Source organism: Lutra lutra, chromosome X (genome assembly GCF_902655055.1).
Source record: "Lutra lutra chromosome X, mLutLut1.2, whole genome shotgun sequence".
NCBI classification, from domain to species: Eukaryota; Metazoa; Chordata; class Mammalia; order Carnivora; family Mustelidae; genus Lutra; species Lutra lutra.
In genome coordinates, this window is record NC_062296.1 from 63,713,755 (window position 1) to 63,816,158 (window position 102,404).

Genomic DNA, 102,404 nt, shown 5'->3' on the forward strand with positions numbered 1-102,404 from the left:
CTAAACACCCATTTTGACATATGGTTATATACACCTTCCCACAAGAGTCGTGAGAGGTGTTTTAATGAATAACTTGGGGTCTTGATAATTTTTCAAGTCATACCACTGAAAAGTCAGTACTTGCTAATACTCAATATATGGAAAAATAATGTGATTTCTCTTTTTCAGATAGGACAGTCTCCTTGTGAGTTTGTTTCCTTTTGTTCTAAAGCACCTCTCAGATGAACAATCTTCCTTATGTCAAAGTTACCTAAGGTGGGCACTACAATTCCAAATTATCCTCAGGGAAGTTATACCAGAAGTTAGGAAGTTTGTTAGCAAACAACTCCCTGAGAAATTACCTGACACTCAGTTAAACATAAAAATATCACTCACAAATGACTTGGGTCCTTAGCTCTTCAGTTAGTCACCTCAGCTGCACACTGGAAAAATCAACAGCCTCCTGGAGGGCAGAATATTTACAAAGATCTCTCCCAAGGCCAATTTCTCACAAGTTCTCAGACAACATACAAGATGACGGACACGTAGAACACAGAGGATGGTATCAAAGGACGTATTTCAGGGGCGTCTGGGTGGTTCAGTCAGTTAGGCATCTGCCTTCAGCTCGGTCATGATCCCGGAGTCCTGGGATGGAGTCCCACATGGGGCTCCCTGCTCATCCTGCTTCTCCTTCTCCCTCCACCCTTCCCCCAGTCCCCCCACTTGTGCTCTCTCTCAAATAAATAAATAATTATTTTAAAAAAAGACATATTTCATCAGAGGACACCAAAGTCTGATCGGAACTCTAGAATCCTAGGATGGGATAACAAATCCGACACCAAAGGGCCAAAGAGATCATCAGAGCCCAGATTCAGTGCAAAACCCATATTATCAGGGAAAGAAATGCCTCAAGTGGAGGAAATGCAAGGGGTTGCAGATGTGCGCATTATTATCACATGAAGGGTCCTGGTCCAGAGCAGTGATGGTCCTGACCATACCTCTGTAGAAACTCCAAGTTATACCTAGCCTAATCAGCCTAAGATCACCAGGGACAAACCTGTAGTCCAACCTGTAGTTTTGTTGAAAACTACATTTTCAACATGTGGTGAGGGACACCTGGGACCACTTTGGCTAACGAGCAGAGAGCTGTTAAGAGCTGGCTGGTATGTCAGTGTGCTGAGGGATCAAAGGTAAATGGCAGGGGCACCTGGGTGGCTCAGTGGGTTAAGCTTCTGCCTTCAGCTCAGGTCATGATCTCAGGGTCCTAGGATCGAGCCCCGCATCGGGCTCTCTGCTCTGCAGGGAGCCTGCTTCCTCCTCTCTCTCTCTCTCTCTCTCTCTGCTTGCCTCTCTGCCTACTTGTGATTTCTTTCTGTCCAAAAAAAAATAAAATAAAATCTTAAAAAAAAAAAGGTGAATGGCAGCAGCTAGGATGTCTTATGTGCTTCAAGCTACTAGGTAGTTGGGACAGAATTATGCAGTCAACAATGCTTGCTACTTTGAACTTCGGTTTCAATGATTACATTATGGTCAAACCAGATTTCCCTAAAGCTGATAAAAATTCCATGGAATACCAAAGAAGCAGCTTTTTAAAGCCTGAGTGCTGTATGTGTTCCAGAATAACTAAAAAATTGACATAATGAAAGCCCCCATGATGAGCCCCTCACTTCGGAGAATGGCTGAAAGAATGTTGTGGTCTGCCCCACTCCTGCCCCAGGTGGAAGACTCCACTATCTTTGCTTTTAGTACTTGGAGGACCTCTGTGGTAGGTGGTGGTGACACCGAGCCAACAAATGCCTGGGATAAAGATGGGCAACCCAAACAAGGCAAAGACTCTGCAATGTAAGACAAACCTAAGGAAAGGAATATCAAACTCCCTCCAAAGGGACCCATAAGGCAATGTGGATATGGCTGTTCAAGCAGGGGCTACCCACAGAGGAGAGCAATAGGGGGAGGACCAAAGAAATGTGGTTCCGATACTGAGCCATGTGGGGAGGAGCAGCAGACAGCTGTCCACTCTGCTGGAACTGAAAGTGCGTCTATGAAACCAGATCCCTTCACAGCAATCATTCTCTCTACTGGAGGAACTAAGAAGCCAAGTGGCTGCCTTACAACAGATTCCTCCTTTGGCACCTTTACTGCTTGACTGTGAACTATGTATTCTGATTTAACGGCCTTTAAGGAGAAAAGGGACTGAGGATGGGGGTTGGGGTTTCTCCACTCCCAGGGCAGACCAGAAGCCTTAATCTCTAATGAGGGCACAGTGAGGTGAAGGGAGGGCAAGGAAGCAGCATAACAATTTTTATGACTCACTCGAATACCAGTGCTCGCTCACAGCCATGCACTTGCCTGGCCAGAATCAGAAATGAAGTAATATGAGGAAGGGAATGAACTTTAACCACTTGGGTCTGGCTTTTTGGACCCTTGCTGTACACCTCTGGCGAAGGGAGACTGCTTCTGCTCGGAGGCACCCCAGGGGGTTCTGGACTTGCTGCCACCCTGACACCTACCCACGACATCCCATTTGCAACACAGCAACTGGTCTGCTATTGGGCGGGCACTTGGAGAGACTAAGCGTCTCACACAGTACCTCCAGGTTACACTGCACCTAGACAGCCTCCTCTCAGGTTGCCTCTACTCCATGCTGACAGTCAGAAAGCCACAACAGTCTTTTCTTATTTGATGAAAATGGCAGGCCTTTCATGTGTCCTCCTCACATGAAGATACTGTGGCCACAGTTTTAGAGGCCACGGTAGCTCCCCCTCCTAGATCACTCATACAGGCAGCCTCCAGCTATGTAGGGACCCCACTTCTGAGTGTCCCTGAGGATGCTCGGGCTTGGCTTACTAACTGCTCAGCCAAACTAAAAGCTGATGATGTGTCCTAGGTGGCAGCAGCTGTCCAGCCCCAACAGCTCTGTTAGAAACACTGCGGTATGGACTGGTTCAGTACAATGGGCCAAACTGAAAGCCCTTGCCCTAGGCAGTACTGCTGAGGACCACCCATGTTATATTTTTCCTGACTCTTGGGCTGTGGTTAATGCCTTAGCTCTCAGGTCCGGCACCCAGATGATGACTGACTGGTGTAGTAGACACCCTTCTGTGGGGCTGTGAACTCAGAAAAGCCATTGCTATAGCCCAACAGGGCATCTATGTAGCCCTTGTGGACACTTGTAGAAAGGGTCCACACCCAGGAGACTGAATGCAGCCATATGGCCTATCAGGTTTCCAAGGGAACATCTCCTTTGGAACACCTGAGTAGGGAAGGTCAGGACTGAAAGGATGGGAGCAACGGGAGACTTGGTACTCCATATTTATGATTCTCTAGTCCCTCCTCTCTTTTTCTCATCTGGTCGGAGTTCCTGGGAAGCCTGACTGGTTTCATCTTAAGGTGGCAGTTAGACCACAGGGGGGAGGTGACTATAATCTTTGCTTCTGCTACCACTTGGTTTCAGTTGTTGGGGGTGGAAAAGCACTGACCATGAGGAGAACAATCAGTTGGTGAAATTCATGAGCCCTAGAATATTCCTACAGTGGCCTGCTTGATGACAGAGGACATCAAAGTTCCACCAAGTTCTACCGTGGTGCCCATCTGAAATGGAAGAAGGTCTGGGTGGAGGTGGGAGTTAGCTGAGTGAAGAGAGAAGTCAGTGGCTACTGACTTAGACCAAATGAACTAGATGGCCATGGAAGGGGAACAATAACCCTGATACCTGATGGTGGGACACCTTCATCCCTACAAGGCGTGTGTGAGGGGTGGGGAGAAGGGGTGGGAACATGTAAAGCTTTCTTTTCCCCTTCACCCAGTACTGCAGTATCACAAAACAGTCACGTGGTTCGTATGAATCAAGCAGCAGCTTGATTGACACCATGAGCCTACAGCTGGTTTGTCATCCCATCCCTGTGCTATGAACTCATGTGGGCTTGGCCACATTGGAACTATTCTGCTGTGCTGGGCACCCTCAGGATGGCAGGGCTATTCAGCTCTGCCTGGTACCCTAACAAAGTGCTCGGCTGGGCCTGACATCTCAGCTCTCTCCTCATGCCTGCACGAATGTAATCTTGTTTCAATCTGACTGCTAAGAGTTAAGGCGTTGAACCGTGGGCCCCAGGTTTCTCAGTTATGATGCAGCTCACTGAGCACAGGGTCTCCATCTGGCCCCATCACATCATGCCAAGGGACTTGGAGGCATGAGAACCAGAGCTGTCATGATGGTACCCCTGCTGTCTGCAGCACTGAGGCTCACTCTGATCGTAAGTTCTACTTTTAGCACCTATGGATGGCAGGTTTACTCCTCGAAGTCAAGAGAGCAGGGTTCTTCCCTAACAAAGATAGAATATGGCAAGATAAGATTTTTATCTCTTAATGAAAAGTATAACTATATTCTAAATGGGTTCCTTCTTCTTTCTATTTATTTTTCCTTTGTTCACCCATTAGAAATTACTCATTTAAAAAATAATGAATTTTACAAAGAGGTATCCATATTCACTGTGACATCGTTCACAACAGTCAAGACATGGAAACAACCTGTCTGTTGATGAATGAACAGATTTTAAAAAACGTGGTATCTATTTTTCTGTACACACACACAAAGGAATATTATTTAGCCATTAAAAAAAGAAGGAAACCCTGTCATTTGGATAAAACTTTGATGGCAATATGCTAAGTAAAGTGAGTCAGACACAGAAAGACAAAGATCATACTGTATGATCACACTTACGTGTGGGAATCCAAAGAAGCCAAATTCACAGAAACAAAGAGTAGATTGGTGGTTGCCAGGGGCGGGGGTAAGGGAAATGCAGAGATATTAGTCAAATGTTATAAACCTCCAGTTATAAAATGAATAAGTTCAGGAGATCTAGTATACAGCATGGTGACTATAGTTAACATGTGTTGTATATTTGAAGTTGCTAAGAGAGTAGATCTTGAATGTTCTCACCATAAAATTTCTTTAAAAAGTAATCGTGAGGTGGAAAAAAGACATTGAATTTTAGCACAGCTAGAAATTTTTAAGATTATATATTTGGATAAGTTTCTTTTTCTTTTCTTTTCTTTCTTTTTTTTTTTTTTTTTTTTAGAGCTCTTTGCAAACATTCTTCTTTCAAGGCCTGAAACCAAAGTTGTTAAAATATTTGAAACTTTCATCTCTTTTACAAGCAGGTATAATTTTAAGTTTCCTGATAGTTTTTTAAATGTTAAACACTCTATAAATTACACAAATGTTTTAATAATCTGAAAGATGGGGTGCCTGGGTGGCTTAGTAAGTTAAGTATCTGACTTAGGATTAGGTCATGTTCCCAGGGTCCTGGGATCAAGCCCCACATCTGGCTCCCCACTCAGCACTGTTTGTGCTCTCTTTGTCTCTCTCTCAAATAAAGTTTTTTTTAAAAATCTGAAAAATTAAATATATATTTATTACATATATTATATAGTATTATATATAACTTATTACATATGATATATTAAATATATATATAGTTAAAGATTTTAGTTGTTTATTTGAGAGAGAGAGAAGGAGCACAAGCAGGTGGCAGGGGCAGAGGGAGAGGGAGAAGCAGATTATCTGCTGAGCAGGGAGCAAGATGTGGGACTTGATCCCAAGACCCTGGGATCATGACCTGAGCCAAAGGCAGATGCTTAACCAACTGATCCACCCATGTGCCCCTCAAATATATATTTAATATATATTTTAGTCTAGCTAGTCAATAGCTTCTAAAATAGCTAGTCAATAGCTTCTAAAATATATATGTATATGTATATATGTATATGTATGTATATATGTATATATATGTATATTTTAGAAGCTATTGACTAGGAAAGAAAATGATCTGGACCTTTAGTTGACTACCCGTTTTCAATTTTTCAAAACTTTTCATTATGCATATTCTCACACCTATAGAAGAGAAGGAACAGAGGATGAGAAATTTCCATGTATCCATCATCAACTTTAATAATTCTCAACACGGGCACCTGGGTGGCTCAGTCGGTTAAGTGACTACCTTTGGCTCAGGTCATGAGCCCAGAGTCCTGGGATCAAGTCCCCGCATCGGGATCCCAGCTCTGCGGGGAGTCTGCTTCTCTGTCGGATCTTCTCCCCTCTCATGCTCTCTCTCACTCTCTCTCTCTCAAATAAATAAATAAAATCTTTAAAAAAAATGACTCTCAACACGTTGCCAATTGTATTTCATCTATATCTGCCCACTTTTTTCCCCTAAAGTGTTTTCACAGAAATCCTAGATGCTTCATTTCACATGTAAATATATGTTAAGTCAATCTTAATCCCAGATAAAGGAATGCAATATAAATAGATCTACAATGTATAAATGAAAGACTATACCTGTCCCATTCATTCATTAGGCCAGATAGCTAGGCACACTATGCTTGGTGCTGGGGATATCAGAGAGAGAGAGCTAGATGAGTATAGAAAAAGACAGTAAGTTCAGAGGTTATTAGGTGAAAAAACAAATGCAAGAATTATTACTCCTACGTGATGATGATGGCAGTAGTTAATACTTATAGATCACTTACTGTTTGCAAATGTTAACTCATTAATTCTTCACAATCATCCTCTGAGGTAAATACTGTTATTACAGATGAGGAATTTGAGACCCAAGAATTGAAATAACTTGCTGGAGAGCATTCAGATGGTAAGTGGTCAAGCTAGGATTTTAACCTAAGTGGTCTGATTCCAGAGGCTGTGCCCTAAGGAAAAAAAGAAGAGAGAAAAGTCTACTTTAATCTTCTGGTAAAAACAATGATATTTGTTCACCAAACCATTTCCATTTTCTACCTAGGCACACAAGAAGACTGTATTTCTCAGCTCCCTAGCCTTTATTTAAAAAATAATTTATTGGGACGCCTGGGTGGCTCAGTTGGTTGGACGACTGCCTTCGGCTCAGGTCATGATCCCGGAGTCCCGGGATCGAGTCCCACATCAGGCTCCCAGCTCCATGGGGAGTCTGCTTCTCCCTCTGACCTTCTCCTCACTCACGCTCTCTCTCACTGTCTCTCTCTCAAATAAATAAATAAAATCTTTAAAAAAAAATAAAAAATAATTTATTATTGGGGCACCTGGGTGGCTCAGTTGGTTGAGTGTTTGACTCTTGGTTTCAGCTCAGGTCATGGTCTCAGGCTCATGAGACTGAGCCCCACTCAGGCTCTGCACTCCGTGCAGAGCCTGCTTGTACCTCTCCCTCTGCTCCTCTCCCCATTCTCTCTAAAATAAGTAATAAAATCTTAAAAAATGAATTTATTATTGAAGTATAGTTGATATACCATGTTATATTAATTTCAGGGGCACAACACAGCGATGTAACAATTTTATACATTAAGCTATGCTCACCACAGTAAGTGTAGTCACCATCTGTCTCCATATACATTGTTATATTATTATCGACTACATTCTCTATGCTGTACTTTTCATCTCTGCAATTTACAACTGGAAATTTGTACCTCTTAATCCCCTTCACCTATTTCACCCGTCCCTCACTCCCTGGCCCTCACGGCAGCATTATATATAATAACCAAGTTATGGAAGTAACCTAAGTGTTTATTGATAGATGAATGGATAAATTAGATGTAATATATATACCAGGGAATATCACCTAGGCATAAGAAAGAAAAAGGTCTTGCTACTTAAGACAACATGGATGGATCCAGCTCCTAGCCTTTAAAAGGGGCATGTGACTAATTCTGACTAATGGAATTTGGGTGGACATAAAAAAATCTCACTGTTAGAATGATGGCTTCCCAAGGTAAAAGGAGCCTGAACTCTGGGTTACTGCTTAGAATACTATGGGCCTCTCCATCAGGTACATCTTTCCTGAACTTTGTAAGCACAAGAAATAAACTCTTACTTTACTTTGTTAAGTCACTGAGATTTGGGGGGTTGTTATTTATGTTGGCTTATGTAAATTATACTAACAGAAACATTTTAATTTAAACTTTAGCAACTTATGAAATCTTTAAAAATACTGAAAAGTACAGAATATATTAACAATCATCTCTCCCTACCCAGATTTAATAGATATTGTCACATTTCCTTCAGGTATTTCTTCAGTAAACCCATTAAATATAACAAATAGCTAATAGCCATAAAGCACCACCTCACCTCTTACCCCCTCTCTGTAAGTAACTACCATCCTGAAAGTGCTGTCATCATTTACATTGTTTACTTTGACTATAATATATGAAATTTTACAGTGTTATTTTGTGTGCTTCAAAAATGGACAGAAATAAGAAACAAAACAAATGAGCAAAGGAAAAAAGAGAGAGAGAGACAAAGCAAGAAATAGACTCTTAAGTATAGAGAAAAAACTGATGGTTAACAGAGGGGAGGTGGTTGGGGGGGATGGATAAAATAAGTGATGGGGAGTAAGGAGTGCGCTTGTCACGACGAGCTCGGGGTGATGTATAAAATCGTTGAATCACTATACTGTATGCCTGAAAATAATATAACAGTGTATGCTAACTATACTGGAACTTAAATTAAATTTTAAAAAATAAAAAAATAAAAATGGACAGAAATGGTATCAAAAAGATTGCTGTTTTCATTCAGTATTGTTTTTGAAATGTATCCACATTGGTACATGCAGGTCTAATTCCTTCATTTTGACAGTTGCGTAGAAATACAGTATTTGGGGCACCTGGGTGGCTCAGTAGGTTAAGTGACCAACTCCTTATTTTAGATCTCAGGGTCCTGGCATTGAGTCCTGCGTCAGTTCCACATTCAGCTGGGAGTCTGCTTGAGGATACTCTCTCTCCCTCTTCCTCTGCCCCTTCCCCTGCTTAAGGGCGTGCTCACACGTGCACGTGCTCTCCCTTTCTAAAATCAACATATCTTTTTTAAAAAAAAGAAATACAGTAATTTATTTAGCCATTCTTCTACTGAGACAGGTAAGATCATTCATACAGTTTGGTTTCTACAATAGGGTAATGAAATTCCTTATATATTCCTAATATCATATAGTCAAGGGAGGCCTCCCTGAGGATTTTCTCATTTATGCTGATACTGGAAGGATGAGAAGCCCGCCATGTGAAGAGCTGTGAAACAAGTGCTTCCCATACCTGAAACAGTGGACAAGCCCTAACACTACAGAAAATAGCACATACTACTACCAGTGAGGTTACAGGTATAGTAAGTGAAGGAAAGAGTGGCAGGAGATAGTGGTGGAGAAGCAGGCAAGGGTCACTCCGTTAATGGCTTTGGAGACCACAGTAAGATGTTTGGGTTTTCTTTTACAGGCAAAACGATTAAAGTGTTCTCATTTTTTCTAGGTTGGTCAGACCATAGTCACAGTATTGTGAGTTCTTTTCCTCAACTTTACCATGAACGGAGCAACTCTTGAATGAATGCAGTTACTGCTTTTGCGCTCTGTTTTGGAGGAACTGGCTGCAGTATCTCATAAAAAGAAAGAAAAAATTACTTTTCAATTTCTTTCCCATTCGTTTGTGTCTGAGGGGCATCTGTATGCTTCAAAATGAAACTATATTTGTCACAATTTCATTTTTCCATCAAGAGAGCTTACAAGGAAATGTTCTTTTATTTCTCCATATTTTGCAATCAATTTCTTTTATTAAAATCAGACTGACTTCGGGCGCCTGGGTGGCTCAGTGGGTTAAGCCGCTGCCTTCGGCTCAGATCATGATCTCAGGGTCCTGGGATCGAGTCCCGCATCGGACTCTCTGCTAAGCGGGGAGCCTGCTTCCCTCTCTCTCTCTCTCTGCCTGCCTCTCCGTCTACTTGTGATCTCTCTCTGTCAAATAAATAAATAAAATCTTTAAAAAAAAAAATCAGACTGACTTCATGAAAGATGTCAAGTGTTTGGGCCAACTGAATAGCCAAGGAAATATCATGCTACTAGCTCTGAAACTATCTGAAGTGTGGCAGAATCTGGTGATGACCAAATAGAGAAACAATTGAAAAATATGAAAGAATTATGTATATATACTACAGTGCCAAACATTGTAGTGTAGGCTTTAAAATTATAAATTATACGATTTCCAAAAGTGATTTGGATGAGTCATTCCTTTAGTAACTCAGCCAAACATGCTAATATTTTTCTCCTTCCCCATTCATTTCTTCACCAGCACTTCCTATATATGTCCAGTGGTTATACTATCAGGTTGGGAGGTGGGCTATCACCTCTTTAAGGAGCTTTCATTTATACTACCTCCCTTATTGCCAACAATTCAAGCATTGCACCTCTCAAGATTCTATTCCTTGATCTTTGCCCTGTTTTCCTTTAGAATATCCTTTTTAACAAGTACTTTTCAATTTTTTAAAAAAGATTTTATTTATTTATTTGACAGAGATCACAAGTAGGCAGAGAAGCAGGCAGAGAGAGAGGAGGAAGCAGGCTCCCCGCTGAGCAGAGAGCCCCGTTGCAGGGCTCGATCCCAGGATCCTGAGATCATGACCCGAGCGGAAGGCAGTGGCTCTAACCCACTGCGCCACCCAGGCGCCCCTCAATTTTTAAAGAGAGCTATTGAAACTCACAGAAATTTCAATAGAATCTAATCTGATGGATGTGGGTGAAATTTTCTCTATTCTAAAAGCACTCCATCTAATTAATTTTTTTCTTTTATTTGCACGTTGGTTGTACTGCTCTAGGTAGAACCTTATTGCCAAATAGAACGTATACCAAAAGACATGGCGTATAACTGTGTTTAATATATGCAATAAGGCAGAGCTAAAATTCTATCAACATCACACAGAATCAGAATCTGAGGATTAGAAAAGATCTTAAAGACCATCTTGTAGGACAACCTATCTTTCCTGTATATGTGACCACCGGCTTTTTTTTTTTCTTTTTTTTTTTTTTTTAAGATTTTATTTCTTTATTTGACAGAGAGATCACAAGCAGGCAGAGAGGCAGGCAGAGAGAGAGGAGGAAGCAGGCTCCCTGCTGAGCAGAGAGCCCGATGTGGGGCTCGATCCCAGGACTCCGAGATCATGACCTGAGCCGAAGGCAGCGGCTTAACCCACTGAGCCACCCAGGCGCCCCTTTTTTTTTTTCTTTTAACTCAAGTCAATAGTTTTCAGAAAGGGGGGCAAACTTCAATAAAACATCAAAACAGCTGCAAAAGAAATGGTACCATTCTAGCTAACATAAAAATGTTTGTTCCCTGGAGTGACTTGCATGGGGAGGAATAATAGTCTCTGCCCTCCAGCAACTGCAACTGTAAGGGGTTCTAAGTACTCCTAGGGCATTTTGATGAGTACCATGATGATATTGCGTGTAAATGTGCTTTAATGCCACAAAAGAGGGAGCAAGTGACTATACTCTAAAGGTTACACCTTCGGAAGACAGGTGAATGGCCTTCAAGAATGACTGAGAATTACACAAGTGGACAATAAGAGTATTTTAACCTTAAAGAACAACAAGGGCATCTCCTACACCTAAGAGTTACAAAGAGGAAATCTGCGAAAGGATGTTTCAAAAAAAGGTCGCAGCAACTCACGCTTATTAACAGTAGATTTCTACCTTAGCTGCAGGAAGAAAGCTTCTAAAAACCTCGAACCCAGACCTCACGTCAGACCACTTAAAGCTGAATCCACGAGCGTGGCACAAGTATTTTTTAAAGCCCCGCCCCCCCCACGCCCCGCGATTCCAACGTGCAGAGTTGAATCACCATTTTTCAGCAGGAAGCAAAATACTAAACGTGGATTTTGAAGGGGAAAAGTGGAGGTAGGGCATAGAAAAAGAACGCTGGGAGGGCAGGGCGTCTACTGCAAGAGCAGGAACAAGAACCGAATGAGAGCCAGCGGTAGAGGATGTAAGGGCTGTTTCTGTGGTAGAACTCCCAGAATTTCGGGGTCGGTAACGAGAGCGGCGTATGTCCAACTCCATTAAAGTGAAGTTATTCTGCCAGCAGCCCTGCTCTTAACCCCCATCATATTTTCTCACATCTTTTCCCACAGTTAAGAAAAAAAAAAAAAAACAATGACGGAAACGTTTTCTATCCCACGAAAGGCGCATGAGCAGACTGTGGGAGGAGCAAAGATCTGAGAAGCTACAAGAGCGGCCACTGCCGCTACAATTTCTTCGCGATTCCAAAACCACAACTCACGAACATCTTGGGAAAGAGCCTCCCCAGCAGTATTTGTATCCCACTGGGGAGCGCTGATAAATACCTCAGAGTAAATTGGAGCCTTTTAAGCACCGAAGGGCGGCGAGGGCAAGGGCGGGGCAACTACTGACGTCCGCGGTGACGTCGCCGGCTCCGCCCTCACACCCGCTTCCGGTGACGCGCGGCCCCCGCTTCCGCTTTCCCGGCCGGCGCGTCGGCCCCGCCTCACTCCCACGCGCCCCCAAGCGTCACGGCGCCTGATAGCCGGAGAAAAAGCACAGGTTGCTGTCGGAAGTCCCCCTGCAGGTTCCCCTTCCGTTTTGCCTAACGACTTCCGCTTTGGGCCGTCAACATGGACGCTGCGGCTGCTTGCCGAAGCGGCCTCTGATCCGTTGCGGAGGCGCAGCTTCTCTGCAGAGGCTGCCCCGCTTCCCCGCCCTCCCCGCCTCCCCCTCCTCTCCCCACCTCCCCCTCCTCTCCCCACTTCCCCCCCCACCTCCCCCCGCATCCCCACGCCTCTCCCCGCCTCTCCCCGCCTCTCCCCGCCTCTCCCCGTCTCTCCCCGCCTTCCCCCGCCCCTCGCTCCAGTCTCTGGGGCCGGCGGGCTCGTCGCTACATGGGGGCGGGCCTCCGCGGCCGGCGCACGGCTTCCTGTTCGGAGGCGGCCTGGCGGTAGGCGGTGGCGACTCTGCCCGCGCCCACTTAGGCGCGGTGACCGAGTGCCTGGGAGGCTCGAGGGCTTCATCTTGTGCCGCTGCGCCAAGCCCGGCCCTGCGCCGCCATGGCCCCAGTGCAGCTGGAGAACCACCAGCTGGTCCCGCCTGGAGGCGGTGGCGGGGCCAGCGGTGGTCCCGCGTCAGCCCCGGCGCCTCCTCCTCCCGGAGCCGCCGTAGCGGCGGCCGCAGCAGCCGCGGCCAGTCCGGGCTACCGGCTGAGCACCCTCATCGAATTTCTTCTGCACCGGGCCTACTCTGAGCTCATGGTGTTGACGGACCTGTAAGTGCCGCGAAACCCATGCCTGCTCCCCAGAACCCCCCCTCCCCCCGCTTCCCGCCCAACCGGCTTAGAGAGGCTCTCACCTCCCCACGGGGCTGCTGCTTTCTCCTTTCCTCTGGGCTACTTAGTCTAGAATTTCTGAACTCTTGGGGCTCAGAGGAGGTGGAGGAAACGCTTTGCATTTGGGGTCTTTCTGGAGATGAAGCAACGGAGAGTTGTTAATTATGTATGTTGTTAGACTCACCGAAAATCTTATCTTTGGGGTTTTTGCTCGAGTTACAAGCAGAACCCTATTGATTTCTTGGTTGGAAGCTTTTTAGCCGAAAGCCCAAGATTAGGGTTTAGGAATACATAATGTTCGAATTCCTAAAGACAGGAAATCTGTTTTACAGCGTTTTGACGTACATTTTAAATTTAAGTTGTAATTGTTTCTGCCAGAGTTTGAACTCAGAAGATCTATTGTGTATAAATTAATCCAAAATTTTGGTTTGCTTTTTTTTTTCCTGAAATGTTTCAGAGTGTTTGAAGTCTTAATGCGTTTAGCGTAAGTAAAAGATTTATTGTAACTGGTCTTCTGTTACTGTTTTGAGTATGAAGGGAGTTTATAAATCACCAAGTTACCAGTGAAATGCCTTGGGACATGATTAGGTTGTTAATCCCTTCCAACTAGGATCAGAATACACTAATTTTAAGTGTGTGAAGAAAAGACACTGTAAAATTTGGGGGGATATATACCTTAAGTACTGTTTTTCATTTTAAAATCCAGGTTCAGAAAAAATAAGAATTTTAAATTTTTACTTAACTTAGTTTTTATCTTTTATCTTGTTACACTGCAGATCAGTGTTTTCAGTTGTATACATTAATACGTAGATATTGGGCTGTAAAGTGGCATAGTAATTTGTTACCAGAGACTTAAAATATTTGTTTGCAGATGACTGAAGGAGTTAGAATAGGTTCCACTTATTCCTGTAAAACATTCTCACATAGTTTTGACATGTGGTACTTTATCGAATGGGACAGAAAGAAGGCTTCCCCGTCTATTTAAGAGAAACAAATAGCTGTTGTGATTAGGTGTCATTGTAGCAATATACTTCTCTGAACCAATTACTATTGGATTTCATAAAAATTTAAGAGTGTTCATGAAAAATTTTCATATATGTGAAGATCACCTGCCCAATGTATAGCTATGGAAAAATGTTGAGAACTGCTTTCAATGATTATGTAATTTGTATAATTTGTTCTTTCATAGAGGATTTGTAGAAATTTTTGAATTGTATTGTGCTCTATTTTACAACTTAGTTATGAAGAATGTCTATTTTATTGCAGTAGAGTAAGTGTATAGTTTTAATTCTGCACCCTTTATGTGATGATGATTCCCATACTTCTGTCTGCAGCAGAGACCTCTCCACTGAACTCCAGACTCTATATCCAGATGCTTACTTTTATGTCCCAGTAATGTGCCCTAATGGGCATTTCAGTCAATTCTACTTGCTATATCTCCCCACCCCCAAACCTCTTCTATCTCACTAAAGAGTATCCCCATTCTTCCTGTTGTGGCTTAGGCCACAAATTTGGAGTAATTCCTCTTCCAATTCCATACCCAGTACATCAGCAAGTCTTGTCATCTCTGACTTCGGAATTTGACTACTTTTCAACATTTATATCAAGTGTGAATCCTTCACCCATGTTAACTGCAGTAGTCTGCCAGTTTGATATTTCTACTGCTACCCTTGCCCCTTTATAGTTTTTGTCATCCATAAAATAGCCAGGATGATCCTTTTGAAACTTTTCTGCTCTCAACTCTCCAGCGGGTCTCTATCTCACTTATGGTGAAAAGGTTTTATAGTCACCTCTATATGGAGTGACTGTAAAAGGTCCAAATCAGGACACTTTTGAGCACAAAAGGTGGTGCTCTTAATAATAATGTCGGGGGCACCTGGGTGGCATAGTCAGTTAAGCATCGGACTCTTGGTTTTAGCTCAGGTCATGAGATCGAGCTCCATCCTTAGTGGGGAGTCTACCTGAGATTCTTTCTCTCCCTTCGTCCCTCCCATCCATGCTCTCTCTCTTCTAAAATAAATATTAAAAAAAAAATAATGTCAGAGCAACAGGCATGAACCAGAACTATCTTGGGCAAACCAGGACATGTGGTCTATCTATGCCTTCTCCTCCTTTACTCTTTATCCTCATTTCCTAATACTCTCCTCTTTGCTTGTTCTGTTTCAGCCACACTACCCTTCTTGATGTTTTTTGATAGTGCCAGACACACTCCCACCTTAGAGCCTTTGCTTCCCCCCAGAAATCTGTGTGGTTTGCTTTTCTATTTCCTTTAGGTCTTTGTTCAGATAGAACTTATCAGAGAGACTTTCTCTGACCACCCATGAAAAGCATTCTGCCCCTGCCTTCTATTCTTTACTCACTGCTTTGTTTTTTCTTATCCTTACTGGGTATCCTTAATTTATTATCTGCTCCCTCCCCACTGGAAGCTCCATGAGGTTGGGAATTTTTATTTGTTTGGTATGTTCCCTGGGCCTAGAACATAGTTTGGCATATAGTTGAGGATTAACTAAGTATTTATTGATTTAATACATTAACAAATGAATTGTTAGAATTATCATTGTAGACCATGGAGGATTTAATGGGAAAATACCTTCCTGCTCTTGATACTTGGGTATATAAAATAACTCTTTTCTCTTTTGATTTGTGCTAACCAAAATTAGTTTAGGAACTTACCTTGGTGTTCTTAAATCATGTATTTTTCCTTGTTCCAGGTGGGAACTGTCAGAAACAATGTATTGATGTAAAACTAGTGTGCTAGGTCTACTTTTTAAGAGTCTTATTTTTGCTGTATTTGATGCTTGTCTGTGAACTATTGAAAGTAAAAAGGACTGCCTTGACAATTTCAGTGGTTGGTTTGTGGCCACAGATTTCTGGGTGTTTTTTTTTTTTTTTTCCTTCTGCTTATCTACACCCACCTCCTCCCCAACATACATGCTCTCATCTAAGAGTTTACACTCTGCCTTGACTTCTTATGGAATTAGGTTCTACTCCTTTTTTTTTCTTTAACTTGTTTTAATTAAAATTAGAAAAAGCTAGGATCTCAGTTATGTAATCTTGTTTTATTATACTTCAGTGTAAATAAATGTCTGCTACTTCCAAAAATTTGCATTTTGGGGCTATTGCCCCAAATCGTGGATTTGTTATCCATAAAGGAATTTTAAATAGATTAGGAGGAATTGGGAGGAAAGGGATGCAAACAACAAAGCCTAATCTTTGTCCCGGAAATCATACTGCTTCTACGTGAGATGATCCTTTTAGGGTCTCTGGGGCAGGTGGGAAGAGCTGGAACAATGTTTCCTGTTCTTCACCCTCCCTCCCCCAAAGGCTCTCCTCTTTTGTTTCTCTCTGTCTCTTATGCACACATCAGCACCCATAGTTATTATTCTCTCCCTCCCTTGAGGATGAGGGTTGTGGCTTCTCAAAAGGAGTGTTCTCAGGAGCTTTCACGTATAGAGGAACTTGCCAATAGCTGTTTTCCTTGCAGTCTTATAAGGCCTTAATTTCTGCTTCATCTGATCCTGCTGGCCCTTCCACCTTCTACCTAGTTTCCTTTACCATCCGGATCATAATTTCAACTTCTGTCTCACTGTCTACTCTCAGAATTATTAACTACAAGCCAGAGCTCATTTTGATAGTTTCCCCTCCTTGTACCTTGAACTCTGGTTTTATTTTTTCTGCACCTGTGGCCTGTGGGTGGGAGAAGAGAATCGAAGTGGCTCAGTGTGTTTTCTTCAAGAAGGGATTAGATGTAAAGGAGGCTTTACAATTGCTCAGGCCATTGCATCCTGAGCCATGGGATAGAGGTTTCCAAAATGCGGTGATTCAGGAGGCACATCAGGACCTTTGTAAGCATCAGTGGATGTGAGAGTGTTAAATGGTATAATTTAACAGGGAAAATGGTGACATTGGTTGATGGCTATTGTACTGGAGAACTAGCAAAAAATAAATCAGAACCTTACTGGAGCTTAAAAGTAATCATGTACCTCTAACCACCATGCAACATCATAATTACTGTAAAACCCTTGGCTGACACTGGTTCTTTTTTGTGCTTAGCTTCCAGTTTTGCCCATCCTGACAAAACATGGAGAGATTATTGCTTGGAAGCAAGGTTCCAAGCTAGCAGCTAGTATTCTGCATCTGTGTCTGTTTTGGTTTTAAAAGAATATTTTCGGGGCGCCTGGGTGGCTCAGTGGGTTAAGCCTCTGCCTTCAGCTCAGATCATGATCTCAGGGTCCTGGGATAGAGCCCCCTGTCAGGCTCTCTGCTCAGCAGGGAGCCTGCTTCCCCTACCCTCTCTGCCTGCCTCTCTGCCTACTTGTGTTCTCTCTCTGTGTCAAATAAATAAATAAAGTCTTTAAAAAAAAATAAAAGAATATATTCGGGGCACCTGGGTGGCTCAGTGGGTTGAGCCTCTGCCTTCAACTAAGGTCATGATCTCAGGGTCCTGGGATTGAGCCCCACATCAGGCTCTCTGCTCAGCAGGGAGCTTGCTTCCTCCACTCTCTCTGCCTGCCTGTCTGCCTACTTGTGATCTCTGTCAAGTAAATAAATAAAATCCTTTTTTAAAAAGAGTATTTTCTCTGACTCTATGATATAGTAGTGTTTAATGTAAGATGTGAGCTTTTCAAATGTTTGAGTTTCGTGTAGTACCTTTTGGACCATCTTGAATGGAGAGGAATGTTCCTTTGTTGGTTTTTTCCCTTATAGTCATATTGCTAGAAACCCATAAAAAAGATCAGGTAGCCACATAAGCCTGTAGTGGCTATTTATCTAGTTTTTCTGAAACACTAAGGTATGTAATAGAGTCAAAATAAAGACCATTATCATATTTTGATGAAGCTTTGTGTATATTTAGTCAATTTCTTTTTTCTTTTCTTTTTTTTTTTTTAACCTTATAGACTACCAAGGAAATCTGATGTGGAAAGGTGAGTATGAAAGAAACCTTAAATCTGTGTCTGTGTTGGCATATCTATGAGAGTGTATGTGAGAAAGAGAGAAAAAGAGAGTGAGTGAGTGTTGTGGCGGGGGGGGGTGGTGTTAGGGCTGTGGATCCGAAACCTAGGTCCAGAGAACCTAGGGTGATGTTTCACACCATTTGTTTAGGGACCCTGGGAAATGTGATTTCCTCATCCTTGACATTCTTGGTGTAGACCAGCTCTGAACCTTGTGTTCTAGAAACCTTTGTTGTCAAGTCCCTGAAGGGGATAGGAAAATGTAGAAGGTATAGAACTTAATAGAAAAAGCTGAGGAACAGACTGAATTAAGAAAGTGGGCTGCGAAGAAGCTATTAGATGTCTTTAGAGAATTGACATTTGCATACTGCTATTGCTGTTTCATAGTTGAGAGAATTTTGATTGAGTTGGAGTTTGGGGCTTAAGACATAACTAAACACCAATGTTTCCATAGCCGAAAGGAACAAGATACATTAAGGTTTCAAAGTAATCCTGTGATGGAGAGTTAAGTTGTAGCCATAGAATAGGCTACTTGACTGTATCTCTGGCACTACTTATGCTCCTTGGTTATTTTTTTTTCTCCTGAATACCAAGTCACTAGGGAAGATTTATTAGTGACTCTGCTCCCCACCCCCCCCACCAGCTATCTTTCTGATGGAATTGGATCAAAAAGGTAGAGATGGGAGAGACCATCAAAGCATACCTTTGTTATAGTTTGGCTGGTCAGTTTTAAAGGAAGGAAATGTAAATCCGGGTTTCTTCTGTCCACTCGGGTCGGAAGGGAAGCTGGGCCTTGAAAAACTGACTCATGCTGCTGATCACTGAGATTGCATGGTGTCAAAAAAAGTCATGTTACAGTAGTTTACAAAGGTGGGTGTTTGCTTTCCAGTACAGGAGATCATTTGGGGAACCAAGTTAATAATATACAGATATGTTTGCTCTAGGAGAAGAGCAGAGAGCTCATGTGCTCTGTAAGTCATTGCTGAGTTGGAGTTTCAGTACTGGGGCTCCCAGCCCTGAGATGGTGCCAGATCTTAATGTACATTTCCTATTTCTGCTGTGCTCCAATCCTGCCTGTGGTTCTGTGCTTGTTTTGTCTGTTAAGGTGCTTCATAGACACTGGCAAAGAGTCTTAATTGTATCTGTGCCCTTGCTTCTTCTCTTCATACTACTAATAATCATATTGATGGTTGGATCTTAAGGAAGCCTTTTCAGGGTTTTTTGTGGGCTATGCACACATGCTCTCACTAGGACTTAGACTCTGTAGTCCTCAGTCAGGATTATACTTCAACAAAAGCTTTTATTTTGGTGCATTGCCTCATGGCGTTGCTATTGGTGAGATACAGAGATGTGGGTTGGATCTGTAGGCCATTGCAACTGTACTGAGATTAATATAGGTCAGAGTCCACTTGGAGGGAGGTTGATGTACTGCTGGGTCTTGTCATCAGGCCTGTGGAATGTTTTTTTCAGTATCTTAAGGTAAATTACAAAAGTGATTTTCAGTTTTATAGCTGACTGGAAATTGAGAGGTCTGGCTAACACACTGACAAAGCTTTTAAGGCTTTATGAGATGATAAAAATACTGATGAGTATTGCGAGAAAAAGCATCGTAGTGCATATAGCACAAAAATAGATATGGACAGACCATCTAAGCTTTTATTTTTAGTGCTCAGCTTACTTTAACTTTGTTTAGGTGATTTAATATCTAAATTTGTTGCTGCAATTAGTTTGGTAAAGAGTTGCATAGTTCTTTGATTATTCAGGTATTTAAATCATGCGCTTGTAAGATGGGAAATGGGCCCTTGCTTTTGTAGAAGTGAGACAGTTTCAAGCTTTGGTAAAGATCTGTTTCAGTTCCTTTCTCATACCAAAAAGGTTGCTAATACATAACTCATAGTCTCAATTATGAAATTCCTGACTCTTAATTTGTTTTCCTCTGAGACCTAGTTAACTTATATTGTACATTTGTATCTGTGAATTGGGCATAATTCAGTAAAGAACTTTTTTTGTCATGCAAAATTAATTTTAAAAATGTGATTGTGATTTATTGCTAAAACATTTTTTTGAACTTATTACTTGGAAGTTGAAAATAAAAAATGCAGGCAGTATACAAAATGTGACAATAATTCATATTTAGGTAAATACCTTACTTAGGTGTTTCATTTCATTGTAATGGTTATAAACAAAGATTGATTCATGTTTTAGCCCAGATGAAGTAAATTGTGAAATACTCTTTTCAAAAATGTTGGTTCATTAAGAAATGTTTTATTTTATAGGAAAATAGAAATAGTGCAGTTTGCTAGCCGGACACGTCAACTCTTTGTTCGACTATTAGCTTTAGTAAAGTGGGCTAATAATGCTGGCAAGGTGGAAAAATGTGCGGTGAGTTAAACTTTTTATTTTATATAAAGTAACTTTTTGGAATGTTAACTTATTATAGACATAGCTTCTAATTTTAGCTTTAATTTATATCTGTTGATTTCTTTCAAGAGAGAGTACTTAAGTGAGTAATCCTATTTCTGTACGAAAATGTGTAAGGAAGCCTGGGTGGCTCAGTTAGGTAAGCGTATGCCTTCAGCTCAGGTCATGATCCTGGGGTCCTGGGATCAAGCCCCACATAGAGCTCCCTGCTCATCGGGGAGCCTGCTTCTCCCTCTCCCCACCTCACCCCCTGCTGGTGCTTTCTTGCTCTCTTTCTCTCTCAAATAAATAAATGAAATCTTTTAAAAAATGTGTAATATATTTCTGTAGAAATTTAGTATTTGATCACCTAAGCAGGAAAAAAGAGTCAGTCGTATCTGGAGATATCCTTATTCTAGAAGACATTAAATATGAGACTCAAACTATAGGGGGGAATGAGCTTTACATTTGTATGCTTCCTTAGAGTAAGCAAAGTATTTCCTTGAATTTTACCTTTTGATTCTTCAAAATCCTCTGAGTATGGCAGAGTTGGTATTTTCTTCTTGTTTTACAGATGTGGGAGTAAGGTACTTAGGAGCTAAATGTCTTCTTCAAGGTCACGGATCTGGTAACAGCATTTATGTGTTTGTTATTCATCTATTGATTCTCCAAACCCTTTAGTGAGCACAGGGCATAGGGTATGGCAGATGAGATTTTTTTTTTTTTAAGATTTATTTATTTATTTATTTGATAGAGATCACAAGTAGTCAGAGAGGCAGGCAGAGAGAGAAGGGGGAAGCAGGCTCCCCGCTGAGCAGAGAGCCAGATGCAGGGCTCCATCCCAGGACCCCGGGATCATGACCTGAGCCGAAGGCAGAGGCTTTAACCCACTGAGCCACCCAGGGGCCCCAGCAGATGACATTTAACTAAGGCACAGCCCTGCCCTCAAGAAGGTCATAGTCTTTGTCTGTTAAGTCACCCTTGAATTCAAAGGAGTGACATGTGACGAAGTGTACCAAAGATGCTAAAATCTGCCAACCGCCCCCCACCAACAAAAAGAAAACAAACCCAAGTTAGGACCTGCTCATAACTTGGGGAGGATGGCACAGTGTTAACAGACAAGACACATGATTACTCCCTTCTTTTTTACTTCAGTCACTTCCCATGAGGAGAAGGAAAGAGAGTAGAGTGCCCTTTCATAGTGGAAAGAGTAGAGTAATTATCATAAAATGAATAAAGTCCTAAAATAATGAGAGCATTTATTCACTTTAATTGAGGTCAGCTCTACAAGGCCAAGTAACCTTCTAACCATTGTCAGTTATATTCGGAAAGTGGGTAGATTCTCTGAGCTTGACATTAATGCTCATATTTTTTTCCCCATTCAGTTATGTAATAACATTAAAATGTTTTATCAGTTTTTGTCAGTGAAGGCAAAAAAACAGCTTTATATTGGTTAAATTTTATTTGAGTCCTTTTCAAATTTCTCTTAAAGTTTACTGGACTTCCTCGATAAATTAAAATGAGCAGCCACCTGGTCAGTATGGAGGTACTGTAATAAATTTCTTTTTAGCACCCTGACAAGCTAAGTTGAAAATATTTTTATAGTACTTTTATATTTGCAGCTCTTTCAGGGTTTGCCTCTTCCATAAAATCCCACTTCAGAAAGGAATCTAGGACACAGTTTTGTTTCTGCACATGATTTCCTAACCTCTACCCTCCATTGTAACCGCTGCTTTCACTGTCCTCTGTTCTACTGGGTTCCTCATCGTTAGACACAGAGCCTATGTGAAAGTTGCTAAAGTGAAAGGAGAAAAGGGGCTGTGAAAAAGTTGAGAATTGTAAATTCTAGAATAACAATTTTTTTAAGTTAAAAATAAAACCCAGTTTTCATTGAAGTTGATACTCAATTGGAGCTCTACCAACCAAGCTAGTGACAAGACTGGAAGAATTCTACCAAGGTACATTTTAGCCACATACCTTTTGTCTATAGGAGTAGGCTGTCATCCTTCTGAAATAAAATCTCAATCACAGGTTGGAGGGAAAATATTTTGTACCCCATATATTGTTTTTCTCATGGGGGAAAATGTTCTTTGATTCATCTGTTGTCAGTATGATAAGGAAATTAAAGTTTGTATTTAGAAGGTCTTTTGTCTACTGTAAAGCATCATTCGAAGAACAGTTTGATTATAAATGTTAATAAACAGACTTATGCCAAACTTATTTATCAGAAAGTTTTAAAATTCATTGTTCTGGAAATTTGGACACCAAATGTAGTAAATCTATTTTGGCTGAAATGAAGAAGCATGGTATAATATTTATGAAAAGCCTAGGGTTTCTTTTCAATAATTACTTAACTTGGGGTAATCTTTGGTTAAAGATGTTCAAACTTGTAATGAAAAGTTAGGAATCACTGAAGTATATCAAATCCAAGTATTCAATTTTTCAAACTTGGTGTTAAATCCCTACTTATATTGTGAGTATTGCTGTTACTTGTTTAATACTGCTGAGTTGTGCTTCAGTAACATAATGTCAAGGAAAATCCAAGACTCTTGCTTTTGATACTGAGCTGTATTGTTTTTTGAATTGGCTGCTCACATAAGTCCCATTCTGAATAAAGTCTCATACTGAACTTATATAAACTTTTGGTATTTTTGTTTTGTGAATGTAGATGCTACAAATGTGTTTGTTAGGGATAAGGTCCATCAACTGGAGAATTAGAGAATTATTCATGTTTTGACTCTTCTGTTCTCAACCTAGTACCATTTGAGGTTCTTAATAGGTAATGATTTTTAGCCATGCTGGACATAGTAAGTGTGTAACAATATATAAATACACAGTTTATAACTCTAACAGTAGAACAATCCATGTTTTATTTAAGAAAAATAAAATATCTCCTATTCCTGGAGCTCTTTAAAAAACAGCTTTATTGAGCTGTAATTCATAGACCATACAATCCACCCATTTAAAGTGTACAGTGGTTTTTAGTATATTCAGATATGTGCAACCATCGTCAATTTTAGAACATTGTTATTATCATCTCAGAAAGAAAATATGTAGCCTTTGCTGTCACCTCCAAGTGCCCCCCCCAGCCCTAAGCAAGCACTAATCTGCTATCAATAGATTTGCCTATTTTGCACATGTCATATAAATGGAATTGTAGTATGGGGATGGGGGCTTTTGTAACTGACTTATTTCACTTAGCATCTAACATTTTCAAGGTTCATTCATGTTGTAGCATGTAGTAGAACTTTGTTTCTTTTTATAGTTGAATTGTATGGATCTACTGTCTTTTGTTTATCATAAGTTTATGAACGTTTAGGTTGCTTCTAGTTTTTGGCTGTTATGAATAATGTTATTGTAAACATTCATGTACAAGTTTCTGCATAGACATATGTTTTTATTTCTCTTGGGTATATGCCTAGGAATGGAATGATCGGGTCATATGGTGACTCTGTTTAAGTCACTTGAGGAACTGCCAGACTGTCTTCCAAAATGGCTGTCCCATTTTACATTCCCACCATCAATGTATGAGCGTTCCAGTTTTTCCATGCTGATACTTGTTATTGTCTGACATTTTGATGCTAGCCATCCTGTTAGGTGTGAAGGTGGTATCTCATTGTCGATTTGATTTGCATTTCTCTGTGGACAAGTGATGGTGAATATGTTTTCTGTGCCTTTGGGCATTTATGTAGTTTTCTTAAGAGAAATATCTATAAAGTGCTCAGTTAAATTTGAAAAGAGAATATTAACCATATAAACAGCTGGCATGTGAGTGGTTAAAGAAAAAACAATGTGATGATCACTAGGGACCTGTATAGTTTTGTTAAAAAGTTACTCAAAACTAAAATTTTATGTTTATTCATTAGATTTCTGAGTCAGAGATAGTATATTTTTCATTAATTGCCCATATTTAAGGTGAAGCAATGTGGTCTAGATGAACTATAGAACTCCACTAGGGTTGATGCTTGTCTTCCCAGAGGGAAGTCTTTGGTATTCTTTGGCCTTGGCTATGATCTGATAAGCATTTTTTTTTAATTTTTTAAAAATTTTTTATAAACATATAATGTATTTTTCTGATAAGCATTTTTAACAGTGTCCTGGTTTGGAGATTTGGGATGATCTAAATCAGTAAAAACCAGCTCAGAAGTTGAGAGAAGTAAGGGTTCAGTCTGTTCAACATCTGACTCCTGATTTCGGCTCAGGGTGGGTAGTGATTTCAGGGTCGGGGGATGGAGCCCACATCAGGCTCCACACTCCATGTGGGGTCTGGTAGAGATTCTCTCTCTTTTCCTCTGCCCCTCCTGCTTGTCCTCTCTCTCTCTCCAAAATAAATAAATAAATCTTTAAAAAAGGTTGCGAGAAGTAGGATCCAAATGGTTTTAATGTGTTAGAATCATTACAGTTCTCCTTCAGTTTCAGGGTGGAAAAAGGACCTTGCTTGGTAGATTCATGTACAAAATATCAAGGCCTTTTAGTGGAGTCCCAGCTTGCTGTGTGTTAGCACTGTCATTGCTGCTAATAAGTTAACGGTGGCATTGATAGAAATCCATTTTAGTAGTCATGCAAGGTAGCACTTCTGGGCAATCTAAAAGAAGAAACATTTTTTTGGTTCTGGTTTCTCTGATTGTTGGCTTTCTTGGGCAGGTGGCTAAGTCTCAATTTTCTCATCTCTGAGGTGATAGTAATTATCTAGTTTTAGTTTTATCTATTTCCTAGAGTTGTGAAGATCACATAATAAAAATGTGTATGGAAATACTGAGAAAATGTAGGGCATTTTGTGCTGGTATTGTGGGTGTGATGTGGTATTAATTCTGGATACCATGTTTTAAGTTGACCACTGATTAATTGGAGCATTTCCAAGGCAGCAGAACAAGGTTGGTGAGTCGGAAATTTGGAGATAACTGACTAAATGAAGTAACTTGGGATGTTTTAGCTTGGAGATGGGGTGGCAATGTTTGAAGGACATGAGAGACATTACTGCTCTAGAATAGAAGATAAACATTTCAAGGAAGTAGTTTTCAGCTCCGTGAGAGCTCGGCTAGTTCAGGTACCCTTATGAAATGCAGTAGAGAACTGATGGAAAGGATTTCTATTTGGGGCATGAGTTGGCCTAGATATCATACAACAGCCAACATTTATGGAGCATTTTACGTGTTCTGGTTAGTGTTCTGAAGGTTTTATAATGTATTAGCTCTTTTAAAAAAAAGATTTATTTATGTATTTGAGAGAGCAGGCATTCGAGAAGGGGGAGGAGCAGAGGGGGAGAATCTCAAGAAGATTCCCTGCTGAGGGCAGAGCCCAGTGTGGGGCTCCATCCTGTGACCCAGCAGATCATGATCTGAGCCGAAACCAAGAGCTGGACGCTTTAAGTGACTGAGCCACTCAGGCAACCCTATGCGCATTAGCTCTTAATCCTCAAAACAACCTTATGAGGTTGGAAATCATTATCTTCATTTGACAGTTGAAAAAACTGAGGCGCAGAAAGGTTAAGTGATTTGCCTAAGGTTATAGGGAAAGTAAGTTGCAAAGTTAAAAAGACTAAGGCAGTCTGGATCCCAGGAGTCCATCTTTTAACTACTTTGTTACCAGCCAACTCTAGAAGTCTATGAAAGTAAAGAGCCTTTTATTCTATTTATTTTTCCTAACTTCTGGTATGTATGTGTAATGTTAGGGATGGGGAAACAAATTGGAAAACCTTTTACTTAAAGTGATAGGAAGTTACTGTTTTTTGTGTCAAATACAAATGTATAAAATATTTCTTCACATCACTGGAAAATTTCTTGAAGAAATGTTTCAAAATGTGGAAAACTGTATTAATTTCCTCAAAGTTTACTTTGGAATGAATAAATGATATTTGAAGTGCAAAGCAGCTTGTTCTCAATGAAGCTTAATATATTTACCCTTCGCTTTAAAGATGATTTCAAGCTTTTTGGATCAGCAAGCCATTCTGTTTGTGGATACTGCTGATCGCCTGGCCTCATTAGCTAGAGATGCCCTAGTCCATGCACGCCTGCCTAGCTTTGCCATTCCGTATGCAATTGATGTACTGACTACTGGGTCTTACCCACGACTGCCCACCTGCATTAGGGTAAGTGCATTGCTCACCATTCCTATTCTTAAAAGTTGAAGGTTTTTGAATCAGGAAAAAGAAGTTGAAGGTTTTGGTGATAAAGTCTCCTCTGTTAGCCCAACAGAACAGCTATTATCTATTTTTAAAACAATTATTTCATGTAATTCACTTTTTTCTCTATAACTAAAATTGTGGTTTTTTGAAATAAATTGAGGCCAGAATATGAATACTATCAAAATGGATGACTATGTCTGTGTGTGTGTGAGGTTAAGCATGTGCACATTAACTTAGATCTATTTCAGATGTGAAAACACTACATGCTAGTTGCTTTTTGGAAGGTTTTTTTTTTAAGTACTATTGTGGTAGTTGTTTACTGACTTGGTGCTATTGTATTTTATACTTTTAAGAAGTGGTGGAAGTCATCTAGTGACATGAACTTGGTCTCGTAAATAGAGCATGAAGAAGATCGTGTTGTATTACCATCTTAGCTGGGTGACTGTTGGAATCATTGGCATTCTAAAGCGTGATAGTAATGGTCATGTTAGTATTACTGGATATAAACTGCAGAAATGAGTTTTGAGATTCTCTTGGACGAAGTACAGAAATACTATGTTAAGACAGGCACAGGTAAAAATTGTGTCTCTTTGTACATTATTTTCAAATCACTTAATGTTTTTCGTAGGATAAAATTATTCCTCCAGACCCAATTACCAAAATTGAGAAACAAGCTACACTTCACCAGCTCAACCAGATTCTTAGACATCGGCTTGTGACTACAGATCTTCCTCCTCAGTTAGCAAATCTTACAGTTGGTATGTACCTGAAGTTTTTGTTTGTTTGTTTTTTTAAGAATTAACTTATTAGAATTTTTTTAAACAGTTTTTGGGGTTTCATTCAAAGAAATACTATTTTGAATTTTTGGCCTGCAATTCAGGTAGTGCTCAGATATGTGACTTGTCAACCCGATCATTTCTCTTTAGTACCTGGGGATAAAATACTGGTATGTGAAGCAGGGGGACTGTGGGACCGGAGAAGAGAAGAAGCCCCAGAGTTACACCTCAAGAGAAAATTGTTAGTTGGTGTTAGAAGTGTTAACTGCCTTTGGCTATTGCTTATGTAGGAACTACCTAATTTTTTGGATACTTATAAAAGAACTTTCAAGCTAATTAAAATTTCTTTTAAGTTAGACTGAACGTTCTAAGTTAGTAGGAAGCTGCTTATTTTCTAGCAAGTAGCCATCTTTTTCTTCTTCTAAAAGCAAATGGCCGGGTGAAGTTTCGAGTTGAGGGAGAATTTGAAGCCACCTTGACCGTGATGGGAGATGATCCAGATGTTCCATGGCGTCTTCTCAAGCTAGAAATTCTAGTTGAGGATAAGGAAACAGGAGGTAAATTATAAACACTGACTTTAATCATAAATATTAATTCAGATGTTTGGTGTTTTTATATTACTGAAACATTCTTACAGAATGATAAGTTTAGCAGTTTATCCTGTCATTTGAAGCAGGTGTTAGGATAATCATACCTACCTACTGATCCATAGAGGCTTTAGTGTTTCTCAAGTATAATGTTCTCTGGTTTCGATAGATAACTTCAGTTCTTTTTTTCTTTCTTTCTTTTTTTAATTTAGTGTTAGTATACTCTTCCTTAGTTGGTACTATAATATGATCTGTACACTTTTCTGATTAACCACCTTCTTTTCTCCTGCCAATGGAAGATGGGCGAGCCTTGGTTCATAGTATGCAAATCAACTTTATCCATCAGCTGGTGCAGTCTAGACTCTTTGCTGATGAAAAACCTCTTCAGGACATGTATAACTGCCTACGTATCCTTTTGAAATTTGAGACATATATTTATAAGGAATTCGTGTGTCTCTCTCTTCCACATATTTCCATTTGTCCCCCCATCCTGAACTGTAGCAGATTAACCCCCCACCTCCTTTTTGGGGGTAGAAACAGGGCTGGGGAACAGGTCAGTGTGAAGAATAATTATACATCTGTAATAAACTAGATTTAAAATTTTACTGTTCACTTTGCAGGTAAAAACAAAAATGAATTAGAAATAGTACTACCTGGAGGAAAAAAATAGTGCAATTTGGTCTATTCATATTTTCTAAACTGATGAATTAGTGGGCAACCTGGACCTTACAGTTCGTTTATGTTGGTTCAAAATTAAATATAAAACTTCTTGCTAAAATTGTGCCACAAATTATATCACTTTTTAGTATATGTCATTGGAAAAATGTAATTCCAGAAATTTCTTTCATAGCCAGCTTTTGGGGAAATAGAGCTTTCATTAAGTAAAGTTTGCTTGTGCTTCATTGGCTGTTATAGTGATTTATTAAGTTTGCTTAACGAGACCCATCAGATTCTTTCTGCTTATCGCTTCAGTTAGAAGTGCTACATTCCCAAACTCTAATGTTAATCCGAGAGCGGTGGGGAGACCTTGTGCAGGTGGAAAGGTACCATGCTGGAAAGTGCCTCTCCCTCTCAGTTTGGAAGTAAGTGAAGTTGATTCTGGTGAGTTCATCCTATGACTGTTAAAACTCTTTTTCTTTCTTTTTTTCTCTCATGCAACTGATTTACTTTATACCAACAGCTGTGTACCTTTCAGCAACATGATTTTATATAGTAAGGTCCCTGGTATCATATAAACCACATAGGACATCTATAAATGATACCTTTCGTAGAACGTGGCATGTTTTATACACGTAGACCTCTATTTGTACTAAGAATTGTTCTTAAAAAGTTAGATTACTCTGGGCTCACACCAGATGGCTTGAAAGACCATTATAATTGGTGGATATGTTTTAAAAACATGTTTGCTTGTCATAGTTCCACATTTTGAATTGTGCCTTTTAAAATCTTTTTGGGGGAGGGTTTTGGGAAAAATCAGTATCAGGCTGTTTGCAGTCCTCAATTCCCTGGAACTTTGCTTGATTCCCATTTTCTGTAAAGGAATCAGATTAATAGACAACTCTTAGAACATACGTTGTTTTGTTTTGGGATTTGTGTGTGTGTGTGTGTGTGTGTGTGCGCGCGCATGTGTTTTGTTTTTAAATTGTTTTTTTTTTTTTTAAAGAACATAAGTATTGTGTTGGATTATAGAATAGCTGTCTTCTCAATATTAATTTATTCCCTCCACAAACATTAAGGGCCTCTCATGTTCTAGGCTCTGGCTAAGGTACACAATAGATAGTTTCTGTTTTATTCCAAAAGTTAACAGGCTATTAAACAGGCTGGAAAAAAATTTTATTCATATTTTTTTTCTTGGGGTGCCTGGGTGGCCCTGTCAGTTGAGTGTCCAACTCTTGGTTTTGGCCTAGGTCGTAATTTCAATGTCATGAGGTCAAGCCCCATGTTGAGCTCAGCACTCAGTGCAAGTCTGCTTGGGATTCATTCTCCCTCTCCTTCTGTTCTCCTGCCTGTGTGTGCTCTCTGTCTCTCTGTCTCTCTCTCAAATAAGTAAATCTTTAAAAACAAGAAACTATTTCTTTTTTTTTTTCTCTTTAGTCAACAGGTTCTTGGGAGAAAAACAGGGACGGCATCTGTTCACAAAGTTACAATTAAAATCGATGAAAATGATGTGTCTAAGCCTTTACAGATTTTTCATGATCCTCCTTTGCCAGCTTCTGATTCCAAATTAGTAGAAAGGGCCATGAAGGTAAAAGATCGCAATATATTTTAATATTATTTTGGTTAAATGAATATATGTAACTTAATATTTATACTTAAACTTCTAACACAAATTCTTTAAAATACCCAGTTGTTTCTAAAACCCTTTATGAAATTTGTTTTAAACAAATGTTCTGTTTTTGCATTTTTTTAAATAACTAATGTCATATGTGTAATTTTTAAAATGTTCTTTCAAATTTTTTAACTTAGGTCATATCACCATTTTATTCTGAAGTGCTGCCATTGATAACACTGAATGTTAACATTGAATGTTAACATTGGGAATGTTAATATTGAATGATAACATTGAAGGGCTGTCCACTGATAACCAACACATATACTGTCTTGATACATACTTTCTAAAATGTTAACTGTGATCTTTAAGCTACCAGTACCATATACTATTTATTTCTTTTTAACTTGGAGCTTGCTTTCTTTTACTGGTTAAAAAATCAGTGTGATTCGGGGCTCCTGGGTGGCTCAGTTGTTAGGCGTCTGCCTTCAGCTGGGGTCGTGATCCCAGGGTCCTGGGATCAAGCCCCACACTGGGCTCCCTGCTCAGTGGGAAGCCTGCTTCTCCCTCTCCCACCCCCCCTGCTTGTATTCCCTCTCCTGTCTCTCTCTCTCTCTCTCTCTGTGTCAAATAAATAAATAAAATCTTTAAAAACAAAATCAGTGTGATTCTAAAAGGAACTATCTTAAAACACAATTATCTGCTCTCAGACTTATAAAGTCAATATGTTTACATTGCACATATGATTCTGTTATTCTTGTTTATGCAGATTGATCACTTATCAATAGAAAAGCTCCTGATTGACAGTGTCCATGCACGAGCTCATCAGAAGCTCCAGGAACTGAAGGCCATTCTGCGAGGCTTCAATGCCAATGAAAACTGTAGGTTCTTTTAAACTGGCGTTTCTGCCTTTCTTTTGTTTATGTTAGTATCCACTTTTATGAAGCATCTTTCTTAATCTGACTTTTTCCCCTGATTTTGTGGATGTTGGGCATTTCTGCATTTTAACTTGTGATCTACCAAGCTTGTCCTAATTTTTCTCTTAATTTCTTCTTATTTAGCTTGGCCTTATTTCTGAAATGTATGCATAATTGAATCTCCTTAAAGCTTTTTTCCTATTGAAATGGAAGTTATTTTAACATCTTACTATGAATCTTATTTCTTGTAGGTCTTCTAAGAATAAGGCAGCTTTGCAGATACTTACAATGTTATTTATAAAATATGCCTCTTTGAGGGAAGCAGAATTTATCCCTGGTCTTTTTAAAGACTTTTTTTAAAAGTTATTAATACATTAGCAGGATTCGGATAAGAAATATATATATACACACGTAATGCAAAATCTTCTGGTTTACTTACTTAGTAAGTATGTTTAGAGCTTTGGGCGCCTGGGTAGCTCAGTCGGTTAAGCGGCTGCCTTCAGCTCAGGTCATGTTCCCAAGGTTCTGGGATCGAGTCCCACATCGGGTTCCCTGCTCAACGGAGAGCCTGTTTCTCCCTCTCCCTCTGCCTGCCTCTCTGCCTACTTGTGTTCTACCTATCTGTCAATTAAATAAATAAAATCTTTAAAAAAAAAAAAGTATGTTTAGAGCTTTGGGGGGCAGTCAGTTAGAAAGCCAGTGCTTTCATTCTAGAAATAGGTTCAGAGTATCATAATGAGCATATTCACTAGCCCTACCCCAGTTGTTTTTAGTTGTGATTACCTTGTGCCCACAGTGAACAGCCTTTAATTTAGTGAGCTGGTTTAGAGGAAATGCCATAAAAATATGTCTTTAATGGTTCTGGTAGCAAAGGTACTGCCTTTCATCATCATAGAGCCAGCTCAGTCCATTATGCTTAAAAAAGCAGCTTCTTTGGTACCACTTTGCTGAGTTAGGTAAAAATACTGCCTGAAGGAAAGATAGGAAAATAAACTTGTATTTAGAATACAATAGTCATTTCCAAAAAAGTGAAAGAAAAGAGGTGTAAAAGAGGGTCTGAAACAAACTAAAGACTAAGGGGAAGGGCAGCTTAACTTAACAAAACTGCAAGTGTTGGCCTTAGATCTTGTGTGAGGGGGCATGCTCACTAACCCCATTGGGGCTTAACAGAGTTTTGGGGTTTTGGTAGTTTTAATTGTAAGATGCAGTGGAAGTCCTCATGCCCCACCCACCCCCATTTTAATCCCTCAAGCAGGGATGTTCAATATAAACCTAAAGTTTTCGATTGGAAAGTATAATCAAAACTTTCTTTGGGGTTAGAAAGCGTACATCCCCCCCCCATTTTCTTCTTTTTTTATGAGTTTTGAGATCAAATTCATATATAGTTCACTCATTCAGTGGTTTTTAATATACTCAGGAGTTGTACAGCTAGCTCCACAATCCAATTTTAGAACATCTTAATCATTCTCCAAAGAAACTCTGTATCCATTAGCAGTCACTCTCCTGTTCACCCCTCCCTTCGCTGGCAGCCACTAATTCACTTTCTGTCTCTTTAGAATTGCCTGTTCTGGACGTTTCAGATAAATGAAGTCTTATAATGTGTGGTCTTCTGCATATTGTTAGCATAACGTTTTTAAGGTTTGTCCATGGTTAAGCATGCTTCAGTGCTTCATCTTTATGGTCCAATAATCCATTGTACAGATACACCACATTGTGCTTCTCCATTCGTCATTCACGGGGTTGCATCTCACGTAGGTTTTGGATATTGTTGTGTTTGGTGGGGTCCAGAGCCAACAGTCAAGAAAGAATTCTTGAGACATCTCTGGTGCATAATAACCTGGTAGGGCCCCTTCCATTTGGAGTTAAATCCCCTGCTGTATTAGCCTTCCAATTCTTTAAATAGACCCTGCATCCAGGATATGTGTGGGGTGGGTTGCTAGTGACTGTCAGATCAGGTTTAGGGAGGACATGGGTTGCATATTCATTTAGAGATTTATGAATTAACCCAGCCTCAAGTGAATAATTTAACAAAGCAGTTATATTCTCCATCTATTGATAGGTTTACAGTGAGGAAAGGTTTTTCATATAGTAACTCAAAAGGGCTTAATCCTATTGGTTGTTTTGGGACAGTCCTCATTTGGAGAAGCCCTGCTATTAAAAGAGTAATCCAGTTTTCTTGCGTCTCAATGCTTAAAATCTAGTATCTACAAAGATATGTTATTGAAATATTTTCATTTTTAATCAGAGATAGCCAAATCGGGACTAATATGTTTGTAAAACAAGTCCAGTTTTAACAAACTTATTTGTGACTTATTTATGACTTACATAAGCTCAGCAAGAATAGTGAGTGATCATAGAGATCTTTTACAATTGCTTTGCTGGAACTTTTTATAAGGAATCTCTAGGTTTAACTTTTAGTAGCCTCTCTAGGCCAGAAGCCAAGCCAAGTGCTTGCCAGACATGCCTGCCATACTTGTAGTTGGGCAAATTCATCTTCTTGAGATCCCCAAAATATCTGCATCTGCAGGAAGTGATAGTCTTTATGCACCTGGTATGGCTGCTGGGAACTCTGTAAGGCTGGTGTCAGGCTAACAGTTCCAAGGGGCTCTATGGGCTCCATGCTTCATAAAGTCAACCTTAGTTCTTAAAGCTGTCTATGCATGTCTCTCCCAAATACGGCAATCCAGTCAAAGCCTTGGTAAAATAACCAATGTTTCCACTGGTGTCCTGTTATAAGGAGAACAGATTCTTATTGAACTTACGCAAATAACTGTAATTGCCAAGGAAGAGAGAATACTTTCGGAGACCTTTTGAGTTCCAGAGGGTTCAGGTAGAGAGAAAAGTTAAAGGCTTCTGTTTATTCAGAGGAATATTTTATCTTATTTTTCATATCATAAACATCATAAGAGAAAGTTTACTTAGTCTAGAAGTACAACTACTAGAGAACAAGCAAAGTTTTAAAGAAGAGTCATAAACTATAATCATCCTCAGTTTAGTTAGTTCTGGAAATTCTTAACCATTTCAGTTTTTATGATCTTAAAGATTTAACAAACGTGTATTTGTCAAAAGCCCTTTTTATGAATCTCCTTGAAGATGAAACACGTTCTGCAAGAGAATAAAAACAATAACTATAAATTTAAAAAGACTCAAAATGGACATGGTTAAGGTTTGATGAGAGGTTACAACATAGCTGGCAAGGAAATCTGGTTATTTCTGTGACACATACTAATTCAGTAATCAGAATATTAAGTAATGACCTTATACCAGAACATACTAAAACTTTAGAACTGTATATCATCTCTAGAATGGTTATAGCATTTACCCAAATGTAACCTAAGGCCTATTATTATTTAACAGTACTTCCAGAATAACTTAACATGCCAAATAAAAAGGTCTAATGAGTCAAAGAGACTTTATTTCCTATTTAAATGTTGGGAAGGTTGTTTAAAAAAACCTCGAAAGTGGGGTGCCTTGGGTGGCTCATTCGGTTAAGCGTCTGCCTTTGGCTTAGGTCGTGATCTCAGGGTCCTGGGATGAGCCCAGCATCAGGGCTCCCTGCTCAGCAGGGAGTCTGCTTCTCTCTCTGCTCCTCTCCCCTGCTCGTGCTCCCTCTGTCTCTCAAATAAATAAAATATTTAAAGAAAAAGTCCCAGGCACCTGGTGGCTTAGTTGGGTAAGTATCTGCCTTTGGCTCAGCTCATGATTTTAGGGTCCTGAGATCAAATCCCACATCAGGCTCCCTGCTCCATAGGAAACCTGCTTCTCCCACTCCCCCTGCTTGTATTCCCTCTCTCACTGTCTTTCTCTCTGTCGAATAAATAAAATCTTTAATAAAAATACAAAAGGAAAAAAAATCCCTTCATTTTAATCTTAGTCTGCCCTGACCGTCTGTAAAATTCTTTTCCAAAGATATCCCTATAACAAACCTGCAACTTTTTCATTCAGAGTTACTTCCCTTAGTTGCATCAGTCTTAATTACATTTAGCAGAATTTTAACTCTGAGAAACCTTAGTCTCCAGTGAAAGCTAAGTAGTAACAAATTGTGAACTGTTAAAACAAAACTCTTTAGCTTGCAAATTCAGCAATCAATTAAGCACAAAGCATGTTTACTGACAGACCCAAATATCCCTAGTTTCTCTGTACTAAGAAGTCAAAACACAAACTGGCATCCAGTAATCAGTGCTTTAGCACTTTTTTCCTATTTGGAAAAGATCTAGATGTCCAGTGAATTCAGTCTCACTCACCCAAGCAAAACTTTAAAGTTTCAGGTTACCGAAGACTTTGAAGTGTGTGGTCACGTGTTGTGGGGGGGAATGTCTCAAGAGAGAGTAGGCAGAACTTTGGAGAGGTCAAAAAAGGCAGTGCAAGGTATGTAAAAGGATGTTCATATGCTAAAAGAAGACTGGGAAAACCTGAGGCCTTGCTATTGTCAAACTGAGGTTTTTCCCTGTAGCAAGGCTTTAACATTAAGATGATAGTGGGGGGCTTCCTGGAGGAAAGTTCTACTCTGCCTGCCTCAAGTATTTGTCAGTGGGCTGCAGGTTATAAGGACGTTTAATTTTATCTGCATTTCCTTCTGCCTTTATTTCCCACATCACTTCCACTTTTTTTTTTTTTTTCCTATGATGAATAACACTGCTTTGAACATTCTTGTACAGGTTTTTGTGTGGACCTGTTTTCATTTCTCTTGGCCATATATCTAGTAGTGGAAGGGCTGGGTCGTATGGTAACTCTCTGTTTTACCTTTTTACACATTTAATACCACCTTATAATCCCATCACCGGTAGTGTGTTGTGAGGCTTCCAGTTTCTTTGCATACTTACCAGCACAGGTTACTGTCTTTTGGTTTCTAGCCATCCTGGTGGGTGTGAACTGGTGTATCACTGTGGTTTTTGATTTGCTTTTGCCCAATGATTCTTGCACATCTTTTCATCTGTCTTCTATTTCATAGTTTTAGCTCTTACATTCAGATTACTTTTTGAGTTTACGTTTGCATGTGGTGTGAGGTAGGGGTCCACCTCTTCTCTTTTGTTTGGGGATATGTAGTTGTTCCAGTGACATTTGTTGAAAAAACCAGTTTTTGCATTTGTCTTGGCACCCTCGTAAACAAGACTTCTTGGGATTTTTGCAAACTTACTTTTTTTTAAGATTTTATTTATTTATTTGACAGAGATCACAAGTAGGCAGAGAGGCAGGCAGAGAGAGCGGGGGGGTGGGGGGCGGTGGGAAGCAGGCTCCCTGCTGAGCAGAGAGCCCGATGCAGGGCTCAATCCTAGGACCCTGAGATCACGACCTGAGCCAAAGGCAGAGGCTTAACCCACTGAGCCACCCAGGTGCCCCTGCAATCTTATTTTTTTCTTACTTCTAACTTTTCAAAATAGTAAAATTCTAAAATTCATTTGTTGGGATTGCAGAAAATCAAGGAATCAAGGTTTGTGACCTTTTTTTTTAATTTGTTAATATTTGCTACAACCTTTTTGTAATCTTTTGATGGGCTCTGGTTTACTTTAGTATCCGCCATAAACAAGGCTTAGTAGTAGTAGTAGTAGTAGTAGTAGTAGCAGTAGTAAGTAAGTAAAAAACTCAGTGTGATTGCCCAGGGGATATTGAAATTACTTTGAAAAATAGACTAACCAAGTATTTATGTAAAAATAGTTTTGTGTCTTGTTAATATAAGGTGCAAAGATTTTTCTTTAGTGCCTTTTTGTAGAGATTTCATTGGTTTGGTGGCCAGAGGTCTGAGTTGAGCTGCATGCTGTCGAACAAGTAGCACTCTTTGGGCCCCATTCTCTTCTGTAACTCAAGGATGTTAGTCCAGGCTCTTCCTAGAGCTCCAGCAGTGGTTTGCATGTTCTACACATCCATAGAGAGTCCCGGGTGTGAGAGAGCAGTGCTTTGGAGGCTGTACTGTGTTTCAGAGGAGAGGTAGGTGCTTGCGTGTGGGCTTGGGCTCCTCAGACCTGCTTGAATCAGAAATGAGGACTGCTACAGGAAAGGGCCTGCTGACCCACCATTTTACGACATATGCTTTAACTTGTTTTTAAATTTGTGTTCATGCATTTGTGTTCTTCATGCAGTCTTACTTGATCCCTTTCATGATGGGAAAACATGCTTTAGTCACATCCTTTACTGGGACCAAGGACTGTTCTTAGAATCTTTTAGTGCAATCACCCTTAATCACCTGGCTTTTCTTCCCACTCTTCACTGGAATAAGCCAGGGAATTGAGTAGTTTGGACAAGGGAGCATTTCAAGGGAGGGCTGGGGGAATGTATAGACAGCAGGTTTGGGACAGTCTAGATGGCAGTGTGTGGTCGCGTGTTGTTGGGGGGAATGTCTCAGGGGAGAGCAGGCAGAACTTTGGAGAGGTCAAAAAAGGCAGTGCAAGGTATGTAAGGTCACTTGCTAGGTGGCCCCATTTGCAGCATTCCTGTCTCTTGAAAGCCAGGGGAGTCTCCCTTGTGTTGCAGTGTGTCAGCACCAGAATCAGGATATCAAGGGCAGTTCGGAAGCTGTGAACCACGCACAGAAATAAAACAAAACTGGTTTTTTGCTTTAAAGAATACATTTCTAATCCATTAGGAATTATAACAGTACAGATATGTTAAAAATCAGCAACCCTGCTTCAGATCTATAAGCACTCTTTATTAACAGTAAATTCAGCAAAACGTAATTTGAACTAAGTTCTCACACTGCTCTGAATTACAAAATACTGTAAAAGAAATTTGTACCTTTTCTTTTGTGTTTGTTTTAGGTGACAGCTCTGCTGGCTCTGTGTGTTAAACATTTCTTTACAAATATATAGTAGATCTACTTAAAAGCAATTTATTTTCTGATTTAAATATGTCTCCTGCTAATTTTTGGCTTTATTAACTTGTTTGATAATTTCTTTGTATAGAAAGCACCAATGATAACTTCACCCATTTTAATTATTGTGCAAATTCCTAATACGAGCTTTTGGTTTGTTGCTTTGCTTCTTAAAGGACTACAGATAATGTACATTATTGAGCACTTTGTTTTTTAAAGCACCTTCACAAACTTGTCATTTCTCCCTCCTAAGGACCCATGCCATGGACAGGAAGATGTTATTGTTCTTGTTTAACAAAGTAGCACAGAGAAGTCACCTGGTGAAAGGCTGGGCCTACATTACCACTCACCTCACTGCCTGCCTTTTCTTCTGTGCTGTAGCATTAGAGGAATGTGGTAACTAGAAGAGCATATTCCTTTTATAACTCCTCAGTCTAAGTAGCTCTGTGCTTTCAAGGCTTTCTTTGTTCCTTTACTGGATTTTGTTTTGCCAGCTTGTGGGACTAAGGGAAGAGTTAATTGGACCTGGTGGAAATAACTACGAAGCTCTAGAACAAGTATATTGGCAGCTTTGGGAACTGGTGTTTAACAATTGCTTATGTTCTTATTTCATCTGTGACTTGAAAATGAGGTTACATAAATAACTGGAAAAATTTTTTTTCCTATATAAGCAGTAATGCTTAACAGTTTTCAAGCTCAGGTGTTTTTTTGTTTTTAAACACATGGGCCCTAATTGCCAGAAAACCTCTGTTAATGAAGAATGGCATTGAAAATATTGAGGCCATAGATGAAATTTATTCTATTTACCAATTTTCTTCTCACTGTATCAAAAAAAATCCTTAAAAACTAACTACTTAGTTAGTGCTAACTACTTAGTAATTACTGAATGAAAGTAAAACTAGAACTCAGCTCACTGATGAAGTTATGTTTTCACTAGCTCTTTTAACCTTTTTTAAGGAATCTTGGGATTTTTTTTTTTTTTTTTGCTGTAGTATCTGAGAGGGGTATGTTTATTTCAAGGCACCTCGAGGAATACATTCTTCCCTTTTGAGCTACTAATTGACGTAATAGTACTATTCCAGTTTTGCAAAATCATGTTTTTCCTCTAACATTCAGGATTGTTTGATAGTTCATTGTTTCTACTCACTGAGAAATAATTTTTTCTGGAAAATATTCAGATAGAAATATGATTTTTTCATTCTAACTGTTCAGCTTCCATAGAGACTGCACTTCCAGCTCTTGTTGTTCCCATCCTGGAGCCCTGCGGTAATTCAGAGTGTCTACACATTTTTGTAGACTTGCATTCTGGAATGTTTCAGTTGATGCTCTATGGACTTGGTAAGTTACTCAATGATACAGTCACTCAGTGTGAAGAAGAATGTTTTAATAAAAGCAAACTAAAATTTTTTTGCCATTAGGTATTGGAAGGGGTGGTATTAGCAGTGCAGAAAGTAGATATGGAAGGAATAACTCTGGCTGACGTCTATTCCTTGAGAGGCCAATTATAAGTCTACTTTGGATTTTCTTGTATCAAAAATTAAACCTCCCAATATGAAGTACATTCATGTTGTTTCTCTTTTGTAAAAGTAGTAATGTTGATGGCTGATGTTTTTTAGATTAACAATATTACCACTAATAGTTGGGTGACATGGAACCAACTACAGGGGATTCTGTTGTCACTCATGGCTGATGAACAAATTTATGATGGTGTGAAACATCTAAATGTTGACCTAGGGTCCAGAATCCTGGAGAAGAGCGTTTTTGTTTGTTTGTTTGTTTTTGTTTTTTTCCGGCCTAAACACAGCAGACACTAATGTTGGATTTCTAACATCATCTATTACCAAGTTGGTGTTCTGAAATGACAAACCACTTGGCACTTAGTGTTTTTGTATTGCTAATGGAACAATGTTCTTGCACATATTAGCACATTTACCGCTTGAAATAAATATTAAGCTAGATTGATAAAAGTAAAAGGTTTTCTCGTTATACTGTATAAAGATAAATTTGTCTATGAATTGTTCATGGAAAGCTGGTCTCATTACTTTGAATCACATTGCATTTAATGTTGGCCAAATGATAAGTGGCATACTTAGGAATTACTTTTTTAACTGTGGCCCAAAGCACAACGTGATTGTTCATTCTTTAAAAAAAATTTTATTTAACTGTTTTCTTGACTATTGACATAATACATATTCATAAATAAGGAAGATGAACATGTAAAAATGAAAGAAACAAAATAGTTACCTCTTAGCAGTCATTCTTGCTTTAGGGGATATATGCTTGGCTCAGTTCAGGCTACCATAACAAAGAACCACAGAGAGGGTTGCTGAAACAATAGAAATTTATTTTGTCAGTTTTGGGAGAGTGGGAGTCTAAGATCAGGTTGCCAACGTGGTTGGGTTCTGGTGAGGGCTCTGTTCCTGGCTTGGAGATGTAGGCCTTCTCTCTGTCATCACATAGCAGAAGGGAGAGCAAGCAAGCTCTCGGTGTCTCTTCTTATTAAGACACCAATCACATTATGACCTTGGTCCTACCCTTGTGACCTCATCTAAACCTAATTATCTCCCAAAGGCCCCACCTCTGAAAACCATCACGTTAGGAGTTTAGGGCTTCAACATAACAGATTTCCATTGTAATGCTTGCTCTTCTTATTTTCTCTATATATTTTTCTTTGGTTAAAATCATTTTATGTTTTGCTTTTTGTGCAACATGTTATTATAACATTTTTTGGTGTCCTTAAAAATTCTAAGTGACATTTAGCAAGCTGACCTTAAGCCAACAGCTCTTGCCTATGCCAGAAATCATTTGTGTTTAATAAGTAAACATGTTAATGTAGTTTTTTAGGTTTTGCATTTTTTAGTTTTTGCATAGTATTACTAAACTATGAAATACTAGGAATTTGAAATACATGTAAATGAAAAATAGTAATTAACTACACGAAGAGTTTTGGGTATTAAAATGTAGGCAAAGAATTAATTCATATGTTTGTTATTTGTTCTTCCTGCTAGTGTACATTTGCTATTAATTAGTTGTCTTTATCTATATCTCTGTTTAAATGTTAAAGAGGGTTAACAAATTAGGTTAAAATTTATGCCTAATGATGTGCTCAGTTTAGTTTTTCTCTGACTCAAAAATAACATTACTTTTGCCTAAAACAATAATTTTCATGTAAGTTTTGGGCTACCTAAATATTTTATGCCTCATGTAATCGGTGAATTAATGAAGTGCTTTTTTCTATAGACCAGGCCACGCTGGATGACATGGAAAAGTCTGTGAACGATGATATGAAACGAATTATCCCTTGGATTCAACAACTGAAGTAAGCTTATTTATTTAGCTCAAGACTAAAAATGGAAAGTTATTTTGACATGGTATATTTTCTTCTCCATCATTACTCTTGATCAGTCACTGTCCTTAATGTTTATGTCATGAAACTTGAGCACCTTTTGGTACTTGGAATTGAAATTCTCTTGGAATAGGGCCAAGGTGGCAGCGTTTTACATCTAGTTCCCCTCCAGAGCAAATACAGGTATGAAGGGCATGACACTCTACTTTTCATTCTTTGCCACATTTCTTTCTGTAAAAGCACTATACAAATCACTTACACAGTGAGTTTTATTGAATCTAGTGTTCTCTGCAATAGGGTCTTACTTATTCTTACCCAAGATAATCTTCATGGTATGAATCTAGAAGCTGACACTTCCAGAATATTTGTTTCTGCTTCTCTGATACTGTCATTCAATACTGTCTCAAAATCCTTTGAATGCTTCATACTGTTAAACTAAAGAACATTGGAAATGCAGCTAGAGATAATTCTATGAGGTTTCATTACCATCCTGGTACACAGAAGTGCCATTATGGCAACTCTAACAAACTCTCTTTTAAAATTAATAGAACAGAATTCCATGGGATAAAAATAAGTTTCAGAGATCAAAACTGAAACTGGCAAATGGAGAAGGGGGGCAGGGGGCTAGACTATTCAGAGAAATCTGTTGGTTTTGTGATCTAGCCTTACCCCTTCCCCTTTTGCCAATTTGAGTTGTATAAATATTTGAAGACTTCACTGTAGTCAAGTAATGATTTTATTAACAAGATAGGATCTTTAATGCCAGTAGATAATGTTTTATGAGCCTCCTTTTGAATAGCTGCTTAGTTTAACTGTATATGAAAAATGAATCATTACTCTGGGTAACGCATTCCAAAATTTTTAGTGATTTAGCATATTTTTGTGTATTTGGCTAAACAAATAAGGTTTAAATACTTAAGTGCTTAATAACTCACATCTTATGTAACTCAAGGTTATGTGGCAGCCTAGCTAGCAGAAATATAACATAAAACCAGAAAGCTAAGTCCCCAAAGCCTTAAACTTATCAAATGTGTCTCTGTACTTAAACACATAATTTCTAAGAAAGTTCTCCTAGTTATCACTTACAGTAGTGCTTCTCAAACGACCTTTAGTTAATGCCCAGTTGCTTGCTGATCTGTCATGGGACATTAATGTTTTTGAGATGACTTTATTGAAGTATAATTTCTGTACCATAGAATTCACCCATTTTAAGTGTATGATTCAATGACTTGTAAATTTACTGAGTTTTGCAGCCATAATCACAGTCCAGTTTTAGAACATTTGGAACATTTTCATCACCTCAAAAAGGTGTTCATTTATAGTTAACCCCCATTCCCGGCCTGACCCCCAGGCAACTATGAATCTACTTTCTTTTCTTACAGATCTTTTTTCTTCTGGACATTTTGTATAAGTGAAATCATATCATGTGACTTGCTTCTTTCACTTAATGTTTGAGGTTTGTCTATTTTGTGGCAGGTATCAAAGCTTCATTCCTTTATATGGCTGGATAATAATTCCATTATATGGCTTTGTACCACATTTTGTTTATCCATTCATAAATTGATGGACACTTGGGTTGTTTCACTTTTTTTTTTAAAGATTTATTTATTTATTTTAGAGCTTGCACACAAGCAGGGGGAGGGGCAGAGGGAGAGAGAATCTCAAGCATACTCCTCACTGAGCAGGAGCCTGACTTGGGGCTCAATCTCATGATCCTGAGATTGTGACCTGAGCAGAAATCAAGAGTCACCCACTTAACCAGTGGAGCCACCCAGGCGCCCCTGGGTTATTTCAGTTTTTGGCTATTATGAATAATGCTGTTCTGAATATTCATGTTTCAGTCTATGTGTGGACATAACATTTTCATTCCACTAGGAATGGAATTGCTGAGTCACACAGTAAATTTATGTTTAACTTTTTAAAGAAACTGCCAAACTAGTTTCCAGAGTAGCTGTGCCTTGTTAAAATCTCATCAGCAGTATTTGAGGGGTTCCGTTACCCTGCATCCTTGCCAACAGTTGTCACTGTTTTTGACCATAAGCATCCCAGTGAGTATAACAAGGTATTGCATTGTTTTCATTTCTATTTTTCTAATGACTGATGATGTTGAGCATCTGTTCATGTGATTACTTTTCTTATACTGTGCAATGAAAACAAATTCTACAAAAAGTAAACGAAAAAAACATGTAAAATATAAGCCCCAATTTTTTATTGTAAGAACCAACAGACAAAATTATATCTCAGTAAACATAATCAGAATGAACAGTATAAAAATAAAGAAATGTATACACATTTTTCTTTGGAAGTATATATAGGCAGTTAATACAGAAAATTCACTCTTAACGTTCAGATTTTGTGTTCCCTGAAATCAAAACAAAAACTTAATGGCTATTCCATATGCACTTTGAAAAGATTATCTTGTATTTATAATTTATATAAATGCACACTTATATGTATTTAGAATTTATATTTTATTAATATTATCTTGTATTTAGAATTTTTTAATGTGACAGATGAGCTTGTTTCTTGCTTGTTGTAACTAATCTAGATCAGGTTGATGATGATGCTACTCACAGGAGATAATGTATATCTTAACTGTTTCTGTTTTTCTTTAAAAACATACATAATGGAGATCCCAGTCTCACAAAGTCTCACATGTTAATGGGACTGGAGGTAGAGATTTGAAAGCAGTTTTGGCAAGTTCAGAACATTCATTTTGAACTTTTATCTAAAACATAGCAAGTATTGTTGCATTTTCAGAATTTATCTTCATTTCTTCATTTGTAGCCAGTTGTAGCAGTTGATCCTGTGAAGTCACAGATAAATTTAAGTTGTTTTTCCATGAAAAAAAAAAAATGCTTTCAGGACTTTATACATTTCTGGGTAATAGTTGACAAACTACCCTTAAAATTTTGTATGTTATGACATGGTTTTTTGTTGTTTTTTTTTTTAAAGATTTTATTTATTTATTTGTCAGAGAGAGAGAGAGAGAGAGAGATCACAAGTAGGTAGAGAGGCAGGCAGAGACAGAGGGAGAAGCAGGTTCCCTGCCGAGCAAGGAGCCCGATATGGGACTGGATCCCAGGACGCTGGGATCATGACCTGAGCTGAAGGCAGCCGCTTAACCAACTGAGCCACCCAGGCGTCCCAATGACATGGTTTTATTGCACGTGACTAGTATACAGTTTTACCACATGCAGATCACTGCACAGGCACAGCAGCACCCGAACTGGGCTGTGCCTTGTTCAGCAAGGCCAGCCTGCTGATCGTGAGCATGGATGTTGTAATTGTTATGTTGCTCTGGAAAGTTTCTAAATTCGTATTCTTACTTTCTGTAGTTATTTCATTGTGAACCAGTGAGGTTTGTGAACCCTTTTATGACATGGTTTTGAGGCATGGGACTAGCACAGTACTTTTTCCATATATTTTTTAATACATACACAGTGTCTAGCCTCAAGGATAGCTAATCAAATAAAAGTGAGAGGAGTACTATAAAAAGCATCAAACTGAAATCTGGTGGCTTAGCCAAGAGAGAGAGGAGGGAGAAAAGATTAATACTGGCGCCTGCTAGATACATAACCGTCACTTTACACATACACAGAAGAAGAATGGGGACCGAAGATCTCTAGTGATACTAGAAAAATTAGGTACATTGATTGATTTATTTATTTTTTAAAAAGATTTTATTTATTTATTTAACAGAGAGAGAGATCACAAGTAGGCAGAGAGGCAGGCAGAGAGAGAGGGGGAAACAGGTTCCCTGCTGAGCAGAGAGCCAGATGCGGGGCTCGATCTCAGGACCCTGAGATCACGACCTGAGCCGAAGGCAGAGGCTTAACCCACTGAGCCACCCAGGCGCCCCAATTAGGTACATGTATACCTATTTATTTTTTGTTCTCTTTTGTTCTATAAATACTTCTGGCATTTTATAAAAGATGTTGAGGTTGGTTATTGCTGTCTTAATAAACCATAGGAAATCCGCCATTTTCTTTAATATACTGCTACAGTGTCCCAGGCTTAATACTAGTTTAATTCTACCTTATGACTAATCAGTTATTCACATCAGAGTTTCAACTCCTTAAACTAGAACTAACATACCAATGCAAAACTTAGAGAAATGATTCATCATTATGGTTATGTGTCTTTTTACTAGTTCAGTTAAATTTCAGATTATTTTTTAGTGGTCTTCAGTAATCAATTTACAAATCAGTTGCACACAGTTAATCAGAAGAATCTATGATTTTGTGATGTGAATTATCTCCTTTCAATTAAGGTTTTGGCTTGGACAACAGCGTTGCAAACAATCTATAAAACATCTGCCTACGATAAGCAGTGAGACATTGCAGCTGTCCAATTACTCAACCCATCCTATTGGAAACCTTTCTAAGAATAAGCTGTTCATTAAACTTACCCGGCTTCCCCAGTACTACATTGTAAGTATACAAAGGGGAGATTTGGGTGATCAGGGTCAGTATCTCACATGATTTTTCACTTAATCTAATCTGCAAACATTTTTTATTGGATATTTAACTTTAGTGATTCTCAACCTAGGTGGTAGAGATGAAGGACAGAAGAAAATCATGTCTAAGAAATGCTAAAATGATCAGGCAGGGTTGGGGAATATAAAGTATATCTCTGTCCCTCACCCTTAGGTCTTTTATGTAGTGAGGCCTAGTTTCTGCTTGGGATGAAGCATCTCCCATGTGTGGGAGGAAAGCAACTACTCTGAAGGTGTGGAGAGGTTTTGGTGTCAGATAAACTTGCTTGGTTTTAATTGAATGTTAACTTGCATAATGCACCCTTTTACTTTTTTTTTTTTTTTTTTAAGATTTTTATTTATTTATTTGAGAGAGAGATATATACAGCAAGAGAGGGGACACGAGCAGAGGGAATGGGAGAGGGAGAAGCAGGCTTCCCACCGAGCAGGGAGCCCGATATGGGGCTTGATCCCAGGACCCTGGGATCCTGACCTGAGCCAAAGGCAGATAGATGCTTAACGACTGAGCCACCCAGGCGCCCCCATAATGCATCCTTTTACATACAGCTGGCTGAAGTAGCTTTATATTCTCATCCTTAATTGATTGAAGGCATACATATATTGATTTTTACTCATTGCATTTTTATTGATTGCCTGTACCTTTCAGGGCATAGTAAGATCCTTTCTTACTCTTTTTTCACTCTTTCTAGGTGTTTTCTAGTTAGTTTCCTTGAGATCTTTGAATTGGTTAAAAGTTGCAAGAATTTGAAATATGAACTCACCCTAAATATATCTCCCTGAGTATAGAAATAGTTGTGTATACCACATAGATATTTTTGGCTAACAATCTGAGATGTTTGAAGAACTTCATTCAGGATTGTTGGCTGAAGGTAGTGGGAGTGAAATTTTTTAAGGTTTTGAGCTGTAGTTTTAAAAGATATTATCTTTAAAAAAAAAAAAAGGTACCCTGTGTAGCCTGGCATGTTTTAGGTTAGCATTGTTTATAGAGAGCAGTAGGTTTGTCATTGATACAAACTTCACTTTTTTTCTGAATTTTAAAACCCCAGACGTTGAACCAGATTTGTCTGGTTCTTGGTGAGCCAGAACTTGGTTGAGTTCTTTGTCTTCATCCTTGGTGAGCTCCCTGGTCTACATATAAAATGATATTGGGAATACATGCATGATAATCAAACCTATGAACACCCAAAGATCCTTATACTCCGCCACAGACAAAATGATTTTTATTATTTCTGATGTTATTTAGTATCAACAGAAACCAGACATTAGTTTCAATGACTAATGATTAATTATAAAGTAGTAATTTGTTTCACGTGGCTTAGACCAAAACTGAATCTGTGTTAGTCTTCATCCTTTTTATTTCTCACGGTTGCTACATTCATAGAAATGGGAAAAACTGCTACTGTGGACATTAACATTAAGAAGAACAGAGGGAAGTCTTGCTGCCTTTGAATGTCTGCCATTTTACTTTTGTCAGCTTTATTAAGATACAGTTTACATAGGGGGGATGTTTAGACTGTGTCTTGAGTTGTAATAAATGCATATACTATTGTAATCCCCATCTCAGCAGAACACAGAACAGATCCATCACCCCCCAAATGCCCTCATGCCTGCTTCTCTATAATCAGACCCTCCCCCCACTCTCAGTTGGTGACCACTGACCTGTTTTCTGTCTAGATAGGTTTGCCCATCAGTCTAGTTTCTTTCACTTGCATAATGCCTTTGATTTTCCTCCATATTCTGATGTGTATTAAAGTTCATTCCAGTAATTGGAGTAGTAGTCATGGTAAGGATATACTAAGTTTGTTTAACCAGTCTCTGGTGATAGGGCATCTGGGTTATTTCCAATTTGGGGCAATTATGAATAAAGCTGCTGTAAGCGTTTGCATATAGGTGATGTTTATTTGTTTGTTTGTTTTCCTAAGTGAACCTAGGTTTTCACTTCTTTGGGGTAAGTAACCAGGAGAAGAATTGTTGGGTTAGTTTATAATATCAGTGTATGTTTAGCTTTATAAAAAATAGCCAAACTTTTTGCCAAAATGTCTGGGCCATTTTGCATTACTGATGGCAATGCAAGAGAGTTCGAGATGTTCTGCATTCTTGCCAGCACTTGGTATTAGAACTTTAAAATTTTAGCCATTCTGGGGGTACCTGGCTGGCTCAGTAGGTGGAGCATGCAACTTTTAATCTCGGGGGTATAGAGATTACTTAAAAAAGAAAATCTTTTAAAAATAAGTAAATTTTAGCCATTCTGATAGAGGTATAGTGGTATTTTATTGTAGTCTTAATCTATGCTGCCCTAATGACTGATACTGAATATCTTTTCATGTATTTTTTTTTACTATCTCTCTATCTTCTCTGGTGAAGCATCCGTTTTTCTTTTAATTCTTCCATTTCCTCAGGTGCGTCAGTGTTATATTAGGTGTTAGCTTAAGAATTTCCTGAAGAGATGGGGTGGGGTGAGGGAGAGAAGGGAGGCAGGAAGAGAGACAGGAAAGCGTATGTTTGTCAGAGCAATAGTCCAATGGCATATTTAGGGGACTTTTCTTAAATTTTAGGTAGAACTTGAAGAGTAAGCTGGTATAGTGGGTAAGAGCAAGGTCTCTGGAGCCAACTGGAATCAAAGCATGACTCCATCACTTCTGAGCTCTTGAGACCTTGGGCAAGTAACCCAAGTATTTCATGCCTCGGTTTCTTCACCAGAAAACTGAAGGCAATAATCCCTTCTTTACAGAGTTATTAGGAGGGCTGAACATGTTAATGTCTGTTCGGTGCTTGGCACAGTATGCTCTGTGTAGTACTCTCTATAACACCGTCGGCTGTTGGTGGTAGTGGTGTCATTATCCTCACAATGACCTATCTGTCAGGGTTTATTTTTATATGCTTCCAGTTGTGAGAGTTAGTTGTCATTCTTCTCTGCTCTTAACAGTGGAATTCTTAGGGGGTTTTATTTTTAAGATTTTATTTTTGAGTAATCTCTATACCCAATGTGGAGCTTGAACTCATAACCACTAGATTGAGTCACGTGCTCCACCGACTGAGCCAGCCAGGTGCCCCCTAGGATGTTTTAACGGTTAAGGGAAATAGCGCAATTTGAAATAGATACCATTCTAGAAAATCTAGTAGATCTGCTGGACTTAGGCATGCAGTGTTTTAAGCTAAGGTATGAATATCTAGAACACTTAATGCTGTCATAGTCTAAATGTCCAATTTGGTATAGCTTATGGCGGTTTTTGCTTTTATTCATTAGGCTGATCTGTTTTTTAGAGAACAAAGTATATATTTAACAGGAATGCTTTTTTTGTTGAGACTCATGATTAATTGGTCCTTGTTTAAAGAAGAAAGACCATCTACGTTAGATGTACAAACCTGAACCCTATGTGCTATAAGGAGGAAAATATGCAACACTCATTAATTATTTCTCTGAGTCTCATTTCTGACTGGGGCCTTCTTAGGTTGTGGAGATGTTGGAAGTTCCCAATAAACCCACACAGCTGTCGTACAAGTACTACTTCATGTCTGTGAATGCTGCAGAACGTGAGGACACCCCTGTCATGGCGCTCCTGCTGCAGCAGTTCAAGGAAAACATCCAGGAGTTGGTTTTTCGCACCAAACCTGGCAAACAGCCTAGGACCGGTCCCAAGCGCAAGGTAGGATCACATACAGAAGTGAGCACAGGATTTGTGTTTATTAACTCTGTCGTGTTCTTTAACCATTTTTAACCTGAGAAAGAATTAGATCTGGTTTATAAGAGACTGGAGGGCAATAAAGTTTAAGTAACAATTTTCTACATTTTCTTGAAAATGCCTCTCTTTTAATTAATAACTTATTATACACCATTTCCACAAGGTTGCTGAATACAAAATATTTACATAAGTTTCCAGTATTTAGGTTGAAATATTTGCTCAATAAATATTTGTTGAATGCATAACATTTGTTTTGGTTATCCTTGAGCTATAGTAGTTTAACTGCCTTAACTAATTGCATCACCTGTACTTTTGTACCCACTTGTGTTCTTTACTTAAATTATAGTTGTCTGATGATCCATGTCCAGTAGAACCCAAGAAAACCAAACGATCAGGAGAAATGTGTGCCTTCAATAAAGTTCTAGCTCACTTTGTTGCTATGTGTGATACAAATATGCCATTCGTAGGACTTCGGTTGGAGGTAATTTTTTGAAACAGTTTTGACTATTCTGTATAAAAGAGTAATTTATAAAATTCCTTGCTAAAGCTACATGGATTCCATTAGGAGACCCAGAATGGCTGTGATCTTGGTTATTTTGGAAGGGTTGGGATTGAAATCATAGCATCTCATGGTATACCTGTAGAACATGACTTAAATCTTTTTTTTTTAATTTTGTTTATTTATTTGAGAGACAGAGATCACAAGTAGGCAGAGAGGCAGGCAGAGAGAGAGAGAGAGGAAGAAGCAGGCTCCCTGCTAAGCAGAGAGCCCGATGTGGGGCTCAATCCCAGGACCCTGGGATCATGACCCAAGCTGAAGGCAGAGGCTTTAACCCACTGAGCCACCCAGGCGCCCCAGAACATGACTTATATTATTTCATCTTTCTGATTCCAAATTGTGAGCATTCTGCTCTTTATGGAAATGGAAAGTAAATTCTTCCCAATTCACAAAAAAGATAATTTTTGAATATTAACATCTTACTAGCATACCTCTTAGTAGGAACATTATCTCTTAGAGGTGGTTAGTTGATAAAGGTGTGTCTTATTTTTGAGTTGGTAAAGCCATACATATTGCTTACACACTAATAAAACCAGGTTCCTTTCTGAGAAACAGGTCAGAAAGAATATTAAACCTGATTTTCACTCTTGTCACATGGACTAAGGCATAGACTTAGAATTAGTGTCTTTCAAGAATACACAGCTGTGGTATCCAGCATGATCCCCAAACTTGAGAGTAAAGGGCATTAACAGAACCTGCATTTTTATATTTCCAAAAAGGACTTTGGCCAAGGATTGCCATCCCTTTAAAGGGATACACCAAAACCTTAATTATTTCCCTCTGTTTTAAAGTTTTACTTTTTGTAAGACTCTTCCCCTTTGTAAATTATTGGGAATGAAGTGGTGACTTTGCCACAATAAAATAAAAAAAATTTTTTAATGTTTATAAATAAAACTGAGGTTAAAAAAAAAAAAAAGTACAAGAAGAGACCTGGGACTGTGTGAATTATTTTAGTGAAATTGATGATGATAGTCTTGGGAAGACTTGTTGAATACTTTCATACATTAGAGCAGAAATCATCAAACTTTTTCTGCAAAGGGCCAGACAGTAAATATTTTAGGCATTGTAGGTCATATGGTCTCTTATAGCTACTCAGATCTGCTTTTGTAGTGTGAATCAGCCGCAGTTGATGTTTAAACAGATGAGTGCAGCTATGTTTCAGTAACACTTCATTTACAAAAACATCATTGGGCCGAATTTGGCCCATGAGCTATTACTGTATGCTGACCCCTGTTTTGTAGGGTTTCAGGGTCTGAAGCCAGAGTAAAACTATGAAGAACAGGAGCAGCCCACATAAATCGAGGCCCAGAAACAGGCATCTCAAATAGATACTCAGGTCCTTGATGTCCTAGCTTCTAGAACTGTGAGCTTGATGAATGTCAGATGCTTAACCCCTAGCCACCCAGACACCCCTGCATTCATCTTTTTAACTCACTTTCTGAGTTCCCAACCTCCAGTTGGGAAAGCTATCTCATTGGGTAAATGCATAAATTGGAAATCTTTTCTTCTTGGGTTTCACACAGGAAGTATTTTAATTGTTAAAAATAAAAATGTATTCCAGAGGAGCATCTAAGTGGCTCAGTCAAATTGTCTGCCTTCAGCTCAGGTTGTGGTCCCAGGGTTCTGGGATCGAGCCCCATGTTGGGCTCCCCACTCAGCCAGGAACCTCTTCTCCCTCCCCCCTGCTTGTGTGTTCTCTCTCTCACTCTCTGTCTCTTTTTCTCAAATAAATATATAAAATCTTTTTAAAAAATGTATCCCAGAAAAGTTATACACTAAAAACTATTGTTTGTGATTAAAAGTGGGATGTGACTGTGACTCAGACTTTGTTTTGAACAGATGTAATGAAGAAAGACATAAGAAAACCAGTCTTATTTTACAGTTGCATCATTCAGAATCACTAGGATTGATTCTCTTAGTCTCCAAAATTCTGAAGATTGGCCCTCCAGAGGTGTTTTGTTTTGTTTTGTTTTTAACTAGAGGCTCTGGGTCATCTTTGGGTTTCACAGCACTTAATATAGTTGCCCAGGAAATCAGAGGAAATCAGGTGATGGAGGACAGTGTGCCTGTCTGATAGGTTCTAACTTTGGAACAGAGTGGCCCTAGAATGGGTGCCACGAAACAGACACTAATACTTAGAAAAGGTAGTTTCCTTTGTAAAGTTGCTGGTCTGATCTACCTGCTTTTTCTCTTACCAGTTGTCCAATCTGGAGATTCCCCATCAAGGAGTGCAAACGGAAGGTGATGGCTTCAGCCACGCAATTCGCTTACTGAAGTAAGTCCCCGTCCTGTGTCTCCCTTGAGGTCACACATTACAGCCACAGTGCTAGAGCTGTTTCTCTCCCATGAAACAGCATAAAGCAGAGTTCGGCACCTGTGGATGTCACGGATTTCTGCACAGAATTACTATCATCTGGGGGAGGCTTCCTTTTCACCTGCCGAGTGGGGATCCAGCACCACTTGGTATCTTAGGATGTCTTTCCTCTGCATTCCTTTTCATTCATTTAATGGCTCTTTACTCAGTGTGACTGTGTATCAAGCTTGAATTCTGCTAGGGCCCTTCAGGATGGTCTGGATTCATGTAGTAGGAGGATCTGAGCTAGTTCGGAAGCCAGAAAGGGTATCCCTGAGGAAGTACCAGTTGTATTTGGACTGAGGGAGAGGTGAGAATTAGCCAGAGGAAAGGGAGATTTGGGGGAGGGGCAGGGGTGGAGTGGGCAGTACTGACCAGAAGGGATAACTGCTAAGGTGGTGGCAGTTTTTCTCTTCTTTCTCAGAGAGAGCTCTGTACCCTGGAACTGAAAGGAGGTCAGAGTGGTGCAAGTTGAGAGAGATGACTCTGGAGCTGAGCTGTAAGTGGGAAGGGGTCAGATCCTAGAAGGCTTTGTAAGTGTCCTTAAGGAATGTGGACTTGATCCTAATGGCGGTACGAAGCCATCAGACGATTCGAAGCAGAAACTGACATCATTGGCTAGGTGTTTTTGAGAGCTCGTCCTAGAAGCCATATTGAGAATCAGTTGGAAGGGACCAAGACTGAGTGGTGAAACCGGTTGCCAAAGTGGTTCACACCAGAGTTGTTGGTAGCTTAGACCTGGGAACGTTCCACAAGGACTTAGGGGATGGAATATTCAAGGGTTGGTGAGGAGATAGATGATGAAGGAAAGAGGAGAAGATGGCACAGGTGCCTATTGGTTTTATCTTGGGCATGTGATAGGTGATTGTAGTGTTTTCTGAGATAAGGGACACCAAAGATGTGAGTTTGAAGGGGCTTTGCTAGGTTTGAGGTGCTTATACATCCTTTTGGCCAGGCAGGGCTGGATCTCAAGCTCTGGTGACAGGGCTGGCCAGGAGGAGTAAATGAGTCATCGCCAAGGTGGTAGAAATTGAGCTGGGATGTTAAATAGATTGCCAGGAAAGAGTATACAGAGGGAGATGGGCAGAGGGCTTGGCTCTAAATGGATCGAGGACCAGGGGCCAAAGGATGCTTAGAAGGAAAGCCAACATGGTGCATGTGCTATGGAAGGTGACCAGGATGGACTTGGAAAATTAACCTCCCATTTACAAGATCAACCTTTCTGGTGCAGAAAACAGTTCTATGGGGGCGGGGTAGGGTGGGCATTTGTATTGTTTCTTAGATGTTGCTTAATAATATAAATCACAGAAGCAGTTTTTTATGGGATTCCTCTGACTACCAAGACATGGCAGCTCCGCCAGTGGAGCTTTCATTTTTGTTACTTGGGAATCAGTTGGTTTCAGATGCGGGGCAGATGGGAAGAGCTAGCGGACAGCACATACTCCACCCATGTGTCAAGGTGCTCACTTGAGACAGTTGAAGAACTAGGATAGCTTCCCTTCCTGGCTGTCTGAACACCATCTCTACAAAAAGTTCTCGGGAGAGAGAGCTGGCCTTGTAATGGAAATCACTAGGCCAATGTGATACTTTTAATGGCTTCTGGTTTTTAATTACTTCTGTGTGAAGAAGTACAGGGGTTTGGGGTTTTTTGTTTTTTTATCTTTTCACTCTTCTTGGCAACTGCAGATAAATAGTGTTAACATTTGTGTTCTGTTCTCTTAGTTATATTTTTCATGTTTTGCAGGAATCTTAAAATATCTTGTTCTCAGCATTTTTATGAAGAAATTTCAGTCCCCTTCCTTCCTGAATCCAAGAGAACCCATAATATAGTCCTACCTAGGAAGGAAGCATTCCCTATTTTTTAAGCTTCATTTAATAATAATTTTTGAAAAGACTTTATTATATCCTGGCTATTATTTTCTTTATTTAAAACTTAAATGGAAAAAATGTAGAGAAATGGATAAATTAAAGATAATTTGTCTAGTAACCTCCATTATGAGGATTATAGGGATAGGATGTAGAAATGAAGAAGGAAACCATAATAAATGTCTAAACACAATTTTACTAAATAAAAATCTGACATAGGTCTAATATATAATTGCTCTCATACATTTAATGTTTAGAAAGTCTTAAGTCTTGGGGCACCTGGGTGGCTCAGTCATTAAGCATCTGCCTTTGACTCAGGTCATGATCCCAGGTTCCCTGCTCCCCCATCAGGTTCCCTGCTCAGCGGGAAGCCTGCTTCTCCCTCTCCCACTCTCCCTGCTTGTGTTCCCTCTCTCACTGTCTGTCAAATAAATAAAATCTTTTTTAAAAAGTCCTAAGCCTTTATTCCTAGACATATTAATACTACATGGGAGTATGAGTTGATAACATCAAAGCTTTAAAATTGAGTACAGTTTTCTAGTCTTTGATAAAAATATGTTCTGTTCTTGTTCAACTTATCTTTTTGAGTCTCTGTTGAGCAGGCCTCCTTGAAGTATCCGTGAAAGTTTCATGGTAAACACCTTAGACTGGTATATTGTCCATGGGCCTGTTACCTTGTGTAGATTCCCAAGAGCCTTGATCCAGCAGCACAAAGGACTCAGGTCTCAAGAGCAGCATGGTCACAGTGCCTCCATTTGAGCTCTTGAGCAAACTTCCCACCTTCTCCTGAACTAACACTACTGGGCCAGTGGCGCTGGTCTGCTAGCCACACCCACAAGGCTTTTTCATCTTGTCCATTGTGTTTCTTTGCCTCTTGTAGTTTATGCAAATAATGCATAGGCACAGTTCATTTTTGCACGGTTTGTGACTCAGCTTCTATCAGTTATGTGACTCAGTCCTTCTGCATTTGCATGTGCAACCTTTATACAACACTTTTCATTTTCCTTGTGGGCACAATTGCATTTATTGAACTAGCGCATTTAGTGATCTCCCCACTCATGCACTGCGGGGCCCTAATGTGGTTACTGACGTTTGTAAAACCCCCCAGGATGAAACCGACATACAGCACAAGGTGGTGGTGCTGACACCCATCCGCCCTGGAAGACCAGAGCCCAGTTCCTACATTCTTCCCATACTCAGAATTACAGGAGAAACCTCAGTCAGAAGTAGCTGTTTAGATCAAAAACATTTTTTGGATTGGTAGAAATTTTCAGATAAAGTTAAGCCATTGTCCAGGAAATCTCTTCCTCAATACTTCATTTTTGGTGACTCTAGTAGTATTTTGCAGTATCTTGAGTTTATAATAATTTTGTTTCAAAGGGTTTCCTTTTAGGAACTATCCATTTTCATCCTTGGGTGGGGGAGGATCAAAGTTACAATTATAGTTTATTCTGTTACATTAGTAACCTTAAAAAGCAAGTAAATAGTTTCCAGGTTCCTTGAAGCTAAGCCAATTACTTGTGTATGACAGATGAAGAAGGCAGCATGGATTGCACTCTTGGGATCTTGCTGTCCCTAGAGCATAAACTGAAAGTCTTACTCTTTTATTTAAAGACATGCTGGCTTTTATGGGTTCATTTTCTAACCAGATGGATTTCACGAAACACCTATTTATATGAAAGGAAGATAATGTACTGCATTATTATATTTTTTAAATCAAGATTTAATAATCGATCTGAATTGGCTGCTTTGTAACTCCAGTGGGTTGGGGTTATGTTTTCAGGGATATGGATAAGGAGAAGTCCTCAGTATACCTACAAAATTGACAAGCATATATGCAGTGTATGCAATTTCTGTAATTACCCCAGATAACGTTGGACAAAATCTTTCTGGTAGTGAGTGATAAAAATTATGTAGTGTGAAAGATTAACTTTTTTTTTCAGGATTTTATTTATTTATTTGAGAGAGAGAGCACGGGGCGGGGGGGTTAGGGGGCAGAGGGAAGACTGGCTGAGCAGGGAGCCTTGACATGAGGCATTGCAGGGCTCGACGGACGCGAGGCTCATCCCAGGACCCCAGGATTGTGACTTGAGCCAAAGGCAGATGTTTAACTGACTGAGCCACCAGGTGGCCCGGAAAGATTAACTTTTGAAATGTTTAAAAAAAAAAAAAAAAATATATATATATATATATATATATATATGTGTGTGTGTGTGTGTGTGTGTGTGTGTGTATATATGTGTGTGTGTATATATATATATACACACATACATACATACATTTAAGAGGAACTGTGGTGGAATTTGTAATTGAGAAATTTTAGTACTATGTTAATTCTCTTTTTATGAAAAGTATAGCTGTTTTCTCCCCTACAAATTTTTTTTTTATCATCTGCAATCTCTGTCTCTCTCTTGCCCTCTTGAATTGTTTATTCTAGGCAAGTGGTTCTCAACCCCAGGGCGATTTTGCCCTCCAGGGGACCTTTAGCAATGTTGGGAGATATTTTTGGTGATCATTAACTGAGAAGGAGGGCTGGGAGGTACTACTGGCATCTGGGAGGGAGAGACTAAGGCTACACAATAAAGAATTATCCAGCCTAAAATGTCAATATTGTGGAGGTTGAGAAACCCTATTCTAGGTGTTTCTGAGTAAGAGGCCTAAATCAAGATTCCATGTTTCCAGTTTTTGTTAGACTTAGATAGAGATAATCATTATACCAAGTCTGAGAATTAACTCACCTTCCCTAGGAGTTAAAGGATAATGTGTAATTAAAAAATACATTATCTCATTATCTTATCTATTACTGGAAAAAAAAGTGAAAATATATTACTTCATAATGTTTTATGACAAGGTAGTTCATAAAGCTGCAAGAGGAAAATAGGTAGGTAGGTATTTTACACCAAAGCTAATACATTCCTCTTCTATATGTGATACATTTAAGGGAAAACATGTTAAAATGAGTTAGTACATGCAAAGCTTCATCACATTGAGTGTTACCTCTGCTGAAGAGGTGGGGGGAGATAAGGAACCTGGCATTTTATCTTGGCATCAGTGAGTCTTGGGTTTACCACAAAGGGAGCTAACCTACACGATTACCTACTGTATCAGCTGCCATGAGCACTTTCAATGTGCGCTGTGTCACGTTTAAAATGAGTGACGCGGAAGGGAATTACCTCCATCGTGTCGTTGGGAAACTGAAATTCAGAGAGGCTAAATGTGGCTGGGTCAGAATTAGAATGCAGGTCTCTGACTCCAAAGCCTGTGTTCTTTCCACTGTATCATTGTGTTCTCAAAGAGTGGTTTTACAAGTATGCTTTTCCCCTTAGCTTTTCCGTTAAGATGTTCTAGATAGGTTTCATAGCCAATATTCTTGATTTTCATGCTGAAGAATCGTAGTGTTTCTAATAATAGGAATAAGGATGAAGACAGACATACTTTGTTCAAACACTCAAACACTTCATTAAAGTAAGAGGTCCTAGACTGTGTTGATTTGAGTAGAAGTGGATCCAGTGCTGTGAATTGCTGCAAATCGCTTCCTTCTTGCGCAGAAGAAGACTAGTAGTAGAGCTTGAACTGAAGCTCTAATGTGATAGCCCGACTGTTGTTGTGTAGATTGTGCTCTTGCTTTTCTGTGATACAAAGTATACTTCATATGTTCTGTCTTTTGTTGCCAGAATTCCTCCCTGTAAGGGTGTGAATGAGGAAACCCAGAAGGCTCTGGACCGCTCTCTTCTCGACTGCACTTTCCGATTGCAAGGTAGAAATAACCGCACATGGGTGGCGGAGTTAGTGTTTGCGAATTGTCCACTTAATGGCACTTCTACTAGGGAGCAAGGTGAGATGCTTCACACACTTTCTTTGCATATTTCTGGGGTTTTCTTTTTAGTGTTGATACCTGTTAATCCTCTTTTTTAATCCTGTAGGGCCATCGCGGCATGTTTATCTGACATATGAAAACCTGTTGTCTGAACCCGTTGGTGGTAGAAAAGTGGTTGAAATGTTCCTTAATGACTGGAATAGCATTGCACGATTATATGAGTGTGTGTTGGAATTTGCACGTTCTCTACCAGGTACATGTGATAATCTTCCTCACCCCTCCCCCCCCCTTTTTTAACTAAAGAAGAAAACATCGTGAAAAAAAACATTTCAAAAGAATATCTAATGAAAAATAAGTTTTCCTTCTACCTCAGGCCTTCCCCCAGAGACAACCACTGTTAGTTTCTTATGTATCCAGAAATCTTTACTCCAAGCTCTAACCATATTGTAATAACAGGTAGCAATTATTGAGAGTCTACATACAATGTAACAGTTTGCTTGTGTTAACTCGTTTAAACCTCACAGTCACCCTGTGAGGTGGGTGTTATTCTTCAGTTCACAAATGAAGAAAACAAGTCACTGAGACTACAGAATTTACCAAAGGTTGCACGGCTAGGAAAGGGCAGAGCTGGAATTGGAGCCTCTTAACTGCTGTGCTGTACTACTTCAGTATCTGCCCCCTGCCCTAGACCCCTTCTGTAGAAATGGACATGGAAGCCTGCTATCTATGCCATCGCATTCCTTTTTTTTTAATTTTTAAATTTTTTTTGAATGAAATGCATCTAGAGATCTTTCCAGCTAGGCATAGGATACTGCCCAGATGCCCTCTTCTTCAAATATGTGTTTTAAAGTTTTGCATACATCATTTTAATTTCCTTTTTGCTTCCTTTCTCTTTAGACATACCTGCTCATCTAAATATTTTCTCAGAAGTCCGTGTTTATAATTACCGAAAACTTATCTTGTGTTATGGAACCACCAAGGGAAGCTCAGTAAGTTTGTGAACTAATTAGAACTGAAGTTCCTCTCATAGATCCTTTAAAAATCAACAATTCAAAAGTTATGAAAACTGCCTTGAACTAATTGAGGACTCAAGTAAAAATTAGGGTTAAAATGGTAAATTTTAAGTACTTTGATGATATATAGTAGACTAGTATACTGTAATGCTTAACTCTTTTTAAAATTGAAAGCAAAAATTAATGCTGTCTTTGATGGGTTATATAATCTTCATGAGTTTTAGACCAGGTAATATACTTTTGGTGTTTGTATTTTTTTCTTTACCGATTTCAAATCTGGTTAGCAACATGATTACTGTCCTGAAGATTGCGAATGGTTTTGAACAATACTGTATGTTTATGCTTTTGATCACATGATTATTAACATTGTTTAATCCCGTCACAATCTTAAATGCGTTCCCTGTAATCTCTGTTTCCTCATTTTCTTCCCACTCCATATGTGAAGTCCTAGAAATTTAGTATAAAAATTCAGCCAGCTGGCTTCTTTCTGGACTCTTCCACATCAAGTAATACCAGAAATTAATCAAGTGTTTTAAAATCTATAAACTAAAAGCATCTGTGTTAGAAGTGGCTTCCTTTCCCTTTATGACAGTGCTCACATAGACGGTGACTTTTCTTCAGTCCTAGATAAAAACAAAAAAATAAGAAACACCAATAATAATTTCCAAATAAAGTTTAATCCAAATTTTTTCTTTAGCACCTTCTCTGTTTTATTTGGTGGAGGTGGGCTAATAAATACCTATTCCGCAGTTGCACTGGTCCCTAGTAACAACACTTTTAGAGTTTATAGAGTCCAGTCTTCTGACTGGCTTTCCAGAAAGATCTCATGTAGATCTTTGGCATTTTGCCTTACTGTTTAAACATTGTTTTTTCTTCTGCTTGAATCTGTTACTCTCTCAGTTTCTGAAACATGTAATCTCTTTGATTTAGATCAGCATCCAGTGGAATTCCATACATCAGAAATTTCACATTTCTTTGGGTACTGTTGGTCCAAACTCAGGTTGCAGTAACTGTCACAATACCATTCTACATCAGCTTCAGGAAATGTTCAACAAAACACCAAATGTGGTTCAGTTATTACAGGTAATTAAGTTTATTTTCTTTGTAAAACTGTGACTCCAACAGTGTTAGTGTCTCATGTAAAACCAAAAATCATGTGGGCTTAACTTAAGTCTTCAGTGACAAGGGTGCGTGTTTTTGTCTTTTATATCTTGCACTCTTCTTGGAGAATTTTCTTTGATTCAAAGTGGATGCAGTGATGTAGTTTGCATTGTCTTCAAGGGAAAGGTGTACAGAATGTTTCAGGAAGACCCTTGGCTCATTTATGACTGTTAGACATGGAAGATTCTGAGGCTTTAGCATTTGTATGGAAACCGTCTGCCCTCACTGTATGTGTTCCTTTTAGGTACTCTTTGATACTCAGGCTCCATTAAATGCCATCAACAAACTCCCCACTGTGCCAATGTTGGGCTTGACCCAGAGAACCAACACTGCTTACCAGTGCTTCTCCATCCTGCCACAGTCATCCACCCACATCAGACTGGCCTTTAGGAACATGTACTGCATCGACATTTACTGCCGCAGCCGAGGCGTAGTGGCGATACGGGATGGTGCCTATAGTCTGTTTGATAATAGCAAGTTAGTGGAAGGTTTTTATCCTGCACCCGGACTAAAGGTAACTGACTTTAGTATTACAGCATAAGTAAATGTAAATATCTCTATAACAACTCCTTTAAAGGGGGGAAATAACAGGGGAGAGCAACAGATTCCTGTTTAATAAGCAGCTGTGTTAGTTCATCACCTCTGCAGCGTCCTTCCAAAGGAATGGGAAGTTCTTACAAAGCACTGTGCCTGTGTTGTATGAGATGATAAAATTTCCTTTTCTCGTAATGCATAAGGTGGATGATACCGAGGAGAGTCCTATTTGCTAGTTGGAATTTTAAGGAACTTCAACAATGTCTTTCTCATCGATTATTGAGAAAGTTTGATTCATCAGTTCAACCATGAAGTTTTTTTTAAAATGTAGGGTCCTGGGCCACAATCCCTGCAGATTCTTGTATAATAGCTCAATTGTATGTGCTTATAGTTTAGAGTCAAATAGTTCCAAAGGCTTGTTTTGAAAATTAGTGGCTTGCAATGCAGTCTTGCCATTTTCCTGCTCTGTTTTCAACTCTTAGATGGTGATTCTCTTGGTATTTACATCCTTATCTCTAAGTAGCATGCTTACAGTGCTGTTTGTGGACTTCTTAGTTGAGGGCATTATCTGATCCTCACAATGCAAGATGAGGGTTTAATTCTTTTTTAATTCTTATATGCCTCTTCCTCCTCCCAGGCTACTCGCAGTGTACCTTCTTTTTTCCCTCCTACCCTTGCAGTATGGTTAGGCAGCAATTTTGGTCTGATGATTTTTCAGTATTTTCGTTATTATAAATATGTAAACAGTATCCACCAAGCTTACTATAATTACTTTTCCTTCCTTCAACATTTTATTTTCCTGGGAGTTATTAATTTACTTTTTTTTGCTTAAGGTTCTGTATACTTATCACTAACTCAACCTTAAAGCCTCTCCCATATATGTAACTCTCTTCTCAGTGCGTTCACATATCAGAAACCTCGCTGGTTTCATCTTGAAGAAGACTCTTCTACAGCAACCCTCTGACCTCCAATCAGGAATGGTGTGCCCCAGACCCTTTGCACAGTGTTGATTTAGGAATCTACGGAAGGGTGGGGAAGAGGGAGAATCCTTGGCTTCTCTCTTGCGTGGCATGCCCTATGGCGTGGACTGCTGGTCTTTTTCTCGGTTTATTCAATTGTTTTGGTAGAATACAGTCTACATAGTTTCCTGGGAGAAGGCACATGGGAGGTTATTTTGAGACTTCTGTGTGCCTAAAAACATCTTTAGTTTACCCTCATCTAATTGAGAGAATGGCTATGTATAGAATTTGAGGTTACAGGCATTTTCTGTTAATAATTTTGAAGACATTGCTCCATTGTCTTCTAACTTCCATTGTGACTGTTGGGGTGTTTGATCTTGTTCCAGTTCTTGAACCTTATGTAACTAAGTAGGCTCTTTCACTCTGGAAACTTACATCCTTTTGCTGTGGGAATTTCCTTGTATTATTTCTCAATTCTTTTTTGTTTTCTCTGTTAGCTCTTTCTGGTACCACTACTATTCTGCTGTTTGGTATCCTGGACTTATCCTCTGATTTTCTTATTTATTTATTTATTTATTTTGTTTTTCTCTCTCTGTTTCTGGGAGATTTCTTCATTTTTTCCTTTGAGTCTTTCTGGTTTTGGTAATTTGTTTTGCCATCTTTTAAAAAAAATTGCAGGAGCTCTCTTTTGTTGCTAAGTGTTCCTTTTATGACATCTTTGTTGTATATAGCTATCTTATATTTTCTTACTCCTTTTATTCCTACATAATCTCCATTTCATGCACCTTGCTTTTGTTTTGTTTTGTTTTGATCTCTTTCATATTAGTGATTCTTAACTCATAGCTCTTACTAGAAGGTGAGTCTTGCTGACTGTGGTCTTCATTGTAAGCTTATCTACCTGGGCCATTTCTTTGAGTAACTCCCAGTGTCAGTAGGTTTAGGTCTTTTTGTTGGGCTGGTATGAGTACCAAAAGAGGAGTATTCAAGTCTCTGCATAGATGGTGTGCATCTGGCCCCCAATTTTTGGCAAATCAAATAAGAGAAGGAAACTACTATTTTCAACATTCAGTATGTAAACTTTAATCATCTTTTTTTTTTTTTTAAAGTAATCTCTACACCCAACGTGGGGCTCGAGCTCACAACCCCGAGATCAAGAGTCGCATGCTCTTCTGACTGAACCAGCCAGGTGCCCCATAATCTTCATTTTTAATACAGCATTCCTCTCGATTGATGCTAGAGTCCCCATAGCCAAAGAACCCTCCACCAGAGTGGTAGAAGTCAAACTCACTCAGTGAGAGTGACAGAAGCTCTGGGAGGCTTTTAGTGTCTCTTAAAGAGACTTTTGACCAGTCCTATTTTTAGTCAGTCCCACTTTCATCCCCGCTTCCAGGGGTGTCTAGTGCTGCCAGTTCCTACGTGTCTTGAGGATCTGGACAGAAATAGCTTTGCTTCTTGGCTTTCCCCAGTGTTAGCTTTAGGATACAACTTCCTCACATTGGATAGTTCACTTACCACTCAGCCATCTGCTCCGCAGCCTCCAGAATTCATTGCTATTTTTTTCTTCTCCCATTCTCTCTGTATTTGTAACTTACTGCTTTAAAAAAATTTTTTTAGGAGTTTCAGTGGGGTATTGGGAAAAGATAAAATATGTGTTGTAAATCCATCATCTTTTATTAGAAATGAAGCGATGTACTTTTAAAAGCTTCCTAGTGATCCTGGTAAGCTTTTGATCTATGTTTTTGAAGATGGGGAAGGTAAAGAGTATTAAAAGGAAGAGAATGCTTGAGACACAAATTCTGGTAGCCTTGCTTAATTTTTGATGACCTATCCCATAAAACGAGATTGTCCCACTCTTGGTGATTCAAAATTTCAGTCACGTTAAGATAAAAAGAGGAAAGATGGCTTAGTTTCTGCATTCAGTTTTCCTCTGTCATATTTTCTAGCTTACGAAGTGAGGACTCTCACCAAAAAGGAAATTTCCCAAGTCATTGAAATTACTTAAATGGCCAACATACAACTTTTCTTTTGTTTCCTGAATTTCTGGTTCAGAAGTTAATAATGAAATACTTATTATTTGTGAGGAGGTGCCAAGGTATACTTCTCTCTTCAACTTTGTGCTTACACAATACTTCTTAATTGACAGGATTTTTAACTTAGATGTTGTTTCTGTTGTTGCAGTTAACCAGTTTCCTCAGTTTCCCCCCATTCAAAATTATCAGTATATCTTCCAGGTTGTCCTCATAGTAGTGGCTGTGTACCAAACTTCTGTTTTAGAGATGGGCGTAGTGTATTTGTTTCTCTTAAAATAGTCTAAATGATTAAAAATATGTTACTAAAGCTAAGTAAGATAATCTGAATTCTACCTGTTTATATCCGTAGACATTCCTGAATATGTTTGTTGACAGCAATCAGGATGCTCGAAGAAGGTCTGTAAATGAGGACGATAATCCCCCTTCTCCCATAGGAGGAGATATGATGGATTCTTTAATCTCACAGCTCCAGCCACCACCTCAGCAACAGGTGATGTCTAGCTGAAATTCCAAATGGTATCATATTCGTGTAACTTAATGGGCTCCTCAGGTGTCTGAGCATCTTTGTTAAAAGGCAAGGAGATTGTTGGTGGGCCCAAGGTGTCCAGGAAGTCCATATGAAAAAATAGTGACAGAGGGAGAGAAGGAGGCTTCTAGTGATGGCAAGTGAACAGTACCAGAAATAGCATTAACCTCAGTCTTGTGCACTTAAAATGATGTGAGGTGATCAGCCATGTGATCACAAAAGAGGATGATATCCAAATGGCCAGTAAGCACAGAAAGGGTGTTCAACATCATTTGGCATCACAGAAATACAACTTAGAACCACAATGAGATAATACTCCATACCCACAAAAATTGCTCTAAGAAGAGAATTGATTATTCTTGGCAACATTTTGTATTAGTAGCAACTGAGACTCATTTACTACTGGAGGGTACATGAAATGGTCTAACAACCTTGTGGAGGCGTTTAGGAATATTCCAGAGCACTAAATCTGAACATTAGGCATACCTGTGATTTTATAATTTTACTCTTGGGTATATGTACGACAGAAATGCATCAAAAAACACAAGTGTTCATAGGAATGTTATTTATGTAAAAAGTGGAAACTAACCCGAATACCAAGCAACAGAATGAGTGGATAAACTGGGTCTATTCCTACAGTAGAATGCTTTACAGAAATCAAGAAAACTATTGCCACATGTGACTGCGTGGTGAATCTTACTGACATAATGTTGAACAAAAGAAGCCAGACACTAAGGAGTACATTCGGTATTTATAGGAAATGTGAAAACAGGCAAAATCAAGCTTGAGTGACAGACGTCAGAACAGTGCTTACCTTTGGGCCAGTGATAAAGCCTTTGAAGATGTATGAGGGAAGCCTCCAGGGCACTGGTAGTATTCTTCAGTGTCTCGATCTCTGTAGTGGTGACATTCATAAAAATTCATCAGACTGGACATTTTCTAAGATTTGTGTCCTTTGCTATATGTGATTTGTACCTCAAATAAAAAACTAGGAAGGATTACATGTCCTAGGTTTTTTACTGCTGGAGATGAAGGTAAAGGTGAGGAGAGGCCAGGTTAAACTACTGTATTTCATTGGCTTTCAAAACTCCACCAGATGTAAGATGCACTACTTTTTATGAACTGCCAGAAACAACACTGCCGGGTAAACTGTGCCATGCCATGAATCAGAAGATACACCCTGATTTCAGAAATACTAAAAGGGTGGGGGAAGAATCTTGGAATCTGTGAAATGGTAGATAAACAATACAGATAAATCAGTGATATGGTAGATAAAGTAAGCAAAAAACATCTTGAGGGATATAGACAATGGTATTACAAGGTCAGGAGTGAGTTCTTGCTGTTTTTCTAAACATTTTGAAAGTCAGGGAGTTTTTAAAAATCTGTGGTATTGATGTGTATTTTGCACATTTTCATATCTCGTGCTTCCTGTTTGGTAACCAGTGAACTGTGTGAAGGTTAACTCATTAGCCGTATGTACGATACACTATACACACGTGACTGACCAACATGTACTTTTTTTCTTTTCAGCCATTTCCCAAACAGCCAGGATCATCAGGTGCTTATCCCCTTACTTCGCCCCCTGCGTCTTACCACAGCACAGTTAGTCAGTCTCCCTCTATGATGCACACACAGTCTCCAGGTAAGATATTACTTATTCTCTTGTCATGTTCAGCTTTGACATCCAGAACATACATGCGCGCGCACACAAACACAAGCACCACACACGCAGCCTAGACCTTGAGAGACCACTCCTTATCTGTGGCTAGGTACCTCCCATTCGTTCCTTACGGCAGGGTTATGAACGCTGCGTTCGTGACTCAAGAACACTTTAAAATATCTGAATTAAGAGGAGGTATTGTCACCCAGAGCCAGGCTCACGGCACAGCTCCAAGAAGAGCTGATCACAACACGATCTGTGTCGGGCCGACAAATCGAGTCCTGCCCACCACCTACCTGTTTTTGTAGTTTTGGGGGAACCCAGCCACACCCATTCCTGCAGTGTCAGGGCTGCTCTCCTGCTAGGACGACCCCTTACATGACAAGTTTGCTGAGTCCTAGTATGCGTGAAAGGTGCCCTGCCCCACAGAGTGGGCTAGTGCACAGCCTGCTTGTCCCAACAAAATGGCTCTGTTGGCAGCCCCGTGAAGCACACTATAGAACTACTTGAGGATGCTTAATTCTTACTCTTAACTGGACAGTTTGTGGGTGTAGCTTAAGCTCTTGCCCTGGGCCAGATGCTCCACGGTGCTGGGGATTCAGCAGCGAGCCAAATACAGTTCCGCTCTCAAGCATGTCGTCTGGCAAAGAAGACAGGTATCAGATTTCTTGGGTAGATAACCCCCTTACCTGCCCAGCAGAGATGGCGGAACCACAGATGAAGATTTGGAAGTTATTGTCATGTCGCTGAAGGTCACTGAAGGCTGAGCTGGGTGGGTGAGCTCAGCCCCTGGGGAGTACCGGCAGCTGCTTCCCAGGTGTAGGAGCCTGAGAAGGAGCTGCTAGGGAGCAAGAAGCAGAATAGGAGATGCGGGCAGAGAACCCAAGGGGTGTGCATTTCTAGGGTATGAGTGAGGTTTTATGTAGAAGGAAGTAGAAATAATTATTTGGAAATAATTACAGTGCCAGACAGGTATATAGTGCTTGCTGTGTGCTAAGCCATGTTCTGAGCACTTTATCCATTTAATTCCCACAGCAAACCCACAGCTGAATCTCTGAACAACACTGAAAGGTTATCATGTTGGTGAACATACTGCATGTAAGGCACTGCGTTAGGTATTAGGTGGGGGATACGAAATTCTCTTAGACAGGAGTAGAGAGTCGGAAACATGTGAATACCGAGGATAGTGATGGTAATGTAGTGAGTGTCTCCATGTCACATTTATTCATAGTTTGGGGAGCATGGTTCCCCCTTTTCCTGATCCTCAGTAGAAACTAGTCCTGTGGCTAAATCCCATCTTTAAGCTCACTGCTCTCAGTTTTTTAATGTCTGCCATCTAGACCTCTCCCCTGAACTCGAGTCTTGTGTTTTCCAGCTGTCTAGTCAGCATGTCCTTGTAGATGTGTAGACAATGGCTGAGACTCAACTCCTAACACCTGCCTGCCCACTCCCGCACCCTGCCCCACCTCCCGGAAACGGCAGCCCCTTCCTGCCTGCCGCTTGGCCAGAGCTGTTTGAGTCATGCTGGACTCCTCTTTCTCTCACACCCACTTCAGTCAGTCCCAGATACTGTCCACTCTGAACTGAGAATTTATCCAGATGCTAACCCTCCTCAGCCTCCACCTTCGCCCAAGCCATTAACCATCTCTCACTTGGGTTATTACTCTTGCCTCTAACTGGTTTCCCTGCCCCTGCCCTGTGGTCTGTTTTTTACACTGTGGTTGGAGTGATCCTTCCGGAACAGAAGCTAGTTTATAACTCCTTTGTTCCAAACTTTGCAGTGGTTTCCTGTCTCGTTCAGGGTAAACCCTAAGTCCTTAGAATGGCCTACAAGTCCCTGTGTGATCTGGGACCTCCACCACCACCACCTCTCTGTCCTCAACTCCTCCCACTTCCCCGTGGCTCACACTGATCCAGCCACACTGACCTCCTCCCTGTATTTTTGCTACTGCCTTTGGGGCCTTTGGACTAGCTCTGCTTCTTGCCTGGAATATCTTACCCCCCTGGGTATCTTCACACCTTACCCTTCACTTACTCACGTGCCCCCTTTTTAGAGCAGTCTTCTGGGGTTGCTTTATAGATACTGCCCCGTTTCCTTGCCCAGGTTTTCTCCATAGCACTTATCACTGCCTGACATATATTTGATGCCTTCCTCATTCTACTAGAACAGAAACTCCATGAGGGCAGGAATTTTTGTCTTGTCAGCTGCTGCATCCCCAGTGCCTACAGCAATGCTTGGCATGAAATTAACATTCATGCCCACTTGCTGAAAGAGTGAATGAGCAAACACAAAAGTACACTGGATATTTTTTTTTAATTCAGTCACTATAAGAGCTAAAATTTGGGCCCAATTGAATTGATCTCTCTCTCTTTTTCCGTAACATAATCATTCCACATTTTCTTTGTGCTATTTAAGGGAGCTTTACTGCTTACTTCTTTAATCTGTAGAGAGAGTCTTAATTTGAGGTCCTTGGCCAGGACATAGTATGTGTCCTGCAAGATCATCTATAATTATTTTCCTTTATTAGGAAATCTGCATGCTGCCAGCTCCCCCAGTGGGGCTTTGAGAGCCCCTTCACCAGCGTCATTTGTTCCAACTCCTCCCCCATCCTCGCATGGAATCTCAATAGGACCAGGGGCCAGTTTTGCTAGTCCACATGGTGAGTCCATACATGGAAATCGCAATAGCTTAAGAATTTGACGTGAAAGTAGTTTTTTGTTAAATAAATTCTTTTCTTATTGCAAAATTAGCACTTTGTTCGTTGGGGAAATCATCAAAGAAAATGAATTTGTCCTGATCCCACCACGCAGAGATCTACCAGTTAGTCTGTCTGCTTTGGACTCTCTCTCCCCCTCGCTTCTGCCTTGCTCTTCCCGTCTAACCCTAACCCCCCGGCTTGCCTGCCTGCTCGCCTCTCTGTTGCTCTCCACCTATCTGCTTGTCTCTCCTCTCAGACACCTCCCCCCACAACTGGGACTATACCATATGTATTGTTTTGAGACTTGAATTCTTTAACTTTCCAACTAAAAAATTCTATTTTGAATTGGTTCAAATAAAGAATACAAGAGGTAGCCAGGGAAGTGTTTTTATGCCACCAACCACCTAGTTGCAGAGATGTGTGCATACACAGGCAAATGCCTATAACTGTTCTTACCGCTTTTACACATGGGACAGCATACTTCAGTGCCTTACTTTTTTCATCTATTTTTTTCCTGAATGCCATGCCAAATCACAGCATAAAGGAATTCCTCAGTTTTTACAGCTGTGTAGCATCTGTGGTTTTACTATCTACTATTAATATTTGTGAGATCTACATCGTCCTACTAAATGGCTTCATAGTATTCCCTTTTGTTGACATACCGTGATTTAACTGCCCTCCTGTTGTATGTTTAGAATGTTTCCTTTTTTTTTTTTTTTTTTTTACAATGGCAAATGGTATCATCTCTGTTCACATGATTATTCCCTTAGGTAAGTTCCTAGACATGGAATTGCTGTCTCAAAGGGTTTGAGAAATGCTGAAGCTTTTGAAACATACTGCAAATTGCTCACCCGAAATGCTGTACCAATTTCCTCTAGCATCAGACAAGAATGTCTATTTTCATGCATCATTGCCAACACAGGGTATTAGGACTTTCAGAATTCGTAGTCATTTTGATAGGTAAAGAATGGTATCTTCTTGTTTAATGTGCATTTCTTTGATCATTAATGAAGTTAAACCTTTTTTCTTTCACTAGTCTTAGGTATTTCTTATTTTATGCCTGCCTATGTATTCTTGTGTTTTTTCTTACCAATTTATAAGACTTTTAAGTTAGGATCATTTACTCTCTGATATATGGTAAAAGTATTTTCTCCATTTATATTTTGATTACAGAGGGGCATAAGTAATATGTTAAAGGTAACTGCGGGATGAAATTTAAATAATCAAATTATTCAGGAAGTTGCTGCTTTCAAGACTTGATTCTTGGTCCATTTCTCAGTCAGCATAGCCTTTACTAAAGAAAGAAAAGGGAAAATTTCCCTCTCCTCAGCCTTGGGTAGAATGAGAAACATAATTTGTCAGGGTTACTTGAAAAATAAAAGATTTCTGCCCTTAAGTGAGCTTTGAGATTTTTTTGCTCAACATTTTCAAAGACGTTTGCAAATAGGTTTTGAAAATAGTAGGTTGTTGCGTAGTGTGTAGATTGTTACACATTGAACATGCTGAAGCTTGTGTGAAGGTACCTTTTATCATTTCTCATTCTGTAGTTTTCTAACTTTGTGTCATGTTAAAAAGTATATAAACTACATAAAATAGAGATTCAGGTGTGCCACATGCAAAAGCCGCATACTTTAGTGAAATAGCGGAGGGAAAAAAAAATGATTGCCTTGTAAAGTGTCGAGTATGTCAGTGGTGTCAAGTACTTTTCAGTTATTAAAATACAGGTTTTGAAAACCATCTGTTCACTTGTTTACAGGAACCCTGGACCCTAGTTCTCCATACACTATGGTGTCACCAAGTGGACGAGCTGGGAACTGGCCAGGGTCTCCTCAAGTGTCCGGCCCCTCACCAGCAACACGCATGCCTGGAATGTCACCAGCCAACCCATCACTACATTCTCCAGTACCAGATGCTTCTCATTCCCCTCGAGCTGGAACAAGTGAGCAGCATCACCATTTTTGTATCTGTTTTAGTCTAACCTCCACGTGATGTCCTGTTGTTGTTTTTTTTCCATCCTCACATTTGAAAGCTGTGACCTGCTTGTTAAATGAAGATACTTAATAACTTAAACTTTAATCCACTTAGTAAATGGTTAATTTGCACAGTTAAAGCAAAATGTAAGAGAGGGAAATGTCTCCTCCAGAAGTCTTATGAGGTGAGCCCTAGTGCTTCTGTTATATCTACTAGCTTAGCTGCAAAACTAGACCTTGAGGGACACCTCAAGTTAACTGACAAGGTTGTACAAATTAACACAGAACAGAATTGTGCACATATGTTAGTTAGCTTTGCCAGGTAACGTTTAATGACTTAGAACAGCAATCTTACATTAGCTCACCATTCCATAGGTTGGTGATTTAGGTTAAGCCAAGTTGGGTGATTTTTCCAGGCTCTGCTTTGCTCACTAGTATATTTATCGTCAGCTCCTGCGTGGGCTGAGGCCTGGCTGGTGTAAAATGGCCCCAGATGGCGTGGCTTCCTCAGCTCCCTGTGGTCTCATACTTGATCGCAGGCTTGTTCACCTGATGGCTGGGCAGGGTTCCAAGAACGTGAGTGGAATCCTAGGTTTGCAGCTGGCTCCACGTCACTTCCCCTGCATTCTTTTAAGTCACAGCAAGTCACATGGCCAGCCCAGGTTCCGGGAAGAGAAATGGGCTCCGTCTCTCAAAGGGCTTGCTACAAAGTCACTTTGCAACTAACCCAGCTATAGGGAAAGGAATCCTGGCCATTTTGCTAATAGGAAGCTAACATAGGATTGTTAGCCACAAGGAATAAGGAAAACAGTATGGATTGCTTTAGAGTAGCAAAGATTTATGATAAAAGCAAAACAGAACAGTGGGATCGTGTGTATTTGTGAATAAAATGACATGTTTTCCTTCCCAAAAGGTTCCCAGACTTTGCCAACAAACATGCCTCCACCTCGTAAACTACCTCAGCGCTCCTGGGCAGCCTCCATACCTACCATCCTCACTCACAGTGCCTTGAACATTTTACTGCTGCCCTCTCCAACACCAGGCCTTGTGCCTGGCCTGGCAGGTAGTTATCTTTGTTCTCCGCTTGAGAGATTCCTTGGATCGGTCATCATGAGACGGCATCTTCAAAGAATTATTCAACAAGAAACGGTATGGGTATCTAGTGAACTCCTCAGTGATGGTTGTCGAAGGATGGTGCTTATAATTGCCCCACGGAACAGCATTTGAACTAAAATGATGTTCCCTCACTTCCTTTAGCTAGCTTGTTGGAACTGTGCTTTCCACACTGCTCTAGCATTAAAAATGGACCCCACTGTTTTCTTTTCCATTCTTACGTTTACATGTTCCTGCATTTTATAGTTTCCTGTGCTATGGCTGACAGGCCCAGAGATAGGTCCTACAGCGTCCCCACAGTGTCATGGGACAAATGCTCCCAGAATCTGCCTTTGCAGAGAGTAGCATACAAGCAGCTGTTGGCCTTCTGGAATCCTCTTACAGGCAGGCTGACTTTGAATCGGATTCTCCATTAAAATAAAATTATTTATGATCACAAGGTTCATGAACAGCTGAATTGATATAGAAAAAGTCAGAAAAAGACTTGTGTCCTGTGGTGATATCCTCAGGAAATAGTTCCGAGGTGATAGCCCTGGTTCTAGAGTCTGACTATCTGGGTTTTTACCCAGTCCATGCCACCAGCTAGCACAAGCTTTGGCAAATCCCTTTACCTTTTTGATAATGGTAAATAATAGTATTTACCTAACTCATAACAGTTGTGGGAGTTCGAGGTATTTCTTATAAAGCCCTTAGCGTAATGTCTTGGTATTATTCAGTACATACTATTTATAACTCTTGATACATGTATGTGTTAATGAGGTAGAATGGCGAATGTTTAAAATATCTGCTCCGTGGATGGCACCAAGCTATTCTGCAACCTTTATATTTAGATTTGAAAATAATAGAGGTCTTAACATAAATTGAATGAATTAGCATTTTAAAAAATTATTATGAGACCTGTGATCTACCCTTTTTCTGCCACTTAGAAGCCACATAAGCTTTCAGGTATTAGAACCTCATTTTGCTCATCTGCATAATTAGTATGTTATGATAGAGCAGGGGTCAATAAACTACTGGCCCCGGTTGGGAGAGGGGAGCAAGTCCTACCCACCACCTGTTTGTAAATGAAGTTTTACTGGAATGTAGTCACATATATTAATTTACGTATTGTTGATGGCAGCTTTCAACTCTGATGGCATCTGAGTAGTTGTGACAGAGACCATGTAGCCTAAAATATTTATTCTCCATTACTTTACAGAAAAATTTCCAGCTATAAGGTCCCAACCCAGATCCAACATTTTGTAATGGTGCTCTTTATTCTTTTCTTCTACTGTGCCATTTTTTAAAAACTTGTGGAAAATTTTAATCACATATGCAAGTTGAGAGTAGAATAGTATAAGAGAATATAATGAACTTCTATGTTCTCATCACCTGCCTTCAACAGTGAACTCCTGTCAGTCTTGTTTCTTCTATAGCTCCTTCTCCCATATGGTTTGACAGCAAGTCCCAGACCTCATTTCATCCATAAAGACAGTTTCTTTATCATCAGATAGCTAGTTGGTGTCCAGATTTCCCAAGTTACCACGGTGTTTACGGTCTAAAGAAGTAACCAAACAAGTTTCTGTCTCTCTGAAACTGGAGACTCCCCCTCCATCTCTTCTCACACAGTTTATTTGTTGAAGCAGCCTTATCTGTTGCTGTGTCAAGTTCCTCACAGTCTGGATTTTGCTGATTGCATCCCTTTGGAATTAACATGTCCTTTTGACCCTCACATTTCTGTAATATTGGTCTACCCTACAAATCTAACCCCTGAATTGTAGCTCAAGTTTGTTACTTTACGAGAATATTCCGTAGGTTGTGTTATGTTCTTCCTTCGAGAGACACCTATAGTTCCTTCTTTGGGATGTTAGCAATCGATGGTTCTCGGGGCCTAGATATTTTTGATTGGGAGCAGGTATCAACTTTTAGTTTTCCATCTGAAACAGTTCTGTTCTCATTCCCTCTTTGTCTTACGGACTAACTTGATGCACCGTTCGTGTTTTGCAGCTGCAGCTGATAAATTCCAACGAACCCGGAGTGATCATGTTTAAAACTGATGCCCTGAAATGCAGAGTAGCCCTTAGTCCGAAAACCAACCAAACACTTCAGCTAAAAGTAACACCTGAAAATGCAGGACAGTGGAAACCCGATGAACTTCAAGTTTTGGAGAAGTTCTTTGAAACAAGAGTATGTGTTCCTTAATGCATAGCTTTAATACAGGCACACCTCGTTTTATTGCACTTTATCTTATTTTGCTTCACAGATACTGGTTTGTTTTTGTTTTTGTTTTTGTTTTTAAAAAATTGAAGGTTTGTGGCAACCCTGCATGAAGCAAGTCCTTCAGGGCCATTTTCCTACCAGCATTTGCTCACTTCATGTCTCCTTGTCACATTTTGGTACTTTTCGTAAAATTTCCAACTTTTTCTTTATTATGGTGACCGATGATTGTGATTCACTGACAGCTCAGGTGGTAGTTAGTGTTTTTTAGCAATAAAGAATTTTTTAAGAGGGGTACATTGTTTTAGACCTAATACCATTGCACACTTAATAGACTACAGTATGATGTGAATAAACATGACTTTTATATGTACTGGGGAAGCTGAAAACTCACTCAACTCACTTTATTGCAATACTTGCTTTATTGGGGTGGGCTGGAACTGAACTCACATCTCCAAGGTATGCCTGCATCATCAACAAAAAGAAGAGTCAAAGTAGAATGTGGAGTAACTTGCTTTATTCATCCCTGTAGGTTGCAGGACCGCCGTTTAAAGCCAATACGTTAATAGCCTTCACCAAGCTGTTAGGAGCTCCTACACACATCCTCAGGGACTGTGTGCATATTATGAAGCTAGAGCTGGTAAGTTAGAGTGACGCGCATACTTCTGTATATAACAAGGACTGTCTGAAGAGGTTGAAGTTGGTGGGAGCAGCGTTTATTGGTTTTCACCTCTTTATGTACTTCTATTTTTCTCTTACACTCTTCTTATTTTTTGAGATTTTATTTATCTTTGAATAGGGAACACAGACAGCCCTTCTGTATCTTTTGAATTGAGATCAAGATGTGATACAGGGGAAATTTCCCATCTATCCCTGTCCAGCTGTCTAGTCTCCCTCCCCACAGGCAACGCAAGTTACCAGTGGCTTACCTCTTAAAACAAATACATTTAATTCACTCTTCCTGCTCCTAGATACTGAAATGATGCTCCTGTGGCTTCTTGTAGTACCATTATGGATTTGTTTTTTAAAATTCTTTAAATTTTTGATCCATTTAAAATATACCTTGGTGTCAAATATGAGGGGTGGATCTGGCTTTTTCAGATGCCCCCAATTCCCCTAATGTCATTTATCAAAAGATCTGTCCTCCCTGGGGAGATGAATTTCTCTTCTTTCCTGTGAAAGTATACAGTTACATAGATGGAATCCAGGTGGCAGCTGATTATATTTTTCCAAGCTTACAGGACTTGCATTCAAATGTTTACAGTATTGCTTTGAGTAATTCCAAATACCTCACTCCTTTTTCCACTTGGTGTTTTACTGTTAATATTGGGGACAGCAGTGTTCCTTTGCTGATAGTCTCAACATTTGGCTTCTGCTCTAGTAGCATGTAGGAACCATTATTTATATCAAAAAGATACCCATTTGAATTTTTGAAGGAATAAGTATTCATGTGGCGAAAACAACAACAACCAAAAAGGCACCAGTGGGGGCGCCTGGGTAGCGCAGTCAGTTAAATGGCTGGCTCTTGATTTTGCCTCAGGTCTCCATCTCAGGACCCTGGCATTGAGCCGTGCCTCAGGCTCTGCACTCAGCAGGGAGTCTGCTTCCAGATTCTCTCTCTCTCTCTCTCCCTCTGCCCTTCCCCCTGCTCATGAGCATTCTTTCTCCAAACTACATAAATACATCTTTAAAAAAAAAAAAAAGGCAGAAAACACCAGTGAACACAGCTTGAGATTATTAACACAGTTTGACAAGTACGTTTTAGAGAAGGAGCTGGGACTGAGGCTGGGACGTCTAGGTGGCATCAGTTAAGAAGGGCCTTGAATACCAGGTCTTGGTCCTGGTAGGGTAAGGGAAAGGAACAACATGTGTCACTGCATGTTGCTAAACATTTGTGACCCCGATTAGAACCATGCTCAAGGACATTCTTCTGGCAGTGGTAGATGGTGGAACTGGGGGAGGCAGCCACCAGAAGGGACCATTAGGGGCCATGAGAGGAAATCACCAGTCCTGGAGCTTGGTTGCATCTGTCAAAGTAGAGAAGTGGGAACGGATGACAGAGACACCAAGGAAGCAGAATCCATAGGCCTTGGGAATTAAAGGAGCGGGAGGAAAGGAAAGGGGAACACGTCACACAGGTCTGGAGTTGACTTTGCATGTAGGAACGTCACGTATGCATTTTCTTTGAAATAATGCAGGCTGTTATCTTTATGTTCTATTAATAATAGATTGTATAAAATAAGATCCTAACCTTTCAGACTCCTATACTAGAGTGTAATTTTAAATGTTCATATAACTTTATCATGATTTCAAAAACAGTTTCCTGACCAGGCAACACAGCTAAAATGGAACGTCCAGTTTTGCCTGACGATCCCTCCCAGCGCACCGCCCATTGCACCCCCTGGGACGCCTGCTGTGGTGCTGAAATCCAAAATGCTATTTTTTGTAAGTACTACCCGATGTGTGTGAGTGTGTGTGTGCACGCACGCACACGTGCAGAGCCCCTGAGGAAAAAGCCATGCGAGGATAATAGAACAACTCTGGGATTACTTCAGAGTTAACTGTCGCTCTGAACACAGGCTCAGACTCCTTAATTGTCAGCTTAGACCTGATGTACTCCCGATTCTTCCAGTAATAACAGAAACATATTGAACTAGATAATTGTGTGGCACGGTTGCATCTTAACCATAACATTCAATCGTTTGTCACTTTTCTTGTCATCTCTAGTTTTCTTATGTCCAAGGTATCTTAATCTGATAGAGTAAATAATACCTTTGATAAATGGAGGCAAATGTTTTATTTTCTTACTACGTTTTTATTCTTTTTGTATGTGTTGTGTGTCTTCAGCTTCAACTAACTCAGAAAACGTCGGTCCCTCCCCAAGAACCTGTTAGTATTATAGTTCCAATCATTTATGACATGGCTTCAGGTACAACCCAACAGGCAGACATTCCCAGACAGCAGAACTCTTCTGTTGCTGCTCCCATGATGGTCAGCAACATTCTGAAGAGGTTTGCAGAGATGAACCCACCACGACAAGGTACATGACCAGTAGATGATATTTTATTGCATATATGTTATAAAAGTTCTTTTGAGAGATTCCTCCTCCTTTCCTCTGCTCCCACCTTACCCACCTCCCCCCCCCTCCTGCAATCCTAGTAATAGAGCGCTGATTGCTGTGGCCCTCTTAATGTCTGCCTGTCGCTTTCTTCCTTTCTCACTGGTTCTTCATTTTTGTCCATGTCTCTGCTGCCTGGACCTCATTTTTGTTAGTGATTTACTATTGGGACTGACCCAGTTGCTAATGCCAGAAGTTTGTATTTCTAGCACACATTGCCACAGAGCCGTAGGTTAGGACGATAGACTTTTTCATGGCTGTGAATTCCTGCCCTACCATCGATCCCTGCCACTCTGTACATCACCAGTTGAAATGCATGTCGGTTTCTCATATTTCATGGTTCGATCATGAATAGAATATTATCATTCAAAGTTCTGTATCTTCTAAATGTTTTGTGAAGAATAAAAGCTGATACAAATGGCATCACTGCTTTTTGGGCTTCTTAATAAGTATCAGGCGGGTGCAAGTGAACCTTTTCACCAAGTGCACAATGAAGCTCTCAGACAACATTTTCGAGGAACCCTGGATGTTTCTGGCAGGTAAACCAGGTCCCTTCCACACTGTGGTAGCTTACACGGAACACACAACTCCTAGCAGTGGTGAATGTTTGGTCACAAAAAGAGCACTTTTCTTCCATTTTGCTTGTTGCTAATTTTAAGGAAATTAAGTTTCAATTAAAATTTGCTTATTTCTACTATTAAGGAAGTCCTCTAGCTTTCTGCTTAGGATGTATGATAACAGAATTACATTTTTAAATGAGGGAAAGTTGTTCTCTGAAACATTCTTTAGGTACCACAGTGTTAAAATTTTACTAGAAACAGGAATCACGGGAGAAACTGTTTTTCGTTATTTATTTCTCCATATTGTATATACATAGGCAAGTTTTCACTCATATAGAGTTTACAAGGAATGCACTGGGCAGTAGAGAAGGGTACGCTTCCTTTGCTGTAAGACTTCTTCCACTTCTTACAATTTTCTCCTTTCATCCTTTGACTTATCTCTTCTTTCAGCTACAAATAGGTCCTTCAGAAACAAAGTTTAAAGTTAAAAGAATTTTCAAAGTAGCAGTCCAGTAGAACTTTGATGATAAGACCATTTCTTCACAAGCAGATGATTATCATTACTGTGTCTTGTGGAATTTACAGTTAAAAAGAAAGAATGTTTTGATCCTCTTGGGATCAGACACATTTTTCTACCTATCAATAATGAAAATGTGTTTTTAAAAAAGGAAAAAGAAGGATATAACTTTTCCTTTTATTTGAGAAATTGTTGGGATGTTTTGGGAGTGTTTTTCTTTACTTTTTTTAGTCTTTTTTTTTTTTAATGTCTACCTTAGATTGGGCAAGCCTGGGGTTTCATTTTTTTCTCTGTACCAGTTGGAGGGAAGCTTGCAGTAACTTGCACAGGGTCACTGCATGTCCCGCCCTTTGCCAAAAGGCCATTCTTCCATTGAGGCCTCCCGTTCTCTCACTATAGTGTTAGGCCATGCACCAGGAAAGGGACCCAGCTTTTGGTTAATATTATTTACAGCTGGTTTGGGTTTATTATATTTAAGATTATGTAATGTTCATAAGAAGTACGAGGCAGGGTCTCTGGTTTCTTTGAGCAAAGGGGAAATTGAAAGGATGAGTCATTAGCCTCCCCCCACCTGCCCGCCCTGAACAAGTCTTGTTTTTGGATTGTCGGTGTGCCATATACTTCAGCGTCCCCTCCCCGCCCCACCCCCGTACCTGTTACTTCCTCCCGTTCCACTGAAGTGCTTTTAAGAATCACTCTCTTTTCATTAACTGATATAAATGTTGAACTCCAGAAGTTGATCATTTCCTTTACGTTTGAGAAAAATCCAAAATGTGTCATAGAACTGCACTGCCCAATATAACTGTCACTAGCCACATGTGGCTATTTAAATTCAAGCTAGTTAAAATTAACTAAAATTTAAAATTCAGTTCCTCAGGCACACTAGCTACATGACAGGTACTCAGGAGCCACGGTGCACATACGGAGTATTTCCATCAGCACACAAAGTTCTGTTGGACAGTGCGATCATAGGCATTTTTACCTGGCCTTTAAAGCAACTTTAGAAGGACATCTTGCTGTTGTAACTGATGCATAAATCTAAACTCGATCTTTTCATTAGATTCAGAATGCATAAACAAACTCTCAGTAGCATTGAAACCCAATTTTAAAGGCTTATCCAATGCTCCAGTGTTTCAGTGGAGAAACTCAAGGCATTTCTCCTTAAATTCAAACCTAACTTGGACTTGCCCAGAATTTCCTAAGAAAAACAAAACCAGAACCAAGTATCATAACACCGAAGCTCAATTCCCTGTAGCCTGTGCAGTTAGTCTTTTATTTTGACCCTTGAAGTACTTGCTGATTTTAGATTTAATTATCCCTACCCCCACCAGTGTGTTGACAGCATCTTTCCTGTATTGCGAATAGCTAATGACCATTTTTCTCTGTTGCAGGTGAATGCACAATATTTGCAGCTGTTCGTGATTTAATGGCTAATCTTACACTGCCCCCTGGTGGGCGTCCATAGACACTATTGTTTTTAAACCAGGAAGGCTGACAAATGAGACAAAACAGCAAAAAAAAAAAAAAAAAAAAAAAAAAAAGAATTTAGTCTTCAGTTTAAAAAAGGACTTTTTTGACTTTAAGAGCTAAATATTCTAAACTGGCAAAAATTTTCAGGGTGCACTTCTTTCATCAAAAAGACCATCAATCTTTTTTGTATAGTGAACTTGTATAGTGTGTTTAAATGGGACACATTTCAAGCTAGGTAAAACATCGGTGTCCACTTGCCAGTAATAGATTTAATATTCTGTTTTATACTATAAAGTTATGGAAATGCCAAACTTGTTTATTTAATTGTTTTCTTATGTTTTGGGTGTAATAGTCCTTTTTTTGGTTTTTGTTTTGTTTTTTAAGGCAGGTCTGTCATTTTTGAATACTGTAAAACTGTGATAAACTTTATATTGAAGCTGTATTTTAATATGCCCGCTTTGAGTCCTTACATGAAAATGTTCTGGGAGTTGTTATAAACACATCCCAAGGAAGCAATATTTAATAAAACTAGGTTTAAAAAAAGCAAAACAAAACAAACAGTGACACTCACTTGTGTGTATATCAGCTCTGTAGACTTCTCCTGGCCTCCCTTCATCTTTCACCTGGTGGAGCCAATAATTAATTTCTAATGATAATGTCTGAAATTTGACCAAAAACATCTTCTTTGTTTCAAGATTAATTTATTTTCTTCAGACATTCCTAACTTGATTGGTGGTGAACGTTTAGCACTGTAGTTGTCTTTTAGTGTAGGATTCGAGTAAAAAACAAGGTGAACCCGTCTTTGAGAAGAGACAGCGGGTAGTTCGTATTGATCAAGGATCTCAGATACTGCAATCATTCTCATCCGTTGAAGATAAGGAAACTTTTCTGTTAGGCAAATTTAGTTTACAGGATACTTCTGCATACAGCATGAATTAGGAAACCTAGAACTTGAGTGTTCCACCCTTGCATGAAATTTCTGTGACATTTCTTTATCTTGCTTAACTTCTCCGCCCTTGCCTTCCCCACCACGCTTGGGGTTGTTCTAAACAATCCTAACTTAATTCATTGTCAACAAAATGGTAAAGTGTTTCGCTTGGAAGAAACCTGGTTACAGTGCCCTCACTTTGAAGAATCCAAGATTCGGTGCCCGTCCAGGGTCAAGTGGAGTTTCTGGTACTGACACATCTCAGCAGAGTTTCTTTTTGGAGCACCGTGCTGTCTCTCCCGGGAGTCAGGGACTTTTTTAAGCTTCAAAGAATGTGATTAGAAGAGAAGCAAAGGTCTTCTGGTGATCTAATGTTATTTGGGAAAGTTTTTTATGTGATAATACTGTACTGAGTTATTTGGTCACAGGAATATTGGCTCTCCAGTAAATTGTAGATGCTCTAATTCCACTTTAAGATGATTTGAGCTTCTGTTAACTATCAACTACCAAATTCTAATTTCAGGCATCTCACTGCAGCTATGTTATATCTGTTCTCAACTTCGCTTGATTCTCCATTCACTTCTGGTCAGAGTACAGGCCTTCTTTGCCTTTCTTCGTTGTCTTATTTCTACCTTTATCCCCTGCTTCTCGCCCAGCTCTACCACTGTTTAGGAACAGGTTACTGGACTTTATCCTTCCTTTAACTTACCTTTTATCCTTCGGTTTTCAGTTCTCCTTAAAATGGGAATCACATCAGTTTGGCAATCTAACATGTCTTTATCAAGGGTCAGCCCTTTTCTGTTGGGAGCTGAGTCCTTTCTTTCATGTAGAAATCTACATGTATATACAAGAAATGTATTTTTATCAGCAGGATAATATTGTCTCAAATTTTATGAAAAGAGTAAACTTTTCAGGTATTCTTTTTAAGTGTGGTTTTGAAACGTTAATTGTATTTTTTAAACACGATGCATTCAGTGGACACTTTTTTCCTGATTATAACTCGTCTCTGAATGCCTCGTGCAAATCAAAATAGGATTCAGTGAGCAGAATTTGCTTTTGATGCGTAAGAATAAACCCATGAATATGAATTTTGATATGTTTGGTACTTGGAATTGAAATATACTTTATTAAAGCTTGAAAACACTAGCATTCAAATCTTAGGTTTCAGCATAAACCATGTCTTTTGCCTCTTTTGTTACCCAGGTTCAATCAAAGGGACTGGATGCCCATAGTAGTTTTTTTTCTGATAGGTAGTTGGGGTCTTAACTTTGAAAGTGCTTTCAATGTAATTTTAGTAATTTCGGTAATAAAATTTGTACAAGTTTCAGAGAACTACCAACTCTCTCTAGTTAATTTGCATGGAGACATTTTGGACTGTAGTCTGGCTTAGCATTATTTTGATCTCGAAAGAAGAAATTGGTCCTGATTTGCCAGCTTCTTTTTTTCATTTGCTGAAATGCTGTTTCAGAATGTATAGGAGTACTTTCAGAATTAGAGAGGAAGAAAGCAAAAAATTCAACAGAACATAATCAAGTTACTAATAACAGGGACCAAACCTTATGTATGAAAGTTAAATATGAGCTAGTGCAAGCTGAAACTAAAATACACGTGATTTGAATTTAAATACCATTAATAACTTGCAGTTAATACAGGAACTCATTCAGCCACAGGATACTAACCGTTTGTTAGTCATTCTGTGGACCATGATTAATTTGATAACTTCAAGAAGTATAATTTTGCTACTTTAAATTCAGAACCCAGTTTCTACATAAAAAAGTTTCTTTCATGATTTTTCCCTCAAAGAACTACCTATTATGTTTTACTTAAATATTTATTAATCCAAGTTCTTGATATAAAAATCCATATACAGAAAATTTTAAGAGAACTTAGCAGGAAACTTAAAGGACAGAAAGGAAAAACATTAATGCATATTTTATTATTTCTTGGGAAATTTCCTCTTTCATTTGGTTTGATGGGAGTGGACAGTCTTATGTCTAAGGAAATGAATTGTTATTTACCTAGGGTGGATTTAGTATTGAGGTTATTAAGAAAAAAAGCAGAGGCCAACGAGCATTGTGCTGCACAACCCAGAAGACCAGATCTCACAATTTTCTATATATTGTCTCCACTTCCAAGTGGCCAGTGATGTGTTCAAATACCTTGCCCAGAAATATGACTGATGATGACACGTTTAGATCCATGTAAAATAATAGCTAATAGTTACTGAGAGCTTTCTATTGCCAGGCACTGTCCTAAGTATTTCAATGTGTATTTAATCCTCAGAACAACTCAATGGGGTAGGTATTAATATCCTCCTTTTACAGATGAGTAAACTGAGCCCCAGAGAAATGAAGTAATTTGCTGAGTTCAAAATTAAGTTTACTTAAGATCAAACAGTTGAAAAGGGGCAGTTGAAATTCAGAGCTAGGGCTCCTACACACTGGTGCCACTTTGCTCTTAACCACGAAGTCAGGGGAAAGTTTTAACACTCTTCCAAGCTCAAGAAGCTCACTAAAAAGCAACTAAAACTGAGAGGACTTCTTGTCAAAAGGAGTTGACAGTCCATGCCTTCTGATCCTCATGGCACTTACTTGGAAGTTAACTAAGACTGCCTTATGTAAAAAGCACTAATTATAACCAAGAGTATTAAATAATCATCCAAGCTGGATGCTTCAGGACCATAGTGGAAGAAGCCCTTATCCGGCTCCGGGTGGCGCAGCCCTCCACAGAATCCAGGGGATGCGCATCTTGTTTGCTTCTGCTAGATGGTCCAGGGGCTAATGTTTTTGAGCTTTGTGTCACCTTGACACTGCAGACGCAGGGTAGATGCGTGATGCAGGTAGCCAGCAGTCACACTGAACTAATGCCCTTACTTGCTACAGCCAATCTATTGGGCTTAGGAACTAAACAAACTATAGACTTGTATAATGCAAGGAACATATGTAATTCAAAAAGTGTGCCTTGAGCATCTTCTGTATTTCTACAATAAAAGAGCACAGACGTTAGGAGAGGCAGTCGAATCCGGGACTGGCAGGGTCTCGGTTTGGGGGAACAGACAAAAGGGCGTAAGAGTTTCAGGTACAAGCTCTTTAGGCAAGCATCACACATCTGCTGTCACCTAACACCGGGATGGAGCAGGCCTACCCTTTAAGACAGAAGGCTCCGCCCCGGGATCCTGGGCGCCTGGCGAGGAGCTCTGGCCCCGCCCTTCGCCCTGCACGTGGGGGCGGGCTCTGGGCGGAGCCCCGCCGGCGGCACCGCCCAGGCTCTCGCGCCTGCGCACTACCGCCCGCCCCGCCCCTCGCCCCCGGGCCCCGACGGGACATGGTGCTGACCGAACTGGCCGCGCGTCTTAACTGCGCGGAGTACAAGAACTGGGTGAAGGCGGGCCACTGCCTGCTGCTGCTGCGCGGCTGCCTACAGGGCTTCGTCGCCCGCGAGGTGCTTGCCTTCCACCGCGGCCTGCTCGCCGAAGCCCCCAGCCTGGGCCCTCGCGCCGCCTGCCGCAGCGGCTCTCGGTGTAGCCCGCGCGCCCGCCAGGTGAGCCCCTGGCCCCCCTGGCCCCCGTCCCGGTCCCCGAGCGTAGGGTCCCGAGCCCCTCCTGGGGCGGGGCGGACCGCAACGCCCCGGCTCACTTGCCCAAGACGCCGCCCCTCCCTCATGGGCCCCTTCTCACCGCCGCCCCCTGTAGTTTCAGCCTCAGTGTCAGGTTTGCGCAGAGTGGAAACGGGAGATTTTGAAACACCACACCAACAGGAATGGAGACGTCCACTGGGGAAACTGCCGGCCGGGCCGCTGGCCCGTCGACGCCTGGGAGGTGGCCAAGGTAAGCACCTGCTTGAGAGGGTAGGAGGTGACCCACCAGGTAGCCGGTCACCTAGAGCCCAGAGCCCCATAAATAGATGCAAAGATAGAGGAATGGGTGTTTGATCTAGGATTTAGTGTCCAGGCAGTTCAGAGCTGCTGTACAGGATCCGATTTAGCTTAGCGAAGTAGAAGCTTCCTTCTACCTTTCTGGTAACAAGACATTTAAGTTTGCCACCCCTGCTTGGACAGCTATAGGAAAGATTTCAGCATGAGACGCTGAGGCAAGATGTACAGCGAGCATCCTGAACACAGGCCCAAAGGGAGAGACAGTAAGACGTTTTTGAGTGTAGGCTCCCTGAGTAGCTCATTTTGGCTGTAGGGTGCCATCAGGATGGCAGAGGAAGCCAAGGGAAGTTAGGGCTGAAACAGAATGGACTTTAAGTGGCCAGGTAAGGAATAAAACTTTGGGGAGGTCAGGTGGAGTGGGCAGCCAGAGAGAAGACTTAGATCTTGGCTCTGTGGCTTGCCAGTTGGGCCAATTGGGGATTTTTTTGTTTGTTTTCCAGAAGCCCAGTAAGGAGTGGGGTGGGGCAGGGCAAAGTCAGCCCCTAACACAAATGAACTTTTGTAGTCCCTCTACGTGCTGATTAGCCACAGGCACAGACTTAGTGCCTGGGAAGCAGGGATCAGAGTCCCCACTCTGCTGCTGTTGCATGTCCTTAGGCCAGGCTCTGTTCTCTAACCTCAAAAATGAGGAAGTTGGACTTGATCAGTGGCCACAGACTCATGGCTATTGTGAACCCGTAAACCCACCACATCTACACCCTCTTCCCAATTTTTTTTGTTGTTGACGCCACAGAATTGCCAACTTTTACTTAGAAAAGAGAAACTTAAAATTCTGCTCTTCACTGTGACTGTCCCTCACCTGTTTGGTCTTTGTTGCTGCTTTCATACCCTTGGAGTCCTCTTGAAGCCCATGTGACCTGCTCATGCTCCTTTTTGTTGCTGTCACTAACAGACCTTCTAGTCCAACCCCGGTGTTCATATTCTTCGATCACATCCTCCTTTTATTCTCCTTCCTCTGAACTTGCATGGCCCAACAGCAGTCCCGATGACACCATCATCTACTTGTGCTCAGGGGAAGAATCTCACAAGGGAGCAGAATGGTTTCACTTTTAGTTCTTGATCATGAGCCCCCGTGGTCTGGCCGTGGCTCTGTATAGGGCTCCTATTCCTGCCGACAGTTGTTGCTGCCTTTCCCTCACCAAGCTCCCATTCCCCCACCCCCACTGCCAGCTGCTGACTTTGTGCAATTTTTCTTAAGAGTTGATGGATGGCCCCAGATTCGTGCTTCCTCATCTTTTTACCAGACCTGTGAACCTACCTCCATGTGCACCATCATCTTCCTTCTGGCACAAAGGAGGAAGGGCATCTCTCTTCTTACCACTTTGGCTCTTCACTTGTATGTCGGGCCATATCCCCTCCCACCTGCCCGTGGACTTTCAGACCTCAGGTATCCATTCTGTCTACCTCCCAGCTTATTCCCATCACCCTACAGATAGCTTTAATGTTACCTTTATTTAATTTTTTTTTAAAAACACAGGATTAAACACAGGGTTACTATATGACCTAGCAGTTCCACTTCTAGGTTTGTACGCAATGAGATGAAACTACACATCCACACAAGATCCTGGGCATGAGTGTTCACAGCAGCACTATTCATAACATAACAGTCAAAGGTGGAAACCACACAAATGTCCATCAGTTGATGAATGGATGAGCAAACTGTGGCCTTGTCCATACAATGTCATTTAGCCATAAAAAGTGATGAACTGGGGTGCCTGGGTGGCTCAGTCGGTTGGGCATCTGACTCTTGATTTTGGCTCAGGTGGTGATCTCAGGGTGCTGGGATCGAGCCCTGCATCGGGCTCAAAGCTCACTGGAGAGTCTGCCTGGGATTCTTTCTCCCTCTCCCTGGAGGAGGGCACCTGGGTGGCTCAGTTGGTAAAGCATCTGCCTTCAGCTCAGGTCATGATCCCAGGGTCCTGGGATCGAGCCCCGCATCGGGCTGTCTCCTCGGCCGGGAGCCTGCTTCCTCCTCTCTCTCTGCCTGTTTCTCTGCCTGCTTGTGGTCTCTGTCTGTCAAATAAATAAATACAATCTTTAAAAAAACAAAAACAAACCTGTGTGCTTCAAGGGGGTGAATTATATGGTATGTGGATTATATCTCAATAAAGCTGTTTAGGGGCGCCTGGGTGGCTCAGTGGGTTAAAGCCTCTGCTTTCAGCTCAGGTCATGATCCCAGGGTCCTGGGATTGAGCCCCAAATCGGGGGGGGGGGGGTGTCTCTGCTCAGCAGGGAGCCTGCTTCCCCCTCTCTCTCTCCGCCTGCCACTCTGCGTACTTGTGATCTCTGTCAAATAAATAAATAAAATCTTAAAAAAAAAAAAAAAGAAAAGTGTCTCTCTCTCAAGGAGGGAGTACTTTGATATAAAAAAAAAAGCTGTTTAAAAAAACACTTGAATAAATATTTGGAAAACAAAATTTAAAAAGAAAAGCTTCCCTTGAGCCATTCCCTCCAGCTCTCTCCCCACATTTCTGTATTTGCCTCCCATACGCATACCCAGTGGAGCTTCTTAGAAAGGGCTTTGTGCCTGCGCTCTGTTCCTCAGCTGCCCGTGACTCTTTAAGCCATTCCTGCCTGGCCCCTGGCCCTACCAGCCCTCTGCATCTGCCTTGTCGGGCACGTTTGACCTTCAGTTCTCCAGCCTCCTCTTTCTCTCCTCTCAGGCATTTGGCACAACTGGCCCTGCTTCTTGAAGCACTCATCACTTGGTGACGTCACTGTCCCCCACGGGTTTCCTCCTAGCTCCCTGGCTCCTCCTCAGCCTCCTTCCCATCCCCGGCCCGCCTTTCTCAGGCCTCTTCTGTCCCCTTCTTCTGACGATACTGCCCCGGCCCGTGGAGTTCACCATTCAATACTGTACTCATGCCGATGGCCCCCCGATTTGTCTCCCCAGCCCTGCCCTCTCTTCTGAGCTCCAGGTATCCCTGTCCAGCTGCATGCTCCACCCCTCGCCATACTCCCTCCTGGGCACTTTGAATTTACTCCTCAAGCAGGATTCATCTCTAACCCCCAAACCCGTGGCCAGGCCCCAGCAGCCACAACCTGCTACCACCCTCCGTCTGTCTGTCCTGGTCACTGCCCCCTTGTTTACACCTGCAAGCTAGTTCCTTCTCTCTGACTCCTGCCTGGCTGCTGGCTGCATCCCCCCACCTGGCCGCCTCTGCTGCTGCTCTGGGCGCTTCTCCCCACAGCAGAATGTGTGGTCCTCAAGAGAGGGAATCAGATCGTTTTCTTCCCTTGCTTAAAACCGCTGGATGGCTTCCCGACGTCCTTAGAATAAACTGCAAACTCCTTTCCAGGGCCAGTGAGGCCCAGCATGATCCAGGCCCTGCTGGATTCTGCAACCTTGTCTCCTACTCACTGAAAAGGCAGGGGAGGGTAGGGGGAGGGAGTACCACGCATTTCCCACCACTGTGCATTTGACATACGGAACACAGTGGCACGTGATACCATTTTAAGAAACTCCTTTCGGTGGCACAGAGACAGCAGAGCCCCCCTGTCAGCTTCTAATTTGGAAGAAAGGGAATAATGGTGAGAATAAAAAACATGAATGTGGAAAAGACAGGTCTATGTTGGTGAGAAAATGTCAGGCAGGACATACCGTGTCATGGAGAAGAAAAATTATGCCTGGCTTTGAGGCACCTAAGACCCCCTCTAACTTGGGGACCATCCTCCCAGCAGGAGCTGAGGTAAAAAAAAAAAAAATTTTTCCTTCAATGTCGTTGCCCTAGTTTGGCTGTGATACTTGAGTTACCTTCTGTGTTAACATCATAGCATCCACGGGCGCCTGGGTGGCTCAGTAGGTTGGGCCTCTGACTCTTGATTTCAGCTCAGGTCATTATCTCCAGTCATGGGCCCAAACGCCGCGTCAGGCTCTGTGCTCAGCGCAGAGTCTACTTGGGATTCTCTCTCCCTCTGCCCCTCTCCCTGCTGGTGCTCTCTCTGAATAAATAAAGAGATAAATAAAATCTTATAAAAAATTAATCCTAGGGGCACCTGGGTGGCTCAGTGGGTTAAGCCGCTGCCTTCAGCTCAGGTCATGATCCCAGGTCCTGGGTTCGAGCCCCACATCCGGCTTTCTGCTCAGCAGGGAGCCTGCTTCCTCCTCTCTCTCTGCCTGCCTCTCTGCTTACTTGTGATTTCTCTCTGTCAAATAAATAAATAAAATCTTTAAAAAAAAAATTAATCCTAGCATGCATCATAGACTTTCAGAGGTTCAGCATGTCAGTGGCTGTTAAGATGTGGAAAGAGTGATGTTACTGGCTACTGTACCTTCAGATATGGGTAATAGAGGGCATACAAAGTTTGGTTTTTTTTTTAAGATTTTACTTACTTATTTGAGAGAGCATTCAAGAGAGCAAGAGGGGGCAGAGGGAGAGGGAGAATCAGGCTTCATGCTGAGCAGAGAGCCCAACGCGGGCCTTGATCCCAGGGCCCTGAGATCATGACCTGAGCCGAAGGCAGATGCTTAACTGACTGAGCCACCCAGGCGTCCCTACAGAGTTCTTAATTATGGGAGGTTCCAGTGGAGGATTCCAGCACCGTGAGTAACGTAGCCCTGACTCTCCTTGGCATGTGTGGGCCCCCGACCGCAAGCCCGTGTTGGAATCCCATTATAAGCAGTACTATAGGGAGCAATGTGGTTGCTTGCCTGCTGAGATGGATTTCTTTTCAAGGGAGCAGGTTTCTTTATTTAGAGTTCTTACTGAGAAACCTCAGTAAGAATTTCGGTTATCATTTGGGAAGCGGGCAAATAACACCTGTCCCCGCTAGCTCTTAGGGTTGGAGGAGACTCAGGTGTCCCTTGTGCCTCCCCTACTGTAGGCTTTCATGCCCCGAGGACTGGCAGACAAAACCGGCCCCGAGGAATGTGATGCCGTTGCTCTTTTAAGTCTCATCAACTCCTGCGATCACTTCACCGTTGATCGAAAGAAAGTCACCGAGGTAAGAGCCGGCAGATTTAAAACCGCACAGTGAGAGTCGGTCGGGTGGGTACTGTGAAGACCAGCTGAGAGATGCACCCTGTGGTGCCAAAGCAGCCATGCACACATAGCACACAGGCTCTCCCCGAAACAGCAGTGTGCAAGGAAAGTTAGGCTTTGGTTCAAGGTTGGCGTTGCTAAGTGGGCTAGCGGGGCTCACGGCGCATGCGCCTTCTCTATGTCCGAAAAGCCCCATGCAAATAGAGGTAGGAGACGGACCCCTTAGTTCTCCCTCACTGAGGTTTCCCAGGACCTTGATCTTATACTGTTTGCTGCTAAAATAGATAAACCACAGATTTCTCTTCCGTGGTCTGCCATAAACAGAAGCAAAGTAATCCATATTAAAAAAAAAAAAAAATAGAAGAGCAGTGCACCACTCTGTCCATCATATGCCAACATTTGAATCCTGCCCTTCTGAATTTCTTTGGCTATAGTTGCAAGACCAAGGCACACGGGACTGAAGGAAGCATAAACACTAATGGACAACGTCAGAAGAGATCACAACAATATTTACAAGATTTTCGCATTGTCTGCTTCAACCTTTGGGTGTACCCAGAGCCAGAAACCAATATTCTTGCTCTTTGGCAGGTGGTTTTAAGTTAAGAGATTTGGGGATTGTGTAAGAGATAACCAGCCAGTCACAAGATTTCAAGAGTTAATAGTAGGTGTAGGCTTCTTTGTATTTCTGATTCCAATGACTCCTAGGTAGCAGGTGGTTGAACATTCCCTCAAGCCCTGGTAGCACCTACAGGCCTCACTTGTGGGTTTTGTAATTAACAAAGCCTTCCTGTCATTTTTCTTTTCTTTTTTTTTTATTCCACTTAACATATGTTATGTGACATCGCTTTTTTTTTTTAAGATTTTATTTATTTATTTGACAGACAGAGATCACAAGTAGGCAGAGAGAGAGGGGGAAGCAGGCTCCCTGCTGAGCAGAGAGCCCGATTCGGGGCTCAATCCCAGGACCCTGAGATCATGAGGCAGGGTCTCAAGGCAGAGGCTTTAACTCACTGAGCCACCCAGGCACCCCCCCCCTTTTTTAAAGAATTTATTTATTGGGCACGTTGGTGGCTCAGTGGTTTGGGCCTCTGCCTTCGGCTCACGTCATGATCTCAGAGTCCTGGGATCGAGCCCCACATCGGGCTCTCTGCTCAGTGGGGAGCCTGCTTTCCCCTCTCCCTCTGCCTGCCTCTCTGCCTACTAGTGATTTCTCTCTCTGTCAAATAAATAAATAAAATCTTTTAAAAAATGATTTAAAAAAATAAAGATTTTATTTATTTATTTGAGAGAGAGAACAAGAGTTGAGCACAAGTGGGGGGGGGGGGCGGGGGCAGAGGGAGAAGGAGAAGCAGGCTCCCTGCTAAGCAGGGAGCCCAATGTGGCACTTCATCCCTGGACCCTGGGATCATGACCTGAGCTGAAGCCAAACATTTAACTGAGCTTACCCAGGCATCCCTGTAATTTTACTTCGGAACTACAAAATCTCCATTTACTCTGTCATTTGACTTTGAAACCGTCTATCTTTTTTTTTTTTTTTTTTTTTTTTTTTTTTTTTTTTTTTTTTTTGGCCTTTCGGTAGGTGATTAAGTGTCGTAACGAAATCATGCATTCTTCAGAGATGAAAGTGTCTTCTCTTTGGCTTCGAGATTTTCAGATGAAGATCCAAAATTTCCTGAATGAATTCAAGAATATTCCAGAGATTGTGGCAACATACACCAGAATAGAACAGGTAAAAATCAGATTTAATAGTTTTGCCCTAAAGAATTACGGGGGAAAAGCCAACTGCAGTCTCTCATTTAGAATTTGAAGTTTCTTAGATTTAAATGACATTATAGAATGTGAGCAGGGGGAGAGATGCTGATACGAAATCCAGAATTGTGCTGGGCTTGAGAAGCTTATCTCTGGTCACAGGATATTGCTGAAGTGGATCCAGTCAAAGATGTTTAGTTACAAGTTCTTTGAGCAACCCAGTGGAGTATCTTTTCCATTCCATCATTCACACATTCGGTAATCCAACAGCTGCTGACATCTGACTGGGCTGTTCACATTCCTGACGAAGATCAGCGAGATGGGTGTGAATACGAAACAGGAGTTTATCTGAGTGAGAGTCAAGTCAACGAAATAGAAATGGAATTACTAAAGGAAAAACTTCAAGAGATCTATCTTCAAGCACAAGAACAAGACGTGTTGCCTGAAGAGGTAAAAAAAAAAAAAAAAAAAAAAAGTATCATCCGCTCTGTGTGAGTAAACAAAACAAAGAAAGGCACCAGGGAGGAAAAGTCTCTCCTTTTAGCAGACTTCCAGCTATGTTTCTGATTTAGAAGTCAGATCGCTTCCAGAAATGAGTATGCTTTTGGCACAGACCAATATTACCTCGCCACAAATATTTTCACTCGGTCAGCCAACAGTCGAGTGCCCAGTGTGTGCACAGAGTGGACCAGTGCGGTAAGGGATACAGCAGGGTTCTGAACAAAAGGCTCCGGGCGTTCTCAGCAGGTCAGGGGGTGGTTACAAGAAAAAGACTTTGCCGAGAAGGTGCCATTGAGCTGGAACTAGCAGAACCACACGAGAATGTGGCAGACTGGCAAGAGCAAAAGGGTGCTGCTGGCCGAAGGAGCTGGCAGTACTGGCAGACGTCTACAAGAACAGTGGGGCGTGAGTGGTGACAAGGCAGGCATAGGAGGGACCGTCCAAAGTGAGGGCAGTCAGGTGAGCTTGGAGCCGTATTTTGAAAGGCTTGCTCTGCTGTTCAAGGGGCTTGGGCTTTGTTCCCAAAAAGCAGTGGGGAGCCAACAGGTGTCTTTAAGCAAGAACGAGTAAATCGGATAGATCTGCAGTGGCTTGTAGAAAGTTAACTCACGGTAGTTGGAGGCAGGAGGCTAGCAGGAGGCTGTCACAGCCGTGGGAGAATGGAAAAAAACTAGAGGGGCAGCAGAGGGGCCAGATTCTGGAGGCATTACTTGGGCAGAGCTGATGGCTCTTAGTGGCTGCTTAGATTACTTGGTGTGGCATGGGGCTGGAAGAAGATGGGGAAGGAGGGGTTAAAGGATCAGCAAGGTTTCCAGCTTAGGCCATGGCAGGCTGATGATGGTCGTAAGTCCTGCTAGGGAATACAGGACAAATGAATCCCCTTTGTTACAAGCAAGGTATAAAAATGAACAGTAGTAGAATTGTACTAGGAAAGTTCAGACATATTCCAGTACTTGCTAGATTAGAGTTCTAAATCACCAGGAGATCTTAGACAAACCATTTTATCTCTCCATTGTACCTTGTTCAAGGAAAGGAGTTTTACTGCTTACCTCTTTAAAGACAGACTGTATATTTAATACAAAGTGTGTGTTTCATTTATTAAGCCTTGCTCCTCACTGCTCCATAGGCCTCTATTAACCATTTTGACCTTGACCTAGATGCTTCATTCATTCAACTTGGTGAGTTCCTTTAGCAGAGGGATTGAAAACCACTGGTTTTTGGATGTTCCCACCCGAGCACACCATAGGCATATACAGCAATGAAAAAGATGGTTACGTTTTCTGTTCTCTAAATCCGTGTGTTTTATCTGACTTTATTTTAAAACATGGTTAGAACCAGCCCCAGTTTTGTTTTTGCGGCTTCTGTTAGAAGCCTCGGGGAACAGGAAACAACCTGGTGGGGGAGGGGGGACAATCAGGCTTAAGGCCCCAGAGGCGTCAGTAACTCCATCTTCTCTCTTGAGGGAGCCGTAGTTCTTTTTTTCTGTTTGTGTGACAAACAACAAAATGCATCCGTAGTGGTTCACTCAAGCCAGGAGTCTAAGTTCAGAGCTGGCAGGGAACCTGGCAGGGCCCAGATCCCCCTGCTTTCCACGGGAGGCAGCAACCACAAGGACAGGCGCTGACAGACACCAGGCCACATGACTGGCAAGTGAGGGCAGGCCCGGGTCTTGCTGCCTGGTTCTATGCCTTTCTGCATTGCAGCCCTGCAGCTCCCCTATCACCAAGGAGTTAGTTACTGTAAATTCTGACCCTCATTATCTTTGTTTCACGAACAGGAAATTGGGGTGAGTGGGTTTGTCCTCTGGATCCCCAGAGTCTCTGGATAGCACTGATAAATTCTCATTTCTCGTGCTTTCTGTTCAGTAGACTATGGCATCTCTCTTGTTATTTCAATTGATCAAAATGTAAGTTAGGATTGAGTGGCCTGTTATCTCGAAGAAGTTCAAAGTTGGCTTTCCACAGTGTGTGGAACTGCTCTCTTCTGGAAGGTTCGGTACCATATATAGGCATCCGTGTTCTTTAGGATTAGTCTCCAAAGTCAGAGGATTTGATAAACCAAATTCCATTGAATTGCAAGTGCCATCAGCTGTAAGACAGCATGAATCCAGTTACTTCTAAGAAAGAAACAAACAAACGAAAAAAAACCAATGACAGTTTATTGTAAGACACTATCAGCGGTAAGGTGCCTTCACATTTGAGATGCTAAAAATGAAAAACCAGGCATCCAGGAATTTAGAAATGCCATGGTTATAGTAGAGCCACGGGCTTTTTTGGTGACTGTTTCACAAGACCTGTTTCTGGTGTTCGTGAAATCAGCATGGCTAACTTTGGAAAGCCAAGTTGAGAAAAAATGGTTCGTGGTAGTAATTTACTGTGATGGTTTCCAGGCAGGGCATCACGGAGCCTGGGGGTGCCAGGGACTGCCGAGCAGACAGAGCTCATCACCTCCATCTCGTTTGTTGAGTTGATGAGCCTCTGTGATGTCTAGCATTCTAAAAAGGGGTTCCCATTAAAATCCACTCTCTGTGCCTGGGAGACTCATTCCACTCCAGAGCCAAGTGGGAGCAGCAGCTGCTTAGGCCCCTTGGGACACGTGTGCTGTGTGCCCACCATGGGCCCATCCGCAGCAGCCTCTGGCCACCACCCAAGACCCCTCCATCGTGCCCTGCCAGCCCTCAGGGCTCTGTTAGGGTCCAGCAAGTTTAACCATTCAGCAAAAGCATGGCAAGCGCAGTAGGTGGCTGAGAAACATGTAAGGAATTTGCACATTCTTTAAAATCATTAGTGATTTCTTAAAGCCGGGGGGGGGAACCATCTCCACAGAGATCTCTGGGGAGCCTTGAGCAGTGGGGGGGTGGGGGGGGAGGATGGAAATAACCCTTCATTTATGACATTTCAGAAATAGTTACAGACCATGTGCCTCCCATGTGCCAGGCTCTGTTCTGGAAGCTTAGTGTGCGTCAGTGAACAAAACAAAGACCCCCGTAAGGGGGAGGCAGTAAACAGTCAACGTCGTATGTATGCGCCGCTTCTAAGCATTAGAAGAAGTACTATGTGGAGCACAGCCTGGGTGATCAGGACTTAGCCCAATCGGCTGGGGCCCCTGGGGCCGAGGGGCAGGTTGTGTTCTGGTTGGGGCGGGGGGCTTGTGGAGGATTAGCCAGGTGCACACCTGGAGGAAGGGCCTTCAGGTAGGGGTAAAGAAGGGAAGGTGGAGGAAGCAAGTGTGGGTGGCCTGTTAGCCATTGAAAGGGCAGAGTCTTTCCCTCTTGAGCCCGCAGCGGGAGGCCAGGAGTGGGGAGAGCTGGGAGGAGGCTGTTGCCCATACTGGCTTCAGAGACCAGGCTGGCAGCAAAGACGTGGGGTGGTGAGAAGGGGCACAGAGACACGTGCAAGACAAGCCCAAGAGTTTGGAGGAATGGAGGTGCTAAGCATCTTTTGCCTGGAGCAGTGCATAGCACGTAGTAGACTGGATCTGGATAAATATTTGTGGAATGACCATAGAAAGGAAAGGATATACCTGACGCGACGCTAAGCGCTTGAAGTAGATTATTTCTAGTCCTTTTAAGAATCCTAGGTAGTGTTGGTATCATCGTCCTCCATTCGCATACGGGCAAGGAAGCTCGGAGAGATCAGGTGTCTGGCCCAGCGTCACTCAGCTGGTTAAGTGGTAAAGCTGGGCTTCACAATCCAAGTCTGTCTGACTATATTTCCGTAATTTTTCCAGTACTTTCTGTTTTTTCACCTCTATTTCCTCTTCTCCCTTTACCTATAAACATGCATAAGCCTTCCCCATTCTTAATTTAAAAGATTTGTTTTGACTGTGTCAAACTGACTTTTTACCTTGTTCTCATGTGTTCATTTTGAATTTTGTACCTGTATATTTATTACTATTAAAACATGTATATTTTAGGGATGCCTGGGTGGCTCAGTGGGTTAAGCCGCTGCCTTCGACTCAGGTCATGATCCCAGGTTCCTGGGATCGAGTCCCGCATCGGGCTCCTTGCTCAGCGGGGAGCCTGCCTCTCTCTCCACCTCTGCCTGCCTCTCTGCCTGCTTGTGTTGCTTTCTCTCACTCTCTTTCTGACAAATAAATAAATAAAACCTTTTAAAAAAAATGTATATTTTATAAATATTTAATAGTAATAAGTATACATATATGTAATAGTAATAAATGTGCAGGTACAAATTCCAAATGAAGGGGCTTCATTTTATTTTATTTTTTAAAAGATTTTATTTATTTGAGAATAAAAGAGCATGCATGAGTGGGAGGAGGGGCAGAGGGAGAGGAAGTGAGAGAACCTCAAGCGGACCCCACTCTGAGCACAGAGCCTGTCGCGGGGCTCTATCCCACAACCCTGAGATCATGACTGGAGCCAAAGTCAAGAGTTCACTGCCCAACCAAATAAGCCACCCACGCGCCCCTTATTTTATTTTTATATGTATATATATGTGTATATATACATATATATATATATATATATATGCAAACGTGTGTATATACACATATAGAGATCGGGTAGATATATAGGCCTTTCCTACAAATGTAGGAGGTTTTAAAGCAAAAAAGAATTTAAAAATTTTTTTCCATTTTTATTGAGATGTAATTGACATGCAGCATTGCATAAGTTTAGGGTATACGACTTGATGACCCGACCTACATGTTACCACAAATGGCGGAATTTCCTTCTTTTTATGGCTGAATAATATCCCACTGTATATATATACCACATCTTCGTTACCCATTCATCTCTCAGGAGGTACTTAGGTTGTTTCCATGTCTTAGCTGTTGTAAATAATGCTGCTTATGAATTCAGGGGTGCACATCATCTCTTTAACATGGTGTTTCCCTTTCCTTCAGATATGTTCCCAGAAGTGGAACTGCTGGATCATGGGGTAGCTCTATTTTTAATTTTTTGAGGCGCCTCCATACTGTTTGCCACACTGGCTGCACTAATTTACATTCTACCAGTAGTTCACAAGGGTTCCCTTTTCTCTACCTCCTCTCCAGTGTTGGTTATCTCTTGTCTTTTCGGTGATGGCCATTCTAACAGGCATGTGGTGAGATCACATTGTGGTTGTTTTTCTTTTTTAAGATTTCATTTATTTATTTGACACAGAGAGAGAGGGAACACAAGCAGGAGGAATGAGAGAGGGAGGAGTAGGCTCCCCACTGAGCAAGGAGCCCGATGTGGGGCTCAATCCCAGGACCCTGGGATCATGACCTGAGCCGAAGGCAGACACTTAACGACTGAGCCTCGCAGGTGTCCCCTCATCATGGTTTTGATTTATGTTTCCCTGATGAGCGATGTCAAGCATCTTTTCATGTACCTGTTGGCCAATAATACATCTTCTTTGGAAAAATGTCTATTTAGGTCCTTTGTCTATTTTTAATTGGATTATTTGGAGGTTTTGGCTATTGGGTTGTACGAGTTCCTCATCTATTTTGGATATTAGCCTTTAAAAAGCAAAAAAATTTGAGGAGACAAACAACCCCTTGTGTGGCCCCAGAACCAGCTATTGGCGGACACGTGAAAAGGAGCCAGTCTCAGACCTAGTAAGTTTTCCATCTGAATTACAAGCCTGCTATTAAATGATCTAAGCCGTACATCATATGATTTCTTCTTGCAGATCTTAAACCGATTGCAAGTGGTAAAAGAATTTCTGAGAAACAATAAGGATCTTAGAAGTGGTCTTAGAGGAGATCTGCAGAAACTAGACAGCCTCCATCTACAGCACCAAAATCCAGATTCCAAGGAACCTGGGGCCCAGACACCTGAAGGGAAGGCCTGAGGTGATTTCCTGCATGTGACGGTAAGTAAGGACAAAATAACCTCATCACCCTGATGCCTGTTCTCTTATGTAAGGCGGTGATGAATGCACAATTTGGTCTAACCTGAAGTTTCCCCGTGTCCTTATTATTTGAAAGAAAGGACACTGAGCTCTGTGCTCTAATTGGTGGTTCTCACATCTATGAAGTAATTCAACATAATATCCCTGTCAGCTTTGTTTAGTCCAATATACCTGGAGTCACTGGTTTAGTCTTAAGTAAATCAACTTTCTGACTTAATCAAAAAGCCTGTCAGCTCTAAAACAATGCCAGTGATACCTAGCTTTTAACAACTTGTTCATTTCCATAAGAAAAATTTGTTAAAATGACTGTCTCCAATGTTTCATGGTTTCCTTTCAAATAAAGGAAATTAAATATTTTCTGTTGTTTTAGATTGCCCTCTGACAGAAATCAGGCCTGTTATGTGAATGTCAGCATGGCTTCAATCTCAGCTTTTCTTTTCTGTGCAAAAGGAAACACTTATCAGAGTACCCTGCCCAGACAGAAAAGGAATTTTTGTTGGTTTGTCCTAGACTTCTTTGACTCTTTGGGAATATTTTTTTTAATATTCATAAGCTTGGTGTTGTGTTATCTGTAACCGCCCAAAAAATGTTAGCTGCTGCTGTGCCCAAACTTGCTGTCATCCAGAGGTTTTTTTTGTTTGTTTTGATTTTGGGGTCTTAGGGTTTGGGACATTAGGGTTTTGGGGGGAGGGTGATTTTTTGTTTTTGTTTTTGTTTTCTATTCAGAAGGTAAGATTCTTTTCTGGTCCTAAACTTTCAACTGCTTCACACAGTAAAGTCTGTGGTTGGCCAGGCCTGTGCGAAGGGTCACACTGAGTGTTCTGCCTAATGGCACCCAAGCCCTGTCCCCACACCCATTCCTGAAAGTCTCTTTTAGGAGGATGCCCAAGCGACAGCAGGGGACAGGGAGACTGTGATATAAATGTTGAGATATAAATCCTTCCTTTTTGGAAGAAGGCAAGAAAACAAATCTCCGGAAAGGCCATTTCCTAGCCTTTTCTGGTTAGTACAGAATTATTGGTCCCTGTTTCTGATAGGCCAGGCCGGTAGGGCGAGGAGGTGGGCCCAGGCTGGTCGCGGGGGACTGGAGAACACGGTGACTTAACTGACCAAAGCAGGCAGAGGGCCCAAGCCAGCATCACAGATGGGGACGTCGGGGAAAGCTCTGTAGTTGCTGGCTTGTGTATAGCACTCCTGGGAAAAGTCACCTCCCGTGGCCATCATGGCCCTTTCTGGTCAGTTCTATATACTCTGAGTGCTGAGCACGGGCCTAGCCCTCGTGTGCTTCACAAATATTTGTTGACTGAGGGATCCACCAACAATTTATTCTTACACATGAATGTGTGTCATACTGTTAACTAAGCCTTGTCCTTTGTTATGAGATTTAAGGATGAAATATCACCATTCTTAACGGAAATTCAGAGGCATCGTTTTCTTTCCACAGATTGACAGATTCATCTGTAACTTCGTCTATCGCTTTACCCCAAGAGTTCTCCACTTCTGACTTTGTCCTATTTGTTTCCTCAACTGCAAAACCACCGTCCAGTCATATGCAGTGGTCCATGGGATCAGCCTCCCTCCCCCCACCTCTGCTCCTTTTCAAAGCCAGCAGCACTTAACGGGACCAGGTCACTTCTGGACCTTCAGGGACAGAATTGCCACCTGCCGCATTCCTTGGAGGAAGTGTTTCTACTCCAAGCCCAAAGGAAGCATCGTTCGCTTGCTTGGCTGCCCATCAAGGATGTGCTCTGTAGACAATGGGCAGAGGGTGGGGGTATATTTGGCATATTTTTACATTAAAATGCATGTATATAATGCTATAAACCCTGCATGAAGGCAGATGTTCCTAACTGACGGGTCTTGAATTGTACATTTTCTTTGTCCGTCCATTTCACACAATTTCTTTAGAAAACTTCCATAGTAAAGTAAGAATCTTCATTGTTCTCACAACCATGCCCAGACTAAGAAATTTGCTGAAACGTTTCCCAGCTTCTAGATGTAAGGTACATCTGGAAGGTAGGATCCAATTAAATCTTGATTCACTAACCAAGTTAAGACCTGCTTTCTAACTTTAGTAACTTAGGGTTATGAACACTTTCGTCTCATATCCCTTGTGTCCAGTTAGCTTTTCCTTCTCTGTCAAACATTTATCAAGTGTCCGCCACAGCTGGGCACTGAAAAGGATGCCAGATGTGAGGATGTATAAGGTATGGACGATGTTATATGTGCCATCGTCTTGGATTTATTGTCTGCTCTGATAAATGAAAGATACTGTGCAGAAAACGTTATACTGGCAACATTTAACTACACTGAAATCGAAGAAAGGGAAGATATGTCCAGAGAGGGCTTTAAAGCAAATGGAGCGTGCACAGGGATGTCAGCCTGTGGGCCTCTCTATGAATCTGGGCACGTGGCCCATGATGCCCACACGGGGGTGCTCACAGTGGCACCGGGAGCCTGGCATCAAGAGATGACTGGTGAAATCCCAGCGCATCCAAGCCACAGAGCACTCTGTGGTTGTAAAGAAGAATGTCGTCATGCTGCAGTGCAGGGAGACAGAACGATCTCTAACACACACGGAACAGAAGCAGAACGTTCAACATTGCGTGGTATGCTGTGAAACTCTTTTTCAATAAAAGGTCCGGAAAGCTATATGCCTGTCCCAGGCTCCTTTGCTGTTTTACCGCTGGGAGAGGAATTGAGGTCGAGGGGGGTGGTTAGAAGAAATGTGGCTATTCTGTTTGTGGCATTGTCCCATATACAATTTGTCCAACAAACATGCGCTCCTGGTATTTTGAAAGTTCTTAATTACAGTCTGTTCATTTCAAGATAATCAAGAGATGTAAACAATATATAAATTCAAATTATAAGACTTATGTGTCAAATTCCCTGGAATAGGTTGTAGCCTCCCATTTTTGTGGGGGGTCAGCTCCACCTCTAGGGGCACTGGGGAGGCGGTAGCATCCAGAGAAGCCCAGGAGGTGGTCTCCCTTTCACACAGGGCTGTTTCGTCTCCAAGGGCCTGATTTCCATCCAGCAATATGATTTACTCTCTCCTCCTCTCCCTGTGACACAGTAGGTGGAAAGAATTAGAGGAGAAAAAGAGTTTGGACATTTATGGTTGCAAAGGTAAGGCAATTCTTCGGATTTTAGCCTGTGCTTTTCCAGGGAACTCAGAAGACCTAAGGAGAAGGACATTACTTATTAAGCTCAGTATAAAACCCGAATTCTAGGTAATAACAAAAGTGTGTCAGTAACAAAAACTTCTGGAAAAATAGCTCTGCCATTCAAAATGTTATTGGCTTCATAAAGTAGCAGAAGAGATCGGTAGACAGGTTAAATTGTGAAGTCCAGAAAGGGCTGTATTTGATAGTTTAGGGAGATTATAAGTGATTGTTACCCTAATGATTTGAAAGCCTCATTTTTATTAAAGTATTAATCACTTATATGGCTTTAAACATGAATATCCTAGGCAACAAAGGATTAGACCTCTTGGGTGGGCAAACTACAAATTAGATCCTGTAAGTGGAACATTGCCTTAGAGTTGGAGGCATTGGAATCTTTTGGATTTTTTTTTCTCTAATCATTTTGCCCTCTAAATTATAAATGTAGAATAATAGGAAATTATCAGTAGGGATTATTACCTACTTTTCCCTTACCAGGTTAATTAGAAACCTACCTGCCTTTGATTGAAATATACTCAAATTACAAAATACATGTTGTAAGACAGATCTAAAAATATATGAATTTCTACTCACGTAGTAGTGAAGGGAAAAATTCCTTTCAAGTTTTAATAAAGATTTTGATAAAAGGTTATGTCTCATTTCAAAACTTTAAGAACTGGTTTTTATTACTACATTATATAGTCTGAACTATATAAATATGAAAATACTATCTTCCAGAGACTTCTTTCCCTTTTCTCAAACCCATGCTCCATGATACATGCATGTTTAGTAATGACCACAAAACTGTAAACTGAGCGTTTTGTGACATCTTTTGGGGGAAGGTGAGTGATGACCTGACATGCTTTATTACTTTCTACTGAGTTTCAGAAAGGCATGAGAAATTTAATTTCAGAACCATATGTGGTAGCCAGCCTCCAAGATGGCCCCCCCCAAAGATCCCTGCCTCCAGGTATTCCCACCCTTGTATTTTCCTCCCACAACGTACTGGGGTTTGTTCACGTGGCCAATAGGAAACAGCTGAGTGATGGTATGTCACTTCCCAGATGACGCTATAGAAGACTCTGTGTGAGATGAGGGATTTGATCTCAAGACCCTGAGATCACAGCCTGAGCCCAAACTAAGAGTCAGATGCTTAACCTACTGCGCCACCCAGGGGCCCTTCTTTGCATTTGAAATCTTTTTTTTTTTTTTTTTTTAAGACTATTTATTTATTTTGACAAGTAGGCAGGGCTGCAAGCAGAGGGAGAGGGAGAAGCAGGCTCTCCACTGAGCAGGGAGCCAGATGTAGGGCTCAATCCCAGGACCCTGGGATCATGACCTGAGTGGGCCGAAGGCAGCCACTTAACCGACTGAGCCACCCAGGCGCCCCTGCGTTCGAAATCTTTAACAAAAGTAGGGTTTAAGCACTCTTTACCCAGTAGAACCCTCTGGAACTTCCTGCATCCTCCAGAGGCAGATTTGGCATCAAATCCTAAAAGACAGCCTCTGCTGCAGAGACAGTGGCCTTACACTCACAGCCCCACCCTTTTCTTTCCCCACCTCATGTAACCTGGTTTAAGACAAGTCCGTAAGATTCCTAAGGGGACACTGTGAGCCAATGCTGTTTACCCTCATCCCCAACCCTAGCTAGCCACAAGGCAATAGTCTTATCAGTTTTACCGACTGCCATTTCCCCCATTTTTAGGC

General features: G+C 40.9%; 2 protein-coding genes across 4 annotated transcripts; both read left to right on the forward strand.

Annotated features, from left to right (window-relative positions):
• The first annotated feature begins 12,641 nt into the window (after window positions 1-12,641).
• On the forward strand, window positions 12,642-81,687 carry MED14 (mediator complex subunit 14). 2 transcript variants are annotated; one of them, XM_047715207.1, is made up of 31 exons: window positions 12,643-13,047; window positions 18,006-18,032; window positions 20,336-20,441; window positions 26,374-26,547; window positions 27,212-27,341; window positions 27,788-27,916; window positions 28,246-28,353; window positions 28,896-29,028; window positions 30,041-30,191; window positions 30,985-31,096; window positions 39,150-39,275; window positions 41,178-41,256; window positions 45,557-45,716; window positions 49,234-49,428; window positions 49,811-49,945; window positions 52,222-52,298; window positions 57,917-58,077; window positions 58,166-58,312; window positions 58,957-59,048; window positions 60,003-60,155; window positions 60,478-60,747; window positions 64,106-64,246; window positions 65,813-65,924; window positions 68,471-68,602; window positions 70,398-70,580; window positions 71,525-71,760; window positions 73,711-73,890; window positions 74,453-74,560; window positions 76,240-76,365; window positions 76,768-76,960; window positions 79,507-81,687. In XM_047715207.1, exons 1-31 carry the CDS (start codon window positions 12,833-12,835, stop codon window positions 79,578-79,580), a joined length of 4,365 nt encoding a protein of 1,454 aa, XP_047571163.1. In that variant the 5' UTR covers window positions 12,643-12,832; the 3' UTR covers window positions 79,581-81,687. The 2 variants fall into 2 exon arrangements, with proteins under 2 accessions (XP_047571164.1, XP_047571163.1); XM_047715208.1 differs by lacking the exon at window positions 68,471-68,602 and having other exon boundaries at window positions 12,642-13,047.
• Window positions 81,688-83,795: 2,108 nt separating this feature from the next.
• Window positions 83,796-100,184, forward strand: CXHXorf38 (chromosome X CXorf38 homolog). 2 transcript variants are annotated; one of them, XM_047715210.1, is made up of 7 exons: window positions 83,797-84,053; window positions 84,205-84,339; window positions 89,271-89,390; window positions 91,008-91,157; window positions 91,448-91,627; window positions 97,312-97,494; window positions 98,978-100,184. In XM_047715210.1, the coding sequence occupies exons 1-6, from the start codon at window positions 83,838-83,840 to the stop codon at window positions 97,471-97,473; spliced, it is 963 nt and encodes a 320-aa protein (XP_047571166.1). In that variant the 5' UTR covers window positions 83,797-83,837; the 3' UTR covers window positions 97,474-97,494; window positions 98,978-100,184. The 2 variants fall into 2 exon arrangements, with proteins under 2 accessions (XP_047571167.1, XP_047571166.1); XM_047715211.1 differs by lacking the exon at window positions 84,205-84,339 and having other exon boundaries at window positions 83,796-84,053.
• Window positions 100,185-102,404: the final 2,220 nt, after the last annotated feature.

Excerpts from the sequence above, each read along its gene's own strand:
- MED14 (XM_047715207.1), top strand. The coding sequence starts at position 12,833 with ATGGCCCCAGTGCAGCTGGAGAACCACCAGCTGGTCCCGCCTGGAGGC. Across the intron at positions 58,313-58,956 it reads ATTTGCACGTTCTCTACCAG|ACATACCTGCTCATCTAAAT; the intron begins GTACATGTGATA and ends CTTTCTCTTTAG. Across the intron at positions 68,603-70,397 it reads CAGTTTTGCTAGTCCACATG|GAACCCTGGACCCTAGTTCT; the intron begins GTGAGTCCATAC and ends ACTTGTTTACAG.
- CXHXorf38 (XM_047715210.1), top strand. The coding sequence starts at position 83,838 with ATGGTGCTGACCGAACTGGCCGCGCGTCTTAACTGCGCGGAGTACAAG. Across the intron at positions 89,391-91,007 it reads ATCGAAAGAAAGTCACCGAG|GTGATTAAGTGTCGTAACGA; the intron begins GTAAGAGCCGGC and ends GCCTTTCGGTAG. Across the intron at positions 91,158-91,447 it reads CATACACCAGAATAGAACAG|CTGCTGACATCTGACTGGGC; the intron begins GTAAAAATCAGA and ends GTAATCCAACAG.